This window comes from Mya arenaria, chromosome 11 (assembly GCF_026914265.1).
Source record: "Mya arenaria isolate MELC-2E11 chromosome 11, ASM2691426v1".
Lineage (NCBI taxonomy): Eukaryota > Metazoa > Mollusca > Bivalvia > Myida > Myidae > Mya > Mya arenaria.
Window position 1 is genome coordinate 36,260,508 of NC_069132.1, and position 144,179 is coordinate 36,404,686.

General features: G+C 35.4%; 4 protein-coding genes across 7 annotated transcripts; 2 read left to right on the forward strand and 2 right to left on the reverse strand.

Moving 5' to 3' along the window:
• Nucleotides 1-5,165: 5,165 nt before the first annotated feature.
• On the reverse strand, nt 5,166-12,792 carry LOC128207630 (ras-related protein Rab-1A). The gene is made up of 7 exons (XM_052910667.1): nt 12,625-12,792; nt 11,242-11,314; nt 10,064-10,111; nt 9,826-9,873; nt 9,374-9,469; nt 8,911-9,042; nt 5,166-7,939 (listed from the first exon to the last, which is right to left on the reverse strand). Exons 1-7 carry the CDS (start codon nt 12,636-12,638, stop codon nt 7,742-7,744), a joined length of 609 nt encoding a protein of 202 aa, XP_052766627.1. The 5' UTR covers nt 12,639-12,792; the 3' UTR covers nt 5,166-7,741.
• Nucleotides 12,793-14,963: 2,171 nt separating this feature from the next.
• LOC128208001 (poly [ADP-ribose] polymerase tankyrase-like) lies at nt 14,964-64,738 on the forward strand. 3 transcript variants are annotated; one of them, XM_052911246.1, is made up of 53 exons: nt 14,964-15,036; nt 17,224-17,338; nt 18,306-18,483; nt 19,289-19,469; nt 19,981-20,141; nt 20,450-20,524; nt 20,676-20,826; nt 22,077-22,194; nt 22,491-22,660; nt 22,938-23,025; nt 23,901-24,026; nt 24,885-25,007; nt 26,303-26,383; nt 27,315-27,478; nt 27,629-27,738; nt 28,682-28,794; nt 29,216-29,372; nt 29,643-29,750; nt 31,304-31,404; nt 32,240-32,339; nt 33,338-33,459; nt 34,115-34,192; nt 34,665-34,793; nt 34,968-35,117; nt 35,706-35,943; nt 36,659-36,819; nt 37,802-37,967; nt 38,554-38,735; nt 39,264-39,343; nt 39,552-39,661; nt 42,378-42,603; nt 43,474-43,633; nt 44,123-44,199; nt 46,301-46,502; nt 47,382-47,459; nt 48,072-48,230; nt 49,609-49,729; nt 50,825-50,936; nt 51,291-51,558; nt 51,863-52,088; nt 52,681-52,878; nt 53,300-53,568; nt 53,966-54,141; nt 54,965-55,240; nt 56,187-56,322; nt 56,854-56,975; nt 57,339-57,417; nt 58,131-58,308; nt 58,471-58,578; nt 59,144-59,337; nt 59,855-59,947; nt 60,234-60,366; nt 61,117-64,738. In XM_052911246.1, the coding sequence occupies exons 2-53, from the start codon at nt 17,243-17,245 to the stop codon at nt 61,263-61,265; spliced, it is 7,557 nt and encodes a 2,518-aa protein (XP_052767206.1). In that variant the 5' UTR covers nt 14,964-15,036; nt 17,224-17,242; the 3' UTR covers nt 61,266-64,738. The 3 variants fall into 3 exon arrangements, with proteins under 3 accessions (XP_052767206.1, XP_052767208.1, XP_052767207.1); XM_052911248.1 differs by having other exon boundaries at nt 35,706-35,937; XM_052911247.1 differs by lacking the exon at nt 14,964-15,036 and adding an exon at nt 15,197-15,299.
• A 4,349-nt stretch (nt 64,739-69,087) lies between these two features.
• LOC128208060 (gephyrin-like) lies at nt 69,088-101,229 on the forward strand. Of its 2 annotated transcripts, XM_052911375.1 has the most exons (18): nt 69,088-69,194; nt 70,627-70,702; nt 71,025-71,082; nt 72,329-72,421; nt 72,797-72,891; nt 73,756-73,822; nt 74,225-74,332; nt 89,319-89,424; nt 95,538-95,669; nt 96,052-96,144; nt 96,525-96,580; nt 96,837-97,015; nt 98,221-98,374; nt 98,621-98,742; nt 99,696-99,783; nt 99,927-100,000; nt 100,242-100,410; nt 100,634-101,229. In XM_052911375.1, exons 1-18 carry the CDS (start codon nt 69,143-69,145, stop codon nt 100,862-100,864), a joined length of 1,953 nt encoding a protein of 650 aa, XP_052767335.1. In that variant the 5' UTR covers nt 69,088-69,142; the 3' UTR covers nt 100,865-101,229. The 2 variants fall into 2 exon arrangements, with proteins under 2 accessions (XP_052767335.1, XP_052767334.1); XM_052911374.1 differs by lacking the exons at nt 89,319-89,424; nt 95,538-95,669; nt 96,052-96,144; ... (6 more) ...; nt 100,242-100,410; nt 100,634-101,229 and adding exons at nt 79,037-80,618; nt 81,110-86,621.
• Nucleotides 101,230-101,281: 52 nt separating this feature from the next.
• LOC128208061 (retinol dehydrogenase 16-like) lies at nt 101,282-105,424 on the reverse strand. Its single transcript, XM_052911376.1, has 6 exons — nt 105,128-105,424; nt 103,799-103,999; nt 103,099-103,251; nt 102,517-102,710; nt 101,871-102,119; nt 101,282-101,392 (listed from the first exon to the last, which is right to left on the reverse strand). Exons 1-6 carry the CDS (start codon nt 105,348-105,350, stop codon nt 101,312-101,314), a joined length of 1,101 nt encoding a protein of 366 aa, XP_052767336.1. The 5' UTR covers nt 105,351-105,424; the 3' UTR covers nt 101,282-101,311.
• Between the last annotated feature and the right edge of the window lie 38,755 nt (nt 105,425-144,179).

Below are 144,179 nucleotides of genomic sequence, written 5' to 3' on the forward strand. Positions count from 1 at the left end.
TTTCTACGTGTATGTAATATGTATCGATGTAGGTCTGTCCACAATATGCAGACCACAGTTTCTACGTGTATGTAACATGTATCGATGTAGGTCTGTCCACAATATGCAGACCACAGTTTCTACGTGTATGTAATATGTATCGATGTAGGTCTGTCCACAATATGCAGACCACAGTTTCTACGTGTATGTAATATGTATCGATGTAGGTCTGTCCACAATATGCAGACCACAGTTTCTACGTGTATGTAATATGTATCGATGTAGGTCTGTCCACAATATGCAGACCACAGTTTCTACGTGTATGTAATATGTATCGATGTAGGTCTGTCCACAATATGCAGACCACAGTTTCTACGTGTATGTAATATGTATCGATGTAGGTCTGTCCACAATATGCAGACCACAGTTTCTACGTGTATGTAATATGTATCGATGTAGGTCTGTCCACAATATGCAGACCACAGTTTCTACGTGTATGTAATATGTATCGATGTAGGTCTGTCCACAATATGCAGACCACAGTTTCTACGTGTATGTAATATGTATCGATGTAGGTCTGTCCACAATATGCAGTTCACAGTTTCTACGTGTATGTAATATGTATCGATGCAGGTCTGTCCACAATATGCAGACCACAGTTTCTACGTGTATGTAATATGTATCGATGTAGGTCTGTCCACAATATGCAGACCACAGTTTCTACGTGTATGTAATATGTATCGATGTAGGTCTGTCCACAATATGCAGACCACAGTTTCTACGTGTATGTAATATGTATCGATGTAGGTCTGTCCACAATATGCAGACCACAGTTTCTACGTGTATGTAATATGTATCGATGTAGGTCTGTCCACAATATGCAGACCACAGTTTCTACGTGTATGTAACATGTATCGATGTAGGTCTGTCCACAATATGCAGACCACAGTTTCTACGTGTATGTAATATGTATCGATGTAGGTCTGTCCACAATATGCAGACCACAGTTTCTACGTATATGTAATATGTATCGATGTAGGTCTACTCACAATATGCAGGTCATAGTTTCTACGTATACAGTATGTATCGATGTAGGTCTACCCACAATATGCAGACCACAGTTTCTACGTATACAGTATGTATCGATGTCGGTTCGCACACAATATGCAGACCACAGTTTCTACGTATACAGTATGTATCGATGTAGGTCTACCCACAATATGCAGGTCATAGTTTCTACGTATACAGTATGTATCGATGTAGGTCTACCCACAATATGCAGGTCATAGTTTCTACGTATACAGTATGTATCGATGTAGGTCTACCCACAATATGCAAACCACAGTTTCTACGTATACAGTATGTATCGATGTCGGTTCGCACACAATATGCAGACCACAGTTTCTACGTATACAGTATGTATCGATGTAGGTCTTCCCACAATATGCAGACCACAGTTTCTACGTATACAGTATGTATCGATGTCGGTCTGCCCACAATATGCAGACCACAGTTTCTACGTATATGTAATATGTATCGATGTAGGTCTGCTCACAATATGCCGACCACAGTTTCTACGTATATGTAATATGTATCGATGTAGGTCTACTCACAATATGCAGGTCATAGTTTCTACGTATACAGTATGTATCGATGTAGGTCTGCCCACAATATGCCGACCACAGTTTCTACGTATACAGCATGTATCGTTGTAGGTCTGCCCACAATATGCCGACCACAGTTTCTACGTATACAGTATGCTTCGATGTAGGTCTGCTCACAATATGCAGACCACAGTTTCTACGTATACAGTATGTATCGATGTAGGTCTGCCCACAATATGCAGACCACAGTTTCTACGTATACAGTATGTATTGATGTAGGTCTGCCCACAATATGCAGACCAGTTTCTACGTATATGTTAAATGTATCGTTGTCGGTCTGCTCACGATTTGCAGGCCACAGTTTCTACGTTTACAGTATATCGATGTAGGTCTACCCACAATATGCAGACCACAGTTTCTACGTTTACAGTATATTGATGTAGGTCTGCCCACAATATGCAGACCACAGTTTCTACATATACGGTATGTATCGATGTAGGTCTACGCACAATATGCAGACCACAGTTTCTACGTATACAGTATGTATTGATGTAGGTCTGCCCACAATATGCAGACCAGTTTCTACGTATATGTTAAATGTATCGTTGTCGGTCTGCTCACGATTTGCAGGCCACAGTTTCTACGTATACAGCATGTATTGTAGTCGATCTGCCCACAATATGCAGATCAGAATTTCTACGTATACAGCATTTATTGTATGCAGACCACAGTTTCTACGTATAAAGCACGTATTGTAGTCGGTCTGTTCACAATATGCAGACAAGAGTTTCTACGTATACAGCATTTATTATCTCGGTCTGTTCACAACATGCAGACCTGAGTTTCTACGTATATGTAATATGTATCGTTGTTGGTCTGCTCACAATATGCGGACCAAAGTTTCTACGTATACAGCATGTATCGTTGTTAGTCTGCGTAAAATATGCGGACCAAAGTTTCTACGTATACAGTATGTATTGATGTAGGTCTGCCCACAATATGCAGACCAGTTTCTACGTATATGTTAAATGTATCGTTGTCGGTCTGCTCACAATTTGCAGGCCACAGTTTCTACGTATACAGCATGTATTGTAGTCGATCTACCCACAATATGCAGATCAGAATTTCTACGTATACAGCATTTATTGTATGCAGACCACAGTTTCTACGTATAAAGCACGTATTGTAGTCGGTCTGTTCACAATATGCAGACAAGAGTTTCTACGTATACAGCATGTATTATCTCGGTCTGTTCACAACATGCAGACCTGAGTTTCTACGTATATGTAATATGTTTCGTTGTTGGTCTGCTCACAATATGCGGACCAAAGTTTCTACGTATACAGCATGTATCGTTGTTAGTCTGCGTAGAGTATGCGGACCAAACTTTCTACGTATACAGTATGTATCGTTGTCGGTCTGCTCACAATATGCAGGCCACAGTTTCTATGTACAAATGTAATATGTAATGTTGTTGGTCTGCTCACAATATGCGGACCAAAGTTTCTACGTATACAGCATGTATCGTTGTTAGTCTGCTCACAATATGCAGACCACAGTTTCTACGTATACAGCATGTATCGTTGTTAGTCTGCATAGAACATACACAGTTCCTACGTATATAGCATTTATCGTTGTTAGTCTGCTCAGAATATGCAGGCCACAGTTTCTACGTATACAGCATGTATCGTTGTAGGTCTGCCCACAATATGCAGACCACAGTTTCTACGTATACAGTATGTATCGTTGTAGGTCTGACCACAATATGCAGACCACAGTTTTTACGTATACGTAACATGTATCGTGCTAGGTCTGCCCACAATATGCCGACCACAGTTTCTACGTATACAGCATGTATCGTTGTAGGTCTGCCCACAATATGCCGACCACAGTTTCTACGTATACAGTATGTATCGATGTAGGTCTGCCCACAATATGCCGACCACAGTTTCTACGTATACGGTATGTATCGATGTAGGTCTGCCCACAATATGCAGACCAGTTTCTACGTATACAGTATGTATCGATGTAGGTCTGCCCACAATATGCCGACCACAGTTTCTACGTATACAGTATGTATCGATGTAGGTCTGCCCACAATATGCAGACCAGAGTTTCTACGTTTATAACATGTATTGTTGTCGGTTTGCCCACAATATGCAGACCTGAGTTTTTACGTACATATATATGTAATATGTATCGTTGTTAGTCTGCTTACAATATGCAGACCTGAGTTTCTACGTACATGTATATGTAATATGTATCGTTGTTGGTCTGCTTACAATATGCAGACCTGAGTTTCTACGTACATGTATATGTAATATGTAGCGATGTAGGTCTGCCCACAATATGCAGACCCGAGTTTCTACGTATATAACATGTATTGTTGTCGGTTTGCCCACAATATGCAGACCTGAGTTTCTACGTACATGTATATGTAATATGTATCGTTGTTGGTCTGCTTACAATATGAAGACCTGAGTTTCTACGTACATGTATATGTAATATGTATCGTTGTTGGTCTGCTTACAATATGAAGACCTGAGTTTCTACGTACATGTATATGTAATATGTATCGCTGTTGGTCTGCTTACAATATGAAGACCCGAGTTTCTACGTACATATATATGTAATATGTATCGTTGTTGGTCTGCTTACAATATGAAGACCTGAGTTTCTACGTACATGTATATGTAATATGTATAGTTGTTGGTCTGCTTTCAATATGCAGACCACATTTTCTACGTATACAACATGTATTGATGTAGGTCTGCTTATAATATTCGGACCCAGATTTTTTAATCAATATATTTGTATCACAGTCGCAAGGATGCTACTAAAAGTGCTCTCGGGCAGTGCTTCCATTGGCAAAATCGTTTGACTTAATATAATACCTGTTCATAGTTTCGGAGTCCTATACACTTTATTCAACGAACAGGGACGTGACCGGTAGATAATTTCTAGTAGTTTGTCCAGCTCGGTGGCATCAAGATCACATGGCAATGGATATCACTGTATGATGAGCTGACATACTAGTAAACGATATCAATGAAAACGGCCGTCTGTTGTCTTCAGTCGAAAAGGATTATTACTCATTCATTATATGAGGAGTCGTGGGCTTTGGTGGACATAATTAGATGTATTTACATAAATTATTGACTTTGGCAACATTGTACCATTTTAAATTTGAACAAGTTGAACGGATTTGGACTTATGGCCACGGTTAACAGTCATGCATGTCGACAATCATTAAAACCAACTGCATGGCAATGCACAACTCGTTATTGCGTGTCAACGGCAGTTCAGTGATATTCTTTAAGGATCAATACCATCTCGTGTAGCTGCGCTTTCAGAAAGAGCCCAAAGGGTTTAATTTAACCGGATTTTTGAGCATCAAAATTTTTGTGTAACATTTGCCAAAAGATTCACTGATATTTATCAACATTTACTCGCATTATATATATATCTCATATTGGTCCCAGGTTCTATAAAGGATTCTCTTTTTTTTTGACAGCAACTTCAAAATTGCCTAATATTCTACAATATACATTATGATCACTAGTAACAGAAAACAACAATATCTTGGCTTGTTATGCACATTTTAATGATAATCTGAAGTATAATTTCATAAAAATTCTCAAATAAGTCTTACAAAGCACTGTTTCATTACCAATAACACCAAATACCACTGTGACAAAATTACAAAAGCCAATGAAATTTGTTCCCAAACACAAAATATTATCTTCTAGTAAACGATCATTTGAATGAGCAAAGTAAGAAAGAAAATTAATATAATTTATGTTGTACCCCCACTATATAATAATTCACATGTTTTTTCCAAGGTATTTATTGTACAAGTAAAAATGTGTTACAGTCTGTCGAGTGCTTTAACAGATGTTATCTATGGTACAGTTTGAACACGTGTACCAGTCAGTCGAGTGTTTTAAGTTTTAACCTATGTTATTCATTGTAGAACTTGCACATAAGTACCAGTCAGTTGAGTGCTTTAACCAATTTGATTAATGGTTTGAATTGAACATGTGTACCAGTCAGTCGAGTGCTTTAGCCAATGTGGTTTATCATACAACTTCAACAACTGTACCAGTCAGTCCAGTTCTTGAATCAATATTAATATTTTATGGTAAAACTTGCCCAGAGTGAAGCTTAAATGCTTGATGGAATGCCATATTTACTAAATGTACATGACTGGAACCCTACTACTGATAGGGTTACTTCAGAAAAATAGTTTTATGACAAGAGATCTTACTAACAACAAGGAAGTCCAACAGTAGTCAAAAAATAATTACACCAATACTTCTGAACATCCTGATGTGGAAATTAAGTGTGCAGTAAAGTTTTAGTTAAAGAACATTGTGAAGAGCAGGATATGTCGATTTGTAGGTCATTTGTTTATAAAAGATTTATTATCACAGATGTGATTTTTCCGTTCATTAATACCCTAATAATTGAAAACTGTGTTGTGTTCACTGAATTCATACAATGTAACTCAGGATATAAAATATATCTTCAAACTGCTAACTGTACTGTTTAGCTTTATTTATGGATATGTCACATGCGTACCATTATTAACAGTTAAATCATTACAAAACTACACCAACTCTAAGCAGTAATGCAGTGTCTGTTTGTCTGAACGTCCACAACATGCGAAACAATTATACACAAATGTCAGTATTTACAGTGTGGTATTTTAACAGAATAATTATGATGGTACAATTTGTAATATGGATAACATGTGAAGAATGGCAATAAATCTTAGTAAAATAAACAACACTCATTCATTAACATTAAAACAACATATAAACCTCATCAGCAAGAAATATGAAAATCAGAAATCATAAATAATGAAACTACACCTCAGTGAAAATAAGTGCACCTTACAGAAAATCATTATTTGACAGGTATATATTTATACATTCAGTACTCCATTTGTGGTGGTGATAAAAAAGGTTCTTAAGTGACATTAAATATAACAGCAGATAGAACCTTCTAGATTTCACCCCTCGCTTTGTGCCCAGGAGTATTAACCAATTCTTCGATCGTGTACAATCTGGGACCGTTTTCACTAACGCATTAAATCAGAGTTTTAGATTCTAGACTCAAAACTTAACATCGTGATTTTCAAGTTAAAAAATGAGAAGAAAAGCATTATATTAAAAACTGATGTTTAAGTAAGGTATGACTATTTCAACTTTTTTATATTCTCCTTTTGTACCATTATTGACTTTTTATCACATTTAAAAATTCATGGTTTCAAACTCAAATAAAGACGTTTGTGAATACCACCCCATGCTTTGTAGCTTTCAAAGCGTTCTGAATTTGATGGCTCAGTGAAAGACCTACATGTCCTATGTTTTCACATGGAGTGCAGCGCTGACATCTTAAATTGCTTAATAAACTACACTGTAAATTTTCATGTTCGAAAAAACATTTCAAGTTTAATACTTGAGCAAGGCCTAAGAATAACAAAATCAGACTGCACTGCAGATATACTTGAGTACAGGAATGTCACTCATTCATCATCATACCAAATACAATATCACATTTTAAATAAGCATGTACACTTAGTCATATTATAATCATACAGAAATACATAGTCTTCCACTGACTCAAAGGAATTACACTTTATAATTTAAGATTTTATATCAAAGAGCGATACACTGCTATATGTTAGAACGTCAAGAAAATATAGCTATTAAGCCTATAACGTGATCATTTATACTATTAATCATAGCATACTTTTACCATTCATATTCAGGAAACAGAAGACTTTTCTAGAATTTTCATTTTTTCACGCAATAATGCAAAAATGAAATTAAAAAAATAACTTAAATCCTTGAAGCATAAATAAGAATAACAGTTTTCATTACAATGAACACTTTACTTGGACTTGTTAGTTAACAAAAAATTGCCCGTACATATGTATCTATCATTTGGCGATTAAACAAATATCTTTCAACTGCTTTTTCTCTTTAATAAATGTTACATTAAGTGAATTCTATCCTGAACCTCCGAATGTAGTAAGACATGCCCACAATGTATTAAACGGGAGGGCACATATTACATGTACAAGTTATTGTATCCTCTCCACCGTGACATGATAAATTACACATTCCCTTTAACGTCTAGAGAAGCTATCCTTAACAACACCCGCCCCCGCTCTGTTTCACTGGTGTACTAGCGTTTATTTTCACGTTTGGTTTGTTATCCGACGCGGCAGTGGCTGGACCCATTCTGTTCTTAATCTCGGCAGCCATTGTCATGAATGCCTGCTCGACGTTGGTTGCATTCTTTGCACTGGTTTCTAAGAATGGAATCCCTATGGAATCTGCAAACTCCTGAAACCAAGGAATTGTATACTTGCAGATAATTTACGTAATTTCAGACTAAATAACAATAAATAGAGCTTTTCGAGCCAACAGTAACATTTTTCACTGTTGACCAAGGGCCCCTCACTCATAAAAACAGTTGAACTAGACTGTTGCTTTTGCCACTCACAGCAAAGATGAGTGATTTCAGACTAACATACAAGATAATAATATATATAGAGAGCTTTTTTGAGCCGACAGTGACATTGTCCACTGTCTTAGTTGACCAAGGGGCACTAACTCGTCAAACAATTGAACTCGAGTTATGGCTATTGCTACTCACAGCAAAGGTTTAAGTAATTTCTAACTTATTTACAAGCTTATAACGCTTTTTGAGACAACAGATTATAAATACATAATATATCTGGCAGTTGAAACCAAAACCTAATTAAATTAAACATGTTTTAAACATTGGTAAAATTTGTGATATCTAAGGTCTTCACAGCCCTGTACAATGTGCCCTTTACACCCTTAGCACCCTGTTTCCTTTATGAGGCCTTTTTCAAAAACTGGCTAAAACCCCACTTTAAGTGTTGTTAGCAAAAACGATGACAACAGTCAAGCTATTTGTGTATGTCACTATATGTACATACACCTCAGTGGTCGAAATTAGCACAAGCCTGCAAGCCCTGCACTGGTAAAATATCTTCCGAGCTTGCTAAGTCTGAATTTTATATAGCAGGGCTTTGATGCCAAGCAATAGTATGAGAATTCGGGTTTCTTCATCTGAAAGTCTAATTTTGATGACTGACACCTTTCTTTTTTAAATACATTGACTCTTTAACTTATAAAAACTTGTGCATCTCATAAAACCTTACCGCACTTCGTGTTTCAACGCATGCTATCTAACAATTCAATTAATAATCATTTGAACTATTCCTTACTTAATAAAACAGATTGTATCTCAGTTTCCTCTAGTTTAAAATAAAAACAAGTTTTACCTTTGCAGTTGTGTAGTCCACCACTTTCTTCGTGGTCAAATCACATTTGTTTCCAACTAACAATTTGTTGACATTTTCACTGGCATACCGTTCAATTTCGTGTAACCACTGTTTTACATTGTTAAATGATTCCTGTAAGAATATAGAAACACATGAGGAGCATTCTGGCAGCCAAGATTACAACAGTCTTGTAAAGGAGAGAACTTAATTCAGTACTCAGTTAAGTACTGCCTTAGCATTGTCAAAGCTTGGATCTGCATAATCACTTTAATGTATATACATTACTGTTTAATTTTCAGGGTATTCTAGTTTGATTTCCATAAATTGCAAGGACAGTTCAATACAAATATCATGCTAAAATATCTTTCAAGAACAATCCATTATACAAGAAGGCTACCCCACCATAACATACATGCTTCAAACATTTTATTGTAAATATTCCACAAGTTACAATCTTTCTTACCTGGTCTGTGACATCATAGACAACAATGATACCATGAGCACCTCTGTAGTAGCTGGATGTAATTGTACGGAAACGTTCCTGTCCTGCCGTATCCCACTGCAATTGCAAGCTTCAATTACAATTCTGGCCATAACAATTGCAGCCATCTGACACTTACAATCCTGCCCATAACAATAACAGGTACAGAGGTTAATTTTGCTGCACACCCCAATTAATTGATTTTCTTGAGGACCCCTTTTTTTAAAACATGTGCATCAACAAAAGCATGTATTTCAAGCAACCTAACATACCTGTGCACAAATTCATGCATCAGACTCTCAGTTAAATGTTTGCTTAAGACTCAGATTTAAAAGCCATCTAATTAGTCATCACCTCAGATAGCTTTTCATAATGACTAATTAAGTCTGTCAAACATTTAATTAAGTCAGTCAAACATTTAACATTTTACTTACTATTTGTAACTTGATTGTTTTCCCATCTAGCTCAATGGTTCTAATTTTCTGGAAAGAAAAAACAAACAAAAAAACATTAACACAAACTGATCAAAACGCTATCATTATAAACCATAACTAATATTTTATTCTCAATATTTAATTATCAATATTTTTACAACCTTCTTTTGCATGCAACAGGGATTCTTCGTATATATACATTACAAAAATTAAAAGATGATGGATAAAAGTTACTTACAAAGTCAACACCTATAGTGCTGATATAACTCTCTGTGTATGTGTCATCCTGCAAATAGAAAAGCTTATAATAGATTGGTTTTGAAATGGTTATGTTTAATCTTCAATTACTGTAAACTCTTGTACATCAAATCCAAAATGTGAAAAAAATCTGAGTAGAGACTGGTTGCAACTTAATCTTCTGATGTTGCTTTGATGATCCTCACCATGGCAACCTTTCATGACCAAACCTTTAAATGAACTAGAAATGTGTCCATAGGACACGGATGCCCCCACTTCGATTTTTTGTCACAGAAAATAAGCCATAATGATTATTCAGGATAATCTGCACATATAGGATAAGTTGAGTTGAGTTGGGTTTTACGGCATCGCAAGACTGTATAGGTTATATGGCGCCATTCAGACAGGAAAGTTTGGTACGTACGTAAGGACAAGGGCAAATCCTTTTCAAAAATTAGATCGGAGAAGATATTTTTTAAGTATTGTTGGGAAATAAAGGGCCCTAACTCCTAAATGATTAAAGCGATTTCCATGGCTATCGAACTTGATCAAGGTATTATGGTCACAAACATGTGATAAAAGTTTGGTGAGGATTGGACAAACAGTTTTTAACAAATAAGATCGGAAACAATCTTCGGGAGGTATTTTTCAAGTCTTTTTTTGCAAATAAAGGGCCGTAACTCCTAAATGACAAAAGCGATTTCCATGGCTATCGAACTTGATCAAGATATTATGGTCACAATCATGTATGTAAAGTTTGGTGAGGATTGGACACATACTTTTCAAGAATTAGATTGGAAACATATATTTTTGAAGTATTTTTGGCAAAAAAGGGCCGTAACTCCTAAATGACTACAGCGATTTCCATGACTATCGAACTTGATCAAGATATTATGGTCACAAACATGTGTTTAAAGTTTGGTGAGGATTGGACAAACAGTTTTCAAGAATTAGATCGGAAATAATCTTCGGGACGTACGTACGTACAGACAGACGTACGTACGGACAAGGGCAACCCTATATGCCGCCACTTTGTGGGGGCATAATTACAGAAAACCTGAATGATATAATATGATAGAAACAGAACCTTTTAATTCCTCAACAGAGTAAATTCCATTGTATTTGTAAATTGACTGGTGTTAAATATATGGTTAAAGATGTAAATACGTAAAAACTCACAGCAAACCTCAGCAGCAAGCAGGATTTGCCTACACCAGAGTCACCAATCAGTAACAACTTGAACAAATAATCACTGCAAATAAAGAAATACAATGTTAATACATTAACATCATTGGCTTATATTTAAACCTTACATAAAGCATTGCCCTTCATTGGTTAGTATGTATAACATTACTCTTTGTTCCATGACCTAGTCTATTTTTAGTTTTTTGCCTCCTAAATTAAAATTACATTCTACCATCACATTTAAAAAAAAAATCTTATTACTTGCTTGCAAGGTTATAGCGTCAATTATCATCTGTGCTTTTAGAACGAACCGCCACAACCCCATTCTAGAGATTGATGACATTTCACAACAGAATTGTGACAACAGTTCCCCTAGGGTAAAATATTGATTCACGAAACCAATACCAAAACCACACAGCAACAAAATTGCTGCTGATAGTGCTTTTTTCAGATGACACTACAAATGATTATGACAGAAAACATAATCAGAAATCAAAATGAATTAAAAATATTAAATTTGACTGTGTCAACTTATCGATACCATATTTTTTCATATTCTCTTATAATAAATGAATGATTTTTAAATCCACATAAACATATGTAATTCGAAGGTGGCATAGAGGTAAAATAGCGTTTTTTTTCTTTCATTAAAATACTTAAGAATCAAATTTAAATGACTAAGAAACTAATTTTTCCCACTTACGACATTACGTTTCTCTTTTAAACAACTTCTATATCTTTGAGTCTTTTAAACAACGAAATTGCCAAATCAGATTTGATTTTTTTAATTACCATGTCCATTAAACGAGAGTCTGAAATACCATGTACATTAAAATTTGAATAGCTTCAAATATAATTTCAAGTCAAGGCAAGTTACATTTAATTATAAAGTCGGGTTTCGACATATAGAAACATATAGGGACCAATAAGGTCACATCCAATAGCTAAACAGACTACTGACTCATTTTTATGAACACTACCATAGAAATCGAAATACCCTCAAAATAAAAAATAGACTTTAGGGAAAAGTCATTTTGGAACAACACTAAAACTTATATAAAGTAAACATTGGCAACATCTGTAACAGGTGAGTGGGTGGGGTAGATAGTGATAAATCGCACACAAGTTGCGAATTTTCAGGAAGTGTTTTGATACATTTTTAATAATAGACAGAAAAAAGAATCATTCTGCCACGACACCATCGAAACACGTACACAGACGGATGAAGAATCACTCATGATGTTACAAACAAAACCGATAACACACTGACACTGTACGTCGACTGTCGTGTGACAGATCTGACATGTTTTGCGACTCTGTTGATGACGTGTTCTAGAGGCGTTTTGGCAATGATATATCTGACTGGAAACTACTTACTACTCCGGATTCATTATAATTCGTGTCTTTTGTCCACTTGATGTCGAAATTTTAAAATTAGAACACTATGGAGTGAGAAAATCTTCAGAAAACAATGCAGTACGAGAGTATCGGCCCTCCTATTTTCCAAGATGGCTTCTTCTTCCGTTGTTAGATCCGCTAGGTGTCTTGCTAAATTTAATTCACTGACGTCATTTCACAACGTGGCTGCACGTGACAGGGATTTCCCAACACTGGGAGACACCGGACAGGTTACATTGTACTAATTAAATATATACTGTTACAATATCGACAGCTCCATCGCTTGTAAGATCTCAAATTTTATAATAATTGCATTACGTAACTATAAAAAGAAGCGGAAAACACTACACATATTAAAAGAATGTTAAACAAACCGAACGCAGTATCGGTCCATATTAAGTAAACGTGGGGACTGTACTGATACAAGCATTTTTGTCGAGTATTTGATAACAAGAAACACTAGCTCAATGAGCTATTTTCCTACATGAAAAAAACAACAAAAAAAACATTCATTACATAACAAAACCTAACAAAACACTGGTGACCTAGAAATAAACACATATAGTTTGAAATAGGTAACGCATTCATTGACAAAGTTTTTTTACAAAGGCCGTTTCTTATTATATTCATGCAAACAATAACAAAAAAAGTAAGATGGGTTAGAGCACTGTATACCATGATAACATCAACTACATTGAAGTTTTCCCGCCTGTACGGCCAGTTCCTGCGCACACGGTTACACTAGTTAACAAACCACTGTAAAATGGTTAGTTCTTTCATGAGTATAAAGCAAGGATTATTATGTATACATTTTAAATAGCGAATATTGTAACAAAATTTATGTACATGGGAATAGCCTCCCTAAGGATTTAAGAATTTGGAGGGCTGATTCGCGCCTGGACAGGTCCCTCTAGTGAATTCTCAATGTGTAAATAATATGTTTTCAAAGTTTTTTTTTATAGCAAACTAAAGTGAAAAAATGCAATTTATTACTTTTTTTACCAAAGTACACAACTATACCATTTTGTATACCACATGTACATAATGCTACTTACAATCTTTGCTGTTTATTATTTTTTTTTTTGACCAGATAGACAGAAAGCAGAATTGGTGAAACAAGAATATAAAATCTGCCAAAAATAACAACAATGCCGGCTTTCACTTGAGGCATGTGACTGGAGAGTTTGTCAAAGAACTCATCAAACGTAATACTGGATATGATACACATGCAATATTTTGTTAAAGACAAAACAGAGTTTTTTTTAAGTTCCTGTTAAAGCATGCACATATCAGAACACACTGATCTCTGATAAATTGAAATATGCGCGGGCCAAACCATTGTTTTTCAGTGTTTGTTGTAAAAAAAACAGCATTAGGTTGGAAGCAGACAGTTATCGTCCTGTCAGAATTCAAAGTATCATCTCCAAAATGTATGTTATTAAGATCGTTATATACTTAATTGGAATGTTTTAAGTCCCCTTTAAGCAATAAAACACACACACACTAATTTATTATAAGTCTTGTTTGAAAAGTGCATACTCCATAGATACTTGTCCTATAAATTATATGACTGTATCAATATATTTTCGACAATTATATACTTGCATAGTAATGCTTGGTCTACAAACGCATTTGACATAGTTAAGCATTGTAAATGGTCTGTTAAATAAATGAGAACCGAAAAAGTGACGTGCTTTGAATTACATAACTTACACGGAATGGTTCAGCTAAAATTATTATAATTGACCTATGACCTTGACTTGAAAAAAAAACAACCTTTGGCCAACGATGAAGAGTATAATGAATACTTACAATTCAATTTCACCTTCATTTTCTATCACCATAATTGATCATATAAAGAATTGATTGTTTCGGCGTAACATAAGATATATAATTACAATCTTGAACTAACTGATAATCCATCAAAATAGTAATAATATTTGATTAATTTTAATGGAAATTGCGCCAAAATTAAGCCAAATGACGTACCACCGGAAGTGACCATATTATTTCTCTTCATCTTCCCATCATTGTGTGAGTTAACCTTTCGTTTTTTAACAGTAAAACAGGATGACAGTTACAGAGACACAGTGAAATTATATTTCGATTACCTCACTGTTTTAAACCGAGTCCATCGAAGCCCCATTGTAAAGCATGAAATAAAAATGTATATTAAAATAAAATCTTATTTAAATGAACTTGCAAACAAACATAAGACGATATATCAAAGAAATTTCATGTTTGTGGTGGGGGAGATCACTGCGAAGGAGTTGGTATTGGTAGTATGTAACCAATTGACGGAATTCAACGGAAATTGGCGGACTTAAAAATTTAAACACGTGACTTGATTTTGCTGTTCTGTTTTACAAATTGTGAGAACTTATATGATATGTAAGAACAGTTTCTATGCATATTTCTGTATTCATATGTTAATTTAGATTAATTGTTAAAGAAAAAATGAAATGTATTCAAATTTCTTTCCTACGATGCATGTGGACTGACATTGCTGAAATTTGTTGTTCCAATAAATGGCAAAGCCTGATGGATAATGGCGACAAATGCTAGCCGGCAAAAATAAATCCGCCATTCGTTATTTTTGCGTTAATTTGAGATTGATCGGACGAAGATTCATGGGCTTCTGGCAATAGAAAACTGTAATATAGTCTTAAGTTATGACCACGATATTTTCAATGATGCATATTTCTCTGATCGATTGCATTTGAATCAAAATGTAAACACGATTTGTTGTTGTTTCCCCACCCACTCTGTAATACATTGAACATACATTAAAAGAGGTTAGAAACTAAAACCCATTAAATGTTTCAACACCTCGAAATTAATTTGTATCAGTTTTCTTGTTCACTATGTCTGTCTTTCTCATTCTTTATATGCATGTATTGCCATGGCTGCGGTAATTTGTCATGCCTTGCAAGACAAGGATCTATATTCTGGGTCTAAGCAAGACTTTCTCAGTGGCTCCTTGATCAACCTGATATCTGTTGTTTAAGTTTGATTTCTGAGCCCTGTCTCAAGAACAGGCTTAAAATTTAGTGTTTTTTCGTATACAAGTAGTTCCAATGTCAAAACGGCCAACCTAAACATTTCTAAATAGGTAAAAAAAAAAAAATTGTACTGAAACTACAGCTAATCTTCTAAAGTATCAAAGCCTCTATGTAGGTAGATGAACACCTATACCTTGCCTTGTACAGCAGCAATTGTAAACATTCTCATAACATCCCGAAATCAAATAGTGCCTATTTTGGTTAAAACATTCTCAAATTGGTCAAAATATCCTATCATAGCTGTTGATATACCTCCAAGTTACAGTTTAACTTGAAATTTTAATTCATGCATTTGATGATTTTAATCTTGCAATAGCATTCTGAAAAGGATACATTAAAAATAGCACTAGAAATATTAATGAAATAGATATGTGGACATTTTGGCTTTCATACTGGGGATGTTTGACTGAGTTTGGGATGTTTTCACTTCATATCTTTTTTACTCTACTTACTGGTTGTTACTCTATCTATCAAGGTACTGATGGAAAGATCTCTGAACCCACTTCTCTTACCAGGACTGAGGTCTAAGAAACACCTTTTTTTAAACATGGTCATTATCATGGACCTATAAACCATGGATTGGCAACTCTCATCTGTGTTAATGCGATAATTTCAAACTCACGCGTGCAGCGGGATTTTATTCCGTGATCTTACCGTGTGGTCATTTTCGAGACGTCCAACATCGGTCGAATATGTACATGTAGGAAAACATTAATTAAAATTGACTCAAATGCGCGGTACTTTCATTTGAGTTCAGTATAGTCCAATTGAATCTGATTAAAATCACAGTTATTAATTATGATTAAATCTATAGCGAACAAGGCATTATTAGCAGAGTTGGCGGAAATAACCGAAAATAGCCGTTAATCACCGATCGGAGATTTGGCGTAATTTTCCGATATTTGCAGAGCGCGCGATAAGGATATTTTATCGTTTCACCGATTTGGGGCAGTTGCCAATTCATGGTTTATATGTCCGTGTCATTATTATATGGATTGTCTTGGATAATATTCCTATCATATCTTGTAAATAACTAGTTTTATTTCAACCCTGCTATATAGACTTGTGTTTTTTAGTCATGAAATTTGGAATAAAAATCATCAACAAAATCATCATTTTAGGCATCATTTCTCTATGAAATGAGTGCATTTAACCCTGAATTTCAACCAAAAATGCTGAATAGATAAATGCATCTATAATTATTAATTAAATAATGTTCCAAATGAATTGTCCTGGCTCTTAAACTTTGCGCCTGCAATAACAGGCACGGTGTTAGTAGAGAGTCATTGCAGGCTTTTCGTGACAGCAATTTCAGCAGATTCTGGGATTTTTTTTCTTGAAATTTGGTAAAAATATTTGGCAATGGGAATGGGTCAGATAATCTGACCAGTGAGATGGGCAGAAAAAGGCCTGATTCTCACGCAACATTGACCGTGACTCAGCATAAGTTATTATTACTTTCGTCCTTTTCCTTGTAAAATAAATAAAGTTTAAACTATCCTTTTTGCTCTTGTAGATTTTCTGCACACTACATCATGGATAAGATGAAGGGGAAGAAGGGAACCCCAAAGTCCCAGGATCATGAGAAACAGATTAACCTACCAGAGGATGTACAGTCAGGCTCGGCCAAGGTACTTCATTTTTTAGCCAGATTTTTCATGGAAAAATACAAGATCATAGAGGCTAAGGGCGTCAAAAAGAGGGCGTTTGTTTATCTTTTATTAATATTGCATTTAAGATTTTTGTCTGTGTGTTAAATAAGAGAGTTTTAATCCGATTTTCATGAAACTTGGTAAGGAAGTTTGTGAGCATGCTTTTTCAGACAAGTGGTGAATAAAGGTCATCTCTGGTTTTAATTGTCAGTAGGTCAAATATTAAGACACATCATTGTATTTAGGTTTCCTATTCCTTTAATAATTTCACCACTGTTCATCTAGTCTTTAAGAAATTTATTCAGAATTTTTCTTAGCATGATGTTTAGGTGTAAATATGGGCCTCTCATGTTTAAAACTTGGTCACTAGGTCAAGTAGTTATACACTTTTTTGTTAAAGTTTATAATTCTTTTCATTTATTCAACAGTGTTAATGCACCATCATAGAACCGTCAGAATATTTATTCAACATGATATTTAGTACCAGTTAATATGGATTATCTTAGGTCAAAACCTTAGTTGAACCAGTGTGAATATAGGTCATCAACATTAACTTAAATCTCTATAAACATACATTCTGCTTGGTAAAAATGAAAGTTTGGAATTCTTAAGAATTTTGCCATCAGATAATGTCTGTTTTTGAATAAAAATCGCATGTTATGGGGTATGTATACAAATTAATTTTACAGCAAGGCTTCAATTTCAATTTCAATTGCAACATTGCACAAGTAGCCTCCAGATGTCGGTAATGTCTGAACATCTATTTTGATCGCCATTTCTTATCTAGCTGATGCATAGGTCAAACCTCACAGTTATGTTCTTGTAGTATTATTTTAAGTATATAGTGCCATAAAAGTGTTTCTGTATTAATTTTGATTAATTAAAAAAAAAATGAAATAAATTTTCAAAAGCTTTATAAGGATTATATTGTTACGTTTTTTCACAGAGAAAGAGTCGTGGTGAAGTTGAGCCGCGGACGCCACTGAAGAGGCAGCGTGTGCCCGTTCAGAAGTTCCAGTCTCCAGCCGATGAGCTGATCCCAATGCCATCGACCTCCAAACAGAAGGAAACTCTTGAAATGTTGCACAAGAAGGGAAGTTTCCTCGGAGTGAGGGGGGAGGAAGGTAGGGGATAGTTGGCTCATTTATGTGTGGCTGCTCATATTTATTGTTTAGAGAACAGGGGTAGTATTCATGCTTGCTTTGATTCTGGATTTTTTATAGTAGGGCTATATAAAAGCCAAGCTAAGGTGTAAGAATAAAGTTTGTTAATCCAAAAACCTGATTTTGATGACTGCTGTTTCTGTCTGTTTTATTAGTGTATAGAGTATAGAGTTATGGAAAGGTGCTGGACCCCTCTGCCCTCATGGAGACCAGCATGGGCACCCTTCTGCTTTCATATCATGACATGCTCTAGACTGTCAGATAAAAATTTTATGTCCTTGACCCAATTCATTGTGCCCTTTTCTCCCTTAGCACCATATCCCTTTTTTGCAGCACCCTGTCCTTTTTAAGACCTGGCTAAAGTAATTAATATGTATTTACGTGTACCAAGATAACTTTTTTAATGGGACACAGTCACATAACCATTGATTAATATGTATTTACGTGTACCAAGATAACTTTTTTAATGGGACACAGTCACATAACCATTTATTTTGGTAAATTTATGCTTGCTAATAAGCCGTTATCCTGCTTAGTGTTTGAGATTATGTTTTGTCTACTGACCCATGCTCCTGTTAAATTTACCAATTTACCTGATTAATATACTGCTGAGTTACCAAAATGTTCTGCAGATTTGAAAAACACCCCATTGGGCAAAATATAATTTGAACACTGGAAATGGGAAAGATAAAATTTCTTTGTTTGCATTGTAGTTACATTTGTCTGTTATATAAATATGTAAAAGAGAATTCTTTTTCTATTGCAGGCACATTTTACCTGTGTAAGACGATACAAAATGTGTTCACCAACACACGGAAGTTTAAGATCCAGTGGCTGGACCTTGATCAGCCCCCAGATGTGTACAAACTTGACTTTGTGGATACAACTGATGCAGACTGCATACTTACCAATGTGAAGATGGATCGAGTTGAGAAGGACACTTACAAGTATGGAGATTTTGGTGTTTCTTATGTTAGGCTATGTATTTAAGTCTTGTTAAAATTGCTTTACAATCAGATTAATACAGTATAAATAATAGTTCTGAATATAGAGGGTATACTTGTGTTACTGTTTCTCACTGATGATATTTTGGTACATATAAATAATACCTTGTAAAATTTCACAATTGTTAAAAATAAATATTACATGGCAAAGTTTTACAAGAACAACCTTATATGCTTTTAAACAAATTTCATCAAGCTCATTACTATCTCAATTTTGACACTTAAAACTTTGATTTTGAACCAAAGGTCATTGACATCTGATCCTAATTTATCGAAACATCTTAAGGCCCTTAAAACAGGATAATTTCTTATTTTTATGAGGTAAAATCAAGATTTAGTGAGAAATTTGGCTTCATGAAATAAACAACTTAAGCTTGTAATGCTGAATAACTTTTGAGAAATTGGTGGCCTAGAATAAGTGTTGCTTAAGAATCTCATGTGCTGTGTTTTTCAGGCTACCTATCAAGGAGCAGACTAGGGTAGAGGAGATTCTACGGAAGGCCCTACTCAAAGAACGCGGAGAGCCTGTGGATGATATCATCATACCGGGAATGTCGGGCTCCGAGTCTGAGGATGAGGTCATGGAGGAGGATGAGGAAGAGAGTGAGGAGGAAGGTGAGGTTTTAGGGATAATAAGAAAGGATGAATGTGGATGAGAAAGTGAAGGAAAGGAGGAATTTGAGATTTAAGGGATAATGAGAAAGGATGAATGAGGATTTAAAAAAAAAGAAGTTATTGCGTTGTTCCCCATTGTATTCAAACTATTGCATCTAGAACTTAAGTTTTGTGCCATCTGTTTGTTTCATCCCTCCAACAATAACCTCAATTTATTTTTGCAGTGAGAGAAAAAATATATAACTGGCTATAAAATGTTCTGACAGTGTTACTGTAAAGACTTTTGATTTAATGTTTTTCATTTACAGAATGGGAAGAAGAGGAGACCCCAAAGAAGCCGAAAAGTACACCCAAATCAAAAAAGACCCCGGCATCAGCTAAAGGTATGAGTGTTCTTCTTGGTGGTATTATTAAACTATTTGCATAATTTGACTGTAGCTTTTTCTGTACCTAGCTGATAGTGGGGGAATAGGTAAATTACTGCACCTACCACTCGATTAAATGAAATCCACAAGCGTGTTGCTTTGTTTCTAGGAAAGGGATCTAAATCTAAGCCAGAGAAGGGAAAGAAAACACCGGTAAAAGAGAATAAAGTGAAACCCGAGAAGAAAAAAGGCCCAGACAAAGACCTCAAACCGAATACCAAAATAAAGGTGCTTGAGAAGGAGCCATTCTTCGAGACAAAGTAAGTTTTTAACACAAAATTGTGCTGTCTTAGCAACAAGTGTATGGCCATATGTTGTCAGATCAAGAACATTAGTGAAAGAATGCCTAAAGATTGCTTATTGAATTGGAAGTGTTGTTTGCCATTTTAAACTAGGTTTGTCTTATGTAACAAATAAAACTTTGTTTTGAAATAGATACTATTGATTAATGGATTTACCAGTTTGAAATGGTAATCATATAATACAATAAAATCATTGATAGGAGGGTCCCTCTGCTCTTAAGGGCTGCAGTATTTAAAGTGACACTCTTATTCAAAATCAATACATACACATGTATAACAATAACAAACATCAATTTTGACTGATAAACCTTTAAATACTTAATAATTAATTAATTTTGGTATCCTTCATAAGAACAATTATTTTTGACATTTATCAATCACTTGGAATATGAAAACAATAGTATTAATTGTGGTAAATCTTATTTGGGAGTAAGAGTGCATCTTTAAATATTTTAGTGATCAGAAGCTGAGTAGCTTGAGAAAACAAAGCTAAAATCGTGAAATATTTAGAAAAGAGGCCATGTTTCCTTTTTACTTTAAGTTTTAGCGTTATTTTTCTGGATTTGTGAAAATGTTAGGGTGCTTTCAACAATTTTGCATAACTAAGTTGTTGTCTTTTCGATGGAATTCTTGCAACAGTTTTTATCTTTGTGAATGTAGGTCATCTCAGGTCAAACACTAGGTCAAATATTGAGACAAAAGTTTGTGTTTGAAATTCTCATTCCTTTCACAAATTCATCAGTGTTCATCCAATCTCCCCAACACTCAATCAGGATATTTCTCTTCTTGTTTTTAGGACAAGTGTTAATATGTGTCATGTCAGGTGAAAAACTAGGTCACAGGGTCAAATCACTGAAAAATTGCATTCATAAACCTGTCTTTATCCACTCTTCAAGAAATGCAATCACTCAGCATGATATTTAAGACAAGTTTGAATATGCGTCATTTCTGGTCAAAAGCTAGGTCAGACCAGTGTGAATATGAGTCCGCAGCATTTACTTCTTCTATAAACATGTATACTATTGCAAATTTTTTGTTGTCAAAATGAAAAATCCTGATTTTATTTCCACCTTTACCCTCTTTACACTGAATTCTGTTTTGTATTGTTCATGGTCATGTATGGCTATAAAGCTTTTTAAGTGTAAAAGCTTATTAAATGTTGCATATGGTGTATATGGATCTGTTTTAATTAAATTACTTCTTTGTAGGGAGAAGGTGGAGTTTATGTCCAAGTTTGTTCAGGGAAAGCTGGCTATCCGAGCTGTACTTCTCAATGACATGAAGCTGTTACAGAGCCTAATGGAGGATCATGTGAATGTGTATGATGTGAGTGTACAATAATACTATACCATATATGTATCGATGGTTGTGGTGGTGATGTGATGATGATGATGGTGATGATGACGATGATGATGATGTTGGTTGTGCCTACATTTGCTCAATACTTAACAATTGAAAGTATCATGATGAAAATCTCTACATTTTTGTTCATTGATGCTCTACTTATTCTGCTATTTTTTGTGTTGATAAGATAATGATAGCAAAATATTGTCTATTTTCAATAATACCTCATCGTTCAATCCTTATTTACCATGTAATGTACTTGAATGACTCTTTTACAGTTGAGTGATTTCCGATCAGTGGACATCAAGAGAAACGCCCTGCATTATGCTATAGAGCAGAAGAATAAAGAAGCCATCCGACTGTTGGTGAAAGATTTCAGCACATTCAATGAGCGCAAGAAGAAGGGCTCAATGCAGTCCGTCTTGATCTCTAAAGCCGACACAGGGAGGTGAGGACTCTGACTTAACTTCTCCGGACCACTTCAATAAAGAATATTCTATCTTTGTCTTAAATTTTAACTTTGTGTCATTATTTCTTTATTTTGCCATACATTGGTGTTAATTGAACTTAAACCAGTATAAAAAATGAACTCAATAGTTTCTTTTGATAGTAAACAAACTTTTAGATTGCAATGCAGACATTTTCATATTGTCAATTATTGTCAACCTTAATCAATGTTGTTTGTCTGTCATTTACATGATTCCATTGTAAATTTTCATCTCTAGATATAACCCGATGTCTCTGGGTGTGCGTGCCATTCGAAAAATATCCCAATCTCGCGGCAGCAGGGAAGGCAATGATGCCTTCGTGAAGGTTAGTGGTCATTCGTGGCTATTAGTTTAATAGTATATAATGAATGAATCCTATTTAATTGCAACCTCCTATGATACATACCTGTTTTGATACCCAAGCAAGAAAATTCCTGAATGGAGGTTCATTGGACTCACCTTGCAGTTTGTTGGTCTTTTACCAGAAGGATTGTGGAGGGAACTACTTTTACATTTTTGACAGATTCTTTCAAAGCTTGGTATACATGATCATCATTTGGTGGATAACATATTTTTCGGCAGTTTCAGCAAGTCGATTCAAGAGTAATGTGCACTTGGATTTGAACTTGAATTTTATTACATTCCTTTAAATTACTTGCTGTTAATTGTTCACTGTGTGATACAATGGATCACACATTACTTGGCACTTGTTTTAATAGTTAATGACTTACAGAATGGACACCATTCTGTATTTATAGAATTAACTTCTTTAATTAATGAAATATTTCTTTTGTTTCGAAATAATACAAAAATTATGATAAATTCATACACACCTTACATAATTGGCAATGGAAACCTAGTATTACTTAAAAATAAAAACTTACTTTTTCTGGCAAATTCATGTTTAAGTTCTTCACAGCCCGATATAATGTGCTTTTTTCACCCTTAGCACCATGTCCCTTCTCTGCAGCACCCTGTCTTCTTAAATAAACCCGGCTAAATCTCTACATTTACCTTGTATGTTCTTAATGTTAGGGATTGGAACCTGATTGTAGCATATGGGAAACCAAATGTTGACACTATTTCTGTTAATTTTTATAACTACAATTCTTAAAGATTAAGCGTGGAGGCTTATATGCGATTTCATTGGCTGAAAATGTAAGTTATGATCTAATTTGTATTTACCATGCTGTTTGATAGGACATAGTGGATGGTCAGTGTGATCATGAACTGACCGACTATGTTGAGGATGCTTTGAAGCTGGGTATTGACCAGGAGTGCTTCACCGAGCTTGTACATGCAAACAAGGACTCCACCGGTGATCTGGTAAGTTTGTGTTATGGTTTTGTTGCAAATCTTATGATATATGAACAGTGTTTCCGCCAGGCCTTTATGGTTGTTGGGCCCTATGTGCTTTTGGCTGGCAAGGCTTATTACCAACAACGCATTATATGTACCGACATGCTTTGATCCGTACAGCTACAAGCCTTATGAAAACAATTGACAATAACTTCAACTTGGTTTTTCAGTTAATCAACATGGTTTTTCAGTTAATCAATTGGACAGTGCAACCATATGCTTTCATTAATTTATAAAATAATCCTAGATCAATTGTTCGATTGACAACTGGCGACTGGTTGATTATTGTGCTTCCCCATATCAGGGGAGCATACAGTAGCCACTTCACCCATGTGACTGTCCATATTTTGTCCAATTGTTTGTCTGAAATACTCTCAGCAACCACTGACTTGATTTCAATGAAACTCTGGGAAGCTTGACTTACAAGAGGAGATGAGATGTGCATCGTATCAGCATGTTCTGGCTCAATGACTTTTCACAGAGTTTGTACCCCGCTTTTTCTGAACGATAACCATGTTAATCAATATTCAAGAAATGTGAATAATCAATATTCAAGAAATGTGAATGATCAGCCATTGGAATTCTGTTGATAGAATTTCCCCCTAAGTATGCTTACATGAACTTAATAAAGAATGGTCATGACCAGTCTTTTGCTCGCGGGGAGAGCCATTTTCTAATGTTGTTATAACTTGTAGCCCATACCAATAGTAGAATAATATTGTTTGTTGAATTGATTTATATCACGTGTGTATATTATATACAATAAAATACAATTAAACTTAATTTTTTGCTCATCATGCTAAAACACCGTTTCTTGTTTCACAGATAAGCCATGCAGTGTCTAACGTATACCAGGCAGTGTTGAGTGGGAACCGGAAATTAGCAGGACATCTTGTAGAACAGGCGATGAAAGAGTCCAGTTCAGGATTTGGTTACCTGCACAAAGACGTAAGTACCTTGTGTGGTAGGGGTGGATGTGTAAATTATTAATACTCTGATGAGCTAGGCTGAATCAGTGTTGTGGCCAATCCCTTTTTTTTTATAAGCAGCAAACAAGAATATATACTAGCAGAATAAAGTAACTGCAAAAACAATACGTGGCTGAAATAATTTCCTCATATATTGGATAACATTTTAATGTTCAAATGTTTCATTTGGCATCTGCAATTTAATGTTCAAATGTTTCATTTGGCATCTGCACTTTAATTAAGGATTAAAATTCGACATGTTGCATTTTATCGGGGTATGATATGCAATGGGGCTGTTCAAAATGGGTGGAGTCTGAAGGTTCAAATATTTCATATGGCATCTGCACTTTAATGTTCAAATGTTTCATATGGCATCTGCACTTTAATGTTCAAATGTTTCATATGGCATCTGCACTTTAATGTTCAAATATTTTATATGGCATCTGCACTTAAATGTTCAAATGCTTCATATGGCATCTGCACTTTAATGTTCAAATGCTTCATATGGCATCTGCACTTTAATGTTCAAATGCTTCATATGGCATCTGCACTTTAATGTTCAAATGATTCATATAGCATCTGCACTTTAATGTTCAAACGTTTCATATGGCATATTCATGCAGATGTAAGATGATGGTGGATGTCTTTTTCATATGAGACCATTTTAAGAATATAATTATTATTTTATGTCTCTTTTTCTTGGAAGATTTTTAAGAAGCACCGTTCCTTTAATTCTGATAGTTTATAATTTTATTGTGTATGTTGCATATAAATCCTACTTGAGTGTGTTCTTTTCAGTGAATGGTATTATAGGCTTTGACATAAACATGCTTTGACTTGCTTTGTGAGTGGATTAAGCAGTGCAAACACAACTGATTTTGCGTAGGAGTCAATTGGACTACTAGCATACATACTTAAATAGTTCAAGTGATCACCAGTCCAGGAGAAAAGTCATGCAGAAATGCCAAATATTCTAATTAAGTTTATTCAAGGCACTATAAATTGAAGAAGTTTGAAAACATTGATTTTTGCAGTATTCCTTCACAAGTATTTTGAGTCGAAGGAACTCCAAATGAAGGAATCTTAGCCTAAATTTTGGAGTCTCGGACACCCTTAAGTATTGAATCCTGGTTTGATGTCTACACATTTGACTGGCTGTTTTATTAAACAATGTGTATTTAGAATTTGAATGCCTATAGTATGCAGGTTAAGTATCTTTCAAAATCAATAATTATGTTGATAATTGTATAAAAGCCATAATTTGAACATTTTAAGGTCTTGCTGTTTGACAAAGAGGAGCTGCGATCCAGTATCTTGGCTGCATCTGTGAAAAAGAAACCATATGATAACAAGTCGGTATGTATAATGTTTTTTGGTCATGTGTGCTCTTAAGAAGAAATGGTTCGTCTCTCAACTGGGTTGCCCGAAGCCTGAGACAAGTATATACTGGTTCAGACAAGTCAAAATTCCCAGGTGGTTGCCCGAATGGGCAAGTGCATTTTTCGGAAATTTAGATCCCTCTGTTTTCATAATTTCTTCAGCCACAATTTACAAATCCTGAGTGAACATTAGTCACGGCTTTCGTTTATTAAGGCATGAATTGGTTATTTTGAGCAAGTAAAATTGTTTTTGGGCAAGTGTTTTTTTTTAATTACTTGCCCGAAAGGACAAGTGCTGAAAAAAAGTCATACAATATTATTCAGTTTTGTACTATTAAAGATGCACTCTTACTCCCAAAAAAGATGTAGCAAAATTAATGCAATTGTTTTAATTTAAAGAAAATGTTGAATAAAATTAATATCAAAAACAATGGTTTTTATGAAGGATACCGTGTTTAATCGGAAAGAAGTTGCAATAAATACGGTATTTCTATCTTATAAGACGGAAGTTGATCACTGTAAATCTTTTAGCACTCACCAATCATTTTATATTTGTGCGTTTTTAGCTAATAAATACACGGTTACAATCTTGTTGTCAGGATTTTCTGTTTTCCATAAATGCATTATTTGGGAAGTAATTAAAGGTAGATCACTCAAATTTTATGTTTGTTATACATCTGTATGTTTTGATTTTAAATACGAGTGTCACTTTAACTTACATGTACACACAAAATATCATTGATATTAAAGTATTTTCGATCAAAAACCCAAACTTTTACACTATATTAAACAAACCGCTATTTTTTTGTAACAATCGCAGATATAAAACAAGCCAGAAAAATAATTTACCAGTCCATGGTTTCTCAGCTTTTTTCTAGCCCTTCATTCCAATCATTGTACATATTCAGATCACACCACTGCACTGTGCAGCCATCAACCCAAATGTAGCATACCTGAAGCGTCTTCTGGCTGTGGAGCCTAATATGAACCTCGAGGACCGGGACCACCGACGCCCAATACATTTTGCAGCCGTCTGTGAGGGTGTCGGGCCGCTTGAGTTTCTACTAGAAAGGTGTGTTTGAAATGAAATAAAATAATAAAAAATGGATATTCCACATTTGTAGTTTTTGATTCAATGTAAGTGTCAAAATGTTGAAATTAAATGCATTCAAGTTCCTTCTACTAAGCATGCTGATCAACAATTACTATTGATTTCTCACAGAGGAGCAAGCCCTCTTGAGGTAGACAACCAGGGTATGACCCCGCTACACTACGCCTGCTATGCTGGAAGACCTAGAAATGTGGACATTCTCCTCAGAAGAGCTAAGGCTGGTGAGTAAAACGCAATGTGACATTGGTTTAACGATTAAGTTGCAAAAATACGACAGCTGGAGTTGCCACCCAAGCTCATGTTTTAAAGTTTTTTTATTTTTGTTTGTTTTTAATTTAGAGACCGCCAATGTTGCGTTGTTGTGACATAAAATAGTACAGTATGTACTTTTAATTTGGTGCAAAAGGGTTAAATGAGGAGAACATAATTACTGGTGGAAACTTTAACATGGCAGTCAAGTTTAATAATTACATGTGAATAACTGTTTGTTAATGTGTATATTACATGTATGATGTTTTTATTTTATGCTTTCTGGTGATTTATAGAGATTTTTCAGTGAAATAAAATTATATTGCACTCTTTATTTGTGAAAAAACAATTTGATAGTAGTCACTGTTTTGAAACTTAAGCTTGCTCTCACTTCCAAATCAGACTTCAGCATGCACAGGACTGGGACACAATTAATTACAATTAACTGTCATTTATTATAAAAAGAAAAAAAAATGTTTCAGTGTAAGACCACACTATTAAATATATGTGAACACCACATGTAAATATTTCACTTGTGGCTATGGTACTTGTGATACATAGCTTTTGGTGCTCATTCGCGGTGAAAGATATTGTAATCTTACACTGTTACAAGCAATTATCTTTTATATCATAGACACATTGTATATATATAAACACCCCAGGTAAAGAATCTTGCATATACTGGTAGTTGTCTTATATTAACACATTAAATCTCTCTTTTTTTTCTTTTCTTTTTTACTTTTTGGCCTTCTATTTGTATGGAGAAAGTCAGTGTTCAAATCTTTGGGAATAAACTTTTCAGGATAACTGGGTGATTTCAAATACATTTCAGAGGGGAAGGCACATCTATTTATGGCTTCTGAATATTTTTAAATATTTGTTATGTAATATCTGACTTTTTTGTTTTGTCTTTAGCGTCCCAAAAGCAGGGAGATGTATTTTCAACCAAGTGGGGCCCTGGAGGTGTGGATCGACCATGTCGGAGCTCCTTCTGTCCCGTACATATGGCTGTACATTACAGCCAAGCAGTAAGTAACACCCATATGACATACAGACGTAATGTAATTTGACATAATGACAATGTCAGTTAGAGGGTGTGGGGTCAAATATTTATTTTAAAGAAAGCACGTGACCTGCCTTGTGTTAAGGTCATGATTTTGTGAGCATGGAATCTTCATTTGAAGACATCTTGAGAACACTGCATTGAAATTATTGTATTCAGGTTTTAAGGATTGCATTTAAAATAAATGATGTGCAATAGATTGAAGATTGTGCCAGGCTTAATTTTTAATTCACATGTAGAAGTAAATAAAAAGAATGGTTGTTTTTATAAACATTTTCTTTGTGTGTTGTCATACACATATAAGGAATGAAATACATGTACATGTGTACCTTTACATGTACGTGCACACACTGAGAATCAGTGAATGTAAAATTGTTTCCATACAGGATGTGTTGAAGATCCTTATCAAGCACCAGGTGGACGTAAACAAGCCGCTCTCTGCAGGGAAAAACAGGGTGACATGTCTCATGGTAGCAGCCAGTCACGGGGATCTCGAGATCTGTAGAATACTAGGTCAAAATGGAGCATACATCGACCAAGTTGGTAAGAGCCTTGGTGTTTAATTTTGACTTTCGGCGTTTTACTAGAAATCCAGCAAGAATTAAACAGACTGCCAACAATTACTGGTGTTTTCGCTACTGTTTCATTCAGAAGTTTTATTCAAATATTACATAAAAGGTCAATGAAATCACCAGGCTTATGGATCATTCTTTAACTTTGTACATCACATTAAGTTAGGTTTTCTGACAATCTAAAATTGCCACTCTTTGCTTTTTGTTGCATTTTATCTCTACAATATATTACTTTTAACAGACAAGTTAAAGAGGTCAGCGCTGATACACGCAGTGATGAACGGTAACACCCACGTAGCCTCATTTTTGCTGCACCTCGGGGCAAACCCTAACCGCTGTGACTCCTCAGGTAAAGATAAGAATCTTTTCATAACATTCGAAGAGAAAAATGTTAGATATACAAAACTTATATATTGCTTCAAGAAAAATTAAGGTAAAAATATAGTTAATCAGTTTCCTGGCAAATAGAATGTTTTAGAGTTCTTTTGATCTATAAGCAGTTCATCGTAAATGTACTTGAGAGTTCAGAAATTCTGGTGCTTGAAAGTCCAAGTTTTAACCATAATCAATGGCAATATGTTTTCCAAATTTCCAAAATTAAGTTAAGCCATGTTTGAGTAACATGATTGTTTTTCAACAACATTGATTGATATATTAAGGGGCTATATAGAAGTTGCGTCTGTCCCATTGTGCCCCAGAAAAATATTTTGTATGTATCTCCAAAAGTATTTTGCCTACACACATCAAATTTTATAGTAATGGTGTTGATCATGGGCAGTGGCAGCCTGCAATTTCTGTCACATTTCTCTCATTATTACATGAATTATGGCCCTTGACTAATTAAAATATTGTCTGAAAAATCATGTGTTCCATGTAGCACCAACAGTATTCCATCTACATTCATGAAACTTAATGAATGTTATTTAGCTGAGATAGTTCAGATCCTGTGATTCTTTCACATTTTTATGCCCCCACAAAGTGGCGGCATATAGGGTTGCCCTTGTCCGTACGTACGTCTGTCTGTCTGTACGTACGTACGTCCCGAAGATTGTTTCCGATCTAATTCTTGAAAACCGTTTGTCCAATCCTCACCAAACTTTAAACACATGTTTGTGACCATAATATCTTGATCAAGTTCGATAGTCATGGAAATCGCTTTAGTCATTTAGGAGTTACGGCCCTTTTTTGCCAAAAATACTTCAAAAATATATGTTTCCAATCTAATTCTTGAAAACTGTTTGTCCAATCCTCACCAAACTTTAAACACATGTTTGTGACCATAATATCTTGATCAAGTTCGATAGTCATGGAAATCGCTTTAGTCATTTAGGAGTTATGGCCCTTTTTTGCCAAAAATACTTCAAAAATATATGTTTCCAATCTAATTCTTGAAAAGTATGTGTCCAATGTGGATCCAACAAGTTTTTTCCTGCCTGAATGGCGCCATATAACCTATACAGTCTTGCGATGCCGTAAAACCCAACTCAACTCAACTTATCCTATATGTGCAGATTATCCTGAATAATCATTATGGCTTATTTTCTGTGACAAAAAATCGAAGTGGGGGCATCCGTGTCCTATGGACACATTTCTAGTTCTCAGTCTAACAAGGGTTCTGGCCCTTAAATTAGTAAAAAATGGTTGAAAAACTTTGTTGCAAGTTATTCCAAAAAATTTGTACATACTCTAATGAAATTAATACAAATGTTGGTTAGCCTGAGCTTTGGTGCGCCTGTCATTTTTGTACTATTTCACACATGAATTCCACAATTGGACAATCATTCCTGTGTCCAGATAGCATTTGGGTGTATTCATCATGACCCTGAAAGATCATTCAACCTAGAAGCTCTTTTCTCAATCACAGGGGATAAGTCTTTAACTCTTGACATGTTTACCTTTCAGGGAACTCTGTTGCCCACTATGCGGCAGCCTATGGCTGGATCTTTTGTTTGAAGCTGCTACACCAGGCTGGGGCAGACCTCGGCAAGGCCTCTGACTGGCAGGTAAGTTGTCCTGAAATTGGTTAGAATAAAAGGCGTACTCAAATCCAAGGCTTGTAAAATGTTGGTCTCTAGTAATGTTTGCATTTTAGTTCCCCTGTTTTTTAAAGAAAAAAAACCAAGGCATTGTAATAGTCTTAGCATTATTGTTGTTATCAGCGGCGTTAAGATTTTTGAAAGAAACTTGGTATAATCCTTGCCTTAGACAATATGCATATATACATGAAGGCTCATTCTTCTGGCTTTGGTGATTTTTGAGATGTGCCGTATTTTCATCTAAAAAAAGCAGTCGCTCGCCTCATTGGCATTCATTCAACGGTGCTCTTGTTTTCTTCTCACAGATATGGCCTTAAAACAACACCATGATAGCCTAAAACATAAACATGTAAGGTGCTTAATGGGATGTCTTAGTAAGAACTCATGCAATATTTCATTGACTTCAGTTAAATACAAGATGTAGCTTAGTGATGATATTGTCATGTCTGTCTTACTTTCTGTATTGGCACCGAGTTATACTTAATTTGAATATCAATCAAAAAAAGATTAGAATTTTGTTGTTAATCACTTAATGTATTCCAGTGATGATGTTGATGTCACGTCTGAAGTCTAAGGATTTGTGTTTACCTATCTTGGTGTAATGGAGCAGTATAGAATACTCCTAATTACCACCTTAATTTGAATATGTTTGCTGTGATGATATGATTTGTCTCGTTCGTATGAAATCTTATTTTATGATTTCGTATACATATCTGAGCTACTGAAGAAAGAAAATGGACTTGCTGCTGGATATTCTTCTTGCAAAAGCGACATGTAAACCCCACCAAAATTCTCTTTTCAGACGACCCCGATCAGCATTGCGTTCCTGAAAGGCCATGTGGGAATTGTGGACTACCTCTTGAAACAGTCTGGAGTGGACATCAACTTCAAGGATGATGCTGGTGAGAAATCAAAATTGATTTCTAGACAAAATAACAAAATCAAACATGCACAGGGACCGTAGTCATGATATTTAGGGAAATTGGAAGAAAATAGTGAATCTGTGGCAGTGTTAATTTTAGAGTCTGACTTCTTTGATAGTTACACTCCAATATATCTGGGGGGTATATGAGTCACATTGCATTACGTTATGTTGTGTCATGTAAAAAAATATTGCACCTACATTCACAAAACTTTATAAGAATGATGGCCAACATGGGCAGTTGTGCCTGCGATTTGTTTGACATTTTGCTCAGTCTTAAGAGAGTTATGGTCCCTGACTTAAGTAAAAATTTGTCCAAAAAAATATTGTGTTAAAAGTATAACACCTACACTCATTTTATAATGCACATGCTCATTTTTTTAACTTCAAAACGCAACATTAAACCATTCCTGTGCCCAGGTAACATTTGCGGGGATTTATTTAGTTAGTGATAGAGCATTCTTTTTCGACCATTTTTTGCCCAACTCCCCTCATGAAAAAGTATATATTTTGCCCCAGTCCAGGCAAAAAAAAATCCCTTATAAAGTGACACTTTATTCAAAATCAATGCATACTCATGTATTACAAACATAAATTTTGAGTGATAAACCTTTAACTACTTAGTAAATAAAACATTTATGGAAAATATTAATAACTGATAACAATATTGTAACTGTTTTTTTAAAAGCTGAAAACACAAAAATATTAAATTATTGGTGAGTAGTAAAAGATTTACTATCAACTCATATGGTAGACTTACAGTGTTTTCTGCACCTTTCTTTCAAATTAAACTTGATATCCTTCATAAAAACCATTGTTTTGGACATTTATTCATCATTAAAGTATGCTAAAACAATTATATTAATTGTGGTAAATCTTATTTGGGAGTAAGAGAGTAAAATTATTTTTTTATATATATATAGGATTTTAAAGACATGCTTAGTGCCGCAACATCCTATGCCTCTGTTTTATGCCCAGGTATGACATTGACCAGTGTAGCAGTGTCCAGTGCCCTTGAGCCCGGTCTCTATGATCAAGTAAAACATCTGTTGTCTAAGGGAGCTAACCCAACCATCACCGACGTCAACAACATGGACTCAGTGAGTAGTACAGGCTTTCTTGTTCCAATGTTTATGACTGCTGACAGTGTGTTTTTTTTTTCGGACCTTCTTAGGGGCCAAACTTCAGCTAAATTTACGTCCTGATAAAATGCTATCATTCCCCTATTAAAGGGCCAATAACCATTCCCATTCCCTTAGAAGTAAAAAAAAAAAATGGCCCATTGGCATAAATGGCATATATGACTCTTTTGGTATCAGGGACAAAAAATTTTTTGGACAATCTTAAGAAGCAGTACTCTATGAAGGCTGAAGGGTACCTTGACTTTCATGACGGCTGAAGGGTGATGCACCTTGTCCTTTTTTGGTTGCACTCTTTTTGCCCTGATGAAAGATCAGGTACCTTCAGCCTTCTTTGAATGAAATGCTTCAGAATGTCAACTTTTGTTTAACCTTACATAACTCTTTATCTAAAACCCTACAGTATGTATGGACATCATTGACAGTTTTTTAAATGGATACTAATAAGATCTTGAAAATTTATCTAAATGAGAGGCAAACCTGCAAACTTGGTTTTACTATAAAGTCAGATGAAAGAACACATTAACACATTCTCCATTATAATGTTAGTTTACCAGTAATTATTTGTCACTTTAGACCCTTGAACTTTCTGAACATGTATTTCTCTGTGTTTCAGCTTCATCACCTGGCCAAAAGTGAAGTCCTCAAACCCAAACCTCAGCTCAGCTATTGGAACAGGGATGAAGCTGACGATGTAAGATATACTTTTATATATAGACAAAATATTTACGGGGTGCAAGAAATTTAGTCAGAGACTGATGTTTTCTATGTCTGACAGGCCATAAATAAAAATATGTTCATGTTATTCGAATGACACTCAGAAGACATGTTGCTAGAGACAATACGCACATATATAGCAAGGCTCAAAACTATTACCCTTTTTAGCTGAAAATCAATGGACAAATGTTGATCTTTGCTCCTAAGCATTCTTGTACAATCATTTACTATTGTCATTTAATCATGATAAATTCAAAAGTAAGTGGATACATCATGTTTATACATGGATATTTTTCATTGTTTACTGTGTGGCACTTGTTCTTGACATTAGAATAAACAATTATCACATAGCTTATGTTATTAAACTCAACTTTCTTTATGTATATATGCTTTGTTAAACTGTTTATCACTTATCATTATGTTGAAAACATTTTCTTCTACCACTGTAGAGTAAAGAATTGGATGAGACGAAGGTGGATTTGACAGTCCGTCTAGCCACTCTTCTACTAGATGCAGGCTGTGACCCGACACTGGTGGCTGAGGACGGAAAAACAGCCCTTATGCTTGCCATTGAACAGGTATGTAGGTCTTCTCATAAAATATTATCAATTATCTAACATTTTCACGAACTTTCAAATCTTTATGAACTTTATTGTTGCAATTTTCAGGTATGAGATGATAAATTTAACAAGCAACATAGTGAAAAGTGATGCAATGTGTTGACATAAGGAAAATGACATATTTTTTTGCAGCTGAATGTTGGTCTGGTGAAATTGCTGGTAGAGAGAGGTGGCATCGTGACATCTCATAAGACGGACGACGGACGCACAATTCTTCATCACATGGTCAATCTCTGTATGGACGCCCACCTGGCTCCCATACTGAAAATACTGGTAGAACAGGTATGTTCTCTTGTTTTGGTCATATACTTGCATTCTGTTTGAAAAGCACTACTGAGATACTAGCCAGAAAAGAAACTGTTCATGCAAAAATATACCAGTTCTGAAATAACCTCAGAAATAGCAAGTTTTAAAGATGACTTCATTTGGAAAATTGTAACAAGCTTGGACGGAAGAACCTCTCTGTATCACAGTTACATTTATGTTGTCAACAGTTGAGGAAAATGTCATGTTATCAATAAAAGGCTTCACATTATTTTAGGAAAATTTGGAATACGGCATAGTTTCTTTTTTCCCCTAGTTAGTGTAGCCAGTCTTTTCTTGCTATCAAATGATAAGGTTGCATGTTGCAAAAATGTAGCGTCAACCATATTACTTAGAGCTTCTTTAAACTTTACTTTTCCCTTTGCACCATTGAATTATTTAGGTATTGAGAACATTTTTTCCAAAACTTTTAGTATTTGCAAAACATTTCTGACATTAATGTTAAGACAAAGATAAGATAATGCTTGATTTTTTTAAGTCTGCAAAACTTTAAATGCACAAACAAGCTTTGTAAAGCGTTGAAACTGATTAAATGTTTATATCCAGAAACCAATCACTGTGAAACCCCCGCGGAAGGATGCAGTGAAGGAGGATAAAGATGATCGCAAGGAGAAGATGGTTGTGGAAAATGGGGACAACGGGGAAGACCAGAAACCAGAAAAGATGGAGGTGGACGGGGAACCCGGGGGACCTGGAAAGAGGGAGAAAGGTTCTGGAGAGGGTACACCCCCTGCACAGAAGGATGGCCCTAAACAAAATGGCTCAGGGGATGGAGGAGGTAATGGTATGTTTAGATTTTTCACAGAAAGTTGTCTGCGCTTCATCACTGTATATACACATGAATAACTTCAGAAAGTATTTATATTATCTTGGGATTTGTTGCTGTTTGCTAATGGGCTCTTATTAACCAAATCCTATGACACATGGACTTTCTGTAGGTGAAGCTTTACTGCTCTTTTTATATTAATTAACTTATTCAATTTTGAACAAGATATGGCTAATTCCTTGATTAAACTTTGATTCAGGTTGTAGCTTAGTTACATAAAACTCTTAAGACTAATAAAAAAATACATTTGGTTCGGTTTACCCAACCAAACCTAAGAAGTATGTGCCGACCCTAGCGTTTTTATAGTCAGTTGGTATTTTTATTTTTTTTTATTTTTTTTTACTGTGGTGTTTTAGAATTTAGTTAAAAACCTTAAAAAGCTTTATACAGAATGTATCTTTAACATCATTCTCCAATGGTGACACTAATGTTGTTAGCTTACCTACCCTACCAGTTTCTGTAAAAAGATGTAACCCTAACCAAACTGTTTATTTTTATTGGCCTTATATGTCCTACTCACAAATAGAGCCATGCCTATCTAACTTTCATCAAGCATTTAAATTTAACATACTGGTTAATGTAGCTATCAAAGAACTAGCTTATTTGTGAGCCGGAGTCATTGAGAATGATACTGGAACATTCAGCTTGTTCATACTACATTTACATCTTGCAGAGACTGTGAATGGTATGGACGTGGATGAGCAGCCACCAGCTCTGGAAAAGATGGTGTCAGTTGCGTCGCAGGAAGACATCTGGCAAATCATGGCCACTGAACTAGACCATGAGGGTTACATGCCACTTCTTCTGGCTTGCAAGGTCTACAGGGGTTTCAAGGTGAGATTCTTGTATTGATATATGTTCCAAGGCCGCAGACTCAACAAGTTGTGAGTTATATATACAGTGTGCGTATACCACATGATAAATTGCATCAGAAATGCTACGCTGGAAGGCAACATTTTGCTTGAAATGAATACTTAATAAGATAAGTTTTCTTTTTTTTCACCATTTTAAATGAAACAAAGGGCAGTCTATGCCACTAAAAGAGCACCACCTTCGTTTTATTACTGGAGTTTGATAAGGAAAGTAGTTTCCTCAAACACTTTTACAAACCTGTTTCCAAAAATAATGTTTTACAGTGCTCGATCAGGCGGTGGTTTTGTGAAAAGGTTTGTCGAAGTGTTTTAAGAAACTAAACTCTTGATTAAACTCTTGCTTCAGACTAAGCAGGGCTTAGTAAGGGATATAGACTGCGCTATGTATTGTTTAAATGGTGAAGACATAGTAAAGTTATGTTTGTTAAATTAAAGTCTTCATTTGAAGCAAAATATTGCCTTCTGACGTAGCATTTATGACACAATTTATTATGTGGTATACACGCACTGATTTTGTATATCTTTTTCAAAGACTGAGTGAGGCTGTATACATGATATAGACTGCGCTATGTTTTGTTTATAATAGCGAAGAAATAGTAAAGTTACCTTTGTTTAAATTAAAGTCTTCATTCGAAGCAAAATATTGCCTTCTGACGTAGCATTTATGACACAATCAGGTGGTATACACACACTGATTCTGTATATCTTTTTGATTGTATCACTTCCCATTGCTTGAGTAAAGAAACATCATACCCGACCTTAGGTTTTATGCTAAATGAGCTTCATGCAAGCTGCTCAGAATAAAACCCACAGATCACCCATTTAACATAATATTATTCTATTTTTAGCAAGTGTTTTTGCTATCTACATTTCAGATAGGCTCTTTCCTGTTGTTTGTTTGACAAGATTAAAGTCATCTTCATTTATCACTTGCATACTTTCAGAAAGGAAAGATGGCGCATGATGCCGTGAAAAAATGCAGCGAGAATGGGCGAAACTTCATCAAGGCGCTGATTGAGCTGACAGCAGCTGATGTGTCAGAAACAGTAAAGGAAATCGTGTTCCCTGGAAACCCCCCGGAGAGCGAGGCAGCCAGATACACGAAGGATGGTGGGTGTTTGGCTATTAATGTAGATTGAGATAAATGTTGTGTTTTGTTGTTTCTTATCCTTGGGGGAAAAATGGAGTCTGGTTTTGATTTATATGTAGGAAGGAATTGTACATAAAGCTGAAGTTGATGGGGTTTTTTAAATTTCATTCTTTTGAAAGTGGAGGTTTGAATAAGGAAGGAAATACATTTGTACATGTTGTTACCACACATTCTTTTTGTTGCTTGGCCATTTTAACATTGCCAGCTCGAGGGCTTTTACTTGTTTTGACAAGCGTTTTCTACATTTCTATTCAACTGGGTATTTTCCTGGCACATGTTGGGTTCTGAATATGCTGGGTCAAGAGGTACTTGCAGGCCTGGATTGTGCTGGTCTCCAGTTGGTGTGTGAACTCTTCCTATCAATACAAAACAATAACCATTGTATGTCTTATATTCCAGGCAAGTGTTCCACCCTTAACATGCTACTGTACGTGGGTAACGAGGTTCTTGAAGGTGCCAGTCTCCAGCTGGTGTGTGATGAAAACTCTCCTGTCACTGAATGTAGGGACCGACCTAAAACTAACCATTGAATGTTTTACATTCCAGGCAAGTGTTCAGCTCTTCACATGCTACTGCATGTGGGTCATGAGGTTCTTGAAGGCCTGGAGTGTGCCGGTCTCCAGCTGCTGTGTGAACACTCCCCTAAGACGGAGTGTAGAAACCTCCACAATAAGACACCTATCATTGATGCTGTTGAGGACAAGAACGTCAAGGCAGTCCACCTACTGGTATGGATGCTTCTTACGATGTTACATTGGTTGATCAATAATCTGATTTATTTTACTTTACACGTCAACTGGTGTTCTAGAATAAACTTTATGTTTTATAAGCTCTTTTTTCTTCAGATGACAAGTTTGGAAGAAGTCATTGGCATCATTTGAATTGTTGCATTAAAACCTGTGTGTTGGCAATGTCTTGAGTATCCAGATATTGATATAAAAACTTGTTTTAAATGCCAATAATTGCATTAAAATTTCTGTTTTATGCCCGTCAATAAACTTGGCGATTCTCATACTGTTTCAGACGGGTTATTTGTTTTACAATATCCATATGCTTTTCAAGTTTTTGAAATAAGGCTACTAGGTGTTGTTTCCCAGCTATGGGAACGGGCCGGGACTTTTCTGATATGAAAAAGGCCAATTTTGCCGTAGATATGAACACAAACCCTTTAAAAAAATAAAACAGATATAAGCAGTATTATACTGATTACATGAGCTAACGTAGTATAATATTGTGTATATATACATTACCTTTAGATCAAAGCCGGAGCCAATGTGAATGTAACATTCGGCAATGAAATTCATGGACATATTACCCCACTTCACAAGGCAGCAGAGTGAGTCTTTTATTTTATTTTCAGCTGAATAAATGGCCTAATTTTTGCTTAACTTCGAAAGTTAAAAGTAATTGTGTTTTTTTCCAAGTCCTATTTTATCTTGCATACATTTGATTTAAAACATTTATTTTATGGACATGCGTTATGTTTCTAAAATAGACAAAAAGCCCTTGTATTTCGTATATTTACTTTTATACATGTTTTGAAGCATTGGAGATGTCTCTCTGGTCCGAGCGCTGATCAAGTCCGGGGCAAACGTGAATGCAGTTAACACTAAATCAGGGGAAACACCACTGCATATGGCTGTACACAATAGAGGTATGCATTAAATGATGAAATCAAAGTTAAAATAAATTTCATAAGAGCTGTAGAGCCTGTAATGGGGAACTATAGTATGTAACTGTTATTAACCTGAAAAAAGGTCATTATACCACACCTTTGGATGAAGTAATACTGCTTGTGTTTAGAAAGTATTGTGGGTCTGGATATGCAAGATCTATATTTATTCTCCCAGATAGATATATCACGGGTCTATGTAGGAGTTGCTCCAAAAGTATTGCATCTACTCACATGAAACTTTGTAGGTATGTTGTTCAGCATGGGAAATAGTGCACCTGCCATTTTTTTCACATTCCACTCTGGCAAACAAGAGAAATGGCCTGTGACTTCATATAAATGGTCTGATTTAAATTCTGTCACATGTACCACAAGAAGTATTGAACCTACACACATGAAACTTGAAAAAGTCAGCATGGGCTGTTTTGCAACTTCAACTTTTGTCACCATTCATTGTCTTAGCCTAACAAGAGTTAACTTATGGTCATGGTCTTCATGAACAATGGAATAAAAAGTCTTCTCTCAGAAAAAATTAAACATACCCTCATGAAACCTCATTGGTATGTTGGTCCGCATGGGCTGTTGTGCACCTGCCAATTTTTGTCACATTTCACTTGGGCTCATAAGAGTAATGGCCCTTGTCCTAGTAAAGATTGGTCTAAAAAATGGGTTTTCTCCCACCTCAGATAAGTAGATCCAATAATTTAACCATGCTAGATATTCTTATCTTGCCCACGGGCGAAGATAAAATGCCCGTATGGAACTCCTTTTTAATGGTCACCACATTGTAATTACCTCCCTTGTTGAAGACTGTCGTCAGTAGCATCAAGGAAATCTTGTCTTATGGTAATATTTAGAACGCTAATAAATTATTTCTCGCTTCAAATGTCACCATAAAACAGTTTTCACGCACCATTCAAGAAATAATGCTTCATTCTCCTTAGAACTATTTAAAAAGACCGATTTGACTATTAACATTTACTGGATCACTCCGCGCATATCCATGACAACCACGTGCTATCGCATATCCATTCGCAATTATTTTCACTAAGTACAAAAGAGTTCCAGAAAAAAATACATTTTTACTTAATTTTGTTTAAATGAGGTGGGAGAAAAAGCATCTACCATTGCCGCTCGTGTAAGATAGGTTCATCCCGACCCTCGCGCAGGGTGTTTTGCGGAAACTCGGTAAACCTCGTTTCCGCTAAACACGCTACGCTCGGATCGGAATGAACCTATCTTACACTCTCGGCCATGGAAGATACTTATAGTGTGTAGCATCGAAAATATTTCAAAAACACTTAAAACTTTGTATGAATGTTGGTCATCATGGAAAATGGTGCACATGCAAATTTTGTGACAATTCAATTCGTCTTAAAGAGTAACAGCCCTTTAATAAGTAATAGAAAATCAGAAAGCATTGCATCTACACTGATGAAACTTCAGACTTCATGATTTGAAATTTAGCGCCTACAATATATTTGACATTTCATTTTTTCTCACAAGAGTTATGTCTCTTGATGGTAAAAACTTGTCTGAATTTGTTTGAGTCGCTTGTAGCTTCAAAAGTATTGCATCAACACGCATCAAACTTCTTACGAATGTTGGTCAGCACGAGCTGTTGTGCACCTGACATTCTTTTTACATTTCACTCTGAGACTGACTCTAAGAAGAATTATGGCACCTGTATTAAGTGTTATGGCTCTTGAATAAGTTTTAAAAAAAAGGATTTTTTTAGTGTCAAATGTATTGAAAGGATTGCAACTACACTCATGGAGCTTCATAGAAATGTCCGAAGGCATAGGTTATTGTGCACCTGCTATTTCATTCACATTTTACTCTTAATTCCAAAACCATTCCTATGTCCAAGCTGCATCTGGGGGTATTCATCACGACTGTGATAGCTCTAGTTTAAAAGGCTCCATAAACATTTAGGCTTGTAGTGATTTATTGAACAATAATACTTGAATTTGTTTAAGATATTTTTTCTATAAAAAATACCATTGTATGACTGATACTGGGTGAGTACCTAAATTGGAACACTTTTGGCACAATTTTTGAAATATTTTGTTTTTGACTTGCACCCCAACTACAAAATTTGTCATCAGCATACTAGGATTCAAGACCAATTAGTTGATATAAATGGTATTGTTCAAGATACAACCAATCTGCATGAAAAGTACTTTATTAACCGCACAGTCAATGACTGCCATTTTTGTCCTTGGAGTACCTAAATATATGGAACAGTTTTAACTTGTTATTTATTTTCATGTATCCTTTTAAAATTATTGCTTCATGTTTTGTTTTAGTAATTAAATAACTTAGTTTATTTCCAGCTTGTTTTTTGTCACTTTTGTAAGTAAAATTTGATTATTTAAGTAAAAAAAAATCAGACTGTACCAGTATTCTGTGATTGTGGCAAGCATGAAGTCATTCCGCCGCGTGTGAGGTATTGACATTTGAACATGAAAAACTTCGAATGATAGCAGCATTTGAAATATTTAACTAAGTATCGTGTTCTTTGGAACTTGTATCTAAGGCAAGCGTCTATATTGATTCAAATCGTAAATAAATCCATCGTGTTCGGAAAGACGCTTTTATAACGAGTGTTCCATATTTAGGTACTGTTCCGATTTAGGTACTCATCCAGTACAGATATTTTGCACAGAGAGTACTGAAATGTATTTGAAATCTTCAGTGAACGACAGTTTTGTGATCGAGATTGCACAGCTGCTTTTAGAGGCCGGTGCGGATATCAACATGGGGAAGTTTACAGCCCTCCATGCCGCTGTTCTGGCCAACACAGGAAAGGCAAATGCTTCTACAGAGCTTGAGGAGTTTCTGCTGGCTCGTGGAGCAAACGTTCTTGCTCGGGATGAGAAAAATAGGCTACCCCTACATTACGCTTTCATCTCTCAGTCAGAGTAAGTGCATTTTCAGCTTGTCTGTTGTTGTTTTTTTAATAAAAAATGTAGGGGTATTGTGATAGCATAGGTGTCCTTGTCCTCATCGGGGTTGTTGAGCAAAAACATAAACTTTGACCATAACTCAAAACCATTCATGTTGTTGAACTTAAATTTGGTACTCATATTGACACAGACAATTAGCACATGTACAGGAAGGACCATAACTCTTGACTTCTATAGTCAAGTTGTTTTAAAGGGGGGAATACAGACTAGCTTTAGGATTCTCTCTGCTCTTGTTTGTTATTCATCTCTTCTTTTCGTGTAAATATTCTTCGCATCTGATGAATGTTAATCATTCTGTTATAATTTTATATATTATAGACATAAATTATCATCAATAATTTTGTCATGTTTTTGTTGACATTGATATCCAAGGTTGTAAATATGAACACAGGGCAATTCAGACTTATTCTTAAGTTGAAATGTTTGATTAGTGTACTTACAGGTACATTAGATTAATATGAAGTATTAGTCTATGAGATAATTGTTCAGAATTAAAGTTAATAACGTCGATAACTTTTAATGCTTTGATACTGTGAAAGTTTCAAAGACAAACTTGTGATTTGCGGTACTAATTGAGAAAACTGATTCATCTTTGCTTGTTTTTCTTAATTATATCAGCACATCATTGAATTTTTCATCTTAAAGAGTTAACAACGATGCCGTTAACAACATTGTTAACTTTAAAAAAGTTCTGAACAATTGGCCCAAAAAAGGTTTTGAACAATCGGCATATTGTCTCATAAAAAGTCATGTGTTGAATAAAATCTTGAATATAATATACATTAATGTCAGGCCCATTACTGATCAACCAGTGCCTATTTTCAGCCCAGAGAGCCGGTCTCGTGTGGACCCGATAGAGCTTGTGAGTGTGCTGGTGGATGCCATGGGAGGTCGTGACCTTGACTCGCGTGACACAGACGGACGCACATCGCTACACCTTGCTGCTACACGTGGGGCCACAATCTCCTGTGTACACCTTCTACAGGTTAGAGAGTTGAAGTGGGTTGGGGGTGGAGATATTGGGCTTTGTACTAAATGCACTGACAAGAGCTTTCAGTATCATCTCCAAAGTCAAGTCAAGGGACTCGCAGATTTTATGTAGGCAGTTCCTGGCAGTTAATCTTATGAACATTATTTTGTTACTTCAGGCCTATTATGATATGATAGAGGAAATGATAAGGGAGAGAGTTTTCTATGTTATGTCTAAGAAATTATTACTAGTAGAGTTATAAATTGAACTTTGGATGATGTTTTCTTTTAGAAACAAGCCCGTCACACCAAATAAAAAAGAAATTGATGTATGACCTATTAAACAAAACAGGAATGAGTCCATGTAAGGCATTTACAATCTGATTGTAATGCTTTGTTGATAATCTCAATGTACAACTTCGATCTGTAATGATTTTCAGTTCTGGACTGACGAAATATACATGTAGTCCTGTTTGTTGTTATTTGACATGAATAATTATTACAGCGGAAGGTACCACTGCTGGCTGCAGACAACAAGGGCCACACAGCTCTGTCCCTGGCGGTCAAACACAAACATGACAGGTAATATATTTAAATATATACACTGTACATATATATATCAGTAAATGTAAGAAACACTGTGATGTAAGATTCAAACACAAACATGACAGGTAATATTTAAATATATACACTGTACATATATATATCAGTAAATGTAAGAAACACTGTGGTGTAAGATTCAAACATAAACATGACAGGTAATATATTTAAATATATACACTGTACATATATATATCAGTAAATGTAAGAAACACTGTGGTGTAAGATTCAAACACAAACATGACAGGTAATATTTAAATATATACACTGTACATATATATATCAGTAAATGTAAGAAACACTGTGGTGTAAGATTCAAACACAAACATGACAGGTAATATTTAAATATATACACTGTACATATATATATCAGTAAATGTAAGAAACACTGTGGTGTAAGATTCAAACACAAGCATGACAGGTGATATATTTAAATATATACACTGTACATATATATATATCAGTAAATGTAAGAAACACTGTGGTATAAGATTCAAACACAAGCATGACAGGTGATATATTTAAATTAGGGATGCAAACGAATGGCAAAATTGATATTCGAATATTCGGTAATTCTTTCGAACGAATATTCGATTACCAAAATACATCTTTTAAAAGTTGTAGTAAACTTTTATAATATTCTCTAAAGTAATAGCCGGGGCATTTTAGCTTTTCCTTGTCGTAATAATTACGCGTGGCGGACCCTGAATAACACCAAATACGCCTCTGAAATTCTTCATTTCAGAAAGACAAAAAGTCATACTTTATCAACAGAGAAAAATTAACAAAAACTTTTTATTAATATTCCTCTGCCTTCATATTTGTAAACAACGTGAACCTAGATGGATTTTTGGTCAAATGGCGTTATGTGCCAATGGAGAGTCTCCGTAGGACGAGCAGCCTCGTTCTGGGATTGACCTATAATATATAAACTACGGAAAAACTAAACCAACTTGGGAACTAGTCTATTTTAGATTTTCTTAATTGGTAGAAGCAATTTACCTAAAATAATTGGATTTTTTTCTGTCACTTGTCGTTTTCTGTCACTCCCCGTGTTTTTAGATTAAGCTAGTTATTGTAAAAACACGGGGACTTTTTATAGTACCCGACGATATGTCCCTAAATGATACATGCCGCGTGTTTAGTGTATTGTCATCACATTCACACCTCTGGCATTATGGGCCAATCGTTGTTTAAACAAGACAAACGAATCTTAAATACAACAACATAGTTGTAGGCAAAATATTTATTATTATTATTATTCAACAAAAAAAACATCGAATATTCGAATACCGATTTTGACATTCGAATACCAAACGTTTGATCGAATATTCGAATATTCAAATTCGTTTGCATCCCTAATTTAAATATATACACTGTACATATATATATCAGTAAATGTAAGAAACACTGTGGTGTAAGATTCAAACACAAACATGACAGGTGATATATTTAAATATATACACTGTACATATATATATCAGTAAATGTAAGAAACACTGTGGTGTAAGATTCAAACACAAGCATGACAGGTGATATACAAATTTAAATTATAAATTTAAATATAAACTTTGTACCTATATCGGTAATTGTAGGAAATACTTTGTTATAAAAATATGCAAAAATTTGGTACAATAGTTGTCTGTGCCCAGTCATGTGTTAGTTTTAAATCAAGTATTGAAAGCAAAAAAGGTTCTATCTGCTACTTTATATCATGTCACTTAGATCGTTTTGCTTTCACCCCACGAAATGCAAATATAACAAATAACTCATTTTAGTCTGGTATTTGATCATTAGATTATCAAAGTAATTCTTTCATAATACTGGCTCTCAAAGGAAAAAGCTTGTTATTGTACTTCAGTCAAAATCCATTGGCTTAATACCGCTTGGCCCGATTTCCTTGTTTTTACTCTATGTAAGCATTCCTGCTTGGCTTGATATTCACGAGGTTTTGGCTGGTCCCTTGAATATCAAGCCAACAGGTTTCGACTATAATGTAAATGACTATACTGTATGAATTGGTGTTCAAGGTGTATGGCTATAAGTTTCTGACTAACACGTACTGTATTTTTCAATTTTTCAGTTGTGCGATAGTGCTGCTACAGAAGGGAGCCAAGGTAGACACCAGTATCGTAATACCCGCCGGTGAGCCCCAGGACTGGAGGAATTATTACGAAAACCCTGCCAGCGATAACCCTGCCAAGGAAAAGATACCTATCTGGTCCTGGATTCCGTTCAGGAATATTGACACAAGCTGCAAGGATACCACATTTGATATTTACGAGGTCAGTTTACAGACATGTTTATGTATTGTGCAGTGTAACACACTAGCTGTGTTTGTACTGGAGTTCATTTGACTTCTATATACAAATGTATGGAGTAAGAGTCATTGTTGAGATGTTCAGGGGTTTAAGATGAATCAATAATCATACAGAAAGTTAAAATCTTTAAATAATTTGTTGTGCATTATTTAAACAAGATGAACTTGAAACAGGAGTCCAATAGATGCAAAATATCATTAATTATTACATATAGCTCCAAAATCTAGGAGCCCCGGCAAATTTAATATTCTCAGACTCCTTTTAGTGTCAAACCCAGTCCTGTAAATTTCAATAATTTTTGTTGTTTTAGTCAATTTAATGAATTTAGATGCTTATTTCACATCTGTCCTGGCTTCTGCAATTTGTGTGACTAAATTATCTGCAGCTTCTTGATGGTTTCACTCCTAAAGCCTTAAGGTCTCATGTGACTAACTGTGTTTTGTCTGTGATTTAAATGAAAGAAGGCTTAACTGGTAATACAAACACTGACTATTGATAAACCATGAGACACAAAACAAAATGTAACCATTTCATTATTTGTTTGGCAGGGAACACAATATTGAACCATATATTTTTTTATTTTTTTTATTAGACCCCCACCGTTTGATGATTGGGGCTATAGAGGAATCAACTGTAGGACGGTCCGTTTGTCTGTCCTTGGACATCAGGACAAGTCTACTTTTCTCCATAACTCCATATGTTCTTGATTTATTTACTTCAACTTCATACACATTTATCTGGTTTCAGGAGAAGTGCTGTGCAAAGAACCATTATTTTTTTGTATGGTATTTTAGAGTTAATGCCCTCAGGTTATTTTCTTACTTTATACATGTAATGTTGCAGGCGGCTATATCCGGAGAACTACAGGGTGTGGCCCATATGGTCTTGGATAGCACGGGCCTCACAGGCAGGGCAATCGAGGTTGGTTTAGTTTGCATTGATTTATTTAAGATTGATTCCAAAGACAGCTGCTAGCTGAGATGAATAACTGTTGAGTTACTCGGTAGAAAGCAGTACTGATGTCCATTTTAGAGAACATTAGAAAGCATAAAACCTCTTTAGTTAGAGGCCGAAGCCTATACCTTTAGACCTCTCATTTAAACGGAGTTTAAAGTGTATGTCACATATGTTTCCTGATGCAAAATACTACCCATAGTGTACAGGGGCCGTAATCAATAAGCAACTTAGATTTAAATTATATTTAAGATCAGAAACTAAATGTTTTGATTGGTCTATATATTTCACTGACCAATAGGCTGAGTAGAATCACTCAAGCATGTCTAAGGATAAGAATATATTCTATATTGAATACTAGCCCTGTACTTGTTTAACTTTTTTTTGAAAAATACTTATGCAGATTTGTTTTGGTCTTTTAAGTTATGGCTACTTTGTGTCCTGTTACCAATGTCTGCGAGTAACTCTTTTGATTAATGATCAATGATTGACTGTAGGCTGAAACCGCAGTTATGTTGATATGGAATATGAAAAAGAACACCAGAACCAAATGATTTGTATCCAACACTGTATTTTCAGTCGGCCATGAAAGTGAAGAAGTATCACATCGCCCTGCGTCACCTGCAGCGTGTAAAGGATGCGAAAGTTGTCACTGGCTATCGTAACCAGGACAAGCAGAACCTGCTTCACACTCTCGCTCAGTCAGTCAGTAGGAGCGACCTGCAACTGCAGCTTAAGGTGAGTCACATCGGACTGGAGTTGCATACATGTACAATAGGCCTATTATTCAGATCTTTGACAAAGTTGACAACATTTTTTATGGCTTAGTTTATAATAACTTTTAAAGACAAGAAATATTTTATGATGTGCTCAAATATTTAAATAAATCAAGTACAGATGCAACATAAATCTCCATATTTGTAAAATTTAATGCAGGTCACAAGTTTGGTCATGAAACTTTATAGTAGTTAAGTTTTGAAAGTTAGATACAGTGATGTTAACAACATTGCTAACTTAAAAACAGTTCTGCAAAAAAACAGCCCATTGTGAATAACCTTCAAGAGTAACCAGACCAAAATCTTGTTTTGCTACATTTTGGTCTTTGTCTGTTTTATATTTTTGCAAATTTTCTACCAGACTCATTGAAATTTTATAAGATTTGGCTTGTGAGTCAGACATGTTGTTTATTGATGTCAGTATATATATACAGTAAAACTGCGCTCGTTCGAACAAGCGGTCGTTCGAGAACCGGAGTTCCCTCGAGGTCGGAGCTTGGTCCCGAACTTTTTTTATTTTATTTTCATATAAAATATACCTACGCTGCATCAAAACCTAATTATGTCGAGGAGTCGAGCAATTTACTCGGTACCAAGTACACAAATCATGCACAAAACCTTATGGCTCCCTCGAGGTCATAATTTCACACTTTTTCCCGAATGCGTGCTCCAAAATAAACAAACAATTCTGGTTATTAAGATTTTAAGTTGTACAAATTGCAATGACAGTTGAAAGGCAATTTGATAAGATGTGAAAAACCGTTTAACACTGTTAACGCATGACCGATTAGTTGATATGGGCATTTTAGAAGATAATTATAAGAAGTTAATGCCGAGAAGTTTATTGTAAAAAGGTAATGAGTAACAAAAATATGAATAAACACTACCATATCGATGCAACATCGGAATCTCTGAAAAGAATTCCTTCATGTCACTTTGCTGGAAATATGGCAGATTTGTAAAAATAAAAATTTCTATTCATTCATTAATTGATAATTCTTTTACATTTTATATTAAGTATACATATAGTATACGGCAGCCTTTGAACATATGAGCGATATCCACAACACATAATCGGTGTCTTAGTGAACAAACCACTTTAAACTTATATAGATATTTCATAAAAGATTGGAGAATTGAAAATCGGGTCGTTTGAAACATCGGTTCCCTCAAGGTTTAGGCTGTGTCCCCGGCAAGCTCGAGCGATCGCAGTTTTACTGTACCTTATAATCAGGTGTTTTAAGGGAGGTAGCAGTTGAAAGCATAAAGATTTAAGTGACCTTAGAAAAAGAAGAACTTACATCTATGTGGCTTTTATTTTCTGATGATTTCCTCCACAGGTGGGGAAAGTATTGCTGGAAAAGGGCGTGTCTATGTCTGACCTTGACACATATGGCAGGGTCCCACTCGTGTATGCCGCACTGCTTCACCAGCCCCTGGACATGTTCAAGTTCTTCCTCGGTTAGTACAAAAGGAGATATACAGAGATTTCAAAATGACTGTGCAGACAGGTAACAGGCACGGCAATTGTTGTCTTCTTTTTTCTGCTGCACATTTGAACTTTACTAGGAAAAGTTCTACCAGACCCGCCTACTTTTATCATTTACCTTCCTTCTTTCAAACAAAATGGAACCCCTGGATGGAGGCAAATCCAATTTTTTTATCTTGTTCAATGCTTTAAACTTTCATTGTGGGACATACTCTTATACTGGTGTGAGTTTTACATGTATTAACAGTTTGTTTTTTTGCCCTTTTGGGCTGAATTTTGGCACGATAAGCCTCCTGAAAAAGTATATAGTATTCTTTTCCCCTTACCCATGTAAAAAAAATCCACTTGAAAAAATGTATACTGGATTTACTTTTTTTAGAGGAGCGTTGACCTCTTTACATTTAGCAAATGTATCAATATAGTGCCAGTCATGAATATGTCAATACGTTTGTTGAATGAAAGGTTTGGAAACAAGTTGCACATTATATGAACCATTGTACTATTCCCCTTTTTGCCAAAAACAAAGTTATTTTTCTTGTATCAAAGGACCCTGCCATTATTCTCTTTAAAGTGGAAAAAAAAACACTCAATACATAGCATCTTATTCAATGTCAGGAAATACTGTTGTTCTTCTCTCTTACCTATTTCTTGTTTTAATTTCGAAATTTGCTAGGCCATGCTTGCATTTAACATTCTATTAATGGTGTCTGCTTGGATATTTGTTGTGTGACCTGCAGAGCATGGCAGACACATGTGGATAACTTTGTCTGGCTGTGTCATTGACATTGCACTTTACTTTCTAATCAATAACTTTTGAACAAGTTGTGTAGATGTCTTCAAACTTGGTATAGACATTGGTCAATGTAAAAATGTAAATTCATGACCCCTATCAATTTAGGTCATGGTCATTTTACTAGGAAAATTAAAGGCGCTGCGGACAGGGGACACATCAGTTTCGCAGTATAAATATTTACTGTGAATTGGACAGCAAGTAAATATCAACATACATGTATATCTTTCTTTCTGTGCTTAATGTTTATTGATGTATGGCTTAATTATGGCTACAGACAACACAACAGCTGACCTGAATCAAAAGGACAAGTTTGGGCGTACAGTGCTGGTGGCCCTGTTCTGGAACCAGACTCGCATGCATCAGAAAGAAAAGAATGACAACAGATTGTAAGTTATGAGATGTCCCAGTGATTCATTTAATGTATGAAATGATGTTTGTCAATGATTGGCTTTAAATGTTATAAGCATAAGCAAGTTCTCAAGAAATCAAAAAATTGAAAGCATTTGGTCTATGTACTTGCTAGCTTCTCACTTGCTCTCTCGCTTTTTCACTCAAAAAAACTTCTAAGTAAAAATAAGGAATACAGAGTTTGTGAGAGCAAGCTCTTTTTTTATATACATACCTAGCTTTTGATAAATCTCCAAAAATGTCTGCGTAAAATTTCACCATATATGTAGAAGAATTTTCATTAAGCACCTAGTTTTTGCACGCTTTTGCTAATTGGACCTTCACCTTTCCAGTGGATGTCTGAAACTTCTCTTAGACAAGTGTGCGAGTGTGGAGGTTCCGTATGCAGTAAGCTGGCCCCCGACACCACTGTTTGACGTGTGTATGGCAGGTGCCCTCCTTGACTTCAACAAGCCAGGAGAGGGCAGGAAGATGACCCCACTTGTGGCCTCTATTTATAATGACGATGAAGACCTGGTTCGCTTTTTACTCAAGAATGGTGCCAACCCAAACATGCCAGATGAGAATGGCCTCACCCCCATCATGCATGCAGTCAGAGTGGTAATATCCTCAATTTAGCTTCTCTGTGTTTCAAAGGAAAATGGTGGAGGTAGCCTTGGTGTCATTGACATCAGTGGCGGCAGCAGCACCTGGCAAAAACTTTAACCATGGCCAAAACTCAAATCTTGAAGATAAGAAATATTTTAAAGATAAAATCAATACCACAATCAGATCAATTAAATAATTTTCAATGAGTCAGTGGCTGAAATCTAGCTGTTTATTGTACGTGGTAGCAGAACTTGACAAGGGAGGTTACTGTGTAGGACATTGATACATCATATCATGCTTTCAATTATTTTTTCAGAATTGCCGTCTGATAACCAAGATTCTCCTGGACTATGACTACAAGGAGAAGCAGACTGGTTCAGCTGATGACACTGTACCTCAGTTGAAGAAGAAGTTTTCAAGACAGGTGTTTGCTGTTACGGCAGCAGATGGTGCTGAAGATGATGATGATGATGATGATGAAGACAATGATGACGACAAGGGAACGCAGGAGAATGACGATGATGAAAATGAAGGCTATGGAGGTAAGCTTGTCTTTATTACAGTCCTTTCATGTAGGCTTTATAGGAGTTAAGTTGGTTGTGTCTCAATTTGTTTGTGTTGTATGTACATGTGTAGCTCCAAAAGTATTGCCCCTACACACATGAACACACACAGTTATGTTTACAGTCCAATCAAAACACTCTAATTCTTTTCTTTAACTTCAGACAGATTTAAGTTCATTATTTAATGCGGCCTGATTAATCAGTGAAATAAAATTGATATTTCATCACTGTTTCAAACAGCTAAATTTTTTAGCCTGCTTTTAGTTCCAAATCAAATGTCAATGCGCACATGGCTGGGACACAATTTAACATCATCATTTCTGAAATGTGCGTATACAAATTAGTGCATCTTTCTAAAAAAAAGTGCAATGAAATGATATTTAACTCAAATTACAGGCCCACAATAAAAAATGGGTTTCAGTGTAAGATAGCATTGAATATATTTCTCTTCCAGAACAATAAAGTGATTTAATATTTTACTTGTGGCTAAAATATATCATTTGGTGCTCACTCATTGAAATATATTTTGATCTTTCACTGAAACAAATAATTAACCCCTATATATAAATAGATGCAACAGACGATGAAGAGCAAGATGAGGAGAATGTTGATGAAGATGCTGGGATGGATGACGATGGTTCCGACCATGACACTGACGTCGTTGACGATGATGATGAAGATGAAGGGGACAGGCAACTTGCCCTGCCCCGCCTCGGCTCCAAACAACCCTCGATGAGAAGGGTACCAACCTCCATTGAAAATAATAAAGGTACTGTTAGGATTAAATTAGTATATATTGATTGATTTTGATATTTGAGCTTGATTGGAATGGCAGCTATTAGCTGATATGAAACATGCATCGAGTAATCTCACATGAGAGGCTGTAGATCTTTTATTCACATACTTGTAGATTAATGTACGTGTGTATGAAAGAAAATTATTACATTAGACCTGTGCCCATTTTTACGAACACAAGACTCAAAACTGAAACTGTGTTTCTTGCTCTAAGCAGAGCATTGGTAAATAATATTGCTGATTGAATTACATGAAATATTTATGAAAGATTCATTATGACATGCACTGATTATATAAAAAGTGTTAAATTTTCTGAGTCTCAAATCTGGACTCAAATTTTAAGGCCCTGTTATTAGAATTTGCTACTGACAATACATTTTATATTTGTTCTGCAGATGAGTTTGAGGTAGTAGTGAAGACTAGCCCTGTCAACCTTGCAGCTGTGGACAATGCTGGTCGTAACGTGGTCCACCATCTTGTGTGCCCAATGGATTATGGCACATTTGAATGCGAAGACCATCTATATATGCTTGCCCGTGCTGGAGCACCATTGGACATTAAGGACGCGGCAGGAGACACACCCCTACAGCTGGCTCTGAAAAACGGGGCCCCGCGGCTTGTAAAGCGTCTGCAATCTCTACTGAAGGTGGAGTCCGAGAAACAGGTAATCGGGGGGTGTGATTTATTTTATCTGATGTGTATGGTAGCACTATTTAATCATAGTAAATTTTAAGAGGTATAAACAAAATTGCTTTTGTGGCTCACTGAAAACTCTTTAACTTCTCGATTTGCAAGTTGCTAGTAGGTTTTTCAAGCTGTTATTGTTATGAAATGTTGGCCCTCCAGGCTTGAGTGGATAGGTTGAAATTAGGACACAGAAAAAATTCTAGGGGTGGAGGAAAAGGAAGAAAAGAAAACATTTCTGGTGTTCTTTTATGAGCATGTACATTTTTTTTATAGAACCAAAATTAACATTTACAGGTCATGTGTGTATTTAAATAAATTACTTCCCTTTGTTTTAATGTTTAAAACTACTCATTTCTAACAAATCATGTTTTCAGGAAAAAGTGACATACAGTCCATTCAAAAAGGAAAACCAGGGATCGTCACCAGTGGCGAGGAAGTATGAGAAAGATGCAGAAGAGATGTTGAAGAAGATAACACCCGCCCCGGATGAGGACGGGAATAAGAATGTGAGGTGTAAAGTGGACCAACAGTGCATGGCAGCTGTCGGAGGGTACGTGTTCTATAGTGGGCTTTGGGTGTTGAAGATGTGTTTATTATTAGAGGTTGGTGTAGTTGATATATTATGCTATTATCTGTGCAGTTTGAGAGGGGTTAAGGTATCAAGTTGTCTGCCTCTCACCCAAGATGTTGTGAGTTAGATCTCTAACAGGAGGTACTTCCTTATGGCTGTTAAAAATGGGCAGTGCTGCCATTTTTGTGTTAAGTTCATAAGATTAGTAGGCTTCAGGAGCGTATTGCAGTGAGGTTAATTTCATTTATGATCTTGATTTTACTAGAAAAAATATAGTTTATCTTGATTATTATGATGTCCGAAAACTATTAAAGTACCAGTACCACTTAGGATTAAATAATTAGGGAAAAAAATTAAATTGTGTAAATAAAAAGTAGTACAGCTAATTATCTGGAAGTCATTCTCAGTCCTAGCTTGATGATGAATATGCATGTAGTGTCTGTCATATCAACAAGCATATTAAAATCCCTTGTATGGGCTATTCAATTAAAACATATAAACCCAGGGGGTAAGGCACTTTTAAATCATACCACCCCCCTACAGAAGCAAATTTACCCTTGCGGGGTACAAATTGTCGAAAAAAGACACCCAACCATATAATATTTAAATAATTGCCTTCCCCCCCATAGGTTATATGTTTTACTGGAATAGCCCGAACCTAACCTTGCAATTTTGGAAGCATTTAACTAGCAATCATATTGTTACAGTGTTGAATCTTTTGATTGTAACTTTACTATTTATAGTTTGTATGTATTGAAAATGCATGAATGTATATTTTGATTTTGTTTGTTATGTTTTTCAGGGAAGTTGAGTTTGACAAAACCCAGGGATTGCCATACGACGTCATCCTCTCTAAAATAGAAGTGCGAAGTTTACTCAGTGACACTTATAACTTTTACAAAATGCAAATCATTTATCATAAAGCCAAAAGCATTTACATTCTATTCACCAAATGGGGCCGAATAGGGGATTCGGGCCAGTACCAGCAAACTCCATACCAGAACCTGTCAGAGGCTGTGACAAGTTTCTGCCAGATCTTCAAGTCCAAGACTGGAAACAAGTGGACTGCAGTGAAGGAGTAAGTAGCCGAAACAGTAGGGACCTATATAGAATAGGTTGGCAGTGGTCAAAATTAACACAAGCCAGCAAGTCCTGCTCTGGTAAAATGTCTCCCAGGCTTCCTCAAATTTTGATTTTTATATTGCAGGGCTTTGTTTAAATCTTTGATGTCAAGCAATAGTATACGAATTTGGGCTTGTTTATCCAAAAGTCTAATTTTAGTGACGTGATTTGACTTGTCAGTATCTGTTTTAAGCTATTCTGTATTTTTTTCAAAGTAAAAGTGAAGGTATAATCATTGTTGTCAGCATAGAAACAGTTGCACTTTGGCCATTACAAAAAAACTGTGCAGATATTGAAATGAAGCTTTGCACACATATTCCCAGAGAAAACAACACACATGTATAGCTCGGCCCATAACTCTGGGTTAAACAGTTGAGTTATGTCCCCTTTTTACTGAAAAATAACAGGCAAGTGTTGGTGTTCACATGGCACCACTTTTGCATAGTTATAGTACATGCATTTTGTTAATTATCTGCAATTTCATTTAACATATTTGTACTACCTTACAATCCTGCATAGTTCTGATGTCTGTCTTCTTGTACGATCATTGGTGAGCTCTGGATTACTGAATAGGGTGCAAGTGAGCTTGGATGATAGTAACCAAGCAGAATGGTTTGTTTCTTAGGGTAACTCCGGCTCCAAATAAAAAATGCAGAGTAGAATTAAGTAGTGATTGTCACCCATGGTTAATTTAGTTTATGTATATTGTATGACATGCTATTGTTTCAGACTAAAAAATTATGCAGGCAAGCCGAGGATCCGAGCTGGGAGACCTTGTTTTCATATTGCTCAACAAACTAAGCTTACCTACCTGATTAGCTCACATTATCTTTGACCAGTGCCCTGACAGATGTTTAAAACAAGAAGTATGCTTATATATAACTGTCATGTGTACTGTCCAGGTTTGTGAGCCAGCCAAAGAAGTACACATTGGTCAAGACAGAACAGCCCCAGTCAGCTCTCAGGGTGGACTTCAAACTCGAGTCCAGCATTCCATCACGCCTTTCAACCGCTGTACAGGCTCTCTTCAAGGAATTGGTGAGCATTTAAGTATTTGTTAAGACTTTGTTGAAAAGATTGTTTTATAAGTTGTACATATCCTTTCCTTGGTCAAAATAGAAAAGTAACTTATGAGTATATAAAATCAAATCTGCTTCCAGAATGGAAAATATTAACTTCCGTTGTTTTTTTAAGTTAGTCACATACTCATAAAAGATCAGTGTCTGTTTGCAGCATACATTTACTTGAATACATGCTTAGTTTGAAAATAATATTCTCATCTGATGCATTTATTTTTCGGAAAACAGAAGGTTATGGTCATAGCCCTGGTGTCTTCGGTACTGTAATGCCAAACCTTTAACCATGGCCAATTTCAAAATATTGAAATAAAACTTGTGTAACATCCACCAAACGCAGTAGAGATGTTGCACATGTACAGCAAGGCTCATAGCTTTTTTTCATTTAAATGAAAAACATCAACATACAAGAATTGGTGTTTGCTCCAAGGCACTCATGTTTGAATTTGATGTGGAATCTGCACATGAAGTACGTGTTATGTATGTCTTGCAGGGTAACGTGGAAATGATGCAGGCAGCTTTACTAAAATCCAAAATGGCAGAGGAGTACATGCCATTTGGTCGCATTGAGAGGAACAATCTTATAAAAGCACGATTGATACTGCAGGAAATAGGGTAGGTTTAGCTTATATAATGACATTCAGGATTACGTGAAAAACCCAGTGAAAATGATATTTATTTTGCTTTGTTCATAGTTGTCTGGACCAATGAGACCTGTATTAGCATGAAATAAAGATGAAAAAATAAAGATTTGTTTTAGTGTAAGATAGCAGTATACTTCACCTGGTGAACACCATAAGTAAATTTCACTCATGTCAAAGATACTCGTGAAATATGGCTTTTGGTGCTTACTCAGTGAAAGATATTGTTATCTTACACTGAAACAAACAATTAAAACCTATGTACTCGTTATGTGTATATTACACATGTATGGAATATAGATTTTAATCAGTTAATGTTTTGTTTTATCTATTTCAGGGAAATGGTTGTAGAGACGGAAAAGAGAAAACAGAACATGTCATTTGACAGCAATGAACATCAAAAATATTGCAATACGGTAATTTACTAACTACATTTAGTCTTTCACTTGTCTTAACCCTAGTGCACTATGTAGTGCACTTCCTGCTAACTAGTAGTTCACTAGAAGTGCACAAACTGTAAAGTTTGGTCTTAACATCACTGTACATGTATCATATTTATGTGCTTCTATTTAAACTTTTTTTTTCAAAGTTTTGCCTAGCACTGGTGTTGTCATTGACATTCATAAACCTGTACCAGATTCAGTATAAGATTGCAATACACCTGGAGGACTTGTAATGGAATCAACTTGTCTGACTTTTGACCTTTTTCATAAAGCATCTTTAATAGTAAAAAAATCCAACTTGGTTATAAAATGCTTTTTTTCTAAGTTGAATTTAAAGAAAACTAACAACTATTTTACACCAAAGATATGAAAAGAGCCAGAAAAAAAATCACTAAATAAAAGCAAATGAATAAATTTGATGAAAAATGGAAGGTATTTTAAATATTTTCACCAAAAAGCTTTATAAATATGGCCCTGGTTTAACTACTGATCCATGGCTGTAATGTTTAATCGTTATGAATTATGTTCTATTCTACGTAGATTTCAAAGGAATTCAGGACCTTCTGTAGTCTGATCCAATTATGGGACCTGTATATCTGAGTAACATTTTATATTTTCCATTCATATGATGAGCCAGAGGTCATATACATGTATCATCATAACAAATTCTGTTCTGTTCTACGTAGATCTCAACAAAGTCGACGACCTACTACAATCTGGTCCCAATGGAGGGGTACGCCTATGACCGCATCGAGCCCTTGCACAATATATCGGCCATACGTAATCAGATGCGACTCATTTCAACGCTACTGGATCTCGAGACTGCTAGCAAGATGATGCTGGGGGCTCAATATCACATCAGTGGTGAGTCAAGCACCACAATTTGTCAATTAATGTACAAATGTAATCTTAATTGTGAAATTTTCTAATAGCCTGAAAAGAGTTTGACTTGACTTTTTTCTTAGGCTCTAGCGCAAAGTTTAATCATGGAGATCTGTGCTCATGCCTGGTTGTTTTTATTTGCAGACGTGAACCCCCTGGACTACCTGTATGAGTCCACGGGCTGCACGGTGGAACCTCTCAGGGAGGAGGATGTAGAGTCTCAGTACATCCTCAAATACATGCTCAGCTCTAGTAAGACCATTGATGTCTTCACAATGCTTTATTATGTTATGTTCTATTTTACTGTGAAATTCAATTCACATGTGCAGCATGTTGCAAATTTGCCTTTATACTAGTGATTAAACATACTTGTTAAATTGGCATTAAAAGAATAGTGATATGTTACCATTTTGGCATTACCAATCAAAGACTTTACAAAGGCATATTTTGATAATATTTATCGTTCATCAGAACACACATCTATCCCTAGACATTTTCATCTATTAGTAAACATTTTGTGCTTTGACATTTAATCTTATGATATTTGTCTATGCATTAATGATGGCAGCAAGAATTACATTTGGTACTTGAGTACTCTGATAATCTTCCAATCAAGTACTCAGATTTTTTTAGTGATATTTGGAAGATTAAACTACAAATCATTGATAAATAACTCTTGTACAAGGAGGTGTTTATAATTCTAAGTACTCTGGGTATGAATTAAGTATTTGATACCCAAACAATTGATCAAGTTGCCAGATGCAAGGGGTAGTACATACACTTTGATATAAACTTTTGTCTTTACATCTGTCATCAGACACGACACAAAAGGTGTTGTGTATGTACCGGCTGCAGCGCCCGGGTGAAGACGAAAGAGAGAAGTTCCGGAAGCTTGATAACCATCGCCTTCTATGGCACGGCACTGCAACCTCGAACGTTCTCTCTATACTGAAGAACGGCCTCCTCGTGGCACCACCAGAGGCTCCCATCACAGGGGCAGCATTCGGTGAGGTATGTATGGTGTCTATTGTCATGTGAGGGTATAGCCACCTGTAACATTCTCTATACTGAAGAACGGCCTCATCATGGCACTGCCGTAAGCTCCCATCGCCAGGGCTGCATTTGAGGGGCATACATGGTGTCATTTTCATATCACTGCCTTGCTACCTCCAACATCCACTATCACAGGGGCTGAATTCACAGAGGTGTGGTAGTGTTCAGAACTTATGATGATACATGGAGTCTGTTGGTTGGCAGCATTAACTGTTTTAGCATTTTTGGAGTTCATTTTGCAAGTAGAATTGAAACTGAATCTGCCTGTTCATCTCAATGAAATATGATGTAAACTTTGTAATGTAATGGGAGAATTTATTTTAAATGCTACCTACAAACAGGAATGTATTGTTTGGAAGTTCTGCATCATAAGTATATTTTTTATTGAATTTAAAGTTGAGTACTGGTTATTTTTGAGCCGATACTATGTATGTCTAATTCATTTGTGTAAGAGCTTTTATGTTTTTGTTTTCAGGGCATCTATACAGCGGACACATTCGATAAAAGTTCAGGCTACTGCAGCAATTACAGCTCTAAGTCAGACATCAAATGTGCTTTCTTGTGTGAGGTAAGCTCTAAATGTAGTTTTATGTTCGCAATTATGTTCTTCATATATGCAGAGCTTATGTAACGTTCAGTACAGTTTTGTGATTCTACTTATATACATGCATTAACTTCAATGACTGTATGTACTGTAGGAATACTGATTGTGAAGTCAGATTTTAACTGATTGTATTGAATCTGTTGTCGTTAATGGACTCGATCCTATAACCTCTTTCGTGAGGTTAAGACAACTTCATGACTACACCACTCTAACCTTTTGTATCAACTAAAATGTCTTTGTGTATCTCTAGGTGGCATTGGGTAACCTTCGGGAGGAAGTAGACAACTCTGGCAAGCTGGACATGATCCATTCTGAATACAACAGTCTCCTCATACACGGCCGCACCTTCCCCAAACAGTTCTATGATGTCACTCTGCCATATGGTAAGAACTTTAGGGCTGTAATTAGAAAGCAGATGTCATGTCTCCAGGAACCCCCAAAAGTGAATTGGTTGCTTTTGATTGTTGCTTCATCTGTTGTTAGTATTGATACTCCCAAGTAGTAGTATTGATACTCCCAAGTAGTAGTATTGATACTCCCAAGTAGTAGTATTGATACTCCCAAGTAGTAGTATTGATGCTTCAAATTTGAAGTCAGGAAAAAAAAGCCAGTTTTGCTAATGTGAAAGGGTGCTTTAACTCTTTTCACTCCCATTGGGGGCCTTAAGCACTCCACAAACCCATTGCCAAAATGGTTTTAGCCCTTGCCAAGTCAATCACATCCCTAAACTTGCAATGAATAGTATGAATGAAGAAATTGTTAGCATTCTGTGAAATTTTCTTATGAATTTTTTTTTTCTATATCTAGGCATTCTATGCCTTTATCAGCAGGCCCTGATTTATAAACTTAGCAGGCTTAAGAAGCTTATTTCAATTTGCCAAAATACATACTTTAATATGATTTTGATAGATGAAAAATGTTTTTTTTTGTGACAAGCATAAAGAAAGTTCCTATCTAAAGTGTAAAAACCCTTAAAGAAGTAAATGTTGCGCAAATCAGTGAAAAACAAATATAGTGAGCTTAACTTAATCCTGTTATAAGGGACTTAAGAAGTGGGTAAAAGAACAATCAGGAAGCAGTTTTAATTCCTGATATTTACATTTGCTGTCAGTGTTCTAATTCCCTGATTACAGGAGCTGTAATGCCAGCCGGGTACACAGTTAGTGCAAAGAAGTGGATGTCACCTGAGGGAGAGGTGAACCGCTGTGTCCCGTACAACGAGTACATCGTACAGGACTCTGAGCAGATAGCCCTGCGATACCTCATACAGTTTGTGGACTAGAGGGTGCTGGGCTTGTGGGCTCAAGGCTACTGGGCTCCTTCGGCTTTTGGGCTAGTGATTGCAGGGCTTTGTTTTGGGGTTTATGGGTGAAAAAGTGGGGGAGACCGTTTACAATGGTTAAAAGTGTGTGACTGTAAAAATGGTTGTCTTACTGGTGGTTTTAAGGTTGGAATTGTTTTGTTGATATGATATTTGGAACCTGGATAAAAGATACCACAAAACCAAGATATGATGTAAGGTTGATTTTTAGCAGAATAAATTTCTGTGTTCTTGAAAAATTAAGAGAAAATAATGGCATACTTAAAACAAATTGAAATTGTTGCAGAATTAAAAATTTATATATAATGTGTTTCTACTTGAACACAACGTCCCAATACATAACTTGAGAAGGACCTCTGTAAATACCCTTGAGGCAAGCATATAGAAAAGTTTTATCCTTGTAGATAGTCATTGTATATAGCCATTTTCCATGGTAAACATTTGTAGATTATTTTTCTGCTGACTAATGAAAAAAGTGTTTAAAGCATTACATAAAACATTGTCATTTTGTGAAAGTACCTGTATAATTACGGTTTAAGTGAACGCGAGAAATTAATCAATGGTGAATTCTTTATAAATTTGTCAGTTGTCTTTATTGGTAATAGACAAATTACATACAGGTATAGCTGTTTATATCTTTTTCACTTCCATTCATGTCTTTATTTGGTGTTTATTGATTTGAATTATTGAATTCATTATCTTGACATGTGTTTGTATGTACTTTTCTAATGTACATGTGTTTATTGGTCATTTAAGAATCATAATGGAGGGTTTTCTGAAGCATTGTCATAGCCTTGTTATCGTTGATTTTGATTTGCGAAAACTTAACATTCGCAAGGCCCATAACTCTAGCTTTAATGATTTTAGAGTTGCGTCCATTGTGCGACTTGGAAATAACAGACCAGCGTTTGTGTTCACCCGGCGTTCGTGTTCACTCTTGTTTACACATGTAATTTTCTCTTTATGATTAATTTCCCATAGCAAAACCCTAGGACTTTAATCTACATGTATGTCTATATGTCATTCTATGGTCAGATTTGTTGTCTATGTTGAATATTGTTTACAAGGGAATGTTTTATTATACATGTAGATTTATTGTAGCTTTTCTCATATTTTTCTGTTAAAAGATTTATTTTGGTTTCATATTTTACCGTACTTATCTTCTTTACATGTACATGATTTGTGTGTATTGTTAGTGCTTTATGTCTGTTTCTGTTGCATAATTTCGCTTTATTTTACTTGATAGTGCTATTTACTGACCCCTGGCCCCAATTTCTCCAAACGTCTTAACCTGAACAGGCTTAAATAGCTTATTTCAAGATGCCTAAATGCATACTTTAAACTTTTGAGGAATAACATATGGTTTATTGTAATTATCATAAAGATCAATGCATATTTAATGTCTTATAACTCTTAAAGATGTAAATATTAAGCAAATTATAGAGAAAAAAATAGTGAGCTCTGCTTCATCCTGTTTTAAGGGACTTAAGAAGTTTCGGGAAATTTTGGTCTGGGCAGGTATTCACAAAATGTCTTAGGTCATTTTCTTACTTAAGTCAATTCTTTGATTTTGTTATTGTCAAATTCAAAGTACTTACAGTATATCATTATTGTATCATAAAAGTGTGTGTATTTTAAATAAAGCGAGATAAAGTATTTTAGAGTTTGGTAAGTGATATCATATGACCAGTGAACTTAAATTAGGAATTTGAGTTAAGTTAGAATATGACTTAAGATGTTTAATGAATACTGGCCATGTTGTAGGACCATGTACTCTTGATGTGTCTTGCTTAGTATACAAATCATAATATAGGGTTGACTGCACCAATACTGTGTTCCTACTCTCGGCACTTAAATAAAAGATTGATACTTTGATGTCATTTTGACTGACACGTTTACATCTTTATGATAGTGAACGTTTAAAAGCCGTAGTTTCAAAACTATAGTTAAGGTCACTATATTCACATTTGGGGATTTAAACAAATTTACCAGATGATGTGTTCGAAGATCAATATACTACATTATATGTCTAGGCACGAGTGACACCACACGACTGCTGACAACAGATCCCAGTTTTTCATACTTGCACTCAAAAATTAATGTTTTATGGCTTACAGTGTTACAAACACTTTCAAAAAATGAGTTTGTCCGCATATAGCATCCATTTTTGAATGTAAATATAAAAAACTGCCATCTGATCTTTTGTCACCAGTCTTTATCACTGGTTTCCAGACATTTCAGAAGTTGTCAAAAAGGTCATTCTGTGAGAGTGCAGCTTTAAGATGAAACCTATGTGTGTTGTGTAGTCAAAATTATATGTGACTTGTCTATGCTTAAGAGTATATGTCTAAATGTAGCTGTTCTGCCTTAAAAAGGACTGGTTTTTTTATCAAATGTTGGTTTCCATTTTCTTAATGCCTTCTTTCACCAGAATGACTTACATTTTCTATTCACTTCAATTATGTATTCTTAGTGATATTACAAACAAATCATGTGGTAAGAACGTTTGATTGTAGTGACAATCTTGCAGAGTAAAAATTCAGGTTTTCATTTCTTAGCTCAGGCTCAAATTCCTCGAAACTTCTTAAGCTTAACAGGTTTAAGTAGCTTATTTCAATAAGCCAAAATACATACTTAAAATGAATTTTGATGAATGAAAAATGGTTAAAAATTGTGATTATCATAAAGGTAATTCCTATCTAAAGTATAAAAACTCTTAAAAAATTAAAGATTACGCAAATTATTGAAAAACGAAAATAGTGAACTTGGCTTAAACCTGTTATAAGGGACTTAAAAAGTTTCAAGAAATTTAAGCCAGCTGGCTTTCAGTTTTCTATAGTGTGAACATTTTAGTGCAAAGCTTGTTATATGTACTGTGGATTTAATGTTGTGCATTTATAATGGCGTGGGCGAACTGTGTAAAAATTTATTTGACCCAATAATTCTGTCACAAGATCTCTGTATTTGGCATCAAAAACCAATATCAGGTCATACATGGGCTCACTGCAAGACTGGCCTAACACTGTATGAAAATAGAGGAGTTATGTCAGTCTTGCCATGAGCCCTTGGGCTGAACTCTATTCATCATCATCCATGCCTTACATGTATGTAATTATTGATTCAGATGTCTTATTGTAAGAAAACATTCACATAATCTTGCACATGGTTTAATTCTGTATTATTGAATTATGGATCTTGGCCTGGCGGTGCAGCACTTGTGGCCGGGATTGAAAACAGCATGATTTAATTATGCCCAAAGATCATTTACTTGTAGTAGTTAGAAAGGAATTAGATATGTTGAGATTAAAAATGAAGTATATAGAACCAGACATGAAATAATTATGTTGCATGATCACATTGTGTTGATGTATTCATTTGAATAAAATCTTAATGTAGTATTGTAATTTGTGAACTGATCAAATAAATCTAGTATATTACAATAGTAAATTGTTTTTTCTTGCTACATGCTCAGAACAGGTATGTTCTCCTGGATTATATTATGATTATACTATATCATAAAACATATTTTTTCTCTCCTGATCAATAGTGTTTGTCCCAATTTTGTTTGTTCTCATAACTCATCAATCAATGGAAGGATTTTGATAGAACTTGGCACAGATGTGCACCACATGTTAGCATTTTAAGCACAATCTTCTTCCAGTCGTGTATTCGGGTTGGGCATCAATCTAATGGCCATAAGTCTATGTCACACTTTGGCATCATAAACCAAGTGGCCAGTAGTCAATGGCACACTTTTGCATTATAACCACAATGGCCAGCGGTCAATATAAAGCTTGGTCATCAATCCAATGGCCAGAAGTCAATGTCACCCTCAGTCATAAAGCAAATAACAAGTAGTCAATGCCACACTTGGCAATCATTCACCCAAAGGCCAGAAGTGGATGTCAAACATATGAGGCATCATAAACCAAGTAGCCAGTAGTTGATGTCACACTTGGGCATCATTAACCAAATGGCCATTAGTAGATGTCACACTTGAGCATCATAAACCCAGTGGTCAGTAGTGGTCAACACACTTGGGCATCATAAACCAAGTAGCCATTAGTAGATGTCACACTTGGGCATCATAAACCCAATGGTCAGTAGTGGTCACCACACTTGAGCATCATTAATCAAATGGCCATTAGTAGATGTCACACTTGAGCATCATAAACCCAATGGTCAGTAGTGGTCAACACACTTGGGCATCATAAACCAAGTAGCCATTAGTAAATGTCACACTTGAGCATCATAAACCCAATGGTCAGTAGTGGTCACCACACTTGAGCATCATTAATCAAATGGCCATTAGTTTATGTCACACTTAAGCATCATTAATCAAATGGCCATAAGTTGATGTCACACTTTAGCACCATTAACCAAATGGCCATTAGTTGATGTCACACTTGAGCATCATTAATCAAATGGTCATGAGTTGATGTCACACTTGAGCATCAGAAGCCAAATGGTCAGAAGTGGTCACCACACTTGGGCATCATTAACCAAATGGACATTAGTTGATGTCACACTTGAGCATCAGAAGCCCAATGGTCAGACGTTTGATGTCAAACTTGGGCATCACAAACCGAATGGTCAGTAGTGGTCACTACACTATGGCATCACTAACCAAGAAGCCATTAGTTGATGTCACACTTGAGCATCATTAATCAAATGGCCATTAGTTGATGTCACACTTTAGCATCATTAACCAAATGGCCATTAGTTGATGTCACACTTGGGCATCATAAGCCCAATGGTCAGAAGTGGTCACCACACTTGGGCATCATAAGCCAAATGGTCAGAAGTGGTCACCACACCTGGGCATCATAAGCCAATGGTCAGAAGTGGTCACCACACTTGGGCATCATAAGCCCAATGGTCAGAAGTGGTCACCAAACTTGGGCATCATAAGCCCAATGGTCAGAAGTGGTCACCACACTTGGGCATCATAAGCCAAATGGTCAGAAGTGGTCACCACACCTGGGCATCATAAGCCAATGGTCAGAAGTGGTCACCACACTTGGGCATCATAAGCCCAATGGTCAGAAGTGGTCACCAAACTTGGGCATCATAAGCCCAATGGTCAGAAGTGGTCACCACACTTGGGCATCATGAGCCCAATGGTCAGAAGTGGTCACCACACTACGGCATCACTAACCAAGAAGCCATTAGTTGATGCCACACTAGGGCATCATAAGCCCAATGGTCAGAAGTGGTCACCACACTTGGGCATCATTAACCAAATGGCCATTAGTTGATGTCACACTTGAACATCATTAACCAAATGGCCATTAGATAATGTCACACTTGAGCATCAGAAGCCCAATGGTCAGACGTTTGATGTCACACTTGGGCATCACAAACCCAACGGTCAGTAGTGGTCACCACACTTTGGCATCATTAACCAAATGGCCATTAGTTGTTGTCACACTTTGGCATCATAAGCCAAATAGGCATTAGTGGTCACCACACTTGGGCATCATTAACCAAATAGCCATTAGTTGATGTCACACCTGGGCTTCATAAGCCCAATAGGCAGTAGTGGTCACCACACTTGGGCATCATTACCCAAATGGCCATTAGTTGATGTCATACATAGGCATCATAAACCCAGTGGCCAGACGTTTGATGTCACACTTGGGCATCATTAACCCAATCGTGCCAGAAGTCGATGTCATACGTGGGCATCATTAACCCAATCATGCCGGAAGTCGATGTCACACGTGGGCATCATTAACCTAATGGCCAGAAATCAATGTCGTACTTGGGCATCATTAACCAATCGGCCTGAAGTCAATGTCAGACTTTGACATCATAAATCCAATAGCCAGAAGTCAATGTTACTCTTCGACATCGTTAACCCAATGATCAGAAGTCAATGTTACATTTCGACATCATTCACCTAATGGCCTGTAGTCAATATTACACTTCGACATCATTAACCCAATGGCCTGAAGTCAATGTTACACCTCGACATCATTAACCCAATGGCCAGTAGCCAATGACTACTAGCCACTGGGTTAACGATGCTTAAATGAAACATAAACCTAGTAGCCATGCAGTAGTAAAAGTCACACTTGTGCGTCATACATCTAGAAGACAGGGGTCAATTTGGGAATCACATACCCAATGGCCAGAAGTCGACGAATCATAGTGTATTATCATGCATCGGGGTTATCCGATGATGTTCAAGCAATAACTTTGGGGAGCGAGTAAAATCGGCCCATTACCAAATCGGCCTACAACCAAACCGGCCCCTAAGACGTCTCGGCCCTGCCATTTCGTCCCCTTAATTCACTTGACTCGAGACGTTTCGGCCCTTTACTGATTGTCAACAGAGACATTTCGGCCCCTTATTTTGAATATAAAGAAAAAAAATAATAATTTGTCAATTTTATTTCAAAAGAAGTTGTAAATGAGATCTATAAATGAACAAATAGACAAATATTCATGGAATACGATACTCCGATACTCGTATTGGGCATCATATAAATTGTAGTTAGAAAGTTACAATGTTTCTACCGCCATGTATGTATATATGTTTTGTATATGACCTCATTAGCCATGTGTATGGTATGAGCAAATAAACGGCGTTTGACTTGACTTGACTTGAATACATTGATAAAAAATCATTAAAGTCTAAATTTAAACCCTTATTTTTGAATATAAAATGTTAATAGATGTAAGAAAGTATTTTGTGACTGTGAATATTAATTGATCAATAAAGTCTTCAAAGAAAAATTGTCTTTGAACAATGCATTCTTTGCCAGGCGAACTGTGGGTGTTGTGGGTGTGAAAAAGACATTCAAAGACGTGTGAATGAAGTGTCTTTAATTTGTTAATGTTCTTAAAAGTTGATTAAAGAAGATTTAAGTAATATAAACAACGTCTCATTTCAATATATATATATATATATATATATATATATATATATATATATATATATATATATATATCATATCATATATATATATATATCGTTTCTAAAGACAGGTACCATTTCTTTTAAACGTTTTGCTGTGCTACTCTAATTATTTTATCATGTATTAAAATATCTATAAATCTAAATCAAACGTCAGTGCGCACGGAGCTGGAACGTCATTTTCGAAATTATGTTATGTTAGCATACAATTTAGTGCGATTTCTGAGAAAGTACAATTATTTAAAAATGTCAGTTTATAATCTATATATATATCCGTTTTCAAAGAAGAAATAAATAATAATAATAATAATAATAATAACTTTATTTAAAGAAGGTAACACATTAAGACATAGGCATCATATTATAAACAAACATAACACACGACTTATTTACAATGCGGCCTTCTGAAAGAACATACACACGCACACACACATAAATGCTTAGAATGAAAACGTAAGCATAAATTTATGTTATTTCAAAAGGGTACGTATTAAAATGTTATACGAAAACATAAAGAAACATGAATATAATACATTAATTATAAGATCAATGCCGAACAATACATCAATTTGTACCTAAAGGTTAACAAATCGTATCATTAAAATTTATTAACTGAGTAAGTAGGACAGTCACACATGTATTTAAATATGGAATCGGTGCAAATTTGCAACCATCATCATCATCATCGTCATCATCATCATCATCGTCGTCGTCGTCGTCGTCATCATCATAATCATCATAATCATCATCATCATCATCATCATCATCATCATCATCATCATCATCATCATCATCATCATCATCATCATTATCATCACTTTTGACACCGTTTTTATTAAGACCGATTTGACTAATTTTAATCGATTACCGAACGTGTTTAATCAGGCCAAACCGATCAAGTTGAACCGATGGGGTAATGGCGTCCGACCAGAGCTCGGCTATAGAAATAAAAGTTGGCATTTTAACAGGTGATTGCCCGTTTTGAATGAAATGACAACAACATTTTAAAGAAAAATAAAGTTTTATTTTATTAAAATCCGAGATAGAATGTGACATACAAAAACGCAATTCGTGTTTAAGTGCAAAAATGTTTAGTGTATTATTAAGTTATTTTGGTATCCATGAAAAATCCGACACATCAAAGCTTAGACACCACTTACTAAAATTCCTAGATATGCTATAGTCAATTGACCAATTTGCACGCAGATAACATTGATTTCTAGTCCTTTGCAAACCCTCAACACAATATATGGGAAGAAAGCTCCACTTGTTTACTAAGCATTACTTTTGTCTGATTAGACAATTTTAGAAAAAAGCGGGATATTTTTCTACAAAAAAATAAAATTGGTTGAACAAACGACTTTGTATTTGGTAAAATGACTATTTCCGGTGTAAAAGTACAAATAATTTGGTGAAAACCTGTTGCATTAAAGCTCAGAGTCAGACATCACTAAATAAATTTCTTGTAAAAAAATTATATTCTGTAGTTATTTTACCACTTTGCACGCAAGATACATGTAGCATTGATTTCTAGTCTCTCACGACCTCCAAAAACAATATATATTTGAAGAAAGCTCCACTTATTTACTAAACATGTAACAAAATTAGGAAAAATAATGTTTATAATTGTTTAAAATAAAATAGGTTAAACGTTACCACTGTGTATTTGGTAATTGGTTAAACGTTACCACTGTGTATTCGGTAAAATGACTATTATCAGTGTATGAGTACATACAATATAGTGAAAGTGTAAATGAAAAAAAGTAGATCCAGCATGTTCAGCCTGTTTTGAAAGTACAAACCACTCGGACTCCACTTCAACTCCTATATAGATGAAAAGTAGCCAATGGCCTGAGATGGTATAACTGTGCTTTGAATCACTGCCATGTTTATTGAAAGAAATATGTCCTGTAACAATGAGTAGGCACTTCTGAATTGGTGTAATTTGCCTTAAAAGCTTACTGTTCTTAGAACATATATCATTTCAATAAAGTTACCTGAAGAAACGTATTTAATATGGACTTCAATGTCACTGCCCCATTTGACTATAGGATCATCTGATCATCATATCAGCAGCCTCAATATTGAGAAAACAAATAAAGCCATTAGTTCTATTAAATTATTATTATTGTTTGTTTAAATAATGTGTTTGTAAATGCTAATGACTCTTTTTTAAAGATATCCTATTCTAACTCACTTGATTAAAACAAATAAAGAACAAAAAATGTAAAACATTTTTTTACCTGCATTCTATGACACAACACATACTCATATAGAATCTCAGATTTAGCTCAGGACCAATGATTGTGAAATATAATTGTCACAAGGGATGATCTCGAGCGGTGTTGAAAATGAAATGCTGTTATCAGGATTGAAAAATTAGTTTTTACTGTTTTCCAGTAAGTGACAGTTGCCATGCCGGCTCTGCAGAGGACGCCAGCGGTCCAAACCTGAAAAGCCTCACAACTACCTTGCTGTAAGTGTACTGCTTATTTATCGAATAAATGAGTTGAATCTTTGATCTGAAATGTTCCCTTTTAGAAAAAATCTGTTTTGTTTTGCCTGGAAAGATTGCAAACTACTTCATTTCACATCTGAATTAAGTTGAAAATAAAGAGCAAATATACAAACTGTTATAACTTTATGTATGGTGATCTTTACATTTTTCGATTAAACAGAAGAGAGTGTATTTGCATATGCACAATCCAAATAAAAATAATTGTGTTTGGACTGTGCTACTAGTTTCAATGTTCTTGTTTGATACTGGTGGTTGCATTGTTTTACCTTGAATATTGCAGAAACAATGGTGTGATAGCTAAACATGCGGTAGTTCCTGACGATGTGGACCGAATCAAGGTAGGACCATTAAAAATCATATTATAAAGGGATAGATTCATAAAGGTTCACTTTTGGCATTGCAATTTCTCAAAAAAACATTGTTTGGCTTTAAACATATTTTTTCATGGTAAGATATATGGCCACCTTCAATTTTTTCTATTAAATTTGCGAAAAATGACAAAATTGCCATTTTTCACCTATTTTTAGTTTAATTTTTGAAAGTTTAGAAGAGCTTCTACTTACCCTAGACTCGGCATCACATATTGGTTTAAGTTTGCATGTGAGCACCTTTAAGTCATTATCTCAGCAAATACATCATGTAACTATTTACAAGGGCTCCCAACAATTCAACCTTTTTAATTAATCAAGTTAGATAACTCTTGCATTAATATAAAGTTTGCCCCTTTATTATTCGAAATTCTGGTTAATGCTTCTCATGTAAGCACATATTACATAGTCAATTACTCAGCGACTACTTGACGTATTGCATTGAAACTTTATACAATCAAGTATGATAACTCAATCTTGCATATTATTGCAAATTTTGCCCCTTTACTCAAAAATATATACTGGGTAAGGTTTTGCATGTACGGTAATCTAATTTAACAATAATCCATGCATGTTCATCAAACTTTGCAATCATGAAGCTTAATAGCAGCATATTTGTCAAGTGCACTGTCTATGTGACAGCTCTCGTTTTATCAAGTATTTGCAAATTGCTTGGTGAAATAAAATATAGCTTTCAAGCACCAAAGTTTATTTCCTATTTTTTGGCAAAATTGCGGGCTGAAATTGAGCTGTCCTGAACAAAACCCTTTGCTTCAAGATATTCTGAAAATTCCATGCCACCAATAATTTGGATAAGTGTCAACCAAAAACAAATTAGAATATAATGTGAAAGTTCTATTGATCATAGCATTTATATAATTATTAATTTATGGTATGGGATGAACATTTAATAGAAAAGTTAGAAGGTGATGGAATAAAGATAGAGTCATAAAATTTGAAATAAAGCCTTAGTTAATCCTAAAAAAATGTATACTTATTATTGTCGCAAGTCCACCAATTAAAACTAGAGGTTGTCCTATTGAGCTTATTTTAAACATGGACAAGTATTGAATTTAGAAGTAGCCCTGGACTGGTAAAATGTACTTGGGTATTTTGGATTTAATATAGCAGGGCATGTTAATAAATTGTGATGCGAAGCACTAGTGCAAGCTTTCAAGAATTGAAACAAATGTCATCATTATTTATGCTTTATCAGGCCAAGCTGCTATCCTGGAGTGATGTGGAACACCTGAACATTGTGTTCACGACAGGAGGCACTGGTTTTGCACCCCGCGACAATACCCCAGAGGTAACAACTATTCTTTCTGCTTTCTTCATTTCACTTTGATTTTCACTCTCCAGAATAACGCATTCCAATATAAAATGTGTACAATTTAATTGTAAAAGTCAATAACATTAAATATTTGCTAGATTTTATTTAGTTTAACATGACAGCTTTCATTGTTGAACTGTATTTAGTTTTCATGAGCCATGCACTGTTGATTCTGATGTTGAGTCTTAATTGCTGATCTTTTTTTATTGATTCAAACATATGTTGATTTTCTGATCAGTTTAAAAGGATGGATAGTTCAGTCTGCTCTTTATTGATGTTGGTACATGTATGGAATTTATGAATTAGATACTTATTCTTTCATGTCAATCACACCCTCATGTTATTTTGTAGGCGACGAAATTGGTTATAGAGCGTGAAGCCCCTGGTCTGATGGTAGCCATGTTGAAGGCATCACTTGATGTTACGCCCATGGCAATGCTATCAAGGTGGGTCTTATGTGTAACACTAAATACACTACAAGGTTGAGATTGGTGTAATGGAACAGGGCCTGTTTAAATACTGATCGTATTACACAAGATCGTAAATTTCTAGGTGTACAACATGTAGCTCTGTTTTTGGTGTAAACGGAATTCAATAAAATATCGTATGGACATTTATTGCATAGCTTCTGCCTGTAAAATTGTCAGTGAACCCGAGCACTCTTAAGCATCGTTAGGTTTATGACTAAGATATCTTATTGAAAAGGGGCCCAGGTGTGTGACTCTCACCCAAGAGGTCAGGGGTTTGAGCTCCATCTGGAACTTAATAAAGTCACAAGTACTTGTCTCATCCCCAGATAGATAAATCTTTGGGCTATATAGGAGTTTGTTTGTTGCATCCTATCACTCAAACCATTTAAAATCATAGTTTAATGTAGGTGAGCATTGGAAGTTGTGCACCTTGGGTTTTGTTTGGCATTTCACTGTGTCTAACAAGTTATAATACAAATATTGACTGAGTGAAAAATATTGTGTTGCATGAATCTCCAAAAGTATATCCCTTCAATAATTTAAATTTCATAACAATTTTGGTAAGCACGGGCAGATGTGCATCTGGGATTTTGTTTGAAATTTTATGTTCTTTATTAAAAACAAGAAATCTCACCATAGTTGAATCAGTGTCAGGGGGTATTCATCACTCCTGTGACGTCTCTTATTTATTTCTCATTGATTTCATTTTATTTATTTCACTGCAATATCTAAAGTATTTGTCATGTGGCTTCATCATGTTTAATGCATCCGATCATTACCTCATACAGTTATTTGAACATTGATTTGATTCATTGTATACATGTATAAGTGTTATTTCAGACCAGTATGTGGCATCAGAGGCAAGACAATCATTATTAACCTGCCTGGGAGTAAAAAGGGCTCAGAGGTAATAAATTTGTTTTATGATTCATTAGGTTTAAAGCAGCACTCTCACATTGACCATTTTGAAAACCTAATTTTTTTATCTTGAAATGAGCCAACTATTTAATGAATGTCTGAAAACGAGTGATATAAGACTGCATTAATCTCAAGACAAATAGATCAGAGGTGTTCCAAACATACTGCCTTCATCAGAAAATGAATGCAATTGAAAGAATATGTGGTCATTTAAGAAAGCCTAGTAGGAGTGTAAATAAAATCTTATAGCCCTAATGTCTTATAGCCCTAATGTTATATAATGTAACACAGCATTATACAAGTCAGTCAGTACAAAGCTAAACATGAATGGAGCATTTTCTCATCTACTTGTATACTTGGAAGATTTCATGTGACTGTCCCAATGTTTCAGGAGTGTTTTCGGTTTGTGTTACCGGCCCTGCCGCATGCAGTGAACCTACTCAGGGGAGACGTGCAGCAGGTCGCCACGACACACCGCCTCGTACAGGGGGAAACCTCGGTGAGTGCCGTACTGAATGGCAGAGCACGATTGTCTCCCTTGTATCAGTTTCCCTATTACGCTGTACCAAATTTATTCTACAATTAGCGTCAGGTTACAATTTTAATAACCTACCTACCTGGTACGAAAAAAATAGGTCATGAGAAAAGCAAGCAGTCTTATAGATTTTTGAATACATCTTTTTACAACAGGCTTTAAGCAGATATTGCCATGTAACGTAATGATAATGTCATATGCATTTGAAGGTCCATATACTTTTCATAGTATTTTCTGCTTTTATTGAGTGGTTTTTATCATTTTTGACTCGGTTAAACAATTATTTGGCACAAAATATATTTTCTACAATTCGAGGGCTGAGACCTAACCATTTAATGATGCTTAATGTAGAATCAGTTTGGTATGACCTTATATATATAGCCAAGATATTTTTACATTTTGTTTGTGTTGGGTTGTTGTGTAAATAAGAATAACCCTAAAATTGGTTTATTTTCACTATGAACAGGGGTTCTACAATTCAGAATTAATCCTTAAATGTGTATTGAGAGTTTTTTGGGGGGGTTTTACATGGACGTTCGCATCAATAACAGTAGTAAAAACCTTGAAATGAATATAAATGACTTTGGAAACAACTTTGAATGGAGGCTTAATCTCGTTTTGGGGCATAAATACCTCATATGCGTTTTGTTCTACAGAAATAAAATTTATTCCTAATACTTGCCATCAACATATTTTAAGTCCTTTGTTAAAGTTCTGAACAATGTATAGCAAATCAACAATTCTTTTATTTGAAACAGTGTTACATGATGCAGTGGTTTTTCCAACTATGGTAATAGAGGAAAAAGGACCTTACTCAAAATTGGGAAAATGATGGCGTTTTATGTCAGTTTTGTAATTTCTATGCCAAATAACTCATATAAAAGCCCTTAAACTTTGTAATATTTAGACAAGTTAATGACAGTTGAGTTTGTGTTAGTATGTTAAAATAAGTACCAGTCAACAGGTACCCCATGGTATATGCCCCCTCTTTACAAAAGTGTCATTTAATTCCTGAATGGCTGTAGTCTCGCTCATTTGTTATTATGAAAGACATTTAGGCTATGCCTATTTGATAATATGATTAGTTTTCATTGGGCAGATTGAGATAGGTTTTCAGCCCTCCAAATGAAAAACTGAAGATTAGACTTTTAAAGCTTAGTAACTGCAATGATAGTTATATGAGTCAACAAATGTATCATACTTTTATAGAAATTCAATTTCTAATTGTATGGAACTGTAAAATTATATGAAGTTTCCTTTCAAATTTTTCTTGAAAAAAATATTGTGTCATGGGTGATTGTATATACTTTTGTTGCAAAGTAAATAAGAATGTTTTTCTGTCACAATTTGTTTTTTGTTTCTGTCTGGTAGGAAGCTTTTAAAATAAGAACCCTAGGCTAAACAATAAATTAATTTGATAGGAACTTAAGCTACGTAAAGCATATTGAAGCCGAAACTACTCTTGGGATGCATTTACTAAAGTGCTCGGACAATATGTTTGAACCATATTATAATTGAATTCTATTCTTGTTCATTTATTTCCTCAATTTTGCCTGTGGGAATTGTTCAATATAAACAATGGACTTTTGTAAAATGATATTGGGTAATTAAGCTAGACAAATAAGGGCATTAATTGGGGTTCTATTTAGAAAAATAATTACAGCGGTTTAAGTTTAAAGGCATAAATGATTGACTGCAATAGCTTCCAGGAATGGAGGCTGGTTATTTTATGTTCCCTACAAAACTTGTGTCCCTAGAAACTGATTGTAAATAGTTTAATGATCTTTTGGTTTGTTCAAATGATTTATAGTTTTTTAAGATACCTGATATACAAATATGTGAATTTCGCATGCCTGGTGACCCCATATTGTTTTGGTAGCATTTAAAAGGGTTAATGTGCAGAAAACATAATTGCAAACAGTGATACAGCAAAGAAGTTTTTTGGCCTTCAGAGGTTCAGAAATATGGCATTTACCTCATTATATACAATTTCAGATGAAATAAAGTGCAAATATACAAACTGCAATAGCTTTATTATATGTGACAAAAGTGTCTGACAAAATACCATTTCATCAGTACAAGCAGTCTGTCTTATAATTTGTGACAAAAATGTATGACAAAATAATACATCGCAAGTATTAGCTGGTCTTTGTTACAAAAGTTTCTCCCAAAATAACAAATCACAAGGACTACCACGATGTCTTACATTTTGTGACAAAAATGTCTGACAAAATACCATATCACAAGTACTAGCAGGTCTGTTTTATAATTTGTGACAAAGTGTATGACAAAATAATATATCACAAGTATTAGCAGTCCGTCATATATTTTGTGACTGACAAAATACCATATCACAGTTCTGTTTTATAAATTGTGACAAAAGCATCTAACAAAATACCATATCACAAGTACTTGTAGGTCTGTCTTTAAATTTGTGACAAAAGTGTCTGACAAAATACCTCATTAAAAGTACTAGCAGTCCATCTTATGATTTGTGATGAAAGCGTCTGACAAAGTACCATATCACAAGTACTAGCAGGTCTGTTTTATAATTTGTGACAAAAGTGTCTGACAAAATACCATATCACAAGTACTAGCAGTCCATCTTATAATTTGTGATGAAAGTATCTGACAAAGTACCATATCACAAGTACTAGCAGGTCTGTTTTATAATTTGTGACAAAGTGTCTGACAAAATACCTCATTAAAAGTACTAGCAGGTCTGTTTTATAATTTGTGACAAAGTGTCTGACAAAATACCTCATTAAAAGTACTAGCAGGTCTGTTTTATAATTTGTGACAAAAGTGTCTGACAAAATACCTCATTAAAAGTACTAGCAGGTCTGTTTTATAATTTGTGACAAAGTGTCTGACAAAATACCATATCACAAGTACTAGCAGGTCTGTCTTATGATTTATGATAAAAGTGTCTGACAAAATACCATATCACAAGTACTAGCAGTCCATCTTATAATTTGTGATGAAAGCGTCTGACAAAGTACCATATTACAAGTACTAGCAGGTCTGTTTTATAATTGTGACAAAGTGTCTGACAAAATACCATATCACAAGTACTAGCAGGTCTGTCTTATGATTTATGATAAAAGTGTCTGACAAAATACCATATCACAAGTACTAGCAGTCCATCTTATAATTTGTGATGAAAGCGTCTGACAAAGTACCATATTACAAGTACTAGCAGGTCTGTTTTATAATTGTGACAAAGTGTCTGACAAAATACCATATCACAAGTACTAGCAGGTCTGTCTTATGATTTATGATAAAAGTGTCTGACAAAATACCATATCACAAGTACTAGCAGTCCATCTTATAATTTGTGATGAAAGCGTCTGACAAAGTACCATATTACAAGTACTAGCAGGTCTGTTTTATAATTGTGACAAAGTGTCTGACAAAATACCATATCACAAGTACTAGCAGGTCTGTCTTATGATTTATGATAAAAGTGTCTGACAAAATACCATATCACAAGTACTAGCAGTCCATCTTATAATTTGTGATGAAAGCGTCTGACAAAGTACCATATTACAAGTACTAGCAGGTCTGTTTTATAATTGTGACAAAGTGTCTGACAAAATACCATATCACAAGTACTAGCAGGTCTGTCTTATGATTTATGATAAAAGTGTCTGACAAAATACCATATCACAGGTACTAGCAGTCCATCTTATAATTTGTGATGAAAGCGTCTGACAAAGTACCATATTACAAGTACTAGCAGGTCTGTTTTATAATTTGTGACAAAGTGTCTGACAAAATACCTCATTAAAAGTACTAGCAGTCCATCTTATAATTTGTGATGAAAGTATCTGACAAAGTACCATATCACAAGTACTAGCAGGTCTGTTTTATAATTGTGACAAAGTGTCTGACAAAATACCATATCACAAGTACTAGCAGGTCTGTCTTATGATTTATGATAAAAGTGTCTTACAAAGTACCATATCACAAGTACTAGCAGGTCTGTCTTATGATTTATGATAAAAGTGTCTGACAAAGTACCATATCACAAGTACTAGCAGGTCTGTCTTATGATTTATGATAAAAGTGTCTGACAAAGTACCATATCACAAGTACTAGCAGGTCTGTCTTATGATTTATGATAAAAGTGTCTGACAAAATACCATATCACAAGTACTAGCAGGTCTGTCTTATGATTTATGATAAAAGTGTCTGACAAAATACCATATCACAAGTACTAGCAGTCCATCTTATAATTTGTGATGAAAGCGTCTGACAAAGTACCATATTACAAGTACTAGCAGGTCTGTTTTATAATTTGTGACAAAGTGTCTGACAAAGTACCATATTACAAGAACTAGCAGGTCTATTTTATAATTTGTGACAGAAGTGTCTGGCAAAGTACCATATCACAAGAACTAAGAATCCATTTATGCATTGGTATGAAAGTGTCTGACAAATTAACTATCGTATCACTTGGGAAAGGGTGTGTGGGCAAGTTCAAAAAAATGACTGTGCCCTGAATTGTCACCATTTCAGTGTAAGACTTGAAAATGAGCCCTTAATGAAACCAATATGTGTGCTGTGTTATGAAGTGCATTGGGGTAAATGTTGTATGTTGTGAAAATCACATTGACCAATGAGAGTTTGAGTGTTTGACAAATTGGTGCCTCTGTATATTTACAGACTCTGAGAAGTGAAGCTAGTGGCCCTCGTGAATCGAAAAGAACATACGTACATAGAACATCACATTCACAAACTGTTCATCAGAATCCCCATCAACTGACTAAGTCCCTATCAGGGCATTTCGAACCACCAAAATCACCACGTCACGTGATGAACCAAAGTGAATTGCTGCAAAAACGCCAGAGAGACAGCAGCATCGGTAAAGATGATGTGAATGACATAAAGCGGCCTCGTACAGGGGCAGAGAGGAGTGTATTTGCCGTCCCGGTGTGGGGAGGCTCCAAGCACTTGCACCAAGCTAGTGGTAGTAGAGTAGATAAATCCAATACTCATTCAAATGTGCAAAAAGATCTCAATGAAACCCAGTCTCATTCCAACAAAGCTCAACACAATATCCGTCCATCCAATACTCAAAACATTCCAGATAATAGCAGTATTTTTATCAATCAAGTCTGTGATAATGCAAATGCTGTCAATCAAAGTCCTCCTACTAGGCTAAAAGACAGCACTGAAACATCATCAGTAAAAACATCTCATATAAGTTCTGAAAGAACAGCTGACATTGACAGCTCTAGTAAAAAAACTGAATCCTACAAAGACAAGTGTCCCAGCACCCCATATACACCATTTACGGATGCGGACTACATCTGTACATACACTCCTCTAGACCTTTTGCAACATCATGATGATACTGATGTGGACATTGATGTAGCTCAAGATGGCAACAATGATTCAGTGACTGCTGATGATGTTGGTCATAAACTTGATGCATATATTCAATGTATGAGTGTTTCCAGCGTTGTTTCACATTACGAGGACATATCAGATGATGAAAGTGATAATGTGGTGGAAAGATCAGCCCTGAAAAAGGATGAAACAAGAAAAAGTGACGAACATATTGAGAACATGACGAATATAGTTAATCAAGTTTCCCTTATGGAGGATCTGAACAATATGCCTGTACATGACGACCATAGCCCCGAGTGTGTTGAAAGCCTTTTAGATATGGCTGACAATGCCGGGGAGTCTGGTCAGAGTACTACTGAAAAAAAGCATGAAGGAACTGATGTTGTTGATGATCATGATAGGAAAACTGATGAAGAGCATGATAAAGAGAACAGTAAGGCTACTCGGGCTAGGAAAAATAAAGCGTGGAAACAGAAGTATAAGATAGCCAAGAATATGAAGGATAAGAGTAATGCTCAAGCTAAGAAGCAGCATTGTAAAGATGGCATGGTTTGTTTTGCTCAAGTTGGAAAAAATGCAAAGTTATGGACCAAGGAACATCCATTGATTCGAGATATTTATTTGAACAAAGGCAAGCGAGAAACAAAGAAATCATTAGTTGAAATGAAAAGGCAGAACTCAGCTAAAAACATCGATAGCTACATACGGAAGGGGATTGTAAATGAACGGAACAGGATCGATGATTACTTTGAGTTTACTGAGGAAGGTAGAGCTAAACGACAGTTATTGGAAGAGTATGAGGCAAAAGATGAGTATGTGGTGAGCTGGTACATGTGGTGTCCGGGACATGGCAACTGCCTAAGGCGATGTGGTGGATACGGAAAATGTGTGCCAGGTAGATGCTCACTCATGCTGTTTTCTGTTAACTATTAACATACAATTTATCTAAGATTTTCTTTTCTTCATATCTTTTAACACTGCTTTGATGTTCAGTCTGTACAAAATTGTAATATATTGTGTAAATTACTTAGAATTGAGACTTTAAATAATTGCATATCCATTTAATTTACAATTTTATTTGTTTTCTTAAACCTCTTACCATTCAAAAGTCTGTAAATGTAATACTGTCAAAACCCGTCGGCACAATATCCCAGGGACCAGCAAAATGCTTTGAGCCTCACGAATATCAAGCCAAGCCTGAATGCTTACACAGAGTAAAAAAAAATCGGTCTTTTACATCCAGTTTGAGCCACCTAGGAAATCTAGCCAAGCTATATCGAGCCATTCGGGTTACGACTGTTCATTGTTGTCTTCTACATTCAGAGACTAATTATCTTTTTCCTGTAGATTGTTAGACTGAATTCTGTTCATTTTCTCCATCCATAGGTTGTCCTGGTAGTCGGCACAAGCAAGACCGGCACAACTGCTCCTTCCTGCTGTGCTGGAAGCTTTACCTCAGTGACCTAGACCAGTGGCGCATCAAATTATCCGGGAGCCATGTCCCTGTTGACTCCGGTGTTACGTGGGTGCCCCCTCACAAGACTCGTGTACGCATGGACGAGGACACATGCGATGCCATCCTTAAATACTCAGAAAAGGAATCATCAGGAGTAGACATTCAAAAAGCCATTGCAGCAACAGAATCTTCATCAGCTCGCACCATTCCATCAAAAGTTAAGATCAGCAGGTTTCTGACTCATCATAAAAAGAAGGTATTGCAAAAGGAGAGAGAATCTCAAGCGTTATTGGACTCCATGGCAACTGATATTCCATCCGTGAGTTCTTCTTTAATGAGCCCTTACAGTTATGGAGAACTATTAAGCGTATCCAGTGGAGAACCACACAGTGTAATGAGCATGGAACCATCCAGTGTTTCAAGCTATGACCCACACAGTGTCTCCAGCGGAGAACCCCAAAGTGTCGACTACAGTGAGCCGCCAAGTGTTGAGATATCTGAGCCACCCAGTGTTGCCATAAACGAGCCAATGAGTGTGGCCTACTCTGATATACAAGAACCAGCTAGTAACTACAGTTATTACAGCGATCTGTCCAGTATTAGCGATCCCCCGAGTGCATACAGTGAACCACCTAGTGTGTGCTTTACTGAACCACCGAGCGTTTACTATGCGCCTTCAAGTATTGATAGCCAGGCACCTCTCAGTGTGGGAACAAATGAATACGGACCACTCAGTGTGGGATATAGTGAACCTCCTAGTGTTTGCTATAGTGAACCACCGAGTGTTGATACGTATGATCCTCCGGATGTGAACTCTGACGTTAATATAACAATCAATGAAGACCCGTATGCCAACACCAGCAACACAAGCCAGGAAAGAAGTATGGAATCTCAAAATTGTTCTACGATCTCAGACAATCAGACAGTCACATCAAGTTACCCTGCAAATGTTTTTACCTCAGAATCTTCCATACAAGCTACAAGTGAAATTTATGGCCATAATGACAGTACTGCATCTTTCGCGGATAATAACTCCAATACTAACACAAACAATAGTTATAGTACTTCAGATCTCACTCAAAATACCATCCAGCAAGTTTTCAACCAGCAGACAAACATTTTAAACATTGTAGATTCACCAATGAACAACCAGATCGGAATCATTCCTCAGAGTGCAAGCATTCCCTTTGTGGGAACCAGTGTTGGAATGATGTCACTTCCCCTCTCCCAGGTTGCACCAACTGTTTCCTGTGCTGGTACCCAGCTCCAGTTTGTACAGCAGATTGCTGCACCTTCAGGAGGGATGCAGGTGCTGGGGATCGGACAGGATGGAATGCCTTGTTATGGAAACTTTGGATATTATGTTTGCTCGGAAACTCAACCACCAGATGTTGACCCACCATGAATGAAAACCAGTGTTATATCATGAGTCTGAACCTTTTATTATTATGTTTACTTTTATGAAGTAATTGACCATCATAATGCTGTTTTGACATTGTTAAGTCTGTATCAATTTTGCTTTCTGTTGAAATGATGATCGCATTTTTGAAATGAAAGATTTTTTTGCATCAAAATAGTATTTTTGAATTGGTATGGAAATAGGTGCATTTTAAAGCAAAACACAGTGGCCATTGGTATTGCAGATGACAATAAGGTTACTTAAAAACTGTTCATGATTGTTTTTAATGATTGAACTGTTTTACAAGTGCAATATTGTAAATGATGTCTTACCAATTTCATGTGCCATGAATTTATTTCCAAGTTCACAACTTGTTTACATTTGCAAGGATAGATCATAGCCACTTACAGTAATGCCTTTGAGGAGGCATTTAAATTTTTGTGCTGTTTTATTCTATTGTTATTTACATGTATATTTAATTTATCTTTCATTGTTTATAGAATACCGAAGGCTGGGACGAAATTATCTAGTCAGAAATGTTTGAATGTTTTCAAATTATGACCTTAATGTGTTCATTTACTGCACAAACTTGGGATGTGAAAACAATTATGAAGACATTTCATTATTTAATACATGTATCTCAGTATATGGACCTTCGGTGCTTGTATTTTGAAGATGTGTTGATGTTACAGTTAATACTCTTGACACTTTTTCGTGCCATATCATAGAAATTATAATGCAATATTTGATATAGTGTGAATTTTATACTCAATGTGTTTATATTTTTGTATTTTATATAAAATTAGATTGGTTGTTATTTGAAGAGTCTTCTTACGTGTTGTTATTTTGTAGAAGTTTTTTAAAATATCAAAATATTGTGCAATTATTAACATTTTATATGATAGATGTTTTTGTTTGCTTTTTATATGTGTATTTAGATATTTTTAGAGATTTGTTTTAATGTGCTATTAATATTTTGATAAAAAATAAATAAATTTTGTTTTCAATTAAAAACCATTAAACTTGCCTTTATCAAAGATCTGAGTCAGTTTTATAAATCAATTTATTCATTTGATGTGAATATAAATACTGGATATGGTATTTGTTCACATGGGCCACAGTCTTCTGGATGTAATGCAAATAAAACTTTGATAACTTTGAAACTTTATAAATTACGATGAACTTATTGTGATATTGAACTTGAACATTTTTTTTTCAATTCCTTTTTTAAATTTTTTTTTTACTGAATTTTCTTGTTATGATCAAATATTTCTTGATTCTCTTTATTAAATGTTAACAAATGTGTAATTACTCCAGAGTAAAGCTATTTTGGTTTGAAGCATTATTATATAAGATCTTAATTCACAGTGACATTAATAACATCTTATAAAGTAGGTGTTTTTAGATTCTTATTATATGCATGTTGAGATATTGATGGCATATACATTTCAGAAGTGCTAAATATATATATATTAATCACCAAGTTATGAAGTATGTTTGCAATAACTAGCTTGCCTTTACAACAGATCTGGGTCCAGTTTATGATATTTCATTCATTTGTTGTTCATATCAATTTAACTTGTGTTATCAAAACTCATATTTTTTTCATTTCATCTTTTGTGCCATGATTTTTTTATAAAGAGCTGGGCTCCCTTCCAAGAAAGTATTTTAGTGGTAACTTTTTTCGTTACAACTTTTCTTTTGTAACATTTTTGTTTAGAAACCCTACAAATATTAACTTTTTCTAATTTCGTTTTCATATTTCTAATACTAGCTTCCTTTTCAACTTTAATACAGGCCTTTGCTTAATTCACACAGATTAATAGCAAGCAATCAAACTCTTTTTTAGCTTGTCTGATTTTTGAATAAAAAAGTTATTGTTTTTGCCTCTGTGTAGTCAGCATTGTTGAGTGCAAAATCTTTAACCTTGATCATAGTAGCTCAAAAACAATTCGAAATGTTCACATGAAACTTTGAATGATACATATAATGCTTCTTACTAGCCTTTCCCTCTATCCGCTGTATTATTTCATTTTATTTTTTTGTTATTTTTCTTGCTTTACTGCTACTTTGCTCAAATCTTAATCAAAACTTTAGTTCATGTTACGTTTGTATCTTTCAGATAATCATTTTACTTTATCTTTCTTTTAAAATTATTTTGACAATCTTCGCAGTGTAAAATCATTTTGTAGTTAGTTATGAAACACCGGTTATAGTGGTTGGTAATCTTAGTTTGTTAAGGATTTATTTTTTACATCAGACGAAATAAAATAAAATTTATTGTTATACTCAATAACTTCAAATACAGATATCCTTTTTTCTGATATTAATTGTTTTTAAAGTAGTTAAAGTTGTAGATATAGTTTGTTTATGTTTGTGTTTTAAATGTACATATATATGATAGTCACCATGAGCCAGTTGAACTGTGTTCATGTAGTTGACTTGATAATATTCTTACAAATACCTCACTTTTTGTTAGATTTAGATATTTGTATTGTTGTTAAATTGTATGCATAAAACAGTAGTTATACTGTATGAATACTTTCAAGTTTGTGTTGGTAGTTTATGAAATTATCAGCCAACTTGTTTGTATGATGTTGCTGCATTTTATAGTTTGTTTTGTTACATACCGGTATTGCATCGAATGACACAATTGTACTCACTCATGTTGTAGGTTTATCATATATACCATTGCATGGTCAAATTATTTTTTTTTGGGGGGGAGGGGGGCATTTAAAGCCATATATATATATATATATAGAATTATTAGACAAAGGGTAACGGGGCCATTTTATCACAAAGCGTAGCATATGACTGAATTTTCGAAACTTGGTTGTAACACAATTTTTTTTCAAAACAAATAGGTTAAAGATTACACTTATTTTTTTCATTTTATCCTTAAAAACAACAATCTGTGTAACAATCTGTGTTTAGGACAGCGCGACCCTACCTGGCAAAACCAAAAATTTTGTTTGACCCTAGTTAAAAAAAACAACATAATTTTCTATAGGCATTATAAGGTAAAATGAATTATTATTGTTAATTTGATTTCTGACACTTGCCTACTATTTATTCAAATTTTTAGATCTTATGATATTTTTGCAAATTCTTGTTGACAAGATCTGTGGCAATAGTTTGTATTTAGGTGCCTTATTTATGAAAGTACTCGAAATTGGTACCAGGTAGAGATACATCCGTAAATCCTGATTTTAGTTCTGTACATTTAAGATTATCATTTTGGTTCACCTTTTAAAAGATTTTAGGAATTATTTTATTACATCTAAAAGGTATAACCTTCAGAATCTCATTTTGTGCCATATTATACATTAGAATCTCGATTGAAAATGTTGTGTTTAAATAGCATTTACGTCTGTTACAGTAACAGTTATTAACTGTGTTGTTATGATCATTGTTTTAGATCTTCATGATAATTTTAAATTATCGTAAGTTTCAGTCTTTGAATTTAACAGTTCAGTAATATTTTATAATATACAAATCATTTTGTACTCACTGTTTGAATAAATGAAAATGTCTAGAAAAAATAATTAAAAAAAATGAAAATAATGGGTCAAAATATTTCCAACAATCTCAAGATTAGCCTCATTGAATACAAAGTAGTAAATATAGAAATTATAAATGTGGATATTATTTTAAAATTATCTAGCATAAAACAACTTCTTGAATACATTTGATAAACTAATAAATTTCAGCAGGTTTAGATATTTATTTGACTGACTATTTGTTACAGTGTTGAATTATTTGACTGGAATTATGTTAAAATGATATACTGCAATATTACTGCAATACCTAGCCTTGACCTTGTTGTAAACATGGTAAAATCAAGGTTGAAGTTATTGAAGTCATTGGCCTTCCATGACATGTGTTTATTTTTGTATAAAACTCTATTGAGGACTAATAGGTAACGTATGAGGAGCTTTTTATATGGCAAACTCAAATGATGTTACCTTTTCAGTTTTCTAGAGTTTTGAAAATTTTATAAAAAAATACAGAAAAATACAGAAATAAAAAGAATTTGAAATACATGTATAGTGTTTGTTTTTGTTACCAAATGATTAGGTATTGTACTCAAAGTTTAAGCCCAATTTCTGTGTAACCATGTTATTGTAAATGTGTTGGAAGTATTTTTGTCAAGCCATTGTCCATGATTTGAGAGATCATGCAAAAACACAATTATAGATGTGTAGAAACCATAAGCTATGATTGATATTCACCTTGCCTTTCCATGTTGGATGTTTTGATCACTGGGTGTATATGAACAGTCATCCATAAATAGTTTGAACCATCTCCAATAAATGCATAGAACCAACAATGTTGAACCTTTGGCACAGAATTCCTATCCAGAATCTTGACTTGCTAAAAGTTCAGGACTGTTTTTTTTGTCAAACAGTTCTAGCTGGACCTGGACAGGCATATTCTCAGACACTCATGCTTTTGTTAGGATCAGGGAAGGTATCTAGCCAGACACTGTGAAAGTGCTATTCAAGTATTGGAATCAACACGAATCCCTGTCATACACTTAAGCTATATGTATCAGGGTAGGTATCTTGCCAGACTCTGTGAAAGTGCACACTTGTCAGACACTATTTAAATGATATTGGGGTCAAAATAGATCGCTTGTCGGACACTTTCTAAATGTTCTCTGGAACAGGACATATCCCGTATGTCAGCCACTTTTAAAATATTTTTAGGATTAAGACAAGTCTCTTGTCAGACATTATTGAAAGGATTCCAATGTTAGATTATGGCTCTTATCAAACATCATTTAAATACTATTCGGAATAGGATAAACTATTTTAATACCATCTGGGTCAAGAAATGCCCCCCGTCAGACACAATTTAAACACTTCCAACTTTACATGTTCTTGATTCAGGGCCTGTCTCTTATCGGAAACTATTTCAATGCTATCAGGCGCAACATAGACCTCTTGTCAGAAGTTTGAAAACAGTTTATTTTGGTCGGGGCAGGCCTCTGGTCAGACTTTTTTAAATGGCATCTGGATCAGGTCATGTCTCTTATCACACAATATTTGAATTGTATCTGGACCAGGACAGGGCGCTTGTCACACACTATTTGAATTGTATCTGGACCAGGACAGGGCGCTTGTCACACACTATTTGAATTGTATCTGGACCAGGACAGGGCGATTTGGACCAGGACAGGGCGCTTGTCACACACTATTTGAATTGTATCTGGACCAGGACAGGGCGCTTGTCACACACTATTTGAATTGTATCTGGACCAGGACAGGGCGCTTGTCACACACTATTTGAATTGTATCTGGACCAGGACAGGGCGCTTGTCACACACTATTTGAATTTTATCTGGACCAGGTCATGTCTCTTATCACACGCTATTTGAATTGTATCTGGACCAGGACAGGGCGCTTGTCACACACTATTTGAATTGTATCTGGACCAGGACAGGGCGCTTGTCACACATTGTTTGCATTATATTTGGGTCTGTATGGAAGTATCTTCTTATATGTGGAATGATATTGGTGTAAATACATATATTGCTTATTCAACACTTTTTAAATGTTATATGGATAAAAAATGGTCTCTTTTCAGACACCTTTTTTAAATCTGGATCAGAGTATCGCTATGTATCTTGTCAGACACCATTGAATACTTTTATGATGACAGCCATATTTTTAGAATGAGGTCAGGTCTGTTGTAAGATACTAATTAATTGCTATTAGAATCAAGACAGATCGCATGTTTCAGTAAGTCATTATTTAAATGCTATCTGGATCAGGGCAAGTATGTTGCCCAGACACTATTTTAATGTAATATGCATTTCGACATGTATCTTGTCAGTCAATATCTAATTGATATCTGGGTCAGGACCGTGAAGTTTCTTATAAGAAACTGTTTGAACGATATTCAGGTCTAGACAGGTTGTTTATCAGACACCATTTGAATATTATCTGCATCAAGACAAGCCTCTTGTCAGAAAGGAAATATATGTGGGTCAGGAAATGTCTCTTTTCAGACCTGATTTAATGCTTCTCTGAATCACAGGACATGCCTCTTGTCAGAAATTATTGACAGCTATGTAATTCAGGATAGCTGTCTTGTCAAAGATATTTAAGCACTACATGTATATTTGAACTTGATACTACATTGTTCATAACTGTTATCTGCGTTAATACAAGTCTCTTATGCACCAGTCATTTGTAACCAATCACCCCCCCCCCCCCCCAGGTCCGGAGAAAAGCCGGGACTTTTACTTTCGGTCCAGCCAACACTGGGTAAAATCCCCGCCTTGCGGGGACGAACTGATGGTTAAACCCCGGCTAAAAAGGCCCCCCGCACCCCAGAGACTCTATATAAGGCCCAATCTCGGCTTAATTTGGCGCTATGACAAAACCACCGCGGTTACCCGGCCCTGCGGGGCCACCTGGAAAGTAAAAACACGGCCCTTTTCCCCGGCTATCCCCGGACCTGGGGGGCGTGGTTACAAGAGACTGGTACATTACCAGACACCTTATGGAATACCATATGGCGCAGGAGAGGTCACCTTTTGGAATACCATATGGCGCAGGAGAGGTCTCTTGTTAGATATGCGTTACATTAACTGTCCACATATATAGGTTACTCGCATATTGTATTTAAGGTTTAAATGTGTAAATGTCATGCAATGTTGTAATACATGATATACATTTTGAAGAAAAGTTCTAGTAAAACTTAAACAAAAAATACCGTTTATTTGAACTCAGACTGCCGGTTCCAAGCCTGGGCAGCCGACTGATGATGACGTCACGCGACCCGAACGAGCACCTGCGTCACAGCACGTGCACCGTTGTCCCCACAGCCATGCGGGAAGTAAGTCTAATAGAAATTATGATATTTACCAGACTTTGTTATCATAATTTAATTATGTTTTCAATATACTCGTATGATTACAAACTGTATTGTGAGATGGTTCGCACCCGTAACTACATAAGTTACTATTTTAAGGCTTTTTTTCTATCATCACGTGGTATAGTGGTAATTTCTGTTGTCCATGAGGATGTTCATGAGAATATTAATTTTTACACAACCAATCTTGCGCAGTGATCCTGATCCTAATTTGATTAGGGAGGGCAGTATTTGGAGAGCTGATTTTCTACCTTCTGCATGTACCCTGTGCGTATTAGTGCAACAATAGTGCTGACTACACGGAAGTGACTTGGAAGGGGTCGGGGCTGGGCTTAGGGAGAGGATGAAATTCAAATATTTTTCATAACTGCGTCCTTTCAACTTATTTTTTGCGGTTTAGCATAATTTAAATGATTATTTTTATGATGTACTTCATTGGTTTAAACATATTTTAATCAACATAAATATCATACATTGCAACATTGTATGTCAATATATACATGCTATATTAAATCGGATCAAAACGTAAGCAGAGCTTATAATGTGTCCCTCCGGATAGTTTTACTTACACTCATAAACAGTAGATGGGGAGGGACAGTTTAGATATTCAAAAGCGTTTTGAATCCTTGCATTCGGAACTCCTCGGGCATTTTCTTTCGAAAACAACCTCGGATGTTTGCCGGTTCATCGGTAGAAGTAGTTCGTAAATTTTTTAATTATATTATTAATTAAATGTTGTGTTTTAGCTTGTATTTTAATATCTATGTTTAAATTGATTGCCAGTGATGTGTTTTTTGCAAACATAATAAAGTTTCCCAAGAGTTAAGACATTAAGTTTAAATGCTAAATTGAAACTACTACACCATCTACTTGCAGTGTAGTTGAAGTGTACCGATTTTTGACATTGTAAACTGTCCATATACATTCGAGGTTGTTTTCTGAACAATAAAGATTCTGCAAATGGTCTCGTGGTTAAGGGCTGTATTACCATTAAGAATGAATTCAACGTTTACTTCTGTAATTTCTGACATGTCATGAATGAGTTGTTCTCTAATAAGGGACACATGTCAGGCGCGTAGCTGCCTATACGCGAATACGCGGCTAAATCCACATGATTCTGACAAAAAACACCAGCAAACATTGCAGTATGCTTACTTGACTCCATGATCCTAATACTGTCCATTTTCCAGTACCGGGTTACACATTGCTTTCAAAATTTCCCGAGGAGGCATGCCCTCGGACCCCCTAGCACAATTATGAATCCACATGAATAGGAGGCTAGCTACGCCCCTGCATGTATTCATAGGAAGTATAGAAACGCTGAACCACTTTCAGACCAATTTCTTATCACAGATTCTGTATACTGAAATAAGAGCCTTTTAGTGCTGCAGTTTTATTATTTGTTCATTTTAAATCACGTTTGTCATACTGAAACCATCGGCGACAACGGTACATTTTATCTTAAAATACTTGCGTGTGGGAAGATGAAATACATAAGGAATGGCTTGGTAACATTGTTGTCACCATATAATGTCTCACCAGGGGCCAATATATACTGAAATGGCTCCTATATGGAGAATTAAGAGAAAAGAGATTTTATTTATACCAGATCAAGTTCCAATTAAAGATTTATTCCTTATTTTATGACTTTATGTACAGGCAATTGTTAATGTCTTGAAAATGATAAGTCATCTTTAAAATTGCTAATAAAATACAATCCAGTACCTTCTGGAGAAGACTTAATTAGATTTGTTATTGAGTGATGCTAATACGAATGGTTGTTTAGGGATCAAGCGTGGTAAAAATGTCATTGAAGACTTGAATTGGACATGTAAAATTACTTGGTAGCTAAAAACATCTCCAAACAGACTAATTTTCTTTGTTTTTTAGTTTTTAATGTAAGTCTATATATTAGGTTGTCTGTTTGAAGAAAAACATACGTTTGCGTTTGCTTTTCGAAGAAAATTTGGAGGCGTCATAATAAAACTAGGAAAACTTTCAAAAAACTTGGGCCATTGGACCATTGTCAAATTGTGCTAATCGATCATGGGCATTCGCTCTTGACTTTTACCATTGTCAAATTGTGCTCACGGTAAATGGCTTAAGCGAACGGACAAGCGTTGGCAACCGCTCTTGACTTTAACCATTGTCAAGTTGTGCTCCCGATGATTGGCTTGCTTAAGCGGAAGGACGAACATGGGCAACCGCTGTTGACTTTGACCATTGTCAAGTTGTGCTCGCGGTGATTGGCTTAAGCGGAGGGACGGACATGAGCAACCGCTGTAGACTTTGACCATAGTCAAGTTGTGCTCGCGGTGATTGGCTTAAGCGGAGGGGCGGACATGGGCATCCGCTGTAGACTTTGACCATTGTCAGGTTGTGCTCGTGGTGATTGGCTTAAGCGGAGGGACGAACTTGGGCAACCGCTGTAGACTTTGACCATTGTTAAGTTGTGCTCGCGGTGATTGGCTTAAGCGGAAGGACGAACATGGGCATCCGCTGTAGACTTTGACCATTGTCAGGTTGTGCTCGTGGTGATTGGCTTAAGCGGAGGGACGAACTTGGGCAACCGCTGTAGACTTTGACCATTGTCAAGTTGTGCTCGCGGTGATTGGCTTTAGCGGATTGACGAACATGGGCATCCGCTGTAGACTTTGACCATTGTCAGGTTGTGCTCGTGGTGATTGGCTTAAGCGGAGGGACGAACTTGGGCATCCGCTGTAGACTTTGACCATTGTCAAGTTGTGCTCGCGGTGATTGGCTGAAGCGGAGGGACGAACATGAGCAACCGCTGTAGACTTTGACCATTGTCAAGTTCTGCTCGCGGTGATTGGCTTAAGCGGAGGGACGAACATGGGCATCCGCTGTAGACTTTGACCGTTGTCAAGTTGTGCTCGCGGTGATTGGCTTAATCGGAGGGACGAACATGAGCAACCGCTGTAGACTTTGACCATTGTCAAGTTGTGCTCGCGGTGATTGGCTTAAGCGGAAGGACGAACATGGACATCCGCTGTAGACTTTGACCATTGTCAAGTTGTGCTCACGGTAAATGGCTTAAGCGGAGGGACGAGCATGGGCAACCGCTGTAGACTTTGACCGTAGTCAAGTTTTGCTCGCGGTAATTGGCTTAAGCGGAGGGACGAACATAGGCAACCGCTGTAGACTTTGACCATAGTCAAGTTTTGCTCGCGGTAATTGGCTTAAGCGGATTGACGAACATGGGCATCCGCTGTAGACTTTGACCATTGTCAAGTTGTGCTCGCGGTAATCGGCTTAAACGGACGGACGAGCGTTGACATCCGCTCTTGACCTTGACCATTGTCAAGTTATGCTCCCGATGAATGGCTTAAGTGGACGGAAGAGCATGGGCAACCGCTGTTGACTTTGATCAGTGTAAAGTTATGAATAACTTAGGCGAACAGACGAGCATGGGCATCCACTCTTGACTTTGAACATTGTCAAGGTGTGCTCTTTGAATAGCGAACATTGACATCGACTCTTGACTTTGACCATTGTCAACTTGTGCTCTCAGTGAATGGCTTAAGCAGACGGGCGAGGTCAACCACTCGTGACCTTGACCATTGTCAAGTTGTGCTCATGATAAATGGCTTAAGTGGACGGACGGGCGAGGTCAACCACTCTTGACTTTGCCCATTGTCAAGTTGTGCTCCCGGTTAATGATTTAAAGATGCACTCTCCCAAATAAGATTAACCACAATTAATAATATTGTTTTAATATTCCAAGAAGGATGAATAACTGTCGGAAATAATGGTTCTTATGAAGGATACCGAGTTTAATTTGAAAGAAATAAGCATAAAACACGGTATTTCTACCTAATAAGACTACAGTAGATCACGGTAAATCTTTTAGCAATCACCAGTCATTTAATATTTTTGTGCTTTATGCTATTAAATACACGGTTACAATCTTGTTATCAGTAATTTATATTTTCCATAAATGCATTATTTAGTTAGTATTAAAGGTTTATTAGTCAGAACTGATTTTTGTCGTATGTATGTATTGATTTTGAATGCGTTGGCATCCACTCTTGACTTGACGGACGAACATAAGCATCCGCCATCAGTGCTCTTGATCTAGCTTGAATGTGAAGGTTGCCATAATATCCCCGCTTCTTGTTCAATGAACAAATAACAGAACTTTTCAGTTTCGTCTATTGTTTTTACATTTTTATACCAAATATGCATTTTCTATCAATTTCAATTATAACGTATTTTAGTTAAGTGTGTCAATAGGCTTTCATACTGAAAAAAAAAACGATTTAAGACAAAACTATATTATGCACCAGTCAATTGTAACCACGCACCCCCCCCCCCCGGTCCGGGGAATAGCCGGGACTTTGACTTTCGGTCCAGCCAACCCCGGGTAAAATCCCCGCCTTGCGGGGACGAACTGATGGTTAAACCCCGGCCAAATGCCCCGCACCCCAGAGACTCTATATAAGGCCCAATCTCCGCTAAGTTTGGCGCTATGACAAAACCACCGCGGTCACCCGGCCCTGCGGGGGCACCTGGAAAGTAAAAACACGGCCCTTTTCCCGGCTATCCCCTGAATATCATACACTTTTTTGTCAGTTTTCTTTAACTTAAGGTACATTTGATATTAAGTTATACTTAAGACGTCTAGATAATCGTTGTTGAAAAACATTTTGTTATCGTGAACTTATCTGAAAAAGATGTGTTCCAGTTTTTTTTCTAATTGATATATATTAAGAAAACGATTGCCATGTGATTAAGGTTTCCGTATATAAATTTTGATTAATTATTCATGGCCTTGAACAGCCTTTTTCCGTATCTTTTGTTACAAAGTTCCCTTGCACTATCACCTAATAAAAAATAAACAATAAAAAGCACATCATATCATCTTATATCAAGGCAGCATGTGAGGGGTAGACAACACTTGCGTGATAGATGTATTTTCGTCTTTGACATTACGCGGTCTGACATCGGAAGTTCAGTTAAATATGATTTATTTTACATATAATTGTGAAACAAGTTACATGTATTACATTTTTTCACTCTCATTGGCATGATGTTACAGTACAATACAATACAATACGTGTTTATTTGCAATTATATATATATATATATATATATATATGCATTTTAAATATAGATCAGAAGAGATTAATCAACAATATATTTTCAATGACATGTATACTTATCTTGACAAACTTCAATATGCAACATGCATATATAGAAATGTTATTGCTTTTAAATATATATTGTCTTAACATATTCAATTTCCATTTCGTTGTAGCATATATTAAATATTGTTCAAAATACAACAGGTACAGACAAAACTAGCCACGTCTATTACCCTCAATAAAAGTTTGCCTCAACATGTCAGCTTTATGTAGAAACTTTGTAGAAAATATTTGTCTCTCTCTAACATCAGACATCATACAGTGAAATAATGCAAGAGTTCGAATCCTATCAAACCATACAGATTCAAAGCATTCTAGCCTTATCGATTCATACAGTGGACATATGACAAGAAAGTGAAACTCATCTTCAATGACATACACGTTACGTGTTAAACAAAATGCACAAAATCGAAATTCTCTGTCAACATTTAATAAAATGTCTGCCTCTTTCAGTTGTCAAGTTATGCCCTGAACTTCTAAAATTTGACAGTGATCTTTTCAGTAAGAAAGGCAACTCCAATGTTTAATATCTTTCAGTGTCAAGCATTGTCTTAAATTCCTTGTAATGCAATGCTTTGGGTGAACTGTTTATTTTCGAATGTATGTCTTGAAATGCACAGTCCTTTAGCCTGTTCTTAAACTGTGCTAGAAATATCACTGAGTCTCCAACACCGTCTGCTAGCCAAGCAAATCCAAATTCATACTTATATAACATGCGTTTTACATTTGTAGCCCAGTTGGATCTACAGAATTGTCATGGTTTCTGGTTTCAATAGAGTGTGGTCATGTGTTGTGGGGGAAACAGGGGTATCCGGAGGAAACCCACTTGTCTGGCTTGGTGATCACAAACTATCCACACAAAAGATATATACCCTGCTCACTGAGCTACCGGGTATCTTTGATTCATTCCAGGTCAGGTGGACGTGAGCCGCGTGGCGTACCGGCCCCGGAAGTCACCATATCCGATGATCTCAGTTGCGGAGGCGGTCGACCACGTATTGAAACACGCTCATATACTTCCACTGGAAACAGTGTCATTCACAAGTGTGTGATGTACCTTATATATTGTCAGAACGACCTGGAGTGTTAACGAATTAGTCTATTATAATCGTATGCCGTTTTAAAAGCTATTGGCTGCTATGAATCATGTGCAAGTAATTTATATTGGGTATAAGAAAGACTGGTACCCTATGTTACCTACGTAAACAAAAATGGAAAAAAAATAGAATTAGGGTGCCAATTTAGTATACGTTGTGTTTAAAGGGGGGGGGGGGCTAGGAAATTTAATGAATCGTTTATATATACACACCGTATTATTAAATTTATTTGTCAGAATGTATTCAAATTTTAAATCTGCAAACAGACCAATCACTTTTCTTTACTTTTTCCAAGGTATATTGTTTTTTTATGCCGATTTTACTTTCAGGTGCCCTAGGACGTTACCTAGCGGAGGACGTGTTCGCAAAGGAGCCACTGCCGCCATTTCCGGCCTCCATCAAGGACGGTTACGCTGTTATAGGTATGAGAACATTTAGTATATTCTCTACTCAGTAATTTATCTAGACACATTTTGCTTTGACTTTATAAGCAACAAAAATGCTATTCATCCCACTAAAGAACAATACTATTAGTGCCATACAAAACATTTGTTACATGTAAACTATCTGGCCAAAAATGACCATATTTTTGTTGAATGAAGATTTTTCGTATTGTATATTTAAACTGCAGCGCAAAGAGTTCCAGGTATAGGAGTAGAGCGTAAACATATGCTCTACGATGCTCCCCTTGCTCTATTTATTGCGTACACATGTTTTAGAAGTATGAATGATTTTGGAGAGATGAAGATGTATATGTTTATATAAGCATTGCCATAATAAGAGTTTGACTGGTTTGTTTCAGCGTCCGATGGGGCGGGGACGCGCCTTGTGTCCAGTGCCTCAACAGCTGGCGATGAGGTAACTAGCGTCGCATCAAGATCTCTGTTATTCAATGTTTTATGCTGATTGTATATGACAAATTATTAAATTTATTACTTATTTCGTAGAACATTAATTTTACATGCATATTTGATGTACCACAGGATAAGTATTGATTAGTTTGATGGGAGGAGTGTGAACACACCCACAGGGGTGGGACTATACAGGAACTGTTCTTATATAATATATTGACTAGTAACTGCTGATAAGTGGACTCATTTTGTCCATCCTTTAGCCTGGCGGGTGTGTGAAGCCGGGAGAGTGTGTGAGGATCAATACTGGCGCGCCTGTACCGGAAGGGGCGGACGCGGTAGTGCAGGTAGAGGACACGCTGCTGGAGCGCTCAACGGAGGATGGAACTACGGAGCTGGAGATCAAGGTCATGGTGGCGCCCACAGTTGGGCAGGATATCCGGTAGGTTCATACATGCCAGAATCGGCTAGTTTGTTATGTATCAAGAAAGCAATGAAAGAATTCTAAATTCAATAATGTAGTTGGATGTTTTAGTAATGACAGCGAATGGTTCATGCAGGTTACAGTTGAATTGGTTATATTTAAATTACATGACTGTCATACTTACTCTGGTTTGTTCAAATAATTAAAATGAAAATATATGTCACGGAGGAGGAAAAGGTGTTTAGGGTTTATAAGGCGCATTCTGGCTGCATATTTGCCTGACCAGACTGCACCACCCTAGCAGTTAAAAGAGGAATTTAGAAGCCTTAAGTGGATATTTACATCATCGTTGGATAAGGTATCAAACCAAAGACCGAAAAACTTTTCTAACAATGAATGGCATCTAAAATGAAACACAACTCACATAAGAGAATAAAGAGGGGCCATCCCAGGTTAAATAGAGGCCGACCAGGCTCAGTGCAGGTCATCCCATGTTAAATAGAGGCCGACCAGGCTCAGTGCAGGTCATCCCATGTTAAATAGAGGCCGACCAGGCTCTGTGCAGGTCATCCCATGTTAAATAGAGGCCGACCAGGCTCTGTGCGGGTCATCCAAGGTTAAGGAGCGACCGACCAGGCTCTGTGCGGGTCATCCAAGGTTAAGGAATCTTGGATGACCCGCTCTGTGCGGGTCATCCCGTGTTAAATAGAGGCCGACCAGGCTCTGTGCGGGCCATCCAAGGTTAAGGAGCGGCCGACCAGGCTCTGTGCGGGCCATCCAAGGTTAAGGAGCGGCCGACCAGGCTCTGTGCGGGTCATCCAAGATTAAGGAGCGGCCGACCAGGCTCTGTGCGGGTCATCCAAGGTTAAGGAGCGGCCGACCAGGCTCTGTGCGGGTCATCCAAGGTTAAGGAGCGACCGACCAGGCTCTGTGCGGGTCATCCAAGGTTAAGGAGCGACCGACCAGGCTCTGTGCGGGTCATCCAAGGTTAAGTAGCGACCGACCCGCTCTGTACGGGTCATCCAAGGTTAAGGAGCGACCGACCAGGCTCTGTGTGGGTCATCCAAGGTTAAGGAGCAACCGACCTCTTGCACGTCACATTGGTTCTGTTGTATTGAATCCCAATAATTCATTTTTACATGCATATATTGAAATAATTAAAATGAATTCGATTTATTGGAAGAAGTATTTTCAAATGTATAATATAATGTTGTTGTTCTCAGAAAAGTTGGTTCTGACATCGCTGAGGGTGAGAAAGTTCTACAGAAGGGGCAGCACTTAGGGCCGTCCGAGATCAGTATCCTAGCAACCGTCGGAGTCACTGAAGTCAACTGTTTCCGGCAGCCTGTGGTTGGTGTCATGTCGACAGGGAACGAGGTGATTAACATTCTTGTTTTGGATTTATATATCTCATGTAGAATAACCAATATTGTCCTAAACATTGACGTTGCAATGCGTTTCGTGTGTCTCGACGATATTACAGGGTCGAGACAAGTTAAAATTCAAATTTCTTCTAACCAGCTGTAAATGCATCGCCTTTAGTCGAAATGGAGCAAGCCTTTCTAGCTGGCTCTAGTTGTATATAAGATATGTCCAATTAACCCCTCTCCCTTAAATCTTCAGCTATGCGAACCGGGGTCTGGGCTGGTTCCGGGCCGCATTCGGGACAGTAACCGCTACACACTGATGGCCGCGCTGCGAGAGCACGGATTCCCGTACACAGATCTGGGCATCGCAAAAGACACGTAAGGCACCTCTATGAAATTATATATAAAAATCCATATGATACCAACCAATGCATTTGTCCAATGATTAACATAATGTTTCTTATTATTAAACGGGGACTGTTTTCGTGCATTTGTATATACAGTGTAAATTGATTATGTTGAGCTCTGATATATCGAATTTTCGGTATATCGAACCTGTTTCTGGGCCCGAACTTTTCCCTTATATTTCAATATAAAAATTACATGTACTTCGTAGTTTTGCCATTGCTATATGCTTCTTCAAGATTATGTTGTAGCTGCTATTCAACCATCAAAAGCAGTCTCTACTTTACCATCTGTGCTTATATTTTTGATTACAATATCGAGGGGTGAAAGCGAAAAGGTTCTATCTGCTTCTTTATTTAATGTCACTTAGAACCTTTTCGCTTTCACCCCTCGATATGGAATCTAAAAATTCACACTTTTTTAGCATAAGGGTCGTCCATCATCTGTTTCATTGTTTAAAACATACATGTGCATTCATTATTCTTTTTATGCGCAAGGCATGACACAGTTCTTTCACTGATGCATTGGACCATATGGACATTATAATGACCATTGCATGCGTATCCATGTATTAACATGTTGGGCAGGAGAAATTGTTTTTCTACCAAAGCCTAAAAATACATTTGGTTCGAGTTACCCGACCCTATCTACGAAATAGGCACAGACCCTACTTTTTACTGCCAGTTGTTAAAACAATAAGTCTGTGTTTCATTTTTTTAAGTCTACCTATCCTACCTGTTTTTGAAAAGGATGTAACCCTAACCAAACCATTTTTTTTTGGCCCATATTGTAGGCCTGATGCACTGCTAGGGATAATGTGGTCAGCGCTGGACCAGTACGACATTAAAATGACCAGTGGGGGCGTGTCCATCTGTAAACATGTTACGGGGAAAATAATGTATCTCTACCTATTGTACATATTGTAGGCCCGATGCACTGCTGGGGATGATGCGGTCAGCGCTGGACCAGGTGGACATCATAGTGACCAGTGGGGGCGTGTCCATGGGTGAAAAGGTAACTGCGACTTTGTTTCGTTGATTATGTATGTAATTAAAATGTAATTTATCATTTCTTTGATTTGTTAAAAAAAGATTGATATTTGTGAAATGCTTTTAAAAAACTATATTTTCTGATTTGTTTCCTTTTCCCGTGCTTAGGATCTTTTACGACACGTGCTTGAAAAGGATTTGGGTGCTACCGTACACTTTGGCCGAGTTTTGATGAAACCAGGGTAACATTTCTGTCATTCGTATTATTTTATCTTTCATCTCTTAACTTGCAAATCATAATAATATTTCAAAACGTAATCCAGGAATTTTTCATCTAATATTTCGTTCATAAGTACGTTTTTTCGTATAAAATGAGATATTGTGTTCCGTCGCGCATGCGCATCTGTCATTTTAACTTGATAACGCAAGCATAGAAAAATTCAGCTTTCAATGATGTACATTTGGGGGATTTCTCTCTCACAGGAAGCCGACGACGTTTGCGACGCTGGTTCACGAGGGTCGGACAAAGCTCTTCTTCGGTCTTCCTGGCAACCCTGTGTCCGCCACTGTCACGTGCAACCTCTACGTCATACCCGCCGTCAACAAAATGTCCGGTAGCTCAAGTCCGCAACGCACCATTGTTAAGGCAAAGGTACACTAATAGTTGAATAGTTTTGGGTGGGAAAGATCTTTAATGATCCCTTTTTGAGGACAACAATATGTAATCGTGGGAAAATCTAATCGTCCGGAAAAATACTGATGTTTGAAAAGGGGTTTCATTAGGGTTACTTAACAATGACGATCGAATGCTGTGGAATCTATCAATCCTAGAACGATGTATTAATATGTTGTTTAAGCATATGTTCCCTTTTCAGGCATCGGAGACACTGCGGCTGGACCCGCGGCCCGAATACCACCGCGTGGTCCTCACCTGGACCCAAGGATCCCAGCTACCGGAAGCGCGTTCCACCGGAAACCAGATCAGCAGCCGACTCCTTTCTGTTAACTCCGCGAACGCACTGCTACTACTTCCTCCTGGAACCGCGGAGAAAACAGAAGTGGCAGCCGGAGAAATTCTGGACGCTATGATAATTGCGCGCTTGTGATGTTCTGTGACCGAGTGCCAATATTCATGTCATGTTCATATCATACGAACCGGATGCTACCTTAACTCATGTTATTATAATTGTGTAGTACAGCTTGTTATGTAATCGGATTTAAAATAAAAGTAAATAAGTCATTCCTATTTAAAATGCTTTTAATTACTTTTCATGTTTTTTTTTTTTAACTTGACAAATGCTGATGGGTGAATAACTATTTTAAATGATAATTATTTGCTGTCACTTTTTTGTGAAATGTATATGTGAACAAAATATTCATTTAAGTTAAGAAAATGTTTTTAGAAATCGTGGACGTTGACCCTTGAAAATAAAATTTTGAGAACGTGAGGACGTTTATCATAGGAAATAGATATGAAAGGTTTGTTTTTTGAAAGTAACAACGTTGACAATTAAAGACAAACATTACGGCCTTCGTGTTTTAATCATTTTTTTTTACATTTGTCCTTTCCTAAAATACGCAACAATCCTGTCCATGATCCACGTGGGAAGGTATTTGTGGACCCGAGCCATCATCTGTCAGAAAAAGTAGGAAATATATATCTTATGAAACAGTATTGATATTTTGTCAAAGAAATGTTTAAATCTGTTAATAATTCTTATTTGTTTTATACATTTATAAATAGCCATTAACTTATACAGCCGAACCCCGTTGGGTCGAACTCGCTTGGCTCGAATTCCCCGTAGGCTCGAACTTGATGAAAGGACCGATTTCTGTAGGTAAACATTCCCGCTTGGCTCGAATTTTCGAGGCTCGAAGTATTTTCGGCAGTCACTGGGAGTTCGAGCGAACGGGGTTCTACTGTATTTGTTAACAAACATTCAGACCTTAAAATAGTACTAAAATAGAAACTTGTATGTCCAGGTTCCAACATACGAGCTATGTTTCCACGTTAAAGCTTACTTATCTAGTAGCATATGATACAATATGTACTTTCACCTATATACTATAACGCCTGCAATATACTTAATTTACGTTTCTACAAATGTGTACCGTATAAGCGTCGTAAAGGCGAAGTGTATTTCGATCTCCCGCCACCGTGTATCTCGCACGAGGGTAACGAGCACAGATCGCGTGCTGCGCGGCCGCCGACAGTTCTGACAAAGCCTCAGTGTCGGTGAACCAACCACTATGACACGCTTCCGGTACCCAACCGAGCACTGACTCTAGATCGTACGACTTTCTAACTTCCGGTGGAGTGTTTTCCCAGAGTTCTCCAATGTCTTTCTTCAATCGCGCAACCTGCATGTTAATAATAAATAAATTATGGGATACTTGTTAAACTATATAACAAGTTGTACGTTTATGTAGAGCGAGCTTCTTACAATATCCTTTATAGCAGCAAAGAAAAAATACACACCCTATATATTACAGCAAAGTAAATATATATATATAATTAAAATTATATAACACGTTTAACGTCCATGTAAACCGCATCCCTTATAATATCTTATAAAACAGCTAAGAAAAAATACATCTGCGATATATTACAGCAAAAATATAAAAATATTGTAATATTTCTAGATCTCATTTTTTTCTTTCATTCTCGGCTTTCACTTGGAATTTTAAGGAGGGAAGGGGAGGTGCCGGGCTTGAAGTTGATACGGACTCATTGTATATCGCGCGTGTAGCCTCCTACCATGGCATCAGTGTGTATAGCCGTGGCGTGAGCAAATGCTCCCGGCTCCACAATGGACACACGGACACCAAACTTGGCCATCTCGAGGCGGAGAGAATCCGACAGCGTCTCCATGCCGTGTTTTGCCACCTCATAGTTATTCCATCTGGGGATAGACATTAGCCCGTGCACGCTCGTGACATTCACCACGCGACCTACAAACGTGCGGGATGTGTTTTTTTGGTAACATACTGGCCCCAATATCTCGAAACTTCTTAAGTACCTTATAACAGGATTAGGCTAAGCTCACTATATTTGTTTTTCTATAATTTGTGCTATATTTACCTCTTTAAGATTTTTTTAGACTTAAAAAAGAAATTAGCCTTATGATATCACAAAAATATTTTTGTCATTTAAATCAAATTTAAGTATGTATTTTGGCTTATTGAAATAAACAACTTAAGTCTGCTAACCTTAATAAGTTTCGAGAAATCGGGGCTTGGTTTCTATGTGTTACTACTGTTACTACGGTTACACTATTGTTTTAGAAATAACCATGTTTAAAAACGAAACTTGTAGTGAAACGTATCTTATTTTCGCAACCTTGTGATTTACGGATGAACGGAAGAAACGCCTTGATGACCCGGATTGGTCCGTACAGGTTGACGTCCAAGCCTCTGTTGTACATGGACGGCGTGGTGAGCTCTATCTCGCTGATCATGTTTATCCCGGCGTTGTTTATCACCGCCCACAAACCTGCACGACAGGAAATGAAATGAATACAACGTGTTATGTTACGTTTTCGAATCTTTAATACATACAGAAACAAATTTTGGTATTGAGGAATACTTCTCCAGGACCTTTCTTCAGTTATATTCACGGTTACAAGTGCAAATGAATTAATCATCTTCAGTGGCGAATCAAGCGGGGAGGACAAGGGCTCGTGCCCCCCATCCACAATTGGACGGCAAATGAGCCCTTAAACACCAAATTTTAACCTTAAATTGATACCTTAACAATTGAAACGCTGAAACATCATAATTATGTATATAATTATTATAATTAATTAATATGATTATATGGCGATACACATTATATGTTTTATAACATTATAATTTATGTTTAAAAGTATTCTTGAATGGATTTTATACGTGGTGTCATTTCAATACCTCAGTGAAGTAAAAGTTTCGAGGGAGTGTGTGTGTGTGTGTGTGGGGGGGTGACAGTTGTGCCCCCGAGTTATGAATTCCTGGATCCACAACTGATCTTAAAAATGCCCGCTTACTATGGAATATGCACACACCTTTCTTTGGCATAGCTTTCTTTACATACTCAGCCGCATTGTTGATGGAATCGTCTTTTGTAACATCACAATGTAGCACGTGAAGTTTCTTTGAGCACGTGGTCCGAAGTTTCCGTGCCCCATGACTCTTGTCGTCAAGGCAACTGGCAAACACTGTGAAACCCAGCTCGTCCAGATGTTGAGCAAAAGCGAACCCAATACCTAAATATTTAAAAGACAATTTAAAATTAATCCGAAGTTTTGCAAATTAACATAAAAACACAGTCATTGTAAGGAAATGAAATCCTCCATTGGCTATTCCTTCGAAATTTTCTGACATTGTTTAGCTGCAGTAATTCATAGTTATTTTGCGCTAGATCGTTGGTAGGAGTTACCCCTTTGTTAAGTCTGAAGAAGAAAATAAATACTTTTAGATGAAATGTCTCTAATTTGTTTATAGGTCACATGACACAAAAGTCTTTGTTATTTCAACCACAAATCAAGCATGCAATTCAAAAACGTGTACCTGAAACTAGTAGCTATACATGGTAACAACACATTTAATCGATTGTTCAGACCTTTAATTGAATTAAACAACGTTGTTTACTTCATCGTTGTTAACTTCATCGTTGTTAACTTCATCGTTGTTAACTTTGTATTATAAACTTAAATTTGAACGTGAACTTAAATTTCATATTTAACTGCTGTGAAGGTAAAATGGTATGTGATCTGTAGTATTTCTAACAAGATTTGAGCTGTACTTCTTTTCTTTAAACATTTAATCACATATTTTACGTTCAAAAGTTAACAACGGTCTCGTTAATCACGTTGTTAACTATAACTGAGTTGTGAACCATTGGTCTATTTATAAGCAATCATAACATTTTTATTTCAAAATTTGACAGACAATAAGGTTTTGTAGAGAATCAATTCCAGTCAATCTGCAATTGACCTAAGCTTGATGTTTTGCATCATGGTAAACTAGATGCTACTCTAGGTAGAAAGATTTTTAAACATGCTTCAAAAAGAACTGCAATTTGTGAAATGTTTACATTTCAGTTATGTTGGAGTTTCTGGTTATCACCTTTTCGTATTTTTTCCAGAGGTAGTTTATTGATGTTTAGTTTAAATACATTAAGTGAGTTTGATCGTAATGAAGTATGCTCAAATATTGATGGAACTGACTCTTCAAAGGTTTTGTTTTGATTAAAAAATGACCTGGACTAGTATGTAATATTTGTCTTAATTTGATCTATTTAACTTTAGACCTACTTTCACTTTCGGTTTGCAATACAGGTAATACTATGACTTCAACAACAAGGTTGCATGCTAAACAACTATTCACACTACCTGAATCGCATCCAGTAATGAAAACACCTCTTCCCTTCGGATCGACCGGACTAGACGTCTGGTACGCGTACGCCAAATGGAGCAGGTAACACATTGCGCATGCTCCGGCGAGAACCAGGAAATAGCCGAAGAAAACGTAAACGGAAAAACATATTGCAGAAGTAAATGTGATCTGGTAAAACTCGTATCCCACTATGTCCGTTAAACCTTTACTGCTCGCCATATTGCAAATGAATGTTAACCTTTGTTTCCTTATCTCTTAACGTCAAGTAGGTGCCACATCATATATATGTTAAAGGTCGGTCGATACATAGTGTAAACGCTGCAGTAGCCCTACATTGATTCAACTCGTAAAAGCTTTGAACAACCTATGAAATTCGCCAAGATTATTAGCATCTTCCATGGCCGAGAGTGTAAGATAGGTTCCGACCCGAGCGTAGGATGTTTTGTGGAAACGAGGTTTGAATTTATATGGAAAGTAAGCTCTGCGATCTTTAAATGTAAAAATACAACGGCAAAGAACACGACAATAGAACGACAAGACAGCTTATGTCCATAGAAAATCTCTAATTTGTACTGTATTTTGATATTATTTGCCAAAATAAACGTTTAAGATCGTCATTGATACTGTCTTTATTAACAATCGTATTGTGATGCTGTGTGATATGGTGGACCTATCAGATTTGCCATGTAACGCTAGTTGCATGCGTTTTTAATCATCGATGTCCTCACTTCCCAAATGTCGAGGCTACAAAATCCCATGTTTTCAGTAGCAACGTTGTAAGTATTTAATTTGGTAATTTTTCATTGGACTATTTTAATTCGACAGTTTGCAATTCAATGCGGCTTGCCTTTATGATTTCAGAGATGTAAAATCTTCGAAACAGAAAAATGCAGCTTCGGCATTTTGAAGTGAGGCCATCGTCATGTTTTTGAAGTAATTCGTTCTATTTGATACTGAACCTATACCTTATTGCTCTACTTATCTACCATCCAAATGAATTAAAGTGCAACCTAGTTAAAAGTTTGCTATTTATATAGTGTACCATACTCACAGCTGCTTTATCTATTTATTTATTTTTAAAAACCGCTAGGCAACCATTCTCAAGAGTTTTTTTTTAAACGTAAATAGCTTTCTTTTTTGTTCATTCTCGTTAAAAAAGTATGTGTTACGTACATGTATCATATTCTGATGTCTGATTTTCTTTTTTTCAGTAAACGAAATCCAAAATCGGAGATCTTAATAACATAATCATATCATGTTTAATACATAAATTTCTCACTAACTTGAGCATTTTCTTTTCTTATCTATTCGGCGTTAAAATATAATTTGTGTTAGGTACATGTATCATATTCTGATGTTTTATACATCCTTTTTCAGTAAGCGAGGTCACATAGCGGAGTACTAATTTAAAATAACATAATCATAATGTGATACTAAGTGTCCAATCATTACATACATACTACTTATTTCCAGCATGGCCTTCACACAAAAAGTATTACAAAACACATATACTAACTTACATATTAAGCAACATACAAAACATACAATCACACTATCACTATCATACTTTTCTCATGTAATTCAATATAATTATACATGTATTCAATATTTCTTCGACAAACACAACTCAGTTTAGTATGATGATTATAAATTACAATAATTTAATCCTGTAAAGAATGTAGATATATTCAGTAAAACTACATTCAACCAATATATTTTCAACATTTACAAATTTGGTAGTATCATTTACAAGTTGTTGCAAGAATGTCATATACGTATATAAGCATTATAACCGTTAACCATCTGACCATATTGTGCACCCGCCCTCTGCATGAATATACCGATTCATCTGATTAAAATCAATAAAGGCTAAATGCTTATTTACCAAAGTAAATGTATGGCAGATTTGAACAAAAATACTGCCATCTCATTGGACAAAATACAATTTTGAACACAATGCTGTCTCAATGTTTAACATCTTTTGGATCAATAGCGCTGAAATATTTTCAATCATAATCATATCCGTCATTTTGTTTCAATTATTTATTACATTGCACTTAATTTGCATGGTAACTAGTGTACAATACTTACAATAAATTTAGTTGTAACATTGTGACAACGTTATGACAACGTTGTACAATAACCTTACCGTGACACAACCTTCGCACAACGTTATACTAACGTAATGCGTTTGGTGTGTGGTGCCTCATTTTGGCGTTTTTCGGTTGGACGCGGCCGGGTCTTAAACCCGCGACCTTTCGCAGCAGAAGCGACCGTCCTGCCACTGAACTACCGGGCGGTATCCAGTAGCACAGATCTAAGAGCTGTTAAACGATACAACCGTTAAAAATTGGAGAAATCTGACCTATGGAATGCACCTTCAGTTTCATTTGAATAGGATGTTCAAGCGAATACCATCAAACAGCAGCAAGCCGCTTATCTTTGTAAAACAAAAAATCTTAAATAAACATTTGACGTTAAATTATCCATGAATCTTAATCCGAATCCTTTGAGCAAGATGTGTGTTGTTGTTATATACAGTAGCTGCGATAAAGCCGCCGACATTCGGAACTCCTCGGCCATTTCTATCGAAAACAACCTCGCGGATGTATTTGGACGGCTTACATACTTAAAAAGTGGTACGTTTTAGTCCGCTGCAAGTAGATCACGTAGTAATTTTATTTAGCAGTTCTACTTTGTGACTTTACTCTTGGGAATCTTAATTATGTTTGCAATAATACACTTCACTGGCAATTAATTTAAGCTTAGATCAATAAATACAAGTCTTAAACACTACGCTATTAGCAAGTTCAATATTTAAATCGGTTTGTTTTGCTTAAAACAACTTGAGTTGGCTTAGGGGCAGTTCCAGAATTATTTATATGGGGATGGGGTTGGAAGGCACTTTTTGAAAAAAAACACCCATATGTTTGTTCTTATACCCCAACTGGGAATACCCAGTTTTTATTTTCCTCTAAAAACAAAGACTTATCGTGATGATTTTTTCTTACCCCACAAACCTCAATAAGTTTAAAAAAGAGTAACTGCAAATTCCAACAAACACCATTTTGCTGTTGTTATTGTTGTTTTGCGCTGGTATTTATTTAAGAGAATTCCAATGGCTACGTTAATTTATGTGAATACTATTTTAATTACCTTTTCAGCACCTTGATGCATTCGTAATGAAAATTATTTGAAGACACCATAACATGATAAGGGTTATTGCGAAGACAAAACGGGGTAATTCACGGACGGACGCACAGTGCGATTTTGATAAGGGGGCATAAAACAGTCAAGTTTTTGAAAAATTATTGTAGAAACATAAAGGCAATGATTAGAAATCACTTTATTCAATCGATCATAGAAGTTATCAACCCACCGCCGAGATAAAAAAATTAAAAGACCAACAACCATAATTTCATGTTTTCGTTGGACCCATCTGCCCGTTGTGTATAGTACCACAACGCCCTCATATACAACTCATTCTAGAATCGTCCTTAGATAATAACATTAATACAAAAGAAATATGACACCATAATGCAGTCACGTTGATGATAGAAAATAATCTGGAAAAACTGGTACCCATGAATACACATCAACGCCCTTTTGCTTTTAAGATAATTTGTTTATGTTTATGCGTTTTTTTTTATCATTTTCAGTAAGCGCTCTTTGAATAAGTGCAATTTTGAGCTGAATGAATGGGAGCTCATGTGACGGTAAATGAATCTTTCAGGCTCAGGTTCAAATTCGGAATGCCTCAGCCAGTATCCAACAGGAATTGACAATCGAAACACCTCGGCCAGTATCCAACAGGAATTGACAATCGGAACACCTCGGCCAGTATCCAACAGGAATTGACAATCGGAACACCTCGGCCAGTATCCAACAGGAATTGACAATCGGAACACCTCAGCCAGTATCCAACAAGAATTGACAATCGGAACACCTCAGCCAGTATCCAACAAGAATTGACAATCGGAACACCTCAGCCAGTATCCAACAGGAATTGACTATCTCGAAGCTTGCCGGAGATGGCCGAGTTGTTACGAATGGCTCAGGCTCTGAACGAGGCTTCCAGGAATCAATGATAACTGTATCCCAACTGTATCTCTCGATCTAGTATGACTGATATAGTTCACAATTAATTTAAAAGTGTTATTCTGATCATTTATTGCAATGGGAATTGTGTGTCATATTGAGAGTATTTCAATGGGAGTTCGAAACATGGTTCGACGATGAACAACACCACGGAAGGCAGTGCTCATCGACTTCCGACTGGTTTCTGTTGGGGTGGCCCGGATGTGCGTTTTCCGCGGCGGAGGGGGAGTTCCCGGGAGTCACTGGCGCCGTCACCTACTATCTGTGGATGATAGGTCCACCCGTGTTCCTGTGCTTGGGCACTGTAGGGAACGGTCTGACTCTTACGGTACTCGTGTTTGGATTAAATAAAATACGGTCAACTGACGCCATGTTATTGGCACTGGTCGTCAGTGATACAGTTTTCCTCTACCCAACGGCGGCAAGGCGATGGCTAATACACAGCTGGGAAATAGTATCAGAAAAGGCAGTGACTTCATGTGTAAGACTGGAGTTTTCTTACTCATGTCAGTTTACAGTTCTCGGCCTTAATGCTCGTTCTTTTGACGGGGGAGCGTGTGATATATAGTATAGTGAAGCCTTATTCGGCGAAGAGAGTGAGCACGAAAAAGTATGCCATAATTGCAACAATGGCAATGTTAATTCTAGTTGTGATGCTTAACAGCCACATTCTGTACGGGTACCGAACGTCAGCAATCAATATCTACAAAACAGATAAAAGGTGTGGCTCTGCGTATGACGGCTACCATACTTTTTCGAGTATTACTACTCTTGGATCCATTTGGTCGTCGGTTTTACCTTTCCCGTTGGTTGTGTAATCGTCGGCAACATCGTCATTATGTACGATCTGTGGTGCTCTTCTTTTGAACGGGTATTGAGAGATAGCACCGCATCTCATACGAGTATTTCTGGGCAGCAAATGCGTCGACAGGCGTTGCAAAAACGCAGCCTCACTATTATGCTACTGTCATTGAATGTTATGTTCTTTATTACCCAGACACCGGCGGCCGTGTATATTGTTTTGTTCCCACATATTATTCAAATACTCAACAGCTTTGCCTGTACAGACTTTGCGACTTATAAGTATATGGCGGGTAACATACATTTCTCGGAAGCAATGATTCATAACTTGACATATTTTAATTCGGCAATCAATTTCTTACTATACGTGGTCAGTGGTACACGGTTCCGATCCAACCTGCGCACGCTGTTCATGCGCAGACACGAGGGTCCAATCGTGACATCTCGGCTATCTCCGGCATGCGGAACATACCTCGTAAATAGGCGTCAAGATAAACGAGAATGAGGCCGTCGACGAATAATTCAATTTATTATCATTAGGATAAGTAGACCTATTTGATATTAAACGTAAACGATACATATGTACTAAAATGAATTATTTTGATGCGCATTTTAAAACGCTTTTGAGAAACTTGAATTCGACCCATATATGGTCGATATAATGTCACTACTTCCCCGAACTCAAACATTCAATGTGTCCCTTGACGGTTGAAAACTTATATGATGGACCATTTTTAGACACCCGTAATATTTCGGAGGGCATATGTGTTGTAAAAATTAATGGTCGAGGTGTTCCGATTGACGAACCTGAGTTTTCCGTTTTAGCAGGATGAAATAAATGGAAATGAAACAAAGTTCAAATTTTCTTATTAGTAGCAAATACTTCGAAGAATTAGTCCGTTTTGTATTTAGGGACAAATTATTTAATTCTGAAAGTCACAGGGGGAGGGGTGGGGCGCCTTCTCTAAAATCGTCCAAATCGTTACAACTTCCAACCTGACAGTGATTGCGTATATTTAGTACATGTAGATAGTTTGGGAGCAAATGTTAAACATATAAAATTCAACCTATAAATTCAAATACTAGTATCTCAAATATAAATATACTAATCGCTCATTATTGCATCATAGGAGAAATCGAACACAGCAGCAGTGTCCTTTCCAAAAATAGAAAAAAAATCATGAGCGACATCTTTATATATCTTCTAGTAATGTCAAATCCCTACTGGGGACCTAGACCTCTTTTCCTAAAGTACCAAAATCAATTAACTTTACATGGGTGTTTATGCCACATGCCAGAATATATTGACAATATGCTCAGTTGTGAACATAAACGATGTAAAAAGTGGTATTATAACATTGTGTCGGAATGAAATAGGGGAAAAGGGCATGGAAGTGGAAATGTGTCGCCTGCAAATACAAAAACAATAAAAGTAAGCGACAGTCAGTTGCTTTTGCAAACGCGGGAATCTACCCATAAATAAATCACTTGTTACATGCACATGTATTTAATTAATACTGACTTGATGGGAAATTGTCCTGCATATGTAATACATTTTACAAGTTTAAATACAAATATGCGTACATTTATGCTATTTTCAACATAAACAATAATTCATTATGTTGATGGCTTTGTTATATTTCCATTATATGTTTATGAACTTAAATTAAACAGGATGTATGTTTAAAACATAACATTGCTTGAAAATGCATATCACACTGCTATAAAAATATAGACAATATTCATAAATGTTAGTTTTTGTTTGTTTGGTTTTTGTCATTCGCCTTTCGTCTTATTTCAAAGATACATAACATATTATGAAACACTTTATATTGGTTGTTTGTATTACTTCGCACCTCGCAACGGAGTTAAAACTATATATTATCCCAATATATAGCAATTAAACAAACCAGGTACACACGAAAAAATAAGTCATAAAATATACCTACAAAACCAGCGAAAGTTAGCCGATAACAGTTACATGAACATCAATAAATGCCAGACATGTGCTACCGGGCTTTTAATATCTCCTGATTCTAACCCGGTATCACTCAGTCCGGTATCAATATTATTCCGTATCGAAAAGTGATACCGGGTACAGGGCGATTGCTGATACTAGAAACCGGGTTTAAGCACTACCGCTCCGATTGAAATCGGCATTCGGAACTCCTCGGCCATTTTTTGTTTTCGACAGAAAATGACCGAGGAGTTCCGAATGTAACATCGAAGAACCTCGGCCATTTGCCATCCATGACGTCACTTCGAGTACTTTTATGTTTACATCCACTAAGAAGCATTTTTAAACAACATGGGTGGCAGTCATTGCTGCGTCGGCGGATGCACTAACAAGAGAAGTGAATTTGTTAGTCTGCATACGTTTCCAAAGCTGGATAATCTGAGGAAAAATGGATTAAATCCATCCAAAGGACGACAAGTGGAGGATGGAAGGGACCATCGAAAGACCGTAAGTACTGCGAGTGCACAATTAGTATGTTCACAAGTCAACATTTTGAATTCGAATGTTTTACAATGACCACAAGAACAAAGTGGCGCCTAGGAATGGCTTGCAAAGCATGTCAACTAGACGATGCGATACCGACATTGGTCAGGAGTGCTGCAAGACTATCAAATATTGAACCAGAAGTCCCAGAGGTTTACAGAACTGTTATTAGGAAGAGAGAAATACAGAGGGTAATATTACATCAGTTAGTCTGAGACCAATGCAATCTCAGATTGAGGGTATAAAATATTGAAGGTTGAACAATTATGTTTGTATCCCACCGAAGGTGTACTAAAATCGCACTGTCCGTGTGCCCAGTGCTCAACTTTTCTTGTCTGAGCTGTAGCTTGCTCTTGTATGGACATATTTAAAAATAACTTGTCCTATGTGTTCGGCATATAAAGATGATATGTTGCGTACAAGACATGTGTTCCTACCTCTAAGTTTAAGGTTATGCACCAGTCAATTGTAACTACAGCCCCCCCCCCCCCCCCACACACACACCCAGGTCCGGGGATTAGCGGGGACTTTGACTTTCGGTCCAGCCAACACCGGCTACAAATTGTGTCCCTCTTGGGACGAACTGCTGGTAAAATCCGCGTCAAATGCCCCCGCACCCAAGGGACCCTAGGTTAGGCCTATTCCCCGCTATATTTAGAGCGACGACAAAACCACCGCATTCACCCGCACTGCGGGGCCACCTGAAAGGTAAAAACACAGTCCATTTCCCCGGCTATACCTGGTATACCCCAGGACCTGGGGGCCCATGGTTACAATTGACTGGTGCATTACACTTAGTGTTTGAATACCATGATATGTTGCATTTAAGGACGTAGAGTATAGGTGGTCGTTTCCGGGTTGTAACTTTTTCATGTATGGACTGTTTTTAAAATAACTTGCCATATGTGTATGACATACCAAGACGATGTGTAACATGCAAGACCCGTGTCCCTACCTCTAAGTCAAGACCACACTTAGTGTATGAATACCATGGAATGCTGCATATAAGGACATGACAGTGTAGGTTGTAAAATATAGCAAATGCACCAGCCATATTGATTAGACATACTGCAATTGTGGTCTTGCAAATGCACCAGCTATATTGGTTAGACATAATGTCATGTGATCCTGCAAGGCCACCAGCCATATTGGTTAAACATAATGCTATATGGTATAGCAAATGCACCAGCCATGTTGGTTAGACATCATGCCATAACTGTAGTCTTATGTATGCACCAGCCATGTTGGTTAGACATAATGCTATGTAGTCTTGCAAATGCACCTGCCATGTTGGTTAGACATAATGCTATGTAGTCTTGCAAATGCACCAGCCATGTTGGTTAGACATAATGCTATGTAGTCTTGCAAATGCACCTGCCATGTTGGTTAGACATAATGCCATGTGCTCTTGCAAATGCACCAGCCATGTTGGTTAGACATCATGCCATAACTGTAGTCTTATGTATGCACCAGCCATGTTGGTTAGACATAATGCTATGTAGTCTTGCAAATGCACCTGCCATGTTGGTTAGACATAATGCTATGTAGTCTTGCAAATGCACCAGCCATGTTGGTTAGACATAATGCTATGTAGTCTTGCAAATGCACCTGCCATGTTGGTTAGACATAATGCCATGTGCTCTTGCAAATGCACCAGCCATGTTGGTTAGACATAATGCTATGTAGTCTTGCAAATGCACCAGCCATGTTGGTTCGACATAATGCCATGTGCTCTTGCAAATGCACCAGCCATGTTGGTTAGACATAATGCCATGTGGTCTTGCAAATGCACCAGCCATGTTGGTTAGACATAATGCAATGTGGTCATGAAAATGCTCCAGCCATGTTGGTTAGACATAATGCCATGTGGTCTTGCAAATGCACCAGCCATGTGTGTTAGACATAATGCCATGTGGTCTTGCAAATACGCAAGCCATTTTGGTTAGACATAATGCAATGGGGTCATGCAAATGCACCGGCCATGTTGGTTAGACATAAAGCCATGACTGTGGTCTTGCAAATGCACCAGCCATATTGGTTAGACATAACGGACATTTCATTTCTATTTACTTTTCTATTTTATGTACATACATTGTTCAAAGGTTAATGTTTCATTCGGGGGCATTCATCACGCACTGTGACAGCTCTTGTTAAATCAAGCTTATAAGTGGCCAGTGTTTTTCTGCATCTGTTCATGAATGCAGCCAGGGACCTTACAATTGCGAAAATAATGACAAAATGCCCAAAATGCCCCAAATTGTGTATTCATTATATGTAGCTGCATGCATATCAAACAAGGCAATCCCTTTTTGGATCATGGAATTTAAGAGAATACAACACATTCAAAAATACACATGTACTCAGGAACTACGGCATATCTGTACAAATTTAACATGTTAAGGATTTATGTGTGTGTGTGTGTGTGTGTGTGCGTGTGTGCGTGCGTGCGTGCGTGCGTGCGTGTGTGTGCGTGTGCGTGTGCGTGTGCGTGTGTGTGCGTGTGTGTGTGTGTGTGTGTTTACTTTAAAAATGTGAGTTTATGTCCTATACTGCGAAAAGAATACTTTTTGAATTTGTGAATGGGGCTGAAAAAACACAGGCAGCTAAGGCTGGTACAAATTACAATTAATTAATAAGAACGTGAAATATTAATGTACATGTATACATGTGTAAAAAGCTGAACACCTCTGTGTACTAAAGGTTAGGACACCATTTAAATAGCCACCACCATGCAGTGTCTTATGTTGTTGTTTTTTTTTTTTTACTCTTGGTTAAACAGGAATATACAGGTTACTTTGTATGAATCTCCATTTATTTAAAAAAGGTCGCTCTATGTGCAAAAATAATAGCCATTATTATTGCTTACTTAATGGAAACCTGGTACATGTAACTTACATGTACACTATGAGTATAAAGAACATGTATAATATATATATATATATATATATATATATATATATATATATATATATATATATATATATATATATATACTATATATACATGTATATATGTTTAGCTCACCTGAGCGTGATTGTCCGTCGTCCGTTGTCCATTGTTGAACAACATTTTCCTTCAAACAACTTCTCCTCCTAAACCACTGGGACAATTTCAACCAAACTTCACAGGAATGTCTCTTGGGTGTTTCTATTCAAAATTCCTTCAATAAAAGTGGTACCATGGCAGCTGAAAGGAAAAACTTTGAAAATCTTCTTCATTCACTCCTTGTTGATTCATAAAAGCATAGTTGCCAGGGGCAGGAATAGCTACCACTATTTGTCTATATGGAAAATTTGAAAACTTCCTCTTCAGAAACCATAGACCTTATTTCAAAATAATTTCTCTTAAATGTTCCTTAAGCGACCATTAATTAATTTCCTTCACCCAATTGTGATTAAAAAAAACATGGCTGCCAGGGGCGGGGCTAGTTTTCACTATATGTCTCTATCATATGGAAAGCTTTAAAAAGCTTCTCTTCAGAAACCATTGGCCTGATATTCAAAATTAATTAAAGATGCACTCTTACTCCCAAATAAGATTTACCACAATTATTAAGAAAACTGATTTCCATGGATTTTCTCAAAAATTGGCTTGTTCCAAGACAAAAAATAAATAAGTTGTCAAAACGTTCAATCTATGAGAGTGTAGCTTTAAGAAAGGGGCATAATTTGGCCTAGATGAATAGTGATTGACCCTCTTTTAATAAATAGAAAAGACAGACAGGCATTGGACGTCCCTCAGCAATTTTGTATGTTTTTTTGCTTGCTTTTAATCAGTGTCGTGCATTGCCACCATGAGGCATTTGCCAGTTATAAATATCTAAATTAAGTGTTCACAGTCAAATGATATACTGTCAAATGGTTAACTTGCGCCAAACAGATGTAGCCAGTCATTTAAATTAGGCTTTCCGATGAACAAGCCTGAATTCTTATACTATTACTTGGCATCAAATATTTTAACGAGCCCTGCTATATAATTTTCAGAATTTGAACAAGCCCGGAAGACATTTTACCAGTGCAAGGTTTATAGCTTTCACTTAATTGCAGCAGATTTCTGATCTCTAATCATTCTGGCTAGGTGTTGCATGCACATTGAATAAGATTGTTTGCATTTATAAGATAATGAACTAATTCAATTCTCATTGTTTTCCTATTTAAGCCTATAGTGTGCTGTATTCCTGACTGCAGTGGCCTACCAATGAAAGGAGAGAACAACTTCGTTATCCATCCTTTCCCAACGCCTCCTTATGAACACCAATACTGGATCAATGCTATTGTTGCATTGTACGGCAACAAATACAATGTTAGTAACTCCTTCACATATGTTTGTCATTTCGCTGTAAACTTATTTCTTTTACAATGATTGTGAAACAAGTGATAACAACATAATATTGATCTCCAGATGTAACATGTACCTTGGATTATTGTCTTTAACTTTTGTTTCATGGCAGGGCTTTTCTATCGTACCCACCGGTCTGACTATTGGACCCATTCCCACAGCAAGATATTTGATATTTTCCCAAATCTTCAGAAAAAAATCTTGATCAAAAGTAAAAAACAACAACAAAAAACGTGTACAGTTTTATTCCACATTCTAATAAATTATGTGATGTAAATTTTTGGGGGATAATTGAATCAAAAATCATTGATCTTCATCACAATCACTGATCAGTATAAAAATTTATCGGTCATGATTTATTGCAATAGATATTTCCAAAGATTGATATTTCAGCTGTTTTAGGTATTTTGAAAGGGAAAAGAAACTTGTATTTAAAAATTTCTACCTCGGGGGAGACTGAAAATCTTGTTCTTTAAACTCTAAAATTTCCCAATTTAGATACGGGTATATTTTGTGACGCAAAAATTTCCAAAATGTCTAGGGGTCTTTTTCCCAAAATGGGCAGAAAAAGCCCTGCATGGGGGAAAACCGGAGTACCAAGAAAAAAGAGAGAATCAAGTGTGCTCACCAGCAACCATTAATTAATAAGAAATAATCTTTGTCATTTGCTAAGCAGAGAATAGCATACACACATACAAAGAGTGTGATCATTTCTTAAAAAATCATTTTTTGAACTGAAGAATAGTTGAAAAGTAAGATGGCATTAGAAAACTCTAAAATTTTACTATATAGTGCTACATACATATTTACCGTCCTACGAAACCAAATTTATTGAACTTGTAGTCTATAAGTACAGTCGAAACCCGTTGGCTCGAACTCGCTTGGCTCGAATTCTTTGTTGGCTCGAACTTGATTTAGAGGACCGATTTCGATTGTACTGAAGGCTAACAATCCCGCTTGGCTCGAATTTTCCGACGCTCGAAGTATTTTCGACTGTATGGTTTTTGTCAGAGTTAAAGGGTCATGACACCAGGTGATACAAGTGCAGGATAAAAAGAAAATTGTTCAAAACTTACAATTGATATTGATCATTGTGTGTAACGCATCGAATCGTATTTACTGATTCATCACATCGCTTACGACACATGTATCTTTCGCAGTGTTCAATTCCAATTCAAGATTTAGTGTGAATCCCAGTTAATTTAAAAATTGCGTCAGTATATGTATCCATTCTCATCATGTGACTTTCCCATGCTATTTATACACACTCTAAACTGGGAAACCATTATGCACTATTTTTAAACGGTGAAAACTAAGTTTAGACAGCGACCAAATGTTCCTTTTATTATGTAAAATGATGTATAAATGGTCTCATACCAGCTTTTATTGACAATTCTTAGTCTTTAGGCTTGTTTTGTGGAAATTACGAATTTGTCGAGTTTGGGACCATCGTGTGTCTAGCCCCTTTAAGAAGGGCAGGGTGCTGCAGAAAAGGGACTGAGTGCTAAGGGTGAAAAGGGCACATTGTTTCGGACTGTGAGGAACCTAAATATTATCAATTTGACAAAATAATGTTAGAAATGTATTTACATGTACATAATAAATGAGGTAAGTATAGCTTTCAACTGACTGATATTAAGTTTGTTAGAATTTTTTAATGATATAATAATCATTCAGAAAAGCATAGAAACTATTTTATTATCTACAACATTCAATACTAACAAGGCAGATGGGTGCATATGCTTTTATCCATGAGGGAGAGGGATGGTACCAAAAAAAGGCAGGCTGCAGCACCCTTCAATATTTCTTTATTTAGTTTAGTTTAAACCACTGGCACCGGATTTTCAAACTCAAACATTTTTTTAAAAAATCAAAAAAAATCTTATAATTCCTCACTAAAAATAACAATACCGGATATGTGAAAAAATATTGAAAAATATTTTTTTTTTAAATATGCACTTTGTACTGTATTTTTTCACATATTCGGTATTATAATTTTTAGTGAAAATAAAGGAAGCCCGTAAGATTGTAAAAAATACAGACCAATAACAATTCTAAGTCATCTTGGAAAATTATTCACATTGCTGTTAAATAATAGATTAAATAAATATTTGGAAGAAAATTATGTACTAGAAGAAAATCAAGCCGCAAAAATCAAGAGCAAAATATGCAACGACTGATCATATTTTTGTTTTGTATAAACTTATAGATCTACTACGTGCTAGAAAGAAAAAAATTATACTGCTGTTATGTCGATTTTTCCTCTGCATTTGACAATATTAACAGAGTTTATTTGTGGAGAAAACTACTCCAGTATGGCATATCAGGCAAATTCATTCGTATGATATACAACTTGTACAGCGATATCAAATCCTGTGTTTCCGGTGATAATAACATACTATCACCATTCTTTGAAAGTAAAAAGGGGGTCCGACAAGGAGAAAATTTGTCACCGGTTATGTTCGCAATTTTTCAGAATGATTTGGCATCCTACCTTCTTAATCTGAACAATACAGGAGTCGAAATAAGTGTACGCAACGAACAAAATTTGGTTACCTATTTAAAAATACTCGCCCTACTTTACGCTGACGATACAACGCTACTTAGCGAAACTGAAACTGATTTGCAAAAAATGATTGATGATTTTGATAATTATTGCAGTACTTTTGATTTAAAGGTCAATATCGATAAAACAAAGGTAGTTGTTTTTGGCACTAATAGGCCGACTCGCTATAATTTCAAAATAGGAGAAAATATAATAGAAACGGTTACTAAATATAAATACCTAGGAGTATTCTTCTCAAGCTCTGGAAGTTTTCTTAACGCAAAAAAACATTTAGTTGAACAGGCCAAAAAGGCAATGCACTTACTATATAAACGTATTTACAATCTATATATACCGACAGACTTACAATTACAATTATTTGACCATACAATATTACCAATACTAGTATACTCTGCTGAGGTATGGGGCTATGAAAACCTAAAAAATATTGAGCAAGTTCTTAGTTTTCTCAGAAAAATAACAAAAACTAAAATGAGCACGCCTGCTTATATGCTGTATGGTGAAACTGGACGATACCCATTAGAAATTACCATAAAATGTAAAATGATAAAATTCTGGATATCCATTCTTCGAGGTAAACAAACTAAATTATCACATATTTGCTATAAGTCTATGCAAAATAATAATTCCAGATCTTTTAAATGGACAGATCACATCAAATCAATATTAGATAATACTGGGTTTTCCAATGTATGGTTAGAACAATCTACAAATATAAACCCTAATTTACATAAATGTGTTAAACAAGTCCTTATCGACCAGTTTAAACAAGATTGGCACTCTGTAATGAATAATTCTTCTAAAGGCAAAAACTACTCACTGTTCAAGGAAACCCTCGAATTAGAAAAATACTTTTTAAATCTTGCTCCTAATTTGAAACTCTTTATGAGTAAATTCCGTATGGCGAACCACAAATTCCCGATAGAAATAGGAAGGTATAATAATGTTGACTACGCAGAAAGATACTGTCATATTTGTAGGTCAGACCTTGGTGATAAATACCACTTCTTACTAGTTTGCCCATCCTTTTCGAATGTCAGAAGAAAATACCTACCAACCTATTATTTCAATAGGCCAAATACAATCAAATACAAGGAACTGTTAACTTGCACAAATGTTAAACTATTGACAAGAGTAGCCTTATTTGTGAAACATTTAATACGCAACGCATGTCAGCCAGTGTAATTTCTCTAGGTTTTTGTTAAATTAAATTAATTATACTGAGTTCCCCAATAACGTCTGTAATTTATTTTTACGATATGCTTGTCCAAGGCACAGACTTTGAAATCTGGCACTATATTGAATATCCCTTTTATCCCTCATATTTTGTAAAGATATTTAAAATAACTGTCTCCCTCTTTTCCATGATAAGATATAAATTCGATACATGTATGACCATGAAAAAAATACAATACCATTTTATTTCCGCCACTCGAGACAAAGCCTCCCTTCTTCGTATTAGTATAATTAAGCTTCTATTGACACTGCTGACTAAACTTATTTGTCCTCATGTTGTCATGTATGTATGACCTGAGTGTAATAAAGATATTTGTTGTTTGTTGTTGTTGTTGTACCCAGGTCACCTAGGTGAGAAGCCAGTGCGCTTACCACTGCCCTAACCACTGCCCTAACCGGACTCTTAAGCTAAAACCATACTTCAGGAACGCTTTTAAAAAACACTTATTTATATGAAATGTTATGGGTAAATGTGGGTGAAATAAGAGTAAAGAATAAGAAAAAGAATCACTTTACATTCTTCTTAGCACTTATTTATCAAAACAACAGCTTTGGTAGATGCTCCACAGTTTTTAACTGAGAAAGTGTCTGTTGTTCAAAAACTGTGCTGATTTATTGTCCATGTATTTTGTAATGTCTTGGCCCCAATTTCTCGAAACTTCTTAAAGTTAACAGACTCAAGAAGCTGATTTCGTTAAGCCAGAATACATAGTTACTTAAATTCGATTTTGATAAACAAAAAATGTTAAATTGTAATTATCATAAAGATAATTCTTATTTAAAGACTTAAAAAAGTACATATAACGCTAATTATAGAAAAACAAAAATACCGTAGTTTGATTTGCTTAATCCTGTTATAAGAGACTGAAGAAGTTTCCAGAATTGGCGCCTGGTTATAGATGGTTCAGTTAAGCAGTAAAGGATAATTGTTAATCCTTTCCTTTTTAGGACATAGCAAGTGAAGGGCAGGGTTTATGCACGTACCATTTCCGGAAGAACGATTACAATGGGGCCAATAGATGTAAGGTATATTCAGCCCCAAGTGTCTTCAAAAAACATGTAGAGATACCACAGACCCAACTAAGTACTAAATCATTATCCACAGAAAGAAAACTAATCCACGAAATAAAATCTCTGGCCCCAATTTCTCGAAACTTCTTAAGTCCCTTATAATAGGATTAAGCTAATCTCACTATTTCTGTTGGTTTATAAAATCTGTTATATTTACTTCTTCAAGAAATTTTAGAAATTATGTAGGAATAATCTGTATGATTACCAGAATAAATCATTTTTCATTAATCAAAATCCATTATTAGTATGTATTTTGGCTTATTGAAATAAGCGACTTAAGCCAGTTAAGCTTAAGAAGTTTCGAGAAATCGGGGCCTGGTTCTAAAGGGGTGTATAACTAAAACAAACACTGTTGCGCAAGGACTTCATGGGGATATCATTCAGCCAGAAACTTCAAACTAGAAAAAATATATGGGAAATTGGCGACTGGTGAAGGTTATACATCCACATAAAAGGGTGAAACATTCATCCAGTCAAAAGACCTTGATAGCAGTTGTAGTAGTGTTGGTAAGTTGATCAATTTTAAGCTCGACTATTCGAAAAATAGGGAGGGTATTACAACTTGCCCCAGGGTCGGCGTCTGGTTAAAATTTTAGGGCAAGTTCGGATTTTCACTTATAACTCCAATACCCTTCATTCAATTTACTTAATACTTTACACAGTTGTTCAGAGCCATTGTTTAATGAGGTTAGATAACTCCATATTATCATTTATACATATTGGGATATTTATTAATAACTTCCATATCTTTCATTCAAATGACTTGTTACCTTATACAGATGTTCAGGACCATCACACAATGAGGGTACCAGTATCTACATATAGGTTGGTTGTTATATACAATCATTATTTTTGCCATCATAATATAATTGTTTGGCATTTTATTACCAGAACTTCAGCAATAGAGCCAGCCGTAACCATGGAAATAGAGCCAGCTGTAACCATCAAAACAGAGTCAGCTGTGACCATGGAACAGAGCCAGCTGTAACCATGGGAACAGAGCTAGCTGTCACCATGGAAACAGAGCCAGCTGTAACCATGGAAACAGAGCCAGCTGTAACAATGGAAACAGATCCAGCTGTAACAATGGAAACAGCCAGCTGTAACCATGGAAGCAGAGGCAACTGTAATTATCAAAACAGAGCCAGCTGTAATTATCAAAACAGAGCCAGCTGTAATCATGGGACCAGAACCAGCTGTAATCATTGAAACAGAGTCAACTGTAACCATCAAAACAGAGCCAGCAGAGTATGATACCAGCTCAGGACACAAGCAAGATTTGGGACAACATTTCGACAGAGCTTCCCTAAGATTGGAAGTAAAGAAAAAAGGCCCCTTAATGGACAGTGATATACATCAGGATGGTAGTTCTGTGTTATCAGGAGGATTTTTCACTGGGACTGGTACACATTTTGACAATGACAAACCTTATAGAAGCAATAGCTTTGAAACCTTATAATTTATTATCTTAGATTTTTTTTCTAAAAATGCTGCAATTATACTGGACAATGCGCAGAAAAGGAACTATTCCTGGTTGAATGCAGAGTTATTGCCCCAGATTTGGCAGTGTCCTCTTGGCTCCTCTTATTTATTGTGGTTTAAGCCAGCTATTCTACTCACCCAAGCGTCGGCGTCAGCGTCGGCGTCACACCTTCGTTAAGGTTTTGCATGTAAGCAACTGAAAGTCATTATCTCAGTAAATACATCATGTATTGCATTGGAACTTTAAATATGTATTGCCAACTATTTACTACTAAATTACTGAAGTTAGAGCACTCTAGTTCGTATTTAATGCAAATAATGGGCCTTTATTATTTGACATAGAAATTCTGGTTAAGATTTTGCATGTAAGTACACATAGGTTAATATCTCAGCAACTACTTGATGTATTGCATTGAGACTTTCTACAATAGTACTCAACCAATCTACTTAAATAACCAAGTAAGATTTCTCTAGTTTGCATTTAACTCAAATTATGGCCTTTTTTTATTCGACATAGAAATTCAAATACATCATGTATTGCATTGAAACTTTATACACAGGCTCCCAACCATTCAACCTTCTTTATTAATCAGGAAATATAACTCTATCGTGCATATTATATAATGTTTGCCCCTTTATTATGCGACTTAGAAATTATGGTTAAAGTTTTGCATTTTAGCACACATAGGTTTATATCTCAGCAACTACTTGATGTATTGCATTGAGACTTTATACAATGGTACTCAACCACCCAACCTACTTGAATATCTAAGTTAGATAACTGTATTTTGCAAATAATGGCCCTTTATTATTGGACTTAGAAATTCTGGTTTAAATTTTGCATGTTACCACATTTATGATAATATCTCAGCAAATACATTATGTATTGCATTGAAATCTAATCTAAGTTAACAGTGATCCATGTTTTGCCAAAACTTCAATACTTACACTGAAAAGCGGCGGAATAGTCGAGCGCGCTGTCTCTGTGACAGCTCTTGTTAAAAATACAGTGTCCTCACTTTTACACTTATATTTTGGAAGATGAAATAGAACTCTTTTGAATGAAAACTGTGTCTTTTATGTAATGTACTTGGGCACAATTACATTTTATTTTTTAATGCCAGATGGGTTTTTTTGAGATAAGAAGTAATTCTATCTAGTATTATCAACGACCCTCTCTCTTAAAAGCTAAAGAAAATTTTCAGTCACAAAATAACACATACTACATAACGTATCCATATTTATGTACAAATACAATAGCACAACTGTTAAACAAAATTATTGTTCTCTAACCGGTCATATTCACAAATTGCACATATCTTTTTTCATACATTCAAACAGTTGCCTTTATCCGATCCCCACGTATGCATAACATATAGTATGCGTTTTTCTTCAAAACTGTCCTCTACAGATGTAAGAAGCCGTTTCACTAGGAAGAAAACCAATTTTGTCTGAGGCCATTTTGCCTGACAAATACGACGATAAGTGTATTGCATATATTAGTGAGCAATAACATATTTTTTTTTTTTACTTCTATGTTGTATGAACTGTTTAAAACGAAAAACTTTTTTGAAAGGGTAACCTTGACCCGTGACAGATGACCTACACATGTATGAGTTAGCCTTGACCTGTGGCAGATGACCTATACTTGAATGAGGTAACCTTGACCTGTGACAGATGACCTACACTTGTATGAGGTTACCTTGACCTGTGACAGATGACCTACACTTGTATGAGGTAACCTTGACCTGTGACAGATGACCTACACTTGTATGAGGTTACCTTGACCTGTGACAGATGACCTACACTTGTACGAGTAACCTTGACCTGTGACAGATGACCTACACTTGTATGAGGTAACCTTGGCCTGTGGCTGATGACCTACACTTGTACGAGGTAACTTGACCTGTGGCAGATACCTACACATGTATGGGGTATTTGTGGCAGATGACCTTAACTTGTATAAGAAAACCTTGACCTGTGACATCTGTTTCATAGCTACAAATTACCCAGCTGTGAATTGACAAAAATAAATTGAGGGCACAATGCCATAGCACAAACAAATGACAATCTTATTTTATACTCTGTTAATCATGATTTCATATTATTGAGGAATAAAGATTCTGGGACAACAAAGGTCAATGAATGAAATAGTCTGTTTCTACAGCAACAGTGATGAGATTAATACTTTACTTGGTATTCCAAAAAACTGAAAACATAACGAAAAAATAATTTTAATATTTATTAAGTGCAAACAAAATCAATATAGTTTGATACAATACAATACTATAAAAGATATTCCAATTAGGTTTCAAGTTGTCAAGTCGGGTAATATCATGCACATGTAACTTAGTCCATACATTCATTGTTAAAGTATTATAATCAAACGTTTTCTAAAATGATGTTGTGTTAAGCTAAACATAACACATACAATACCAGACGAGAATTTTATTAAGAGATGAAATGCAGCCAACAAAGAAACACATGTTAAGATATGTAAATTAGGAACACTATAGCACTGTAGAAAAAACTAGCTACAAAAGTTCTGAGCTGTGCACATGTCAAGAAAGGTAAAACAAGCACACTATAGCACCGAAGCAAACACTAGTAACTTAAGTTCTGGGCTGTTCACATGTCAAGAAAGGTTAAACAAGAACACTATAGCACTGAATGAAGTGTCGGCTCAAAAAGTATGAATGTTGAGCCTCATGTCTGGTTTAACTTTTAGGACTCAAATACGACATTATATCACATCAATATAAGAATATCACACCAATACAAGGTTATCATATCACTACTTTAATGTCAAATCACTAATAGAATGTCACATTGATATAAGGTTGTAATACAAACTTAAGAATATCAACAGGATTCCCACAGAGATGGCAAAACAAAATTCTCTTGACTTTTCACTGACTTTGCCACGACTGAATTCAATTTTCCCTGACCAATTCACGTGCTCAAAAGCAAACATACAGGTCATTTATGAGCATGAAATGTACTTAAAAGATGTTGGCCTCCTTCCTTCCCCATAGCCAACCCTTACCTCCCTGTACTTTTTCAATAAATTTTATGTTTTTGTTTTTTTTGTAATCTCCCTCTTCATCCTAAGTATTATCTTAAATATTATCACATAGATTCAATTAGTATTGTAAGAAAAATCCAGCCAAAGAAATTTTCGTATCTACTGGTAGTATAATACAAGACAATCAATCAAATTAAGAAAAAAAATCCCCTGCCCTTAATTGTAATTTTGTTCTCTGTATGAATTTGTTTAGATGGATTCAACACAAAATTTGTATAAATAATAGAAAATTCTTAAAGGGCATTTCAGTAAAAGCTTTTAATTACTGATACTAATACTTAGGAATGAATTAAGGGATTTATAAACATAAAAATCAAGCTCATACATGACATTACAATGCTCTTATATTAGCAGTTAAGTGGAAAATAGAAAAAAACTGCCTTTGCCTTTTGTCACTAAATGAGAGTACTTGTACGACAAATGCCCCTTCATCATAAAATTACCTGACTTTTGCCAAAAAGCTGTTTCCCTGACCAATTTCAAAATTTCATACTTTTCCCTGACCTTGAAAACAACAAATTTTTCCTTGACTTTTCCCTGCAGTGGGAACCCTGAATTGACATAAACATTAAAATGTCAAATTACTAAGAATTTCCTGAAGAGTGTCACAGACTCAAGAATGTTATATCAATTTTTGAATGTCACAAGAAATTAAGAATGTAACATCAACTTTAGAATGTCACATACACATTAAAATGTCATGATTAATATGTGATGTCACATCAAAATTAGAATGTCACAACTGAAGAATGTTAGATCACTATCAAAATGTCACAGTAATATAAGAATGTCACAAACATTAGATTGTTGCATCAATATATAAATGTCACACCAACATTAGAATTTCACAGCAATATAAGAATGTCACTTACACATTAGAATGTCATGTTTAATTTATGATGTCACATCAACATTAGAATGTCACATCAACTAAAAAATGTCACATTAACATAAGAATGACACATCAACATAAGAATGTCACATTAATATAAGATTGTAACATCAACTTCTGGTTGCACAGGTATCACTTCTGGTTGAAAGGGGTATCATGTCTTGTTTCAAAGGTATCACTTCTGGTTGCAACGGGTATGACGTCAAGTTGAAAGGGTATCGCTTCCAGTTGAAAGGGCATCGTGTCCAGTTGCTGGGGTATCGCTTCCAGTTCCATGTTGGGGCACTTGTGGTTCCCGGGACACTGAAAGATTGAAGCAATTGCATGAACTCTTATTTCAATATATAATTCATATATACTGAAACAAGATAAGTATCATAAGGCCTTTAATATACTTCTACCAAATAAGAGCAAACCCTATAGTTACAGTCTTTTCGTAAAAATATTAATTTTTATTTTTTTATTTTTCCATTTATAATTATCTTAATTCTAAAGTTGAATCAGGCAATGTTTTGTTCAATTCATACCATTTCCACTGCCACTGATGACGCATCATGTCTGGTTGTTAGGGGTATCACTTCTAGTTGTTAGGGGTATCACTTCTGGTTGCAGGAGTATCACTTCTGGTTGTTAGGGGTATCACGTCTCTGGTTGCAGGGGTATTACTTCTGGCCCCAATTTCTCGAAATTCTTAAACTTAACAGGCTTAAGTAGCTTTTTTCAATAAGCCAAAATACATACTTGAATTTAATTTTTGGTAATTGAAAAATAGTTAATTGTGATTATAATAATGACAATTCCTATTTTAAGTATAAAAATTCTTAAAGAAGTTAACATATGCAATTGAACACCAAAACTAGTGAGCTTAGCTTAATCCTGTTAAGGGACTTAAGAAGTTTCGAGAAATCGGGGCCTGGTTGCAGGGGTATTGCAAGGGGTATCGCTTCCGGTTGCATGGTGGGACACTTCCGGTTCCCGGGCCACTAAAAAGATTGAAACCATTGCATGAACTTTTATTTCAATATATAACTCATAGAAACTGTTACTAGACAAGTATCATTAGGCCTTAAAAAATACTTCATCCAAATATGCTCCAACCCTACCGTTGTTAGTCTTTTCTTAAAAAAATAAAAAAAAACATTGATATTTCCATTCATATTTTTCTTAATTCTTAAGTTGAATCAGGCAATATTTTGTAAAATTCAAACCATGACCACTGCCACTGATGAAGCATCACTTCTGGTTGCAAGGGGTATCACTTCTGGTTGCAGGGGTATCACTTCTGGTTGCAGGGGTATCACTTCTGGTTGCAGGGGTATCACTTCTGGTTGCAAGGGGTATTACTTCTGGTTGTTAGGGGTATCACTTCTGGTTGCAAGGGGTTTCATGTCTGGTTGCAGGGGGATTGCTTTTTGCTGCAAGGGGTATCACTTCTGGTTGCAGGGGTATCACGTCTGGTTACAGGGTATCACTTCTGGTTGCAAGGGGTTTCATGTCTGTTTGCAGGGGTATAACTTTTGGTTGCAAGGGGTATCATGTCCGGTTGCAAGGGGTATCGCTTCTGGTTGCATGTTGGGACACTTCCGGTTCCCAGGACACTTTAAAGATTGAAACCATTGCATGTTCTCTTTTGTCAATATATAATTCATGTATTCTGTAACTAGACAAGTATCATCAGGCCTTAAAAATACATCTACCAAAAAGGTGCAATCCCTACTGTTGTTATTGTCTTTTTGTAAAAATAAATATTGGTATTTCCATTCATAATTATCTTAATTCTAAAGTTGAATCCGGCAATGTTATGTTCAATTCATACCATGTCCACTGCCACTGATGAAACATCACTTCTGGTTGCAAGGGGTATTACTTCTGGTTGTAAGGAGTATCACTTCTGGTTGCAGGGGTATCACTTCTGGTTGAAAGAGGTATTACTTCTGATTGTAAGGGGTATCACTTCTGGCTGCAAGGGGTACTACTGATTGCAAGAGGTATCACGTCCGGTTGCAGGGGTATTACTTCTGGTTGTAAGGGTATCATGTTGGGTTGCAGGGGTATTATTTCTGATTGCTATGGGTATCACGTCTGGTTGCAGGTGTATTACTTCTGGTTGTAAGGGGTATCACTTCTGGTTGCAGGGTATAACTTCTGGTTGCAAGGGGGGTCACTTCTGGTTGCAAGGGGTATCAACTCTGGTTGCAAAGGGTATCACTTCTGGTTGCATGGTGGGAAACTTTTGGTTCCCGGGACCCTGAAAGATTGAAACCATTGCATGTATACTTATTTCAATATCAAATTCATAAAAATTGCAGCTAGACAAGTATCATTAGGCCTTAAAAATACTTCTTCCAAATAGGCGCCAACCCTACCTTAGTCTTTTCGTTAAAAAACAATGATTTTGTTTTTGTTTCTATTCATAATTATCTAAATTCTAAAGATGAATTAGGCATTGTTTTGTTAAATTCATACCATGACCACTGCCACTGATGAAGCATCACTTCTGGTTGTAAAGGGTATCACTTCGGGTTGAAGGGTATCACTTCTGGTTGCAGGGGTATCACTTTTGGTTGTAAGGGTATCCTTTCTGGTTGCAGGGGTATCACTTCCGGTTGCAGGGGTATCACTTCGGGTTGAAGGGTATCACTTCTGGTTGCAGGGGTATCACTTTTGGTTGTAAGGGTATCCTTTCTGGTTGCAGGGGTATCACTTCCGGTTGCAGGGGTATCACTTCTGGTTGTAAGGGTATCACTTCTGGTTGCAGGGGTATCACTTCCGGTTGCAGGGGTATCACTTCTGGTTGCAAGGGTATCACTTCTGGTTGCAGGGATATCACTTCTGGTTACAGGGGTATCACTTCATGTTGTAAGGGGTATCACATCCGGTGCAAGGGTATCACTTCTGGTTGCCAGGGGTATCATGTCTGGTCGCAGGGGTATCACTTCTGGTTGCAAGGGGTATCACATCTGATTACCTGTTGGGCACTTGTGGTTCCCTGGACACTAAAAGATTGAAACCATTGCATGTACTCTTATTTCAATATATAATTCATATATATTGTTAACAAGATAACTATCATAAGGCCTTAACACATACTTCTTCCAAATAGGCGAGAACACTACCGTTGTTATAGAATTAAAAAAAAATATTATTAAATATATATTATTTTTCAAGTGTGTGTGTGTGTGTGTGGTGGGGGTGGGGGGTATGAAGTAAAAATACAAACAAGCAAGACCAAATCCATTATCCATCTTATCATCCCCTGTACACTGACTTCACTATAACCATTACCCATGTATTAACCAATCATTGTTTATTCAATTCTTTCAACCTCAAATTTTATTCAAAATGCTTACCTGATCTAATCCAGGTATTAAACTATTGCGTCAGAAACGAGTCGTCACCCAAAGCCCATTGTATGGCGAATCACTTCCGACAGGATGGTGGGACTCAAGCTGAAACATTAAACAGGCGCAGTCACTTATTTCAATAAAAAGTTTATATATATTTAAAACAAGTATCATAATTAAACAAACAACTGTTCAAGATATAATTACAAAGGTGATAAACTAATAGTTTTTAAAAATAAATCAACAACAGAAGTTCATTTGATAAATATATTCATATTAGTTAAAACTAAGATTATTTCATATGTCTTTTTTTTCACTATATATTTCATAAGCCTTTCCTATTATAAATTAACCATATTCAATCGAACACAATCAAAGCCCCCTTCAATTTCCAATATCATATTTACACGAAAAATGAAATAAAACATTTCCTGCTACCCAAGTTCGGTTAAAAAAATCTTGGGAAAAATGCTGGTGCCATTTAGCATATTCACTGTAAGATTTTAAAAACCAACAGGAAATGCCTTTTATTTTTTGCGTAAAAATTATATGAAAAATAACTGATTTTTTCTCAAAATTTATATGGTGATAAAAAACATTTGAATGTCTGTCTATAAATTTTAATCGAAATGCTTTTGAAATATAAAATGGTCTACTTAGTGAAAACATAAGTGGTCTTTCGCTACATTGATTTCCAAAAAAAGAGATGATCCTAGAAGTGCAAATATTTTAACTGTTATGCTTTCTCTATAATTTAAAATGCAATATAGACTTTTAAAATGTAAACAAATCTTTTTACAGGAAAGTGAGCAGTATAATACATACATTTGGTGAGGTATTGTCACTAGCAGCTGGTGTGAACAAGAGTGCCACTTATTTCAATATAAAACTTCATAATTAAACAAGCAAATGTTTAACAAATAAATAAAAGTGGTAATAAATGTATATCATTCAAAATTGATTAAAAATATGTTCATTAAAGATATATATTCATGAAACAAAAATAATTTCATATTATTTTCACTTTATTATTCATATGCATTTCCTACTGTAAAGTTTATTATTATATATATTAAACTTTAACGAACAATGCCCCTCCCACCTATTAAAAATATATATTGATATACACAAAAAAGAAATAAACATTTTCAGCTACACGGGTTGGGTTCATGAAATCTTGGGAACATGCTGGTGCCTTTTAACATTTTCACTGTAAGATTTCATAAACCAGCAGAAAATGCCTTTAAATTTTGTTTGTATTTAAAAGAAATTAATGATTAATTTTATAAAGTGACCTACTTAATGAAAACATTAGTCTTTTGCAACATTAATATTTGATTTATTTTTAGATGGTTTTAAGTGAAAATATTTTAACTGTTAAACTTTCTCATTTAAAATGCAAATCAAGCTTTTTTTACTTTAACTTATTCTCAACTATGAGTGAGCAAAATAATACATATCGTTTGTTCAGGGAGTTGTTGACAGCAGCTGGCACGAACAAGAGTGCTGTTTTAGCCCCTTAGCGCCAACCTAAATCAAACAGATCATGTACAAACGGCAAATACATTTAGAAAACGTAAAAGGTGAGGTAGGGGACTGATTTAAAGAAAACAAGAGTGCGGCGGATGTGAATGCAGATGTTAGTCAGTTTTTAAGTCAAATAAGGGGCATAACTCAACAATTATTAAAGTCAGGAATATGGGCCTTGCCATACATGTGCACATTGCTACTGTAAACATGGGTACAAAGTTTCATACACTACATATCTATGCTCACCTGATTGAATCCAGCTATCAAGCCATTACATCATCCGTGAGTTGTCTCCCATAGAAAACTCCACCTTCATGGATGGATGGTTGGACACTTCTGGCACCGTGGATGCTGAAAGAATTAAAGCAATGCAGTCACATTTTTCAATACAAAACTTCTTTATTATTTTAACAAGTATCATAATAAAATATAAACATATAAATAAAAAAAAGGTAATATCTTTCAAAATCAGTTAAACATAATTATTATCATTTAAAAAACAAACATGTAACTTAAACTACTTAAATTGTTTTTCACTTAATATTTCATAAGCCTTTCCTAATGTGAATTTTATTACGAACCACATTCAAACTAAAACAAAGCCCCCTCCAATGTGCAATATAATTATTATATACTGATATACATGAAAAATGAAATAAACATTTTCTGCTACTCGGGTTCGGTTTAAGAAATCTTGGGAAAAATGCTGGTGCCTTTTAGCATTCTCACTGTAAGATTTCAAAAACCAACAGAAAATGCCTTTTCAATTTTGGTGTATTTGGAAAAAAAGAACCATTAATTCAAGAATCATTGATATGTTTAATAAAATAACTGATTTAATAGAAACCTTCAAAAATGTAATCCATATATTTTAATTAATTCATCACAAGGCTATGAAACATAAAGTGACCTACTTAGTGAAAACATTCTTTTAAGATGAATTTTTAGAAAAAATCAACAACAAAGCTGGGCCAAATAGTGCAAACAATAACTTATACAAAAAAGTGAGCAAAATAATACATATCTTGGTTGATGATGTTGTCCACATTAGCTTACTCAAACCTGACTGTCAATGTAGCCACATTACGCCTCTTCGCCAACTCCACTGCAAAGGACATCTCTTCCGGTTGGATGGTTGGCCCCTTCAGGTACCGTGGAGGCTGTAACATTAATATTTATATGAAAAACTGATACAGTTACTTATTTCAAGAAATTAAATAAACAATTGTTAAACATGTGAATTAATAAGTTAAAAAACAAAAATCATTTGAAATCAATTAAATTATGTTCATTAAACAAATATAATTATTCATATGAGTTAAATCAGTTTAATATTGTTTTGCACTCTCATTTCATGAGCCTTTCCTACCAGTTTAATTATTAACCACATTTAAACTTATACAAATGAAGCCCCTCCAATGTGAAACATTTTATTTAAAAATATTTTAATTTGACATACACCAAAATAAAAATAAAACATTTTCTGCTACTTGGGTTCGGTTAAAGAAATCTTGGGAAAAATGCTGGTGCCTTTTAGCATTCTCACTGTAAGATTTCAAAAACCAACAGAAAATGCCTTTTCAATTTTGGTGTATTTGGAAAAAAAAGAATCATTAATTTGAAAAATCATTGATATGTTTAATAAAGTAATTGATTTAATAAAAACCTTCAAAAATGTAATCCATCTGTTTTAATTAATTCATCACAAGGCTATGAAATATAAAGTGACCTACTTATTACAGCATTCTTTTAAGATGAATTTTTAGAAAAAATCAACAACAAAGCTGGGCCAAATAGTGCAAACAATAACTTATACAAAAAAGTGAGCAAAATAATACATATCTTGGTTGATGATGTTGTCCACATTAGCTTACTCAAACCTGACTGTCAATGTAGCCACATTGTGCCTCTTCGCCTACTCCACTGCAAAAGACATCTCTTCCGGTTGGATGGTTGGCCCCTTCAGGTACCGTGGACGCTGTAACATTAATATTTATGTGAACAACTGATAGTTACTTATTTCAAGAAATTAAATAAACAATTGTTAAACATGTGAATTAAGTAATTAAATAACAAATAGCATTCCAAATCAATTAAATTATGTTCATTAAACAAATATAATTATTCATATGAGTTAAATCAGTTTAATATTGTTTTGTACTCTCATTTCATGAGCCTTTCCTACCAGTTTAATTATTAACCACATTTAAACTTATACAAATGAAGCCCCTCCAATGTGAAACATTTTATTTAAAAATATTTTAATTTGACATACACCAAAATGAAATAAGCATTTTCTGCTACTTGGGTTCGGTTAAAGAAATCTTGGGAAAAATCCTGGTGCCTTTTAGCATTCTCACTGTAAGATTTCAAAAACCAACAGAAAATGCCTTTTCAATTTTGGTGTATTTGGAAAAAAAGAATCATTAATTTGAAGAATCATTGATATGTTTAATAAAGTAATCGATTTAATAAAAACCTTCAAAAATGTAATCCATCTATTTTAATTAATTCATCACAAGGCTATGAAATATAAAGTGACCTACTTATTACAGCATTCTTTTAAGATGATTTTTTAGAAAAAATCAACAACAAAGCTGGGCCAAATAGTGCAAACAATAACTTATACAAAAAAGTGAGCAAAATAATACATATCTTGGTTGATGATGTTGTCCACATTAGCTTACTCAAACCTGACTGTCAATGTAGCCACATTGCGCCTCTTTGCCAACTACACTGCAAAGGACATCTCTTCCGGTTGGATGGTTGGCCACTTCAGGTACCGTGGACGCTGTAACATTAATATTTATATCAAAAACTGATACAGTAACTTACTTCAAGAAATTAAATAAACAATTGTAAAACACATGAATTAAGTAATTAAAAAACAAAAATCATTTGAAATCAATTAAATTATGTTCATTAAACAAATATAATTATTCATACGAGTTAAATCAGTTTAATATTGTTTTGCACTCTCATTTCATGAGCCTTTCCTACCAGTTTAATTATTAACCACATTTAAACTTATACAAATGAAGCCCCTCCAATGTGAAACATTTTATTTAAAAATATTTTAATTTGACATACACCAAAATAAAAATAAAACATTTTCTGCTACTTGGGTTCGGTTAAAGAAATCTTGGGAAAAATGCTGGTGCCTTTTAGCATTCTCACTGTAAGATTTCAAAAACCAACAGAAAATGCCTTTTCAATTTTGGTGTATTTGGAAAAAAAAGAATCATTAATTTGAAAAATCATTGATATGTTTAATAAAGTAATTGATTTAATAAAAACCTTCAAAAATGTAATCCATCTATTTTAATTAATTCATCACAAGGCTATGAAATATAAAGTGACCTACTTATTACAGCATTCTTTTAAGATGAATTTTTAGAAAAAATCAACAACAAAGCTGGGCCAAATAGTGCAAACAATAACTTGTACAAAAAAGTGAGCAAAATAATACATATCTTGGTTGATGATGTTGTCCACATTAGCTTACTCAAACCTGACTGTCAATGTAGCCACATTACGCCTCTTCGCCAACTCCACTGCAAAGGACATCTCTTCCGGTTGGATGGTTGGCCCCTTCAGGTACCGTGGAGGCTGTAACATTAATATTTATATGAAAAACTGATACAGTTACTTATTTCAAGAAATTAAATAAACAATTGTTAAACATGTGAATTAAGTAATTAAATAACAAATATTATTCCAAATCAATTAAATTATGTTCATTAAACAAATATAATTATTCATATGAGTTAAATCAGTTTAATATTGTTTTGCACTCTCATTTCATGAGCCTTTCCTACCAGTTTAATTATTAACCACATTTAAACTTATACAAATGAAGCCCCTCCAATGTGAAACATTTTATTTAAAAATATTTTAATTTGACATACACCAAAATAAAAATAAAACATTTTCTGCTACTTGGGTTCGGTTAAAGAAATCTTGAGAAAAATGCTGGTGCCTTTTAGCATTCTCACTGTAAGATTTCAAAAACCAACAGAAAATGCCTTTTCAATTTTGGTGTATTTGGAAAAAAAAGAATCATTAACTTGAAAAATCATTGATATGTTTAATAAAGTAATTGATTTAATAAAAGCCTTCAAAAATGTAATCCATCTATTTTAATTAATTCATCACAAGGCTATGAAATATAAAGTGACCTACTTATTACAACATTCTTTCAAGATGAATTTTTAGAAAAAATCAACAACAAAGCTGGGCCAAATAGTGCAAACAATAACTTATACAAAAAAAGTGAGCAAAATAATACATATCTTGGTTGATGATGTTGTCCATATAAGCTTACTCAAACCTGACTGTCAATGTAGCCGCATTGTGCCTCTTCCCCTACTCCACTGCAAAAGACATCTCTTCCGGATGGATGGTTGGCCCCTTCAGGTACCGTGGACGCTGTAACATTAATATTAATGTGAACAACTGATAGTTACTTATTTCAAGAAAATAAATAAACAATTGTTTAACATGTGAATTAAGTAATTAAATAACAAATATCATTCCAAATCAATTAAATTATGTTCATTAAACAAATATAATTATTCATATGAGTTAAATCAGTTTAATATTGTTTTGTACTCTCATTTCATGAGCCATTCCTACCAGTTTGATTATTAACCACATTTAAACTTATACAAATGAAGCCCCTCCAATGTGAAACATTTTATTTAAAAAGATTATAATTTGACATACACCCAAATGAAATAAGCATTTTCTGCTACTTGGGTTCGGTTAAAGAAATCTTGGGAAAAATGCTGGTGCCTTTTAGCATTCTCACTGTAAGATTTCAAAAACCAACAGAAAATGCCTTTTCAATTTTGGTGTATTTGAAAAAAAAAGAATCATTAACTTGAAGAATCATTGATATGTTTAATAAAGTAATTGATTTAATAAAAACCTTCAAAAAAGTAATCCATCTATTTTAATTAATTTATCACAAGGCTATGAAATATAAAGTGACCAACTTATTACAACATTCTTTCAAGATGAATTTTTAGAAAAAATCAACAACAAAGCTGGGCCAAATAGTGCAAACAATAACTTATACAAAAAAGTGAGCAAAATAATACATATCTTGGTTGATGATGTTGTCCACATTAGCTTACTCAAACCTGACTGTCAATGTAGCCACATTACGCCTCTTCGCCAACTCCACTGCAAAGGACATCTCTTCCGGTTGGATGGTTGGCCCCTTCAGGTACCGTGGAGGCTGTAACATTAATATTTATATGAAAAACTGATACAGTTACTTATTTCAAGAAATTAAATAAACAATTGTTAAACATGTAAATTAAGTAATTAAATAACAAATAGCATTCCAAATCAATTAAATTATGTTCATTAAACAAATATAATTATTCATATGAGTTAAATCAGTTTAATATTGTTTTGCACTCTCATTTCATGAGCCTTTCCTACCAGTTTAATTATTAACCACATTTAAACTTATACAAATGAAGCCCCTCCAATGTGAAACATTTTATTTAAAAAGATTATAATTTGACATACACCAAAATGAAATAAGCATTTTCTGCTACTTGGGTTCGGTTAAAGAAATCTTGGGAAAAATGCTGGTGCCTTTTAGCATTCTCACTGTAAGATTTCAAAAACCAACAGAAAATGCCTTTTCAATTTTGGTGTATTTGGAAAAAAAAGAATCATTAATTTGAAAAATCATTGATATGTTTAATAAAGTAATTGATTTAATAAAAACCTTCAAAAATGTAATCCATCTATTTTAATTAATTCATCACAAGGCTATGAAATATAAAGTGACCAACTTATTACAACATTCTTTCAAGATGAATTTTTAGAAAAAATCAACAACAAAGCTGGGCCAAATAGTGCAAACAATAACTTATACAAAAAAAGTGAGCAAAATAATACATATCTTGGTTGATGATGTTGTCCACATTAGCTTACTCAAACCTGACTGTCAATGTAGCCGCATTGCGCCTCTTCGCCAACTCCACTGCAAAGGACATCTCTTCCGGTTGGATGGTTGGCCACTTCAGGTACCGTGGACGCTGTAACATTAATATTTATATGAAAAACTGATACAGTTACTTATTTCAAGAAATTAAATAAACAATTGTTAAACACGTGAATTAAGTAATTAAATAACAAATAGCATTCCAAATCAATTAAATTATGTTCATTAAACAAATATAATTATTCATATGAGTTAAATCAGTTTAATATTGTTTTGCACTCTCATTTCATGAGCCTTTCCTACCAGTTTAATTATTATCCACATTTAAACTTATACAAATGAAGCCCCTCCAATGTGAAACATTTTATTTAAAAAGATTATAATTTGACATACACCAAAATGAAATAAGCATTTTCTGCTACTTGGGTTCGGTTAAAGAAATCTTGGGAAAAATGCTGGTGCCTTTTAGCATTCTCACTGTAAGATTTCAAAAACCAACAGAAAATGCCTTTTCAATTTTGGTGTATTTGAAAAAAAAAAGAATCATTAACTTGAAGAATCATTGATATGTTTAATAAAGTAATTGATTTAATAAAAACCTTCAAAAATGTAATCCATCTATTTTAATTAATTCATCACAAGGCTATGAAATATAAAGTGACCTACTTATTACAACATTCTTTCAAGATGAATTTTTAGAAAAAATCAACAACATAGCTGGGCCAAATAGTGCAAACAATAACTTATACAAAAAAAGTGAGCAAAATAATACATATCTTGGTTGATGATGTTGTCCACATTAGCTTACTCAAACCTGACTGTCAATGTAGCCGCATTGCGCCTCTTTGCCAACTACACTGCAAAGGACATCTCTTCCGGTTGGATGGTTGGCCACTTCAGGTAACGTGGACGCTGTAACATTAATATTTATATGAAAAACTGATACAGTAACTTACTTCAAGAAATTAAATAAGCAATTGTTAAACACGTGAATTAAGTAATTAAATAACAAATAGCATTCCAAATCAATTAAATTATGTTCATTAAACAAATATAATTATTCATATGAGTTAAATCAGTTTAATATTGTTTTGCACTCTCATTTCATGAGCCTTTCCTACCAGTATAATTATTAACCACATTTAAACTTATACAAATGAAGCTCCTCCAATGTGAAACATTTTATTTAAAAAGATTATAATTTGACATACACCAAAATGAAATAAGCATTTTCTGCTACTTGGGTTCGGTTAAAGAAATCTTGGGAAAAATGCTGGTGCCTTTTAGCATTCTCACTGTAAGATTTCAAAAACTAACAGAAAATGCCTTTTCAATTTTGGTGTATTTGGAAAAATAAGAATCATTAATTTGAAAAATCATTGATATGTTTAAAAAAGTAATTGATTTAATAAAAGCCTTCAAAAATGTAATCCATCTATTTTAATTAATTCATCACAAGGCTATGAAATATAAAGTGACCTACTTATTACAACATTCTTTCAAGATGAATTTTTAGAAAAAATCAACAACAAAGCTGGGCCAAATAGTGCAAACAATAACTTATACAAAAAAAGTGAGCAAAACAATACATATCTTGGTTGATGATGTTGTCCACATTAGCTTACTCAAAACTGACGGTCAATGTAGCCGCATTGCGCCTCTTCGCCTACTCCACTGCAAAAGACATCTCTTCCGGTTGGATGGTTGGCCCCTTCAGGTACCGTGGACGCTGTAACATTAATATTTATGTGAACAACTGATAGTTACTTATTTCAAGAAATTAAATAAACAATTGTTAAACATGTGAATTTAGTAATTAAATAACAAATAGCATTCCAAATCAATTAAATTATGTTCATTAAACAAATATAATTATTCATATGAGTTAAATCAGTTTAATATTGTTTTGCACTCTCATTTCATGAGCCTTTCCTACCAGTATAATTATTAACCACATTTAAACTTATACAAATGAAGCCCCTCCAATGTGAAACATTTTATTTAAAAAGATTATAATTTGACATACACCAAAATGAAATAAGCATTTTCTGCTACTTGGGTTCGGTTAAAGAAATCTTGGGAAAAATGCTGGTGCCTTTTAGCATTCTCACTGTAAGATTTCAAAAACTAACAGAAAATGCCTTTTCAATTTTGGTGTATTTGGAAAAATAAGAATCATTAATTTGAAAAATCATTGATATGTTTAAAAAAGTAATTGATTTAATAAAAGCCTTCAAAAATGTAATCCATCTATTTTAATTAATTCATCACAAGGCTATGAAATATAAAGTGACCTACTTATTACAACATTCTTTCAAGATGAATTTTTAGAAAAAATCAACAACAAAGCTGGGCCAAATAGTGCAAACAATAACTTATACAAAAAAAGTGAGCAAAACAATACATATCTTGGTTGATGATGTTGTCCACATTAGCTTACTCAAAACTGACGGTCAATGTAGCCGCATTGCGCCTCTTCGCCTACTCCACTGCAAAAGACATCTCTTCCGGTTGGATGGTTGGCCCCTTCAGGTACCGTGGACGCTGTAACATTAATATTTATGTGAACAACTGATAGTTACTTATTTCAAGAAATTAAATAAACAATTGTTAAACATGTGAATTTAGTAATTAAATAACAAATAGCATTCCAAATCAATTAAATTATGTTCATTAAACAAATATAATTATTCATATGAGTTAAATCAGTTTTATATTGTTTTGCACTCTCATTTCATGAGCCTTTCCTACCAGTTTAATTATTAACCACATTTAAACTTATACAAATGAAGCTCCTCCAATGTGAAACATTTTATTTAAAAAGATTTTAATTTGACATACACCCAAATGAAATAAGCATTTTCTGCTTCTTGGGTTCGGTTAAAGAAATCTTGGGAAAAATGCTGGTGCCTTTTAGCATTCTCACTGTAAGATTTCAAAAACCAACAGAAAATGCCTTTTCAATTTTGGTGTATTTGGAAAAAAAAGAATCATTAACTTGAAAAATCATTGATATGTTTAATAAAGTAATTGATTTAATAAAAGCCTTCAAAAATGTAATCCATCTATTTTAATTAATTCATCACAAGGCTATGAAATATAAAGTGACCAACTTATTACAACATTCTTTCAAGATGAATTTTTAGAACAAATCAACAACAAAGCTGGACCAAATAGTGCAAACAATAACTTATACAAAAAAGTGAGCAAAATAATACATATCTTGGTTGATGATGTTGTCCACATTAGCTTACTCAAACCTGACTGCCAATGTAGCCGCATTGCGCCTCTTCGCCTACTCCACTGCAAAGGACATCTCTTCCGGTTGGATGGTTGGCCCCTTCAGGTACCGTGGACGCTGTAACATTAATATTTATATGAAAAACTGATACAGTTACTTATTTCAAGAAATTAAATAAACAATTGTTAAACATGTGAATTAAGTAATTAAATAACAAATAGCATTCCAAATCAATTAAATTATGTTCATTAAACAAATATAATTATTCATATGAGTTAAATCAGTTTAATATTGTTTTGCACTCTCATTTCATGAGCCTTTCCTACCAGTTTAATTATTAACCACATTTAAACTTATACAAATGAAGCCCCTCCAATGTGAAACATTTTATTTAAAAAGATTATAATTTGACATACACCAAAATGAAATAAGCATTTTCTGCTACTTGGGTTCGGTTAAAGAAATCTTGGGAAAAATGCTGGTGCCTTTTAGCATTCTCACTGTAAGATTTCAAAAACCAACAGAAAATGCCTTTTCAATTTTGGTGTATTTGGAAAAAAAAGAATCATTAATTTGAAAAATCATTGATATGTTTAATAAAGTAATTGATTTAATAAAAACCTTCAAAAATGTAATCCATCTATTTTAATTAATTCATCACAAGGCTATGAAATAGAAAGTGACCTACTTATTACAACATTCTTTCAAGATGAATTTTTAGAAAAAATCAACAACAAAGCTGGGCCAAATAGTGCAAACAATAACTTATACAAAAAAAGTGAGCAAAATAATACATATCTTGGTTGATGATGTTGTCCACATTAGCTTACTCAAACCTGACGGTCAATGTAGACGCATTGTGCCTCTTCCCCTACTCCACTGCAAAAGACATCTCTTCCGGATGGATGGTTGGCCCCTTCAGGTACCTAGGACGCTGTAACATTAATATTAATGTGAACAACTGATAGTTACTTATTTCAAGAAAATAAATAAACAATTGTTTAACACGTGAATTAAGTAATTAAATAACAAATATCATTCCAAATCAATTAAATTATGTTCATTAAACAAATATAATTATTCATATGAGTTAAATCAGTTTAATATTGTTTTGTACTCTCATTTCATGAGCCATTCCTACCAGTTTGATTATTAACCACATTTAAACTTATACAAATGAAGCCCCTCCAATGTGAAACATTTTATTTAAAAAGATTATAATTTGACATACACCCAAATGAAATAAGCATTTTCTGCTACTTGGGTTCGGTTAAAGAAATCTTGGGAAAAATGCTGGTGCCTTTTAGCATTCTCACTGTAAGATTTCAAAAACCAACAGAAAATGCCTTTTCAATTTTGGTGTATTTGAAAAAAAAAGAATCATTAACTTGAAGAATCATTGATATGTTTAATAAAGTAATTGATTTAATAAAAACCTTCAAAAAAGTAATCCATCTATTTTAATTAATTTATCACAAGGCTATGAAATATAAAGTGACCAACTTATTACAACATTCTTTCAAGATGAATTTTTAGAAAAAATCAACAACAAAGCTGGGCCAAATAGTGCAAACAATAACTTATACAAAAAAGTGAGCAAAATAATACATATCTTGGTTGATGATGTTGTCCACATTAGCTTACTCAAACCTGACTGTCAATGTAGCCACATTACGCCTCTTCGCCAACTCCACTGCAAAGGACATCTCTTCCGGTTGGATGGTTGGCCCCTTCAGGTACCGTGGAGGCTGTAACATTAATATTTATATGAAAAACTGATACAGTTACTTATTTCAAGAAATTAAATAAACAATTGTTAAACATGTAAATTAAGTAATTAAATAACAAATAGCATTCCAAATCAATTAAATTATGTTCATTAAACAAATATAATTATTCATATGAGTTAAATCAGTTTAATATTGTTTTGCACTCTCATTTCATGAGCCTTTCCTACCAGTTTAATTATTAACCACATTTAAACTTATACAAATGAAGCCCCTCCAATGTGAAACATTTTATTTAAAAAGATTATAATTTGACATACACCAAAATGAAATAAGCATTTTCTGCTACTTGGGTTCGGTTAAAGAAATCTTGGGAAAAATGCTGGTGCCTTTTAGCATTCTCACTGTAAGATTTCAAAAACCAACAGAAAATGCCTTTTCAATTTTGGTGTATTTGGAAAAAAAAGAATCATTAATTTGAAAAATCATTGATATGTTTAATAAAGTAATTGATTTAATAAAAACCTTCAAAAATGTAATCCATCTATTTTAATTAATTCATCACAAGGCTATGAAATATAAAGTGACCAACTTATTACAACATTCTTTCAAGATGAATTTTTAGAAAAAATCAACAACAAAGCTGGGCCAAATAGTGCAAACAATAACTTATACAAAAAAAGTGAGCAAAATAATACATATCTTGGTTGATGATGTTGTCCACATTAGCTTACTCAAACCTGACTGTCAATGTAGCCGCATTGCGCCTCTTCGCCAACTCCACTGCAAAGGACATCTCTTCCGGTTGGATGGTTGGCCCCTTCAGGTACCGTGGACGCTGTAACATTAATATTTATATGAAAAACTGATACAGTTACTTATTTCAAGAAATTAAATAAACAATTGTTAAACACGTGAATTAAGTAATTAAATAACAAATAGCATTCCAAATCAATTAAATTATGTTCATTAAACAAATATAATTATTCATATGAGTTAAATCAGTTTAATATTGTTTTGCACTCTCATTTCATGAGCCTTTCCTACCAGTTTAATTATTATCCACATTTAAACTTATACAAATGAAGCCCCTCCAATGTGAAACATTTTATTTAAAAAGATTATAATTTGACATACACCAAAATGAAATAAGCATTTTCTGCTACTTGGGT

What these genes read in the sequence shown, in the direction of transcription:
- LOC128207630 (XM_052910667.1), bottom strand. An exon ending in GCACTATAGGTGTTGACTTT is followed by an intron (nt 9,874 to 10,063) that starts GTAAGTAACTTT and finishes TTTTCTTTCCAG; the next exon opens with AAAATTAGAACCATTGAGCT. An exon ending in TGGACTACACAACTGCAAAG is followed by an intron (nt 7,940 to 8,910) that starts GTAAAACTTGTT and finishes CCTTGGTTTCAG; the next exon opens with GAGTTTGCAGATTCCATAGG.
- LOC128208001 (XM_052911246.1), top strand. Translation starts at nt 17,243, where the DNA reads ATGGATAAGATGAAGGGGAAGAAGGGAACCCCAAAGTCCCAGGATCAT. An exon ending in GTTGAGAAGGACACTTACAA is followed by an intron (nt 19,470 to 19,980) that starts GTATGGAGATTT and finishes TGTGTTTTTCAG; the next exon opens with GCTACCTATCAAGGAGCAGA. An exon ending in TTGGTTACCTGCACAAAGAC is followed by an intron (nt 25,008 to 26,302) that starts GTAAGTACCTTG and finishes GAACATTTTAAG; the next exon opens with GTCTTGCTGTTTGACAAAGA.
- LOC128208060 (XM_052911374.1), top strand. Translation starts at nt 69,143, where the DNA reads ATGGCGTCCGACCAGAGCTCGGCTATAGAAATAAAAGTTGGCATTTTA. An exon ending in AGCCTCACAACTACCTTGCT is followed by an intron (nt 70,703 to 71,024) that starts GTAAGTGTACTG and finishes TGAATATTGCAG; the next exon opens with AAACAATGGTGTGATAGCTA. An exon ending in ATACGGAAAATGTGTGCCAG is followed by an intron (nt 80,619 to 81,109) that starts GTAGATGCTCAC and finishes CTCCATCCATAG; the next exon opens with GTTGTCCTGGTAGTCGGCAC.
- LOC128208061 (XM_052911376.1), bottom strand. Translation starts at nt 105,350, where the DNA reads ATGGCGAGCAGTAAAGGTTTAACGGACATAGTGGGATACGAGTTTTAC. An exon ending in GAAAGCTATGCCAAAGAAAG is followed by an intron (nt 103,252 to 103,798) that starts GTGTGTGCATAT and finishes CCTGTCGTGCAG; the next exon opens with GTTTGTGGGCGGTGATAAAC. An exon ending in GCCTTTACGACGCTTATACG is followed by an intron (nt 101,393 to 101,870) that starts GTACACATTTGT and finishes TTTTTCTGACAG; the next exon opens with ATGATGGCTCGGGTCCACAA.